The sequence below is a fragment of the Cheilinus undulatus genome, linkage group 23 (assembly GCF_018320785.1).
Source record: "Cheilinus undulatus linkage group 23, ASM1832078v1, whole genome shotgun sequence".
NCBI lineage: Eukaryota > Metazoa > Chordata > Actinopteri > Labriformes > Labridae > Cheilinus > Cheilinus undulatus.
In genome coordinates this window covers 3297351-3441529 of record NC_054887.1, presented here as the reverse complement: position 1 = coordinate 3441529, position 144179 = coordinate 3297351, and the positions used below count along the sequence as shown (strand labels likewise).

General features: G+C 40.2%; 4 protein-coding genes and 1 non-coding gene across 7 annotated transcripts; 3 read left to right on the top strand and 2 right to left on the bottom strand.

Moving 5' to 3' along the window:
• Window positions 1-42458: 42458 nt before the first annotated feature.
• Window positions 42459-51194, bottom strand: creld2 (cysteine-rich with EGF-like domains 2). Its single transcript, XM_041780943.1, has 10 exons — window positions 50819-51194; window positions 50560-50642; window positions 49141-49251; window positions 48914-49005; window positions 48592-48768; window positions 48403-48501; window positions 47922-48005; window positions 46252-46347; window positions 45822-45962; window positions 42459-42796 (listed from the first exon to the last, which is right to left on the bottom strand). Exons 1-10 carry the CDS (start codon window positions 50960-50962, stop codon window positions 42735-42737), a joined length of 1089 nt encoding a protein of 362 aa, XP_041636877.1. The 5' UTR covers window positions 50963-51194; the 3' UTR covers window positions 42459-42734.
• Window positions 51195-51480: 286 nt separating this feature from the next.
• alg12 (ALG12 alpha-1,6-mannosyltransferase) lies at window positions 51481-58943 on the top strand. Its single transcript, XM_041780935.1, has 9 exons — window positions 51481-51645; window positions 53329-53461; window positions 53551-53724; window positions 53812-54006; window positions 54090-54193; window positions 54307-54530; window positions 54721-54890; window positions 56453-56528; window positions 58341-58943. Exons 1-9 carry the CDS (start codon window positions 51487-51489, stop codon window positions 58564-58566), a joined length of 1461 nt encoding a protein of 486 aa, XP_041636869.1. The 5' UTR covers window positions 51481-51486; the 3' UTR covers window positions 58567-58943.
• A 94-nt stretch (window positions 58944-59037) lies between these two features.
• On the bottom strand, window positions 59038-69179 carry zbed4 (zinc finger, BED-type containing 4). Its single transcript, XM_041780862.1, has 2 exons — window positions 69027-69179; window positions 59038-63819 (listed from the first exon to the last, which is right to left on the bottom strand). The coding sequence occupies exon 2, from the start codon at window positions 63626-63628 to the stop codon at window positions 59837-59839; it is 3792 nt and encodes a 1263-aa protein (XP_041636796.1). The 5' UTR covers window positions 63629-63819; window positions 69027-69179; the 3' UTR covers window positions 59038-59836.
• Window positions 69180-70770: 1591 nt separating this feature from the next.
• Window positions 70771-101228, top strand: brd1a (bromodomain containing 1a). 3 transcript variants are annotated; one of them, XM_041780736.1, is made up of 13 exons: window positions 70771-71081; window positions 73559-74963; window positions 77622-77778; window positions 78022-78153; window positions 81525-81653; window positions 84779-85091; window positions 85204-85518; window positions 90301-90879; window positions 91220-91361; window positions 91474-91607; window positions 94422-94531; window positions 94983-95137; window positions 99633-101228. In XM_041780736.1, the coding sequence occupies exons 2-13, from the start codon at window positions 73576-73578 to the stop codon at window positions 99814-99816; spliced, it is 3738 nt and encodes a 1245-aa protein (XP_041636670.1). In that variant the 5' UTR covers window positions 70771-71081; window positions 73559-73575; the 3' UTR covers window positions 99817-101228. The 3 variants fall into 3 exon arrangements, with proteins under 3 accessions (XP_041636670.1, XP_041636669.1, XP_041636671.1); XM_041780735.1 differs by having other exon boundaries at window positions 77622-77790; XM_041780737.1 differs by lacking the exon at window positions 94422-94531 and having other exon boundaries at window positions 77622-77790; window positions 99633-99793.
• On the top strand, window positions 82313-82385 carry trnak-cuu. Its single transcript has one exon. It is a non-coding gene; the product is annotated as a tRNA-Lys (tRNA).
• Window positions 101229-144179: the final 42951 nt, after the last annotated feature.

The following is a 144179-nucleotide window of genomic DNA, read 5'->3' as shown; positions in this document are numbered from 1 at the left end:
AGGGTTTGTCTCACTAGCTCCTTACGCCCGTTCAAGGCCGTCTATAAGGGGGTAAAGGGGAGAGTTTCCTGGGGTCAAACTGGGGGCTCATGGAGGTCAGAAAAACCATGGTCCATTGTAAAGTTAAGCTGTAAATACCATATTTATCTTTTAACCTGAACAAGAACCACTCTTGATGATATATTGTAAATGATGTGGATGGGCACATTAGACTAAATTATTAGGAAATTAATGCCAGACTTCACAGCAATGTGTAGAAATGTCAGGATGCATAAAGCAGAACTAACTGAGACTTTTTTCAAAGAAAAGAATAAATGTGAAAGGACAAAAATTGAGTTAAAAGTGTTGACAATGGAATCAATTGGCCACAAAAAAGTACAAATGGGTTTAAAGTGGCAATAGGGGCAAAATTGGTAATAAATAAATAAATAAATGGCTGGAAAGTTGCAGATATGGACAAAAATAGGTGAAAGTGGCAAAAACAAATGGCAAAAATGAGCAAAAAAGTGGCAAAATACAATTCAAAATGGGATTGGCAAAAAGTGGTTAAAAAAAACTAAGTGGCAAAAATTACGGGAAAAAAGGGGAAAACTGTATTAAAATGGCAAAAAAAATTTCAAAAAAGTGGCAAACATTAGGTGAGAAAGGGCAAAAATGGGCAAAAAGTGGAAAATAGAATTCAAAAAAGGTAGAAGTGACAAAAATGGGTTAAAAGTGGCAAAAGAAAAAAAAAGAAAGGCAGTGCAGAAATCGACAAAAAGTTGGAAAACAAATGGCAAAAGGTGGCCAAACTGGCAAAAACTTGTATTGATATATTGCAGGAATTTGCAAAAGTGGGAAAAACATGCCGACATAGGCAAAAGTTTTTGAAAAAGTGGCAAAAATGGGAGGAAAAAAGGGCAAAATGGGATAGAAGTTGCAAAACAGTTTTAAAAGAGTTGCAACAATTAGGCGAGAAAGGGGACATATGGGGCCAGTTGGCAAAAATGGGCAAAAAGTGGCAAAATACAATTTAAAAATTGGTAGAAGTGGCAAAAATGGGTGGAAAGTTGCATAAAATGGATGAACGGCAGATGTCTGTATTGGCTACTAAACGTGTGGCTCACTGAAAACAGGCGAACCTTCTCCTCTGAAGATTCTCTGCATTTGAGATGCACACATCAGATGGCCTTTGTATTATTTTTTCATCACTTGTGCATGCATCCTTTGATATTTATAAAGTGAATCATTATTTAATGGCCCATAATATCACTGTAATGTCATATGAACAATTACATTATTTATTGAAGATGTTTCAGGTAGAATAGATGAGGTGTTATGTGAAAGATTCTGAAAGGAATGATCACTCCAGATGGGACTGAATAAAACTCTCAATGCAGGATAATACTGTATGTTTCTGCCATATGCATATGGCAATGAGAAAACAACATTATACATATATATATTAAAAAATGTACAGCTTCTTTTGATGTTCAGACATGTGACTCATGTGGAGGTGGATCCACCTTTTAGACCAATCATAAGTCATTGATCCTGTGGACCAAAGCCTGATCAGTCTCTCTTGGCTGGATAGAGAAGCTGCAGAAGCATTTTTCAAAATAAAGCTGGTTGCTTTGAATACCTTAAAAATACACAATATTTAGAGTGGCTGTTTTTATGACCACATCAAAGTAGACTCAGGATATTATTCCTGTTTCGTTGCTAGGCTCTTTGTTTTGGCCAGAGGCACACATCTTCCTCTTTGTGACTTTTGTGTTTTTGTGTGCGTGCATCCAAATATGATGCAAGGAAGAGTGCGAGCATGTCCAACCAAATGAAAACAAGATCCACGTTTGCATGTAAGCATCCATACGTCAGCATGTTTCCCTGCATGCTCAGCTTAGCTCCGCCTCCTACGTTTTAACGAGTCATGGCCAGCGAGCATTGGCTCATGCTGACTAAAATTAGAGTTTTAGTTATCTGCTCAGTGAACTGCTCAGTAGTGCTTAATTATTCAAGACCTGGAAAAGGCTGAGCGCTGCCATTTCCCCCCCTCTCCTTTTCTCTCTCCCTCCTTCTCCTGCTGTGTTTTCATTTCCAGGACATGATGTGGAAGACGGATGAAAGCTCCTGCGTCACTGCAGAGTGCGTGTCACTGTGTCATTCAATGGCTGTGGGTGATAATAATATCTTCGAGGCTTTTCCCCTTCATCGTGCTGCGTCGTTCAAGAATAGCATCCGACGTCACAGGAGTAGGAGGTGTCCGGTCACATGCTCACTGATAGGAACATAAACACACACACACAGGAACACACAATTCCCTCTGTAATGATTCAAATTAACGGTGACGTGTGACTGTATGTAATTATATTTCTGATCCTATCTGGAAGCCCCTGGTAACAAAACAAGCACCAATGAGATCCCTCTCTCTTCTATCTTCATCTATAACTGAAACATGCAATGATGTGGAAAAGTATTTTCCCCCTTCCTGTTTTGTTGCATCTATCCATCTTCAGCTTATCTGGGGCCAGGTCACAGACAACCCAGACACCCCTCTACCCAGTGACAATTTCCAGCTCCCTCTGGGGGATTCCTAGGTGTTCCCAAGCCCAACATGGTAGGCCTTCTCCTCCCAGTTGGACATTCCTAGAAGACCTCTACAGGGAAGTACCCAGAACCACCTCAACTTAGTCCTTCCCCACGGAGGCTCGATTACGCTTTTCACGTTAACAGACACAAACTGATGCAGACTTGTGATGTTGTCTGGTTTGTTTATACCTGGTGCCAGCTTAACCTTGCAAAGCAGATGGATACGCCCATTTCCTTGTTTTTCACTGGCAAGTTCATCTTGTTAGGCTCCCATCTGAACCATTTGGGCCCGGTTAGAAAGTGACAGGACCAATCAGTGACGTGGGGCAGTACTTTCAGTCATGGCAGAGTCACAGCAAACAAGCAGCAGCAAGAGGCTGGTGCAGTTATGGTGTGAATGCTGCTAAAGCGTAAGTTTTGTCAGAGCTTGACGACATTCCGTTGTTAAAAAAAATAACAAAGAAAAAACGACAAAAGTTGAGTACTTACATGTCTATAGTCGCCATGTTTCGCATTATTCCTCAGTAGCTGCGCACTCGCAGCTTGATAGCTGCTACGTCATGTGTTTTGTTGCTCTGACTGACCCGTAGAGATGTGACAGACAGAACATTCATCCAATCACACTCCGAGTTTTTTTCAAATCCTCTGCCTTTTCTCAAACGCTTCTTATTGAAGCTTTCCCAGATGGATGTGTGAAACTCATCCATCTGGCGTATCAGGTTAGCGCCAGCTTCCTCCTTACCACAAACTGATATTCTCCCAAAAGCTAGGTGGCAGTGTCTTCAGTGTCTTCAGTGTCTTCAGTGCCCTCGTCTCTTGGATGTTTTGACATCTGGTGGATCTGAGTCTGTAAAAATATCCGAGATGTGTAAGACCAGGTAAAAATTGCTGCATGGGACCTCCCAGAAGTGGCTGCCTGTCAGTCTCACGGTCCCATTTCCCCTCACTCATGAATAAGACCCTGAGATACTTGAACTACTTCACCTGAGGCAGAGACCCACTCCTCTACAAGAGGGATCAGTCCGCTATTTTTCGGCAGACAACCACAGCCTCGGACCCTCCCAATGTCTGCTGGGAGTCTCCAGCTGAGGAAGCCAACAGAACCACATCATCTGCAAAAAGCAGAGATGGAATGCCAAGGTCCCCGAGCTGGAATCTCTCATCCTCCAGATCCTGAATCACAAACAGAATCGGAGATAAGGGGCCACCCTGGCACAGGCCAACATGCACTGGGAACTTGTTTGACTGTGCCGAGCGTGCAAACACAACCTTCACTTACAGGGACCTGATGACTCGCCACGGCTCCAGGGCTGTGGTGGTAGCAGCCTGAGCAATCCCTCTCCCCAGCGACACTTTTCAATTCCTTCTGGGGGATCTTGAGGCGTTCCCAGACCAGAAAGAATATGTTATCCTTCTAGTGCATTCTGGGTCTCCTCCTAGCTGGACAACCTCCAAAGGGAGGCATCCAGGAGGCATTCTCACTCACGAACAAGACCCCAAGATACTTAAACTCCTTCACCTGAGGCAGACACTCACTTCGCACCTAGAGGGAGCAATCAGCGAAACCATGGCCTCAGACTTGGAGGTGCTGACTCTCATCACATGAGAGTCATTATCCACAAATGGAGAAAACCTGGAACAGTAGTGAACCTTCCCAGGAGTGGTTGTCCTACTAAAGAGCACAAGGAGGACCCATCCAGGAGGTCCCAAAAGAACCTTGACCAACATCTAAAGATCTGCAAGCCTCACTTGACTCAGTAAAGGTCAGAGTTAATGATTGAACAATATAAACAAGACTGGGGGAAAATGGTATCCATGGGAGAGTCCAACGCCAAAACCACAACTGACCAAAAAGCATCCTGATGCTCCTGAAGACTTTGGGCAAAAATTCAGTACCTTTGTTCACAGCACTCTAATGGTGGACTGTATTTCACAGCAAAAGTCATACTGAAGACCCTACAGTGATAACTTGAAGTCACTCGCCTTTCCTCTTCATCTTCAGCTAGCGTCAAGGACAGAGGTCGTCCTGACTTGTGATTGTGTGTTTTTATGTTGGTGTGTGCACCTGCTTGTCACATCCACCTCCTCTGTAACACCTTTTGCTCTGTGGCTGCCACCCTCTGGTACATCAAACACTTCCTCCATCACGACACACCTTCACTTCCCTGTTGTCTTTCCCTCCCTCTTTTCTCCCCTGTATCTTTCCATTGTTCTCTCGTTTGTCCTACATCCAGACCAATTGTAGGTCAGCCTGTGTTCATGAGAATTATCTCAAACATCACAAATCACTGCTTTTTGAAATGTCGGATTGTAAAATACTTCAATTTTATTTGTGATTTAATCTGTGAAATATTCAGTGTGGGGTTTGAGAAAATAAATCTACATTTCTGGAAAAGACTGTCAAATATTTGGTGGAACACTGTTAGACAGCAATGAAAGGAAAAAGATTAAGAAGAACACTTTAAAGTAAATTAAAATAAATTAATCAGAGGCCCAAACATACAGAAGAGCAATAGGGCCACTGAAAAAAAAGATATAGATGCAATTGTTTTTCTAACTTGTGAAAAAAAAGTCAGAATTCTGAGATTTAAGTCTGAATTCTGAGATTAAAGTCAGAACTCTGATTTAAAAAAAAGTCAGAATTCAGAGTTTTTCTCTCACAGGTAAAATAAAGAATTGGGTTTAAAAAATATTTTTTCAGTGGCCCTAATCCTCTCCCGTAGATCCAGAACTTCTTTCTTTCCTGGTTTTTCTGACTAACAGCACTAGCTGTGGCTTTGGCTCAGTGAAAAATGCCATCAGTATCTGTTGTGGGTGCAGATTAGACATGAATCTAACATCCTCTTCTTGTATTATTTTTTATCACTTTGAGATGAAAAGTTTGTCAGACACTGGAAACGCTGACTCGCCTTTGCATTTTTGTGGAAAGTTTTCCTACAAAGCTGCAGCAGTTTATTTCTGCCGTTCTCTCCAGTTTGACACAGACATGAGGACTCTAAAAAAACGTGTGTGTGCTGATGCCTTGGGTGTGTGTGTGTGTGTGTGTGATTGCTCTATCTGATTGGTCTCTACAGTCATGGGACATAGAAAGGAAAGCAGCGGACTTTCAGCGTGACAGGAGAATGACAGCAAACGAAGACATGAGGTGCATGGTTAGATGTTTTATTGAAGTACTCATTTAATATTGATACTTTTAAAAAGTCCTAGATACTGCACTTTGTAAATATCCATATATCTATACTTTAGTATCAATACGCCCACCACTACTGTATTTAGAAACATGTACTTTATCATGGAGCTGGCCCCTTTTGCAGCTCTAACAGCCTCCACTATTCTTGGAAGGTTTTCCAGAAGCTTTGCAGTGTTTCTGTGGGAATTTGTGCCCATTCATTCTGTATAGCATTTATGAGGTCACATCAGAAGGCCTGGCTCACAGTCTCCATTCCCTCTTATGAAGACTACTTGAGTAAATGTGCACATGCAACAACACGTTCTCTACAGTTTAGAAACATTTCTGATGAGTTGAATTTTTATTTGTTGAAGTTTCACACTTGAAACAAGAGAAAGGCCACGTCACGCCCACCCATACCTGACATTTTTGAACGGTAGGTGATTTCTGCAGCCTGCACCATGATGCACCAGCTACTGGCTGCTGAAGCCCCATTGAGAAAAGACAAAGCAGTCCAAGCTGACCAATGGGATACTTCAAAGGTCTGTGTATGGAGCTGCCTCACATACAGTTGGCTGTGCAGCAGCTCGTGTGAAAAGCAACAATTCAGTCATAGAGTTCACTCAGGCCGTTCGGTGGCATTGTTCATGCGGCAGGTTTGCCCTCAGTCACACACTGAGAAATGCATGAACCCCCCTGAACCCCCTGCCATATAAACAGGCAGGCATGTCAGGAATGCCCACGTGCATTAACAGACATGTTTTGTGCCACTGTTGGCATTTGTTTGGTTAATCGGTCGGAGCGGGCAGCAGGGTCTTTTGTTATTGGCTGGGGCGCAGGGCGGGGCCTGCTGGCTGAAAGAACCTAAGAGCATCAGCAACATCCTGCTTCTTTCAGCAGGAATACAGGATGCATTCCTGCAACATTGCACCATTGTTATCTCATCGAATACCACAGAGAACAAGGAAGAGATGGCAAATTACATCGACTTTTATCTAAATTAAAAAAGGAATAATTAAAAGGTTAACATGGGGTGCCTCCTCTTTAAATGTTGATTCCAACTATTAAGACTTTATGATTTTATCTAGGGAGGCCAGAAAAGCAGCTGCAGACAGCCAGGTGTAAAACACTGTAAGATGATAAAAAAGCATTTTCCAGAGCAACAACAAGATCCTCAGACTGTGAGACAAGATTTTCTGGTCTGTTGAAACCAAGATTGAACTGTTTGACCTCAGTTCCAAATGTTGTGAATGGAGGAAACCAGGCACTGCTAATCACCTGTCAAATACAATCCCACCAGTGAAGCATTGTAGTGGCAGCATCATGCAGAGGGGATGTATTTCAGCAGCAGGGACTGAGAGACTGGTCAGGGTTGAGGGAGCAAACTACAGAGAGATCCTCAATGTAAACGTATTCCACAGTGCTCAGGACCTCAGACTGTTGGACGGTTCACCTTCCAACATGGCAATGACCCTAAGACCCTAAGACCACAGTCAAGACTACAGAGAAGTGGCTTAGTGACGACTCAGAGCCCTGACCTGACATGAAAAAGGCTGTCCACCAATGGTCCCCATTCAACCTGACTGAGCTTGAGAGGATTTAAAAAGAAAGAACGGCAGAAAATCCCCCAATCCAGGTGTGCAAATCTTGTTGTGACATATTTAAAAAGACTCGAGGCTGTAATTGCTGCCTAGGTGCTTCAGCTAAGTACCGAGTAAAGTCTGAATACATCCATTTTCTATACCGCTTATCCCACTGGGGTTGCAAGAGCTTATACCAGCTGTCATTGGGTAAGAGTCAATCACAAGGCTGACATATATAAACAAACCAGGCACGCTCACACTCACAACTAAAGCCAATTTAGAGTCACCAATTAACCTAACGAGCATGTGTTTGGTGGTAGAGAACCTGGAGAGAGCCCACACATGCACAGGGAGGACATGCGAACTCCACACAGAAAGGCCCTGACAGGGAAGCGAACCAGGGACCTTTTGCTGTGAGGCAACAATGCTGACCCCTGCGTCACCGTGCAGCCCACTTTCTATATCTTCTAGAGCAAAAACATGTTTATATCATCACAATTACCCACAATTCAATGTTTGAGTATGTCCACAAGCATCTACCTAGCCATAGTTAGCTTCATATGATAACATTCAAACTTTTGGAGGGGCTTGGATCTTAAAATGTCTGCCAGGGGTCCTCTCCAGAATCTTTTTTTGGGAAATCAGAGTCTTTTCTGACGATTTTATTCACTCTTGGCCCTTCGTTCACCCCCAAAATACAACCCCAGTTCCAGAGAAGCTCAGGTTCTCTGTAATGAAAATTTAAATAGAATGCAATGATTGTCAAATCTTACAAACCCATATTTTATTCACAATCGAACATAAACAACAACCAAGATGTTGAAACTGAAATTTTTTTTTTTCAGGAAAGGTCTTGACTGCAGACAGACCAGTTATTGTGAAGCCATGCTGTCGTGATAGATGTGGTATGTGGTTTAGCATTGTCTTGCTGAGATAGTCAAGGCCTTCCCTGAAAGAGACGCTGTCTGGATGGGAGCACATGTTGCTCTACAACAGTGCTACTCAACGTGTGGCTCTTTTATGTCCATATTTTAAATATTATTCCCTCAGAAAACCTTAAAAAGGGGAAAGTTTTTGCCATTTTCATCATTTTTTTTTTTGCCATTTTTTTACCCATTTAAGCTATCTTTTGTCATTAAACACCCCTTTATTCAATTTTTTTGGCCTTTTTCCAACTTCTTTTTGACATCTTTTCCCCCTTGTTGCCACTTTTATCCCATTGTTGCCCTTTTTCAACCATTGTTTGCCACTTTTTGTCCAAATAAGCTACCTTTTGCCTTTAAATACCACTTGTTTCCTTTTTTCCCCAAATTGTTGCCTCTTCTTTTTGCCCATTTTTCACAATTTTCTGCCACATTTTGCTCATTTAAGCCACCTTTTGCCAATACATACCACTTGTTTCCTATTTTTTGCCAATTTTTGCCAATCTTGACAGCTTTTTGTCCATTTTAGTCACTTTTCACTCATTTTTTTTTCTACATTTTTGTCATTTTTGGACCAGTTTTGCCATCTTTAACTCATTTTTTTAGTCACTTCTCAACCAATTTTTGCTACTTTCTGACCATTTTTCCACCTTTGCCCCCCATTTTCACACATTTTTGCTGCATTTTGACCTTTTTTTCCAACTTTGACTTATTTTTATTGCTACTTCAAGCTTTTTTTTTTTTTTTTTAACCAGTTTTCACCATTTAGATTGTGGCCCTTGCAAAGGTATTTTTCAACAATTTGGCTCTTAGGCTGAGCAGGGTTGAGTAACACTGCTCTAAAACCTCTTTCTTCTTTTCAGCATTGATAGTTCCTTTCCAGATGTGTTAGCTTCCCACACCAGAGACGCTAATGCAACCCCAGACCATCAGAGATGCAGGCTTTGGGACTGAGCCAGGAGAACAAGCTTGATGGTTCCTCTCCTCTTTAGTTTGCTGGACACAGTGTCTATGGTTTCCTAAAACAGTTTCAAATTTTGATTCATCTGACCACAGAACAGTTTTCCATTTTGCCTCAGCCCATGTTTCTGGATCATGTTCACATATGGCTTCTTCTTTGCACAATCTAGCTTTAAGTAACGTTAGTGGATGTCGTGTTCCTGAGCCCATGCAGTGATCTCCAGTCCAGTACATATCAGTGAATCTGTGGTCATCTTTACTTCAGAGCGAGTCTGCCTCGCTAAAATGCTCCTTTTATACCCTGTCATGTGACTGACCTTTTGCCAATCAGCCTAAGTAGTTGTAAAATACTCCTCCAGTTTGTTTTTAAATGGGTACCACTTGCTTTTCGAGCCTTCTCGAGCTATAGCCCTACTTTTTTACATGTGTTGCTGCCTTTAAATTCACAATAAGATTATTGTTTCATTAAATGGTAAAATGTCTCAGTTTAAACATCTGATATGTTGTTTATGTTCTATTATGAGATTTTAAAATCATTGCATTCTGTTCTAATTAACATTTCACACAGCGTCCCAACTTTTCTGGAATTCCGTTCTGATCTACAGCTATGCGTGCCATCATTTAAGAACAAGACAATAGGACAATGACATTTCTGGTGATGATGTAAGAAACTCTGGACAAAATGGAAATTTTGGGGGGAAATTTGAATGAAGTTCTGCAAAGTTTCCACAGCATGCTATGAAAATTTAGTGTTGTTTTTTGTGTAGGTGAATTCATTTATCCATCCCTGCAGTAATCACAGGGTTGACCTTGTCCTCCAAACGCCCCTGTCACTAATCGGCCTCTTTTTGATTTGCATCTCGTCAGTTGGGATTAACATGAACTTAATAGAAATCAATGAAGGACACTGACCGGTCAAAGACAGCCGGACCTACGATCTAATCTTGAACACGTTTTTCCACTCAGCTGACAGACTTCCTGCTCTGTCGTTAAGGCCCTGCTGGGCATTTCACCATCTATACAGCTTCATAGTTTGACACTTTGATGTCACATGAGAGTCACTGAGGTCGGATGTGAATTGTTAAGGTCAGATGCCACTCATGTGAGAATCATCAGAGTCATCAGAGCAATAAAATGTCTTTGAGACCCGACAGAAAGTCAAGCTGCCTTTAACCTTGGTAACTTATCTTTGTTTCCTTACAGAGGAAAGACAACTTTAACTGGTATTTTCACCTGGAGCAGTGTTACTCAACCCTGCTCAACCAAAAAGCCAAATGTTGAAAAATACCTCTGCAAGAGCCACAGTCTAAGTGGTGAAAGGTGGCGAAAAGGGCTTGAAGTAGCAATAAGAATAAGTTAAAGGTGGAAAAAAAATGGTCAAAATGCAGCAAAAATGTGTGAAAATGGGGAGAAAAGTGGAAAAATGGCTGAGAAGTGATTAAAAAATTTGTTACAGGTGGCAAAAAAGGCCCAAAAGTGGCAAAAATGTGGCAAAAAAATGAGTGAAAAGTGACTAAAATGGGCAACAAAATTGGAAACAAGTGGTATGTATTGGCAAAAGGTAGCTTAAATGGGCAGAAATGTGGCAAAAAATGGTGAAAAGGGCAAAAATGGGCAAAAAAGGGCAAAAAGAAGAGGCAACGATTTGGGGGGGGGGGAAGGAAACAAGTGGTATGTCAAAGCAAAGGGTAGCTTATTTGGATGGAAAGTGGCAAAAAAAATGGTTGGGGGGGGTGAAAAGTGAATAAAATGGGCAAAAAGCAGTCAAGATTGATAAAAATGGGCAAAAAAGGAAACAAGTGGTATGTGATGGCAAAGGGTAGCTCAAATGGGCAAAATGTGGCAGAAAAAAGGGCAAAAAATTGGCATAAAGAAAAGGAAAAAAGAGGACAAAAAGGGATATTTGATGGCAAAAGGTAGCTTAAATGGGCAAAATGTGGCAAAAAAATGGTGAAAAGTGCAAAAATGGGCAAAAAAGGCCAAAAAGAAGAGGCAAAAATTTGTGAAAAAAGGAAACAAGTGATATGTCAAAGCAAAAGGTAGCTTACTTAGATGAAAAGTGGCAAAAATGGCAGAAATGGGATAAAACTGTCAAAAATAGGGATAGGGTGTTTAAGAAGCAGTTGCAAAAATGGGCAAAAAATAGGACAAAAAGGGATATTTAATGGCAAAAGGTAGCTTAAATGGGCAAGAAGTGTGGGGGGGGATCGTTAAAAGGGCAAAAATGGTCCAAAAGTGACAAAAACATTCAAGAGAACTTGCTAGAGTCCAGTGGCGGAGTGCTTTACACCGCTCCGTCATTTTACGTGGCTGAGTTGCTGTCATACCCAATCACTTCCACTTTGTTATAACGCCACTGACAGCTGACTGTGGAATATTTAGGAGCCAGGAAATTTCACCACTGGACTTGTTGCACAGGGGGCATCCTATCACAGTACCACGCTGGAATTCACTGAGCTCCTGAGAGTGACCCGTTATATAATAATAATAATAATAATAATAATAATAATAATAATGATAATAAATATATATAGAAAGAAGAGCTATTTTAGTTTATTTTTCTCTGTAATTAAGTTTAAATTCCTGTACACTAAGAGTGAAGCTAATCAGAGTCAAAGTCCTTGTTGTGTACTTGGCCAATAAAGCAGATTTAGATTCTGATGAGTAATTTTTTTAAACTGATGTAGACATTTCATCCAGAGAAATCTCTGAAGCGTCTGCCCCATAGTGAATTAAATAAGTTACATTTCTCTGCTGTGTCTTTGAAGTTACTTTCTGCTGGACCTCAGTACAAGGACAGGGCGGTTCTTTTCTTTGGCAAGGGCCTGAATTAACCCCACGGTTTCATGTAAGCAGGCTGCATTTAATCTAATCCAGACAGGCCAAATGTAGCCCCCATGATCAGCTTTTAGGGCTCTGACTCTTAACATCTAACTCTGAGCTGCAGGGAATTACAGGCTTTATAAAGGAGTGATTGTTCTGATCGCAGTTTGCATTAGGGTTGATTGTAAAACACTTGGGGGGGGGCATCATGGGGACGAGAAGCGGGGGGTATGACAGCACAAACCTTGTATTTTTCTCTTGAGTAATCGTGCCAACACAACAGGGCTATTGTGTTTACTGTTTATGTGATGTGGCCAGGTGGGAAAGCTTGGAGGGAAAAACAGACACAGGGAGGGAAAATCCACTTAAAACAACACCTCATCAACAACAACGCATCATTGTTAACCTGCATGCAGCTGAGAGAGGCTGCTACACATGAGAGAGACACTAGACATATAAGGAGCTTTAAAGACTCTTTTTTATTATACTTTCTCTCCTTTTCTGCGGCTCCAAGGTCCTGCTGGTTCTGGGTGAGTGGAGAGTCACACCGCCACCCCTCCTGCAGCCTGCAGACCCTCCTGCACCCAAACAGAGTAGCCTGTGTCCGACCGAGGAGCAAGGTGACGCCAGTGGGCCACACTGAGCCTGTTGTTAAAGCCTGCACCTTCAAACTGGGGGGGGCAGGGTGTAAGACGCGAGGTTAGAGGGCGCTGGCATTCAGGGAGAAATGTAAGAGAGCTGTGGAACAAAAAGAAAATACTGCAAACATGGTCAGAGGGGAGGACACGAGTTTAGGGGGAGCAGGATTAGGAGGAGCGTGTGCATGTGCGCTTGTGTGTACGTGGCAGCAGTTACATCTGTTCTCGGTTACCCCTCCTCTCCTCCCCGGCTTGTAAATGGTAGCATTCTGCCAGCCATGTGGGGCCGTGAGGGGCAGGAGTTGGGCTGCTTGGCGGGAGATGAGGCGAGATGAACTCGATTAACAGTCAAATCTTGTTCCCGCAGAACGTCATGTTGTGTAACTGCCTCCTCGACAGGGTAAAGGCTTGAAGTTATTCCAAATCCTGCTCACTGCATTTAAAGCAGAGCCCATTAGTGACTCAAACAATAGCTGATGAGGTCTTAAAGACTTATTGGTTTCTTCTTAAGCAGGGTAAGCGCTACAAGATAATTGGACTGATTCTCCTCCTCAGAAAATTACTAACAAGATCCTTTTCTCTTGTTCCAAAAATGATCTTGCCAGATTTTCTTTTGGTGTGAGGTGTATTAAGAAGTGCCAATGTGCTTGGAAGAACAATGTGGCTGCACAAATTTCAAATAGTAAATATTATAATTATAATTATATAATTATATTATAAAATCATTTTTGGGTGTAAAAAAAATCAGAGGAAAAGTGTGCTTGCCATCTATGGATTGTCACATCAAACTAGCAGCACTGTGAGATAATGGTACGTTGACCTTGATCCGGTTCTGCTCTGGCCTCCTGATGGCCATCCTCCAGCTCTGATCCATGCCCCATCTCTCCAGGTATCTTCCCAGCTACCCCCTCCACGATGCATACGCTCTCCCCCAGTGTCCGGTGCAGTCCTGGGTACCCAAGTATGCAGTGAGCTGGATCAGGGCCAGGGAAGCGCACCAGGTGCCAGAAGAAGCGCAGCTGCCATTCCCGTATCAGGCAGCTGATCCCAAAGACGCTCTGAAGAGAAGCCGTCACAAAGGAGTCCAGTCGGTGCCTCTATAGCTGTGGTTCTCAACGCTGGGGTCAGAAGACGCTGAGAGGGGGTCTCCAGATGCCTTAAAAAACTATGAATATTTTTTCATTTACTCTGTTGTCACTTTACACCAGTTTTGCCAGACTTCAACCCGTTGTCATCACTTTTTTACCATCAATCTTGCCACTTAAAACCCATTTTTGTCAGTTCTAATCCCTTTCTACCACTTTATTCCTGCCTGTTTTGCCACTTTTGAACCAAATCTAGCCACTCTCTGCCTATTGTTGGCTCTGCTGACACATTATCACCACTATTAACCCCTCCCTACCTCTCTTTACGTCACATTTCACAATTTGATATGCCCATTTTTGCCACTTTAACCCATTTCTGCCACAGCTAATCCTTTTTTTTTGTAAGTTTATATCAATTTTTCATCCCATTTCATCAAATTTCCACCCATTTTGCTACTTTAATGCCATTTCAGCCACTTTTTAAATCCCTTTTACCACTAAACATGTCAGTTTTTGCCACTTTATCCCATTTTTGACATTTTTGGTTATTTTTCTGCCACTTTTATCCAATTGTTGCACTTCTAACCCATTTCTGCTACTTTTAAACTGCAGTTTCACCATCTTTCCCAGCATTTTTTGCCATTAACACATTTTAGCTATTTTTAATGTATTTTAATTCTGTTTTAAACAAAAAGATTAACATTTCAAAGAGGGCTACTTACTGCATACATGAATTAAAAAGTATGTGTCTCTTTGATAAGAGCTGTAATGATTCAGGTTGAATATAAAATACCACAGCTTAAATACAATGGACCATGATTTTGCTGTCCCCCAGTTTGGCTGGGCTATTTTTCAATTAAAAAATAATCTTTTTAAAGAGAAAATATATGAGTAGAACATTTATATCATAAGTTTGGAAGTTGAAAGTACGAGAAAAAAAATAAAATCTTGAGTTTAAAAGTCATTTTTGGAGTTGAAAATGTTTAAATATGAGAAAAATTTGAAATCATGAGTTAAAAACAACAAAATATGGGATTAAAAAGCCAAAATAATGAGGTGAAAAGGTCAAAATATGATTTAAAACTTAAAACTGTGAATCTAAATGATAAAAATATGACATATAAAGTCCAAATTAAGAGCTGAAAAAGGTCAAAGCATGAAATTAAAAGTCAAAATCATCAGTCTGAGTCATAATCCTGACATGCAAAATTGAAAATATAAAATAAAAGAAAATTAATCTCTTTTATCTAACATTTTAAATAATCGAGGTTAAGTTTACATTTTCATACTGGAGGAAATCTGCAGAGCTCATACTGGTGGGCCAGTTAGAATAGAAATATGATATGATCTTGCGGACCAGATATAATCGTTCCCTGGGCCGGATTTGGCCCCAGGCCTCGAGTTTGACACCCCTGCTCTAAAGTGACTTCCATCAGCGTTACAGCTAGCCTACCTGATGTTATGGAACAGATCCAGTCAGTCCTCTGAGATTGATTGACACATGTACCGACAAATCAGAAGTGAGCTTTGACATGCAGTGAGTCAGTTCTGTTTTTCTATTGGTTAAATAGCAGCTGTCTTAGCAACAACAATGATTGACATATACAGACAAATGCAAATTCAGTCCGGAGAGACTTACATAAGTTTAACAAGTTTGGAAATGTTTGGTAATGTTTGAAATTGTGAAATGTCTTTGGTGTATAGACTCCATCATGATGTCTTTGTGAGGAGGTCAGCAGGATAGGACACCCTCCCAGTAGAGCCTAGACACTGGTGGTGGTGATGGAAGGTGGTGAGTGGTTACTAATGAAACAGTCTTTCTGCTGGAACTTATGCTAAGCTTCATGAAACTTTACAGGCGTTACGATGCTGCAGTGTTCTGGTGTCTCTGTGTTTCCGCTGGCTAAAATAGGGACAGGAGTTGTTAAAAGATGAGACATATTGGCATTTTATAGATTTTTGTCAGGACAGGGGACAGAGAGCCAGAAAACAGGACTGTCCTGGGAAAAAGAGGTTGTATGCTCACCCTATGTTGTTAAATACACTATATTGCCAAAAGTATTCACTCACCTATCCAGCTAACTGAAATCAGGTGTTCCAGTCACTTCCATGTCCACAGGTGTATAAAATCAAGCACCTAGGCATGCAGACTGTTTCTACAAACATTAGTGAAAGAATGGCTCGCTCTCAGGAGCTCAGTGAATTCCAGCGTGGTACTGTGATAGGATGCCACCTGTGCAACAAGTCCAGTGGTGAAATTTCCTCAATGGCTACAGACCTCCAAACTTCATGTGGCCTTCAGATTAGCTCAAGAACAGTGGTAGAGAGCTCCATGGAATGGGTTTCCATGGCCAAGCAGCTGCATCCAAGCCATACATCACCAAGCGCAATGCAAAGCGTTGGATGCAGTGGTGTAAAGCACGCCACCACCGGACTGTAGCAGTGGAGATGCATCCTCTGGAATGACGAATGGTACTTCTACTTGCCAACTGGCAATCTGATGGATCAGTCTGGGTTTGGTGGTTACCAGGAGAACGGTACTTGTCTGACTGCATTGTGCCAAGTGTAAAGTTTGGTGGAGGGGGATTATGGTGTGGGCTTGTTTCTCAGGAGCTGGGCTTGGCCCCTTAGTTCCAGTCAAAGGAACTCTGAATACTTCAGCATACCAAGAGATTTTGGACAATTCCATGCTCCCAACTTTGTGGGAACAGTTTGGGGATGGCCCCTTCCTGTTCCAACATGATTGTGCACCAGTGCACAAAGCAAGGTCCATAAAGACATGGATGAGAGAGTTTGGTGTGGGTGAACTAGACTGACCTGCACAGAGTCCTGACCTCAACCAGATAGAACACCTTTGGGATGAATCAGAGCGGAGACTGAGAGCCAGGCCTTCTCATCCAACATCAGTGTGTGACCTCACAACTGCGCTTCTGGAAGAATGGTCAAAAATTCCCATAAACACACTCCTAAACCTTGTGGAAAGCCTTACCAGAAGAGTTGAAGCTGTTATAGCTGCAAAGGGTGGACCGACGTCATATTAAACCCTATGGATTAAGAATGGGATGTCACTTTAAGTTCATATGTGAGTCAAGGCAGGTGAGCGAATACTTTTGGCAATATAGTGTAGTTTATCTCATGAAACACAGAAATGACTAGGGGGAGAATGTATCACATGGTTTCATTTGGTGTTAAACTGCTCCACCTTAACTGAAGAGCTGGCTTTTGTGAAACAGTTGCCATTTCCAGTGAGGCTGGTTTGCATAATGAAGGGAGTAAATTTGCTCCAAACTTTGAATCTTCTCTTTTTGTTTTGCATGCAAATGGAGCAGGGTGCTATTTGCTTGGCTGAGCAGTTTGCATGCATTTTGTGTGCAGTTAGCATGCATTTCCTCTTTGCACATGCTCCTTGGATCCGATGCTATCTTTTTTGCTATTTGCACAGCTTAAAGTCATGCAAAAAAGCCATGCCTTTCCTTGGTTGATCTTTCCCCTGAGACTCTATGTTTCTATGTCTGAGTACCAAGATTATGAATATACCACCTTGAACTGGCAATGGAAAACAGGTTGCATTTTACAAATAGCAACAGGCTAGTGAAGCTCTTGAAACATCGTTTCAACTGTTGTCTGTCTTTCCTTATTTTCCTGTGCAAGGAGGGATTATAGATAACATTCTGGGTGTGCCTTTTTAACTTATTATAAATATTAAATTAAATGAAGTGCTCTAGCATTTTCACTGCCAGCAGAGGCTTTGGTAAGGAGAAGTATTGTCTCTATGGTGGTGAAAAATCACTGATTCAGGGCCCTGGGTGATAGAAGCTGCACAAATCCACAACTTAAACTTCTCTGCAAAAGGCCGTCACAACGGTGGTAGTTTTTCAGCTCTGGTGCGTACGATCAAACGATGGCAAACATCCACTGATATGAAACAAGATCTCAGTGTTGCAGTGAAAGTTTGTAGTTTGAAACAGGCCTTTGTTACGTAATCCCTGCTCTGGTAGTAGTCCATCTGGGATAACTCAACTGGCATGTTCAAACGTGTGAGAGAGTGTCAGTGTGTAGGCGAGAGCAAGATGGAAAGAGTCAAGTGAGTGAGTGTGTGAGCAGTGTGGGTTTGTGTATATCAGCCATATCCGCTTTGAATACTATCGATTAAATCAAATTTGCTGCAGGAAAAAAATCAGCCATCTCTGTTTTTTTTTTTTGTTTTTTTTTCCACCTGGTGATTGGAACAGAGCGACTGATTGCCTTCCTGCCAATATGCCGGAGCTCCTGCGTGCATGAGTGTATTACCGTGCATGTGCGTCTCTGTCTGCGTGTGGGGGCAGCAGCAGGCTGGTGAGTGGGCTGCTCACTGCCTTTCCATTCTCTCGGCAATCAGAGACACTTCCACGCCGTTTGCTACCAGAGCCATTCACAGCCACCGAGTCCCAGAAACAGGATGTAGGCCAAGCCAGAGCTGCTATTGCTTGGCCGAGGGAGAACCACTCGATTCCAGTATTATGTAAGCCTGCCAGATCAAGCTGTGTAGTCATTTGGTCACACGCTTAATTTACATTCTCGCATTGGAATGAAATGCCGGAAGCCAACTTCTTCTTTTGTCATGTCTTCTTCAACTCTAGCAGGTTTGGAAAGGAAAAGAAATACCTGAACAAAAAGCCTGCAGGGGTCTGTTATGTCACCACCATTTAACCTCTTACTCTTCAGCTTTGAAGCTAGAATAACCTGTCACAATGCCTGAATGTCTTCCACAGAGGAAGAAAGCAGAGGGAACTGGTTGGAAGGAGGACTATATTGATATCGATTGAACACCCGCTAACCCTAGAAAATGATCAATCACCTCCGGGCAATGTGCAAACCATACAAAAAAAGACTAATCCAACTGAAGATCATCCCTCAGGGTATGTTCTAGGGGAGCTCATGATGGGCAGTCATGCTGTTGTTTATGTAACTGCACCAAGCAGCGATGTCTTGAGCCGTCCGGTCGTAAAGTCAAAGATTCAGGGCCTGAGGCGATCAGGCACCAGCGCTGGACAGTAAAACAAAGACAGGCCGCCTGCAGGAAGACTCTGCTGGATGATTTCTGTCTACAGCTGTGTCCAGCCTTTGGATTGCCTGTCCATCCAGATGTTTCTACCTATTATCTCGGTGCACGTGTGGGCCACAGTGGGGCCACTCACTGGTTGCCTCTTACAACAAGGTCGCCACCTAACGGCAAGATAAGAACAGGGAGGAGGAGAGACACCAGCCAACATGATATCAGCCAGTTAGCATTAATGGGAACAGCATCATAGGCCACTATGAGCACTAGCTATCATTATATGCAGTGCATTTAAAAAGAAGTTACCCCCTTGATGTTTTATTGATTTTAAAAATCAATTATGGCCAATATAATTTGGCTTTGTTGAGAAATAAACCTGATTTAATGTCGAAGTGAAAACAGATTTCTTTTAGGTCTCAATCAGACTCAAACATCTGGACTGGCTGCACAGGGATCAGGCATGAACAGCCACAAATTATCTAATTGATTGAGGACTGGGCTTTGACTCAGCCACTCCAGAACATTCCCCTTAAACCATTTCTGTGTAGCTTTCTCTGTATGCTTTGCTTCATTGTGTAGAAGAAATCTTCTCCCAAGCCTTCCAGGACCGGTTGCTAAGAAGCATCCAAGTTAACAGCAAAGGTGCATTCAGACGATAGGAAATCTGTGTCATCCTCAAGGACGTCTGATCCCCCAGGGTTAGTTTCTGTAATGCCACTTCCTTTCCCTTACTACACATGGAGGGAGGACTTCAGCACTGTATGGTTGCTTGTGCATGCACATAACCCTGGGTGCACAGCACTGACATGACGGGTAATCGACACAGCAGCCCAACCAGGAGAGACTAAATACAAGTTTCACAATTGTCACATGTGGCTCTTTTGTGATGATTTGTGGCTCTTTTATGTCTTAATTTTAAATATCATTAGCCAAGAAAACTTTAAAAAGGGAAACTTTGCCATTTTCACAATTTTTGCTCCTTTTATCAAATTTAAGCTATCTTTTGCCATTAAACACTCCTTTTTTCATATTTTCGGGCCATCTTGCAACTTCTTTTTTCCACTTTTGGGCCATTTTTTACTATTGTTTTGCCACTTTTATCCCATTTGAGCTACCTTTTGCCGTTCTTTTTTCAACTTCTTTTTTGCTACCTTTTCCCCATTTTTGCTATTTTTATCCCATTTTTGCCCCTTTTTTTAAACAATTTTTGATACTTTTTGTCCAAATAAGCTACCTTTTGCCATTAAATACAACTTGTTTCCTTTGTTCCCAAATTTTGCCTCTTCTTTTTGCCACTTTTTTGTCCATTTTTGCCACTCTTGACTGCTTTTTGCCTATTTCAGTCACTTTTCACTCCTTTTTTTGCCAATTTTGTACCTTTTTTGCCACCTGCAACTCATTTTTTGGCACTTCTCACCATTTTTTGCTACTTTCTGTCCATTTTCTCCCCATTTTCACCCCTTTTCACACATTTTTGCTGCATTTTGATCATTTTTTTCCACCTTCAACTTATTTTTATGGCTACTTCAAGGCAGGTTTTTTGTTACCACTTTCCTCCTCTTAGATTGTGGCTCTGGAAAGGTATTTTTCAACAGTTTGGCTCTCTGGTTGAGCAGGGTTGAGTAACACTGGCTTATTTGATGAGTCTGGTTCGTATTCAGGTTAACCTGAATATGAAATATGTATATCACAGCTTAACTTAATGATTTTGCTGACCTCCATGGGCCCCCAGTTGTGTTGGGCCCTAGAGAGCTCTCCCATTTGTCCCCCTTATGGACGGCCTTGTCTGCTCATGACTAGTCTTGATTGTGCACGGCTGTGTTCAACCACCCTCTTGTACAGTGGGGGTCCCCGGTCTACTGGCACCTTTATTCTGGGGTCGCAGGCTGAAAAGGTGGAGAATCACTGGATTAGAGGAGGAGACTGAGGTATGCAGGATGAGATGAGCAGAAGAAGAAGAAGATGAAGAAGATGTGAGGAGCTGAACAGAATGCTGATGAAGTGAATGGAGGTGGCTGGGGTGGAGGAGGGTTGCAATGTCCACACTGAACCGACCGGCTGACTGTGAAAGAGAGAAAGACGGATTTAAATATGACAGGCACATGATGATTGGTCAAACAAGGATGTGGCAGAGCCAATTAGCTGCATACTTTAGAGAGCGAACGCCCATAATCAGCTGATCACCAAATGATTTTAAACATGTTCTCCAACTCTAGATTTCCTCACACAAAGAGTTACTGATGATTTTCTCATTTTTTAATGCCAGGGGACACCATATTAATCACTGTATGTATATCCAGAACTGGTGTAGGTCAGGGTTGGATTCTGGATTTAGGTCTAACCTGAGAGCCTGCTAGGGTAAACACAACCTCGTTTTCACCAGTAATAAAATATCAAAACAAAGCACTGATGATGAATCATTTAGAAATTTTAAAAAGTAAAAATGATAAGTTTAAAAGCTCAAAATCTAAGACAAAAAGTCCAACTTATTAGTTCAGAAGGTCAGAACACGATATTGAAAATGGAAAAATTATGTTTTTAAAGAGCAAATATATGAGTAGAAAATTAAAATCACAAGTTTGGAAGGTCAAAATATGAGAAAAAAAAATGAAATCTTGGGTTTTTAATCCTATATTTTGACCCATTAGACTCACAATTCAAAATATGACTTAAAATTTTGAATTGTGAGTCTAATGGGTCAAAATATAGGATTAAAAACCCAAAGCTAGGAGTTGAAAATGCCAAAATATGAGCTAAAATTTAAAATAATGATTTCAAAATATGACTTAAATTTAAAATTATTGATCTAAAAGGTCAAAATATGTTATAAAAAGTCAAAAATTATGACTATAAAATGTCAAATATGAGCTAATATTCAAAATAATGACTTAAAAAGTTAAAAATATGACTAAAAATTTGAAATTGTGAATCTATAAGATCAAAAAATGATATGAAAAGGTAAAATCAGGAATTTCAATTTTTGAAATATGAAAAAGTTTCAAAATCATGAGTTTAAAAGGACAGAATATTAGATCAAAACACCAAAATAATTAGTTGAAAAGGTAAAAATATGACTTAAAACTTAAAATTGTGAATCTAAAAGATCAAAATGTGATAGAAAAAGTCAAAATTAAGAATTTAAATTGTTGAAATATGAGATAAATTTGAAATTATGAGTTTAAAATGAAAAAATATGGGATTAAAAAGCCAAAATAATCAGTTGAAAAGGTAAAAATATGACTTAAAACTTAAAATTGTGAATCTAAAGATAAATTTTATATATAAAGTCCAAATTATGAGTTAAAAAGGTCAAAGCATGAAATTAAAACTGAAAATCATACTTTGAGTCTTAATACTGAGATGCAAAATTGAAAATATAAATCAATATACAAATTAATCTCTTACATTCCTGACTTTTTATTTAATTTTTCTTACTTTTTACTTTTCCAGAGTTTATGGCTTTACCTCCTGAGACCTGAGCCTTTGTTACGAGAACATTTTTAGTTTGTCTCACTAGTTTGGATAAGTACTGTCTGATAACTTCATACATCACCCTCATTGTTTACCAGGAATTTCTTGGAAATTTTCCTTCCCAAAACCCAAACAAATTCCATAAAATAAATATAAATGTTACCAAAAAATTCTCTGAAAATTCTTAAATGTATTTTTAAAGTATCCCTTGAAAAGTAACCAAATATTTATTTAAATTGTCCTCAAATCTTTCAGTGAAAGTTCCTGAAAAAGCCTTAAAATTCCAATAAAATTTTCTCCCTAACATTCTATGAACTTTCAAGAAAAATTTCTTAGCAAATCCTAGAAATGTTCAAAAACATTCTCCAAAATTCCATGAAAATGGTGGAAATGTAAAAAAAAAAATCCTGAAAATTTCAAAGGACAAATTTCAATTCAGTTCCCCCAAAGTTTGATAATAAATTTCCCATTTTACCCTGAAAACAATTTAAAAAAAACCCTCTCAGAATTGAACAATATCCTCTAAATTTCCATTTTAAAAACTTTATATTTTCCGACTTCCAAACAAATTCCGTGAAATATCCAAACGGCAAATTATCCCAGCATTTCAAGCAAATGCATTATTTTGGACACTATTTTGGACAATTATCTCATCAATTCTAATACCAAAAATGATTCCTGTAATGTAGAGAAGCAGAAATGTCATGTCCTCATACGTGGACGCAGGCTCTTACGAGGTTAAAGTGGGGGTATTGTGCCTTTTTTCAAGGCTTTACACCATCTCTCTGATACCCACGTAGTAGCTTCACATGGTTTACAGCTCAAAAAACTCCTCATGTTTCTCTCACTGGCGTCCTGAAAAGCCCTTATTTTAACCTCTGTCTGAAACGCTTCGTTTTCGCTGCTGTCTCTTTAACCCCCCACCCCCACCTCCACGGACCTGCTTTCCTCCGAATGGGGCGGCAGGACTCAATATTTTGTGCCTGCCCCCTCCAATGTGGCTGATTTGCTATGCTAGTACTTGTAAACTTTGAATGAACCGGTCCGACTGAGTAAAATACAGCGAATTTTGATATACGTCCGTACGTTTTAGACCCGGAGTCTGACACTGATAGTTTGGAGAGAGAGGGGGAAGAAATCTCGTCTCGAGAAGATCTCGGAGAGATTCCCAATGAACCGTTTTCATCAGTTTACACTCTAATTCCAAGATTTCTGCCACATACGTTTATCTTGCTGTTTGAAAATTTGCATACGTGAAGTATGGACACCCAACATTGTGACTTTATATTTATGTTTTAAAAATCAGAGAAGTATAATACCCCCTCTTTAACAAGGATTTTTTAAATAATCAAAGTTAAGTTTACATTTTTATACTGGAGGAAATCTGCAGACCTCATACTGGTGGGCCAGTTAGAATAGAGATATATGATCTTGCGGGCCGGATATTAGCGTTCCCCAGGCCGGATTTGGACCCTGGGCCTTGAGTTTGACACCCCTGCTGTAGGTGGTTTTATTCCTAACATAATGCACAGGCTGAATAACTGAGTACAGGCTGAGAGTTTTTGTAAGAGTGAAAAGTTAAAGCAGGAGGTAGAAAGTAAGAGGCTTTCCGCAGAGCAGGAGGAATGAGCGGCATGTCAGCGGCCCTGCAGCTCTACATGGCAGATATATGTCCAAAAGTGCTGAGCTGACAGAGAGGTGACAGGCAAGGCTTAGCTGACCCAGCAGTGCTGCTCTCTCTCCCCCTCACTCTGTCCGACTGCACTCTCATCAGCACAGACTTCAGCACAAAAACGCACTCTCTTTCCCAGAAACCTGACCGTCAAATCCACACATAGCAAAAAAAAAAAAAAAAAAAACGCAGGTTTGACTGGCGTTAATTTCCACCAAACCTTTGGAATAAAGTATGCACCGTTTCAGAGCCTTCAATCACAGAAGAGGGGGTTTTGTTTTCACCCCTCAGGTTGTCGAAGTGAACGTGAATCACCTCTTTGCTCTGACCTAAAGTAGCCCTGTCAGTTGCATAACTGCAATCAGAGGGGTGGTCAGCACAGCTAAGCTGCTGAGCCCTCCTGTGATCTCTGCTCTCTCTTTTCTAGGGTTCCCGTCCAGAAAAAACAAAGCCATATGAACTGATAACAGCCAGGAAATGAGTTCCATAGAGAATGACACAGAAGCCCAAGCCTGTTTCATATCCAGACGATTATAATGAGGAGAAAATGGAATTGATGCCTGTTGTTGCAGGCCGCTCTCTGCTTTCATGTGGCCGTTCGGCTTTGAAGGTTCATAAGGGACTCATGTCCTCTCTTATTACGCTGCAATGAAACACATCCACTAAACTAGCCAATAAAACGGGGATCAGGCCGAGTCACGTTGCAGCAGCTGACCCAAGATGTGGGAATGTTTTGGTGACCCAGCGGTGAAGGTTTTGTTTTGACGGTGCAGCTGACAAAACTGATACTGAATAAAACGCCGTACTGATGAGACTGTTGAGCATGATGAGCACATTTAAATAAGCAAGGATTAAAAAACCACCAGTGGTTGGAGAGTGAGGTTATATATACTCATGTACTTGTTTGCAACCCACTCATGAGCTGAGAGACAGTCTTTCACTCCAGCCTCCAGAGCAGCATGCGAGTCTGTCACAGTCCACGACAGGGACGCAGCGCAGGGCTGCAGACTCGCACACATCCGGCCTCTTTTAAAAACTTTAAGGACCAATCAGGGGCAGAGTTGGGGGGGGCGGGCTTACAGGGCTAAATGATGATATATCAACAATATATCAGTTAATAAGAAATCTAGAATATTAAGCCCTGTTTACATGACTTGACAACTTTTCAAAGTCTAACTTTTATGAAACTAAAATACTCTTTAGGTATGATAACAGACTGAAACAAGTCACGTTGTATTTTAGCCGCTGTTATCCATACATATGCAAATGATCTGGGTGGTCACCTGACAATCACTGGTAGTTATTCACCTAGATCAGTGGTTCTCAACCTCAGAGTCGGGACCCCATTGGAGGTCTCGAGACACTGAGAGGGGGTCACCAGATGCCTTAAATAAAACTAAGAACATTTTTAAATTACACTGTTGCCACTTTGCACAAATTTTACTAAATTCTAACAATATTTCATCACTTTTTAACACCAGTTTTGCCAATTTTAACACATTTTTGCCACTTAAAACCCATTTTTGTCCATTTTAAACCCTTTCCATCACTTTTTTTCTGCCTATTTCTGCCACATCTAAACCAATTTTTGCCACTTTCTGCCTATTTTTGCTTCTGTTGACCCATTATTGCCGCTATCAACCCCTTTTATACACCATTTTTGCCTATTCCATACACAGTTAACCCATTTTTGCCAGTTTACATCAAATTTCTATCCCCTTCCACCTAATTTCAACCAATTGTTTTGCAATTTAAAGCCATTTCAGCCACTTTTTAATCCCCTTTAACACTTTTTCTGCCCATTTTTGCCACTTTAACCCATTTTTGGTTATTTTTTGCCACTTTTAACCTATTTATGTTTTTAAAAAAATCCAATTTCACCACCTTTTCACCATTTTTGCCATTATCCACCAATTTCAGCCATTTTTAACCCATTTTAAATGTTTTTAACAAAAGATTTTTTCATCTAAAGAAGGCTAAATGAATAAATAAAGATATCTGTTTCTTTGATAAGAGTGGTTAAATAAAATATAAAATATGGATTTCACAGCTTAACTTCACAATGGACCATGGTTTTGCTGACCTCCATGGGCCCCCTGTTGGGCTGGGTCCCAGAAACCTCCCCCTTTATCCCCCCTTATGGACAGCCTTGTCTCTACATGACTATTCTTCAGCTGTGTTCAACCACCTTCAGGTACAGCAGGGCTCCCTGGTCTGTTGCACCTTTATTTTTGGGGTCCTGGGCTGAAAAGGTTGAGAACCACTGACCTAGATCACCTGAGGGCATGTCCCCTGGATCTTCCAGGTCTGCTAAGTTCCCATGATGTCGGGTCATGTGATCCTGTGTGAACGCATTGTTGGGACTGATGACCAAAGGAATTTAAAGCTGCATTAAAGATAGAGGATAAGAAGTGCCTTTGTCTGTAACCTCTGTTTAAAGCCATCATCAGATCAGGGGTGTCAAACTCAAGGCCCGTGGCCCAAATCTGGCCCTGGGTACAGTAATAACCGGCCAGCAAGATCATATTATATTTTTTATTAACTAGCCTACCAGAATGAGGTCTGATTTAAATATGTAAACTTAACCTTGATGATTTAAAATATCTTTCTTAATTCATAAAAATAATTTAATAAAAAGTCAGGAATGTGGAGGAAAAAAATGAATTTGTGTTTTCATTTCATAATTTCAATTTTGCATACCAGAAATACAACTTAAACTTATGATTTTTACTTGTTTTATACGTTTGACCTTTTCAATTCAAAATTTAGATTTTTTTAATCTACTATTTCTACTTTTTAGATTCACAATTTTAAATTATATTTTGACTTTTAAATCTCATGATTTCAAGTTTTTTCTCACATTTTGGCCTTCAAACTCATACTTTGACTTTTAATCCCTTTATTTGACCTATTAGGTCACTTTTTTTCCTCATGTTTTGACCTTTAACCCCTTAAAGAGTGTTGTATCATATTTGATACTTTTATGATAACTCTATCTAATCAATATGATCATAAATTACTTTAAAAAACTTAATGTATCAAATGAGATACAAAAAAAATATATTTGTTAAATTTTATGGAAATTTGGATTTTTTTGGATATCAGTAGAAAGTGAAATAAATATTTCACTTCCAAAAAATGACGATATGATTTTTCTGTTATGGCGAGGAAATGTAGTATTTCCTAGCATTAAGCAAAAGCTACACAGAAATAGTTTAAGAGTCACATACTATGCAAAATACACTTTTTCAGGCTTTTCAAACAAAATTAAAGCCCCTGTCCACAATCTCCAATCAGAAAATGTGTGCTGAAACAAGCCGTTCTCAGATTTTCCCCTCGTGATGTCATGCGGGGAGTTAGCCCCGCCCTCAGATTTCAGTTTGCCCTCCCCACTTGGTAGAAAGTTCCGCCCTCCTCTCCTGATCCTGCACTCAGCTGCCAGCTAAGAAGAGGATCATCAGAGCCACATCCATTTGCTGAGAGGGGCGGAGTCAGACAGCTCATTAACATTTAAAGCTACAGACACAGAAATGGCTCGTTCTGAGCAGGGCTGAAACAGAGGGGTTTTTAGACATGCAAAAATAAAATACTGGAGAGCTTTTTCAGAAACAAACTTCACAGCCATGTTTTTGGGACCTCTGAGATCAATATAATCCTGTCTTTAAGGGGTAAAATATGTGATCTTTAAAGACAACTAGGTGAATGATCTGGAGTGGCCGAGTCAAAGCCCAGTCCTCAGTCCAATAGAGAATCTGTGGCTGGACCAGAGTTTTCTCAAAGATGGTGGGGACTAAAATGGAGCAAACAGGAGAGGGAAAATTAACTTAGATTATCTGGGGGCAGAAAAATTCTCTGCTTTTCGCCATAACTTTACAGGGTGAATGTGAACTATTGTGTTGTAATGTGAAGAATTCCTCTTGCCGTCTGTGTGTAACCCCCTCTTTGCCCCTCACACCAGCACCTTGTTCCATCTCCTCCAGGTCTGTTTACACCCGGCAGTGTCAACACCATGGGAGCGCCATGGCAACACGCGCCATCAGGATGAGAAGTGAACATGGCTTCACAGCTGGTTTAGAGGGAAAAAACGTCTCAGGAAAATATTCTTCATTCGTGTCCAGCCGTGAGAGAGAAATATGCCTTTGATGTAGAGATCCAGCTGACGTTTTATGTTACTGCAGGTGTTAGAACCTGTTAACAATGCAAAATACGGCCTATTCATGCCCACAATGCACTTTAACAAGCTCAGTGTGAAGTAGGTCATACTTTCACCTACACAATGGCTGTTAGACCTTTTTAGGTTGAAACTTCAAAAGTAGAGCTAAAAATAGAGAAAAGGCCAGGAGCACGGTGTTGACATATTCACAAATCTCCAGAAATAAACCATGTAGGCCACGGGGTTGTGACACCAGTCTTTATCTGATCAGGTTTGAATAGCTGACCTTACTTGTTTTTATAGAAGAATGTTTTGTAAGACTTTGCAGAAGCCTAGAGACAAATCTCTGGGAACTTTGCAGCAAAACTTCAAACTTTATTTTCAAGCCAAAACAGATCCTGTTCATCATCTGGTAGGTTAGTAAGGACAAGACAGGGTGGAGATGGTCATGATACCATAAGCTTCATTTACATCACATATCTCCTGCAAATTGATTGCCTTTTGGAACTCTCACAATGGCAACCAAAAATACATGAAGCTGGCCAGCCACAACTGTAGCTGCTGCAAGTGTTCATCAGCTGCACAGGATCAGACTGGTTATAATTTTATAATGGGAATTTTTATTAATATAGGCCTCTCAGATGGATGGATGGATGGATGCTGGATGGATGGATGGATGGATGGATGGATGGATGATAGATGGATGGATGATGGATGGATGGATGGATGGATGCTGGATGGATGGATGGATGGATGGATGGATGATAGATGGATGGATGATGGATGGATGGATGGATGGATGCTGGATGGATGGAATTTATGAATGGATGGATGGATTTAATGTATGTATGGTTGGATGGATGGATGGATGATGGATGGATGCTGGATGGATGGATTTCATGGATTTCATGTATGTATGGATGGATGGATGGATGTTGGATGGATGCTGGATGGATGGATGGATTCATGGATAAATGTATGGATGGATGGATGGATGGATGATGGATTTTATAGAATTATGGATTTTATGGAATTATGGATGGATGGATGGATGCTGGATGGATGGATTTCATGGATGGATGCTGGATGGATGGATTTCATGTATGTATGTATGGATGGATGGATGATGGATGGATGTTGGATGGATGCTGGATGGATGGATGGAATTTTTTGATGATGGATGGATGGATACATGGATAAATGTATGTAAGAATGGATGGATGGATGGATGGATGATGGATTTTATAGAATTATGGATTTTATGGAATTATGGATGATGGATGGATGGATGGATGGATGCTGGATGGATGGATTTCATGGATGGATGCTGGATGGATGGATTTCATGGATTTCATGTATGGATGGATGGATGGATGGATGATGGATGGATGTTGGATGGATGCTGGACAGATGGATGGATGGATGGAATTTTTTGATGATGGATGGATGATGGATGGATGGATTCATGGATAAATGGATGGATGGATGGATGGATGGATGGATGGATGATAGATGGATGATGGATGCTGGATGAATGGATGGATGGATGGATGGATGGATGGATGGATGGAATTTATGAATGGATGGATGGATTTAATGTATGTATGGATGGATGGATGGATGAATGGATGGATGGATTGACGATGGATGGATGCTGGATGGATGGATGGATGGATGGTTTGATGGTTGGATGGATGGATGGATTTCATGAATGTATGTATGGATGGATAGATGGATGATGGATGGATGGATGGACAGATGGATGGAAGGAAGGATGGATGGATGGATGATGGATGGATGGATGGATGATGGATGGATGAATGGATGGATGAGTAGATGGAAGGATGGATGGATTTTATGGAATTATGGATGGATGGATGAATTGATGGATGAGTAGATGGAGGGATCGATGGATAGATGGAATTTTTTGATGATGGATGGATGATGGATGGATGGAATCATGGATAAATGTATGTATGTATGGATGGATGGATGGATGGATGGATGGATGATAGATGGATGATGGATGCTGGATGGATGGATGGATGGATGGATGGATGGATGGATGGATGGATTGATGGATGGATGGATGGATTTAATGTATGTATGTATGGATGGATGGATTGATGATGGATTGATGCTGGATGGATGGATGGATGGATGGTTTGATGGTTGGATGGATGATGGATGGATGCTGGCTGGATGGATGGATGGATTTTATGAATGTATGTATGTATGTATGTATGGATGATAGATGGATGATGGATGGATGGATGGATGGATGGATGGATGGATGGATGGATGGATGAATGGATGGATGAGTAGATGGAAGGATGGATGGATTTTATGGAATTATGGATGGATGGATGAATTGATGGATGAGTAGATGAAGGGATCGATGGATGGATTTTATGGAATTATGGATGGATGTATGTATGTATGTATGTATGGATGAGTAGATGATGGATGGATGGAATTTATGGATGGATGGATGGATGATGGATGGATGGATTTTATGGATGAATATATGTATGGATGGATGGATGTATGCATGGATGGATGATAGATGGATGATGGATGCAAGATGGATGGATGGATGGATGGATGGATGGATGGATGGATTTTATGAAATTATGGATGGATGGATGAATGGATGGATGGATGGATGGATGAGTAAATGAATGGATGGATGAGTAGATGGAGGGATGGATGGTTTTTTTGGAATTATGGATGGATGGATGGATGGAGGGATGGATGGATGGATGGATAGATGAGTAGATGATGGATGGATGGAATTTATGGATGAATAGATGGATGGATGGATGGATGGAATTTATGGCTGGATGGATGGATGATGGATGGATGGATTTCATGGATGTATGTATGTATGGATGTATGCATGGATGGATAATAGATGGATGATGGATGCTGGATGGATGGACGGATGGATGGATGGATGGATGAGTAGATGGATGTATGGATTGATTTTATGGAAATATGGATGGATGGATGCATGGATGAATGGATGGATGACTAGATGGATGGATGGATGGATTTAATGGATGGATGGATGGATGGATGGATGGATGGATGGATGAGTAGATGGATGTATGGATGGATTTTATGGAATTATGGATGGATGGATGCATGGATGGATGACTAGATGGATGGATTTAATGGATGGATGGATGGATGGATGGATTATATGGAATTATGGATGGATGGATGGATGGATGACTCGATGGATGGATGGATGAGTAGATGGATGGATGGATGGATTTTTTGGCTGGACTTTATGGATGGGTGGATGGATCTTTGGGAATTATGGTTGGATGCTGGATGGATGGACTTAGTTGATCCTGAACTTGGAAGCTGCTCCGTTACAGCAGCCTGTTATCAAACAGTTAAAGCCATGCTTTGGCACTTAAAAAGTAAATACTCATAATCAGCAGATCACCAGAGCAGGACGGAAATGAGAGATAGAGAGAGCTTCATTAATGAATCAGGACCAGTCTTCCTGCTTGAACCACCACTTAGCTTCAATTTGTCATTTTAAAACAGGCCTGGTGTGGGCAGGGGCAGGGTGGGACAATGCACAAGAAATATTTTTTCTGTCCTTATCAATTTTATCCAATCATAAACATGCCAAAATCAAACACTCAAGTTTAATTGGTTGGCTGGGTACCTGGATTAGCATCTTAAAGGAAGCTAATCTGGGTGCCCACTGTTACGCACAGATGGATGCTGGTATTGAAAGAAGTAGGCGTGGGTTGGGTGCCTCTCCCTCAGTATGCCCCTCTCCTCCTTCTCCATTCTTGGACCATTTGAATCTGGAGATCTGACAACAACAACCAATGGTGCACATTGTCCTGTCTTTGTACCAGAGCTTGTAAATCTTGCTATCTCCTCTATATCTGTTGTTTTTCTTGTTCCATGAATTGTTCTTAAATGATCACCTGTAAAATGAACGCCAACCAAATGTGCAACATGTTTGAATGTACATGCAATTTGAACATCTTTCATGTGGAAATTTCAGTGAATTAGGCCCTGTAACAAGTCTCAAAGTCTTGTCAGGAGCCAGCATTTCTTAATGACCACCTCAATCGAGCAGCCCAGATCCAGGCCTGTTTCCATAAGCAGGAATGTGAAAACTATAGACCCTCCAGCATCAATGTGCAGCTAAGATCAGAGATTCATCTCATTAAATCAGGCAGCACTTGTTTTTAGTTTCATCCTTGTACACACCTTTCTGTATAAAAAAGAATACTGTCTTAGAGTCAAGCCAAAAACCTCAAAAATTGAAGTGAATCTGAGTTATTGACATCATGTGGTCGTTATACATGGTGGTCATGTTGTGCTTGCACCTGAATCAACTTAAAAATGTATTGTTAGGAAAACATCCAGTAACACTAGTGTTACTGTGGTGTAAAATTGATATTCTTCCTGGGACTATTCTGTTCAATCAGGGCATGAAACCCATCCAAACATTTTTAATTATTCAGCATGTGATGTGACCCTGTTGGTTTGTGTGCAGGAATTGAAATGCTGAAGAGAAAATAGTCGTTTCTGCTTCAGTTTCCTCTGGATTCTTTCTGAGTACATGCTCTCATGGAAGGCTCCCATATTGTTTACACATAGAACTGGTGAGTTTTCCATTTTCAGATACAGTCCACTTCTGCACTGCTCCCATGGAACACTGCACAGAGAACATTATTTTTGAGGGAGTATTTCCCTGGGGAATATGAGGGAGAGGAGGAGGAGGTGGGGGCGTTGGAGACAGGGAGTGGCGTGGTGCTTTCTGGCACGCTCTAGCTGTGCAGAGATTTCTCAGACAGGTAAGACAGATTGATGTTACCCACCTTTGTTTGATCTTGAAGCCAGCGCCCGTGTCTGCGGGTGCGTCTGTCTGCATGTGAAGGCAAATGTGCGTATGCCTGCATGACAGTCTGATGAGATTTGGCACGGCTGTGTGTCTGCATACGTGTTGCAGTTCTACGGTGTGACTGCATCGTCTGGCCTTTGGTCTCTCACACCCATCAGGAATGAGAGGAGGCAGAGAGGCCCACTTTGATCTTTGTTAAGGAGATGCAGCAGTCTTTCAAAAGTCGTTTTGGTAGACGTTTGGGGAGTCACTTCAGAAATGTCACTGTAGTGAATTTGTACCGTGCAATAATAGGCCTTTCTTTATTCTAACATGTTATCTGAAGTTTTAGCATCTTCTGAATACCACTGGTGCTGATATTCATGATCCCCAGGGTTTGAAGCTCACTGATTTCAGTGATGTAATTTTTTTTCTCCATTATCCTGTTAAACTTTAAGCATATTTTTTAAGGATTAATCCCAAATATGGTACAATCATTCATGGCCCCCAGATGATAAAGTCCAATGAGTTAGGTGATCCCCTGACTCTTCAATTTATGCCACTATTATGATGAGATTCATGTAAATCATTAAAAAACTAACAGTAGTTGTTAGATGGTCTGCCATGTTATTTTGCACATTTTCTCTGATGCAACCAGCAGGTCACAATTTCCTTTTTAAATCTGCTCATCTACTTAGGAGAGTGACTAAGTTTTGGCCAGGCATTCATGGTTACAAGATAATAAATCTCACTAGTATAATAAGTAGTGTGTCTGTCTCGATTTGCACACCACACTGTTGCTCCAATTGTCCTTGATGTGCCTCAAAAGTCTTTCTGGGTGTACTGGTTTGAAACTGGTGCTATAAAAAATTCTGCACGGATCTATAAAATCCAATGTTGCTTCAGTTGGCCCTCTCCCCATCCTCATCCCCCATTACATTCCCCTGCATAACACGTACGGTCACTCCACCACAGTGCTGAAGAAGAGACTGCCTTTGCTGTCGTACAGAGGTGGACTTTACCATTAGGCAAAGGTAGGCGATTGCCCGAGGCCACGGACGACCATAAGGGGGGAAAGGGGGAGAGCTTCCTGGAGCCCAGCCAAACTGGGGGGCTCATGGAGGTCAGGAAAATCACGGTCCATTATAAAGTTAATCTGTGATAACCATATTTTATATTTAACCTGAATAATAAGAGCAACAAAAGACATTATTTATCTATTTATCTTTGCTGTATGTTTTAAATAAAAAAAAAACCTTTTTATAAAAACAGAACTGGATTTTATGGAAATGTTAACATGCCATTGCCCCCATTGTACCTAAGAAGAGCAAACCAGCATTTGTATCTAAAGTTTATTGTAAGTCAAGAACTTGAAAATATTCAAACTGTTGAAAACAGGAGGGATGCCATAATTAGGACCCGAGCAGTGACCTAGGTTCAGCGAGGGCTGAATTCACTGTACTTAAAAGTATCTGCAGCCTTTTGCCAGCTTTAGAAGTCCTCTACTTGTACCATTAGATTACATTTGGATCCAGCTTTGGCTCAGCTCTCTCAGTGGTCACACATGCTACAAGTCAGTCATATCTCTTTGCACACAACGCATGATTTTTCAATTTCCTTCTTTCATCCTTGTGCAGGTAGCTGCTCCTCTGTCATCTCTTATGCATTCACTTCCTGCCAAGGTCTGACTTTTATGAAGCATGTTTGAGGATGAGCGCTGATGTCATGTCATTCGCTGATGTTCCTTCTTCTCCTTCACAGTGCCCTGAAAGGATCTATCTCCAGCTTCTCTGCAGATTCTCCGGTTTATCTTGGTTAGTATGAGGTGGTTAAGCATCCAGCTGAGTGAAAGGAAGGCCGATGACTGCATCAGAGAGGGCAGCAAGTTTAAGGAGTGCCCCGACATCGGAGGTGGAGCAGCCACTGACAGCTGAGCAGAAGCACATGGTGCCACATCTGGCTTCTATAGTTTAGCATGCAGTTTCCCTCTTCGTACCTCAGCACTATGATTATCTCTGTCCCACTGCTTTAACCAAGGAACAAAGAGGATTGTTTAAGGATAGCTTTTATAAAAGGCAGCCCTGAGGTTTCACCGCTGATGAATGAGGATGAGGAGGAGAATCAGAGTCATGATATAATGCCACTGAGCAGGGCAGGGCGGCCTGGTCTGCTTAAAAAGCCTGCCTTTTTGAAAGGAGGAGATTACAGCTATCAGCTCAGCGTCAGAGCATTTTCTGCCTCGGCAGGTTTCTGCCGTAACCCTGTCAGTGTCCTCGTAGTCACCCCGCTACAGCTGGACCATGTGCTCCACAGCTGAGGTTTACTGGCAGAAGAAAACCACCACAAAGTCGAGAGAAAAGAGCAGGCTGTCCCTCCGACCACAGAGTATTCATGCATGTGCAGCTCCAGTGTCAACGCACGAATGGGCAACACAGTGCATGTGCAGACACACAGACGCGATCGGCTTCTTGGTGCAAGTTTTATGGAATTTAACCAAGGATTCACTTTGCCACACGAAAGAGGCCTGCATGAGGAATAAACAATGCTCTGATTTCAAGGGCAGGAAAGACCAGCGGTTAGAAAACCCTTTTCAGGAAGGTCACAAGTTCAAAACGCTGAAAACAAATGAAATTCTGGGAATTCACCTTTGAGTTTCAATTTTAATTTCACAGAGGCTTAAATTGAATCCTGCACAGGGAAAAATAGAAAACCATTAAGGTAGCAAATTTGATCCAGGTGCAAAACATAACTTTTGTGAGAGAATTTATCAGTCGCTCAGAAGTGTTGCAGTCATTGTTTTACTAACCTGACACGCCAAATTGTTCTGTTTCAAATATCCACAGCATGGGACGTCTCCATCTGGGCGTCCACTCATTAAAAGTGTTTGGTAGGGGTGGAGCCTTTAAAGGTCTCATATTTTACCCCTTCAAGACAAGTTTATATTTTCCAGAGGCCCCCAAAACATGCCTGTGAAGCAACAGTTTCTGCATGTCTCTCTCTCAGCCCTGCTCAGAACGAGCTGTTTCTGTGTCTTTAATTGTTAATGAGCTGTCTGACTCCGCCCCTGACCACACCCTTTTAGGAAATGGATGGTGCTCTGCTGATCCTCCTCTCAGGAGAGGAGGGTGGAACTTTCTTCCAAGCATGAAGGGCCAACTGAACGTGGGGGCGGGGCTAACTCTCCACATGACATCATGAGGGGAAAGTCTGAGAAGGGCTTGTTTCTGAAAGGGTTGTGGACAGGCCAGGGGCACATGTTTTTCCTAGAAAAGCCTGAAAAATTGTATTTTAAATAATCTGTGAGCTTTAAAAAATCTCAGAGGGAGATTGGATGAACATTCTGTGAGTCTTTTTCATTACAAGCCAATCAGAGAGACAAAGCATATGATGTAGAGAGCATGCAGAGCTCTGGACTGAGCTAGCCATGGTAGCCACCATGGCTGCTGTTTCTGAAGCCTATAGGTGAACCAGGTCAGGATCCGGTCTGGAGAAGAGCAAAAACATCTTTTAGGGGCATTTTTGCTCTCCAATGTTAATGCTGTCAACTAAAACTATGACTTAAGATGTTCTTCAACCCCCTTTTTACCATGAGAAAGACGGAACTATGATTAGCTAAAAATAGATCCTTGATGACTGAAACTGTTCTGTTTTTTACTTTTTGACAGAAAATAAAAATAACAAAAAAATACATTTTCTCTTAATTTTTGTTTATGACAAAAAATGGGAAAAAATAGAAAAAATAGCAATATCCAATTTTTTCTTTTTCTTTTTTTTTGGGGGGACAAAAAATAAACAAATACAAAACAGAAAAACTAGCCATATCCTGTTTTTTTCTTTTTTTTTGACAAAAAAATTAAAAAAAAATACAAAAACCAGCCATACTCTTGTTTTTCAATTTTTTTGCCAAAAAAAAAAAAAAAATTAGCCTAAAAAATGAGCAGTTTTCTCGTTTTTTTTTTTCTGTCACTAAAATGGCAAACAAGTACTTTAAAAAAAGGCCAATTTTTGTTCTTCCCAACAGGTCGCATGATTTCCTTTGCCTCATTAAAACAAGAAAACAAATAACAGAAATGAGAAGAACAAAAATTAGGCTCCTTTTAAAAAATTGTTGGTTTTTTTTCCATTTTTGAGAAAAAAATTGAAAAATAGAAGTAAAGGGCTCAGTTTTCAAGTTTTTGTCTAAAATAGAAAAATAGAAAAAAGAAAACGGCTCAGATTTTGGTCAGTGTATTTTCTGGCAGATCCATTTCCTCGTTGAAACCAGACTCAAAAATAGGGAGAAACTCCCAGTATTCCTTTTCATCGTTTTTGACCAAAAATAGAAAAACTAGCCATTTCTTCCATTTTTTGGTAATTACCAAAATCATTTTTGATGTTTCTGCAATGGTTAATACACCAATATGTAGAAGCTCTTTAACCCAAATGAGATTTTTAATGCTAAAATATAATTATTATTGTTATCCATGAATTTTCAAATTTACTGATTTACAAAAAAACTGAAAAAAGTGAAAGCACATTAATATTTCTTGATTTATATTTCAAATTATAGTTATTTACTTGCATTCCTGAACAGAAAAATGAGTTTTAGTGGTTGAATTGTGGTGGTTTTGTTGTTTTGAGCATTTTATTTTTGTGGTACTTCCGGTTTCCGGAGCTGGCTGCTGGCTATTAACTTTACTTTGTTTCTCCTGAGGCGTTCACCCTTCCCCCCTGGTGCTGTGGAGAGGCACACCTGCAGCGAATCTTCTAATCACTCCTGCTATTTAGGACCGGCTGCAGCTCTCTACAGCGCCTGAGTCTTGTCTACCTTACCTCACGGTAAACGTCGTCTCCGGGCTCCTTCTCGTGATCCTTCAGAGAAGTTTTCCGTGCTTTTTGATAATTCCAGTGATCTCTAGTGTTTGCATTTTGTCTGTATTGTCGCTAACGTGCCTCTCCTCCTTTTTTCCAGTGCCTCCTGCTCAATTCACCACAGCCAGCACCAGCACTCCCTCACTCCCTCCTGGACTCTTGGAATCCCCTTCCCTGGTGCACTTATCCTCACAATAAAACTGTTAAAACTGCTTCCGTCTCCGCACCTGAGTTCAACCCACACACAAACATCACATGAATGTTATGCTTGATTCATTTCTGACTTCTCAGAGACTCATATTTGGGTGAATTCAGTTTGAAATTCCTCATTCCTGTTCAAAATAGTAAAACGTGGAAAGCTCACTGAAAATGAAAGAGCCCGCATTAAAGCACTTCATGATGCTGGATGGTCTCTGAGACAAATAGGATAAGACATAAAGTGTTCTCACAGTGTGGTCAAGTATGCTTCGGAGTCAACTGCAGAGACTGGTACTTAGAAAATGCACCAAGGAAGAGGCAGGAAACCAAAGTTAACTGAAGCAGATGTCAGACACCTCAAGATTTGAAGTACTAGAGACAGAAGGAAGACCACTGCTGATCTTCAGGCAGAGATGAACGCTTCTAGATCAGAGTCTGAGAAAGTCTCCAGAATGACCATAAGCAGACGACTGAGGGAACAAGGCTTAAAGGGAAGAAAAGCTGCTAAGAAGCCATTATTGAGGCCTGCAAACATCCAGAAATGCCTCAGATTTGCCAGGGAGCACAAACACTGGACTGTTGATGACTGGAAGAAGGTACTCTGGATGGACCAGTCCAAGTTTGAACTCTTGGGTCAGCATGGTCGTGTTTATGTCCGCAGAAAAGCTGGAGAAGGTTTTGATGCCAGATGCACCCACAGTGAAACACGGTGGAGATTCCAGTATGGTATGGGGCTCCATTTGTGGATACGGCGTGGGCAAATGAGTGAAAATGGACGGTATCATGAACAAGAACGTCTACCACAACATCTTAGTGCATCATGGAATCCCTTCTAGACTGGATCTGATTGGTCGTGGGTTCATATACCAACAAGACAATGACTCCAAGCATACTTCAAAGCTGTGCAGAGACTATTTGAGCAAGAAAGGAATCTGGAGTACTGGAACTGATGGACTGGCCAAGTCAAAGTCCAGATTTGAAGCCTGTGGAATAAATTTGGGATTCAAAGATTGATGGCACAAAAGTTTCATCTAAAGTGAGTCCGTGGAAACAGCTAGAAACTATCTGGAACTCAAAAACAAAAGAGACTGTGGAAAAGTCCACAAAAACAATGGCAGCAAGAATGCACGCTGTTATCAAGGCCACAGGAGGCCACACAAAATATGACGTTTTTGGTTATTATGTGTGAAAAAAGGACTATTTAGTTGTTTCAGTTTGTTATTTGCCAAATAAATAACAATAACATTTTTAGTTTTAAACAAGTTTTTGAAAGATTTCTAAAATATTTACGTTTTCTCGTTTGCATGACAGGTGGTCTAATAAATCTGTTAAGCACTGTATATAGATTATTATCATACTGTAAAATACATTGGATGGCTCTTGTTTGACATGGAGGCTTTTATTTTGAAAAGCTCACCTTTCCCAGTGGGTCAAATGATTTCCTTTTTCTTGAGTATTTCATTAAATGAAGAAAACAAAATAATTGTATTGAAAAAAAAAACAAAGATTGGACCCTTTTTTAAAATTTTATGATTTTCTGTTTTTGTGACCAAAATGAGAAAATGGAAAAACTTTTTTTTTTTTCATTTTTGGTCAAAAACGAAAAAAAAAAAAAAAATTGAGTCTGGTTTCAACCAGGAAATGGATCTGCCAGCAGATACACTGACCTGAAACCTGCCCTAGCTTCATTTCCATGATTTTTGCTCCAGAAATGTCAAGTATGGTTATACAATTCACATTTCTTGTTGAGTTTTAGCCCGTTATTATAAAAAGGCTTGTGTGTTAAGGGTGAACCTCCATATGAAACAGAACACGAGCCATTACAGCTTTCTTTAGTGGTTTGAGCTGAGGAGAAGGGCGGGTATCGTCTTACAGATGACTGAATCATCAAACCTCGGTGCGCTCAAAAACAAAGAGCCCTTAAGTGAAGAACAAAGGCCGGTGAATCTAAAGTGATTACTCATGATACCAGGTTACTCACTCGCATCAGCTTGCTGCAACATAATTGCTCATTTTCCAGGATGAGGTGGTGAAAGTGGAGAGGCCAGCTCATCCCCAAGCCTCGCAGCATCCTATCAAATACATCTCTTCTCTGTCACTGCTCTAATAACGGCTAAATTCATCTGGATAGGTGTTGTTTCAGCATCAATAGGTGCTTCACTGACTCATACCAGTCAGTATGCTGACTCATGCTAATGCCTTCCTTTGCCGCCTTGCATAACCTCTCTCATAAAAACAAACACCTTCTCCCTTGTGCTTTTGGTGAAACATGAATTTTCCAGTTGACTAAGGAATGTTTTTGAGGTTTGTTATGCTGCTGTTGTTATGTCTCTTAGCCTGTATCACTGCTTTAGGCTCATTGAGACAAAGAAGACATTTAATATCAGATTCTAAGAAAAAGCTAAGTTTGCTATTTTTGGAGATTTTTCCTGGGTTTGAAATACAACCACCAGCAGATTGTTAGAATAACTAAGCATGGACACCAGAAACAGCAAGTCTGATCAGTCCAAAGGTAGCAAAAGCCTTAGGCTCACTTATTAAAGTTGATCCTTCATAAAGAGTATCTTTCAATAGTTTTCACACATGAAAAAACTATTTTTAAGAGAAATCGAGGAGAAATTATTTAACTTTCATGCATAAATGGAGTCCCAACTAGGTCAGCCATTGATTTTAAAAGGCAGTGATGGCAGTCACTGCATCTGAAATGCTGTCTCACTATTTTTGGTCAATCTAGTGTCAGGCAGAGAGCTGCAGCTGAGGCAGGCCTTTAGCCCCGTCCTGTCAGTCCGATCAGCCTCGTAGAGCGGTGCAGGGATGATGTGTTTTTGTTTGCCAATGCGGAGGTTAGCATTGCATGGATTCCTCTGACCAAAAATGTAATAAAATATGTTTTTTTGGGGGGGGATAGCTGAAAGTGTGGTCAGTATAACTTGGCTTTTCTTTTGGCTCTTTAATGTCCAAATGAAAGCAGATTTTTTTTCAAAGCAATTTCAACTAAATAAAAATGTAATGTGAAATAAGTGATTGCAATCACAGCCCTGAGTCTGAGTGGATAGGTCTCTGCAAAACTGCTCAAGCTCTGTCAAAACCTTTGCAAGCTTTCCAGGGCCGGCTGCTGAGAAGCATCTCCACAGCATGATGCTGCCACCACCGTGCTTCACAGTGGACAGTCTGATCTAGGCAGATTTACTCATATGCCATATTCCTTCTATTTGTGAAGATGGATTTAACTGAACTCTGGGGGATGTTCGGAGCCTTGAAAATGTTTTTGTCTCCATCCCCTGGCTTCTGCTTTTCAATCACCTTTTGTCTGAGTTGCTTAGTGTTCTTTTGTCTTCATGGTGTAATGGTAGCCAGGAACACTGATTAACCAGTGACTGGACCTTCCAGACACAGGCGTCTTTATACTACAAGCACTCAGGTGATCCTCATTTCACTAATTGTGAGACTACTAGCACTGACTGTCTGGTGGTGGTCTTTTGAATCCAGCCTCACCTGTGAACCTGAGGAGCGGTGGTGTTTGCACTTCTGCATGGGAGTTTTTTTCCATCACCTGATGCTGCTTGAATACTAGTATTCACTGACATCTCCCCTCTGCACCACTAAGCCTTTGTTATGGCCCTGCACATCTGTTGTAGACTTTCCTAACTGAGCAGAATCACTTACCACTGGAGGTTTTCTCATACGAAGAGTAAGAGCAATAGCACTTCAGTTGCTTTCAGAGACATCTGAGGTCCATTTAGAGGAACATTGCTGATCCTCCCTGATAAAAGCCTTCTACAGAGTGGAGTTCACATCCTAGAGTGAAATGTGGAGGAGCTGCTGGGGGGAACCTGAGGAATGATTGCATCGCTGCTGCCTCACCACCACCTGCTCAGACAGGTCTCAACTGGCTCCTTGGCAAGCCTGTTGAGTCAAAACAGCTGACATCATGCCACAGGAAGCTGGGAAGCCTTACTGCAAGGTGAGACCTGGGTTAGGAAAATATGCTTTGATCCAAAGGGGGCCTGAGAAAGGTCCTCCAATCCTTACACCTCTAAGTGGTGATGGGGCGACTTTTACACGATCCAAAAAAAAGATGTCAGGGATGAAATGACTTTTTTAGAGTTGAAGGAAACTAGCTGGATTAATGGAGCAGGAAACTTCTCTTTGAGGATCCATGTAGGTATGAAGATCTAGAATAAACAGTACATAAAAGATGATCTAATCTGGTCAGATCTTCAATTTGTTTTGTGGCTTGAGGATAAACAGCATGTGAATACAGCCAAATGCATGTTTCAGTCCTTTTCTAGAGCATCCATCCTCATACAGATGTGAGCGCTTCATATTCTGTAGGATTAGACTGCCACCATGTGGTCATTTGTAATCACTGCAACATTACATAAGCACCGTCCACCTGCTCATAAACCTGCTCTAGAATAAAGAAGAAAAATAATGTGATGTTTCGTTAACAGAGGTGTTTGATTTAACATAACAAACTTTATTGAAACACTGGCAATTTTAAAAACAAATAAGAACAAGTGGTTCACCAGAGAATAAGGACAATGACCAGCAAACTCCGAGCATAAAATGTCTCTTTTTGTTTTTAAGTCCATGATCTAGTGCTGAAATCCAATGTCTGGACTGCTTCTGTTGGTTTTTTGTGCAGCAGGTGTGTTAAGTGCATGTGGTCGAGGTTTTTAAAATGAGCGCCTTCCAACATAGTTTTCCTGGCTTGCTCCCATTGGTCCCGGGTTTTATATCAAAGCTCCTGATGTGGACTTGAGTTTGTGTCAGCAGCATTTGAGTCCTCTTCTTCTTCTTCTGGAGACAGTGAGGATAAATACAGAGAGTAAAGCATTTTTGACACAATTTGTATTTAAAAAAAACACACATTAGTATAGGAAGTTTGACAAACTGTGTTAAAATACAGCCCAAATATTAGGTCAGGTTTCGTTTTATCAGAATGGTGAATGAGTATATGAAGTTTTCCCTAAGTTTAATAAATTAATTTTGTAAAAAGGAATGGCAGTTTTCTGTTAATCTCACTGACCACTTGATTAAGTTGACTTCTTAACTCAGGGGTGTCAAAGTCAAGGCCTGGGGGCCAAATCTGGCCTGTGGTACAGTTGTACCTGGCCCACCAGATCTTATCATATTCTTTATTCTGACTGGCCCACTGGTTTGAGATCTGCCAATTTCCTCCAGTTTAAAAATGTAAATTTAACCATGAAGATTTAAAATAACCTTGTTAGGTCATAAAATAAAAAAGTTAAAAATTCAAATAGTTTTTAAAAAACTAAGGAATGTGGTAAAATATATTTATGTTTCCATTTTATCTTCTTAATTTTGCATCTCATAGTTGTGTTTTGACTTCTTATTTCATATGTTGACATTTTCAATTAACAATTTTGACTTTTTATCTTATTTTTTGACCTTTAAGATCCTCAATTTTAATTTTGAAGTAATATTTTGACCTTTCAAACTCATGATTCTGAATTTTTTCTTATGTTATGAACTTTTTTGCTCCTTACTTTGACATTATCTCATAATTTGACCTTTTAGATCCTCAATTTTAAATTTTAAGTCATATTTTGACCTTTCAAACTCATGATTATGAATTTTTTCTTATGTTTTTAACTATTTAGCTCCTCACTTTGACTTTATCTCCTAATTTTACCTTTCAGATTCACAATTTTAAATTTTAAGTCATATTTTGACCTTTCAAGCTCAAAATTTAAATGTTTTTTCTCACACTTTGACGTTTTAAACCGATGATTTTGAATTTCTCATATTTTGACTGTTCAGAATCACGATTTCAACTTTCTATCTCATATGTTTGCCTTTTAAAAACATTATTTTAACTTTAAATGCCATGTTTTGAACCTTTTGAGCTAATAAGTTTGAATTTTTATCTCAGATTGTGAGCCTTCAAATGTATCATTTTGACCTCTTCAATCTCAAAATCATTTATCATCAGTGCTAAGGTTATTTTCCCCCCATAATTCATTGCTGATGAAAATGAGGTTGATATTTTATGGTTAAATGTGGACCCTGCTTGGCCCTCAGGTTGGACCCAAATTCAGGATTCGGCCCCTGCTGCGATTAAGTTTGACATCCCTGTCTTAACTGCTCATTAACACAAATATCTAATCAGCCAATCATGTGGTAGCAAGACAAGGTCAGATAGATTTGGTAGGAGTAGGAAAGTGGCATTGTTGTCGGGGCCAGACGGGCTGGTATGAGTATTTCACAAACTGCTGATCTACTGGGATTTTCATGCACAACTTTCTCTAATGTTCACAGAGAACAGTCAGGAGTTACTGCTGTTGCCTCACAGCAAGAAGGTTCCTGGCTCCCTTCCTGGTCAAAGCCTTCCTGTGCAAAGTTTGCATGTTCTCCCCGTGCATGCATGGGTTCTCTTGGAGTACTCTGGCTTCCTCCCACCACGTACATGCTCATCAGGTTACTTGGTGACTCTAAATTGGCCGTAGGTGCGAGTGTGAAAGTGCCTAGTTGTCTGTCTCTATACGTCAGCCCTGTGATTGACTGGCAACAAGTCCAGGGTGTACCCCACCTCTCGCCAAATGACCACTGGGATAAGCTTCAGGCCCTGCGACCCCCAACGGGATAAGCGGTATAAAAAATGGATGGATGGAGAGACTGGTCTGGGGCAAATGCCTGCAGAGATAAGTAACCTGACACCTTTCCTTTCAGTTTTTCTACACAAATCCCTGATGAGATTTTTTTTTTTAAACTTGATCAACCAGTCAGTTGGTTGGTGCCTGGGTGTAATTTTAGTCGACTAAGTTTTTCTTTGGTTGACGACAAGCCTACAAAATACAATGCAACTGTAGCTATTCTGCCTCTCAGCTGTAGAAAGCAGGGACCCCAAAACTAGACTAAGACTATAAAGGGTAGAAAATAGCGGTGTAACAGTTTTTGCATTCGTATGGTTCTGTGTACACTGTCACACAACAAATACATCCGAACCATTAAGAAACACAAAAGAAAAGAAATGTGAAAGTATTAACCCATCAAACTAGGTGGCAGCAATGCTGCTAAGTGTTTCCTAACTGCTAATTAACCATCTGTCTAAGAAATCTGAAGTGCAGTTCTTTGCACCTCTTAAAACAGAAATGTTGTCCACTTCTGGTAATGTCTTTACCGGCTTAAACCATTGTTTACTGGCTTGCAAAAACTAAACTCCACCCATAGCCACCGCCTAGATCTCCTCAAGCAACACTAATTGGTCCAGTAAACAGGCAAAAACATTTTAGATTGGAGCTTTGCAAATTGGAACTGCTTGATGACATGGAATCTGGCCAATCCATCTACTTTGCAAGATTAAGGAGCAAGAGCAGGCAAGGCTAAGATTTCAAAAGGGCCAAAATAACTCAAATTACACTTGTTACAACTGAGGTATGCAGCAGAGCTTCTCTGAAAGCACTAAATGCTGAAACTTGAAGAGAAGGGTCACAACGGTAGAAATCGACACTACTATCAGTGGAGAGCTGAGGCTGCTTTCAAACAGGATCACCAAAATGGTCTGATGTGTCTCAATTTCTGCAGCAATATTTAAACAACATGGAAAGTAGACCACCTACAACCATGCCTTAGCTTTCTTCCCCATTCTAATGCTGAGTTTGAACTTCAGCTGACTGTCTTGACCATGCCTACATGTCTAAATGCATCAGTTGCTGCAATGTAATTGGTGAATTAGATATGTGAAATGATGAGCAGTTGAACAGGTGTACCTTATGAATTGGCTGATAGTGTAAAATCAGTATAGAAGGTTTTCTTTAAGTCTGTTCCTCTAAAGCAATAAACAACCAACATTTAGCCTCACCTGGTTGTGGAGTTTCGACACATTCGCCATCTATCTCCTCAAATCCTACAGAGCAGATGCAGGAATAGCTCCCTCTACTGTTGAGACACTGCTGATGCTTTGCAGTGCATACTGTCTCTGGTTGTGTGCACTCATCGATATCTGGAAAAGGAATACAGCTGTGATGCACTGGCTTAAACTAAGTTTTTGCTTCCCATGTCTGCTCAGACAGAAAGCTTCCATCATTATCAGCGGTTAAAACTTTTATTCTTAACAAATCCATGAAAAAGAGAAGAAAAAGTATACACACTTCATTTTTCTGTTCTAGAAATCACAGCCAGTCTCTTAATATAGTAGAATTATTTGTACAGAGATACACTTTTGGACGACAAACAGGGCTTATATATGACACAAAATAAAGCCAGAGAAAGTGAATCATACATGAACTTACCCGTGCAGGTGCCATCTGTATCTTGGTACCCGCTGGCACATGCCTTGCACTTATCAGGACCGGCTCCTGTGCAGCCAGAGCATTCTTTCTCACAGGCTGGGAAGGACAAAGAACACTTCTTAATCTAATGAATGTCAAAAACACTCATTACGCTTATTGCTGTTTGAGTTCATGGACCCTAAAGTCATAAATAAAGTTAAATATAAGGCAGGATTTTATTCTTTAGAACTATACATGGCAGCAGAGATACAAATACATAACTACAGTTGTGATAAGTCTGGTGCATGTTATTGTTTTATATCATTTAGCTGATATGTGCATTTCACAGGTATACTGTATACTCACCCCCTTTAAAGTTACTGACCTAAATCAACAGAGGTCAAATTGGTGCAAGCTGTATAATGACACCTGTGTCTAGAAGGTCCAGTCACTGGTTCTTCAGTATTCCTGGCTACCATTACACCATAAAGACAAAACAACACTCCAAGCAACTCAAAGAAAAGGTTTTTGAGAAGTAGAAGTCAGGGGATGGATACAAAAACATTTCCAAGGCTCTGAACATCCCCCAGAGTTCAGTTTAATCCATCATCAAGAAATAGAAGGAATATGGCACATGAGTAAATCTGCCTAGAGCAGACCGTCCTCACAAACTGAGTGAGTGTGCAAGAAGGAGACTAGTGAGAGAGACCACTAAGACACCTATGACTACTCCGAAGGAGTTCCAAGCTTCAGCAGCTGAGATGGAGAGACTCTGCAGACAACTGTTGGCCAGGTTTCTTCACCAGTCAAAGCTTTATGGGAGGGTAGCAAAGAGAAAGCCACTGTTGAAGAAAACTCAGACTAAATCTGGACTAGAGTTCACCAAAAGACATGTGGGAGACTCCATGGTCAAAAGGAAGAAAGTTCTTTGGTCTGATAAGATGAAAATGGTGCTTTTTTTCACCATTAAGAAGACACTATGTTTGGCACATCACCACAAACACACCATCCCCATTGCGAAGCACAATGGCGGCAGCATCAAGCTGTGGGGATGCTTCGTGGCCCTGGAAAGCTTGTAAAGGTAGAGGGTAAAATACAGGGAAATCCTGGAGGACAATCTTATTCAGTCTGTAAGAGAACTATGGCTTGGGAGATGTTTTTTTTCCCAGCAAGGCAATGACTGAAGCATAGAGTGAAAGCTACACAGAAATGGTTTAAAGACAACAAGGTGAATGTTCTGGGGTGGCCGAGTCAAAGCCCAGGCTTCAATCCTGTAGAGAATTTGTGGCTGGACTTGAAAAGGGCCGAGCCCTGTGCAACCTGACAGAGCCTTAACAGTTTACTTTAACAGTTTTACCTGCACACCTGGTCACAGATGCAGCTTGCACCACTGTAGTGATAATAGCAAGCAAGGGATAACTTTTCTATTGGTATATAATCTCAGATGGAGAAAAAAGAAATATGCTAAAATAGTTGCTGTTCATCTAACCGGCCCTTATAGTCTATGTGTTGGAAACACTGTAGAAATATAGTATGATGGGATGCAGGGATAGTGAGAATGCATCCTTAAATGCAATAGGGATGCAGGGTGTGTATCATCACTCGTGGTCCATATACTTTTGGTAACAATCAAAGTTAACTAACCAAAAAGTTGTACAAATAATGAACCCCGAAAGCATATGCCATCTTACCCCTGCAGGAGTAGGAGCCCTCTGTGTTAAGGCAGTATTGGTTCTCTTTACATGGAGAAGAGTCTTTGGAGCACTCATCTACATCTGTAACACAAAACATAAACTTTGAGATGAAGTACAGCTGATGTACTACACTTTTCTTTCTATATTTTATCACTAAAGGAATATGAACCACCAGATAAGGTAGAAGTCAGTTTTAAAACATGCTTTTGTTCTTATGTAAGGTGCATCTGTCCCATATGGAGACTTGTGGGCAAAGTTACGACTGTGATTTGAATTTTTTTTCATGAAAAGGCTGCACCAAATCAAGAAAGTCAGATGCACCATAAAAATGTCTAACATCTTAACAGTGTGTTGGATGAAGCCGTCTCGAGACATGCTTTGAAAAACACAACTCCTGGCTTTATTTATGAAAGGACTAACTTTAATCTATGGCAGTTTTTCTCTGACATCCACTGAGACTTCTTAATGGGAATCTTACCAACACATGATTCTTGGTCATCCTCCTCCCAGCCTTCCTTGCACTCATCACAGTCCTGGTTGGTTCCCCCCGTGCAGGTTTTGCAGGAGGAGTGGCATTCTATAGGAAGAATGTACGTTCAGTTTCATAACATGCTATTTGCAGGTGCTACAGAGAGTGCAAGTCCTATTCATACATGCAGAACTGTACCTGCGCACAGAGAAAACGTGTCATTCCTCACTTCATTGAAGTATCCGTCAATGCAGTCTAGGCAGAAATCTCCTTTATAACCGTGGTCACAGCTGCACTGTCCGTTCCCTCCTCGAGTTCCATCACCATCACACTTTCCGTTTCCATGACAAGGTGTGTCAGAGCCGCCCACACAGGCTTAAAAAGTTATATCAAACAGAATAAACACAACATCTTTGTAAGACCCTTGGATCTCTACTAAAAGGATAACTTATTTAGGCTAAAAATGAGCAAGAATAACAACCAATGCACGCAACAAATGTCCAATGATTTTATTCCTCACCATTGCAATCTGGTCCAAATGTTCCTTTTGGACAGCACACTTTGATGGTTTCAATGCAGAACCACTTATGCAAATCAGGATGTTTCGTTTTCCTGCATTGTACCAGGAAACCAAACAGGAAACGATCAGGTTTGTCACGTTTTAACTGGGTGAAACTATTATTTGATTCACAGAAAACAAACCCAGCAGGTCTGTCTCTGACAATGTTTAAACAAGCCCACACCCACCTTTTGAACCACCATGTCTCAAAATGCTCTTCATGCTCCTCTAGCATACGGTTGCATTCAAAGCTACTGCTATCACACAGACCCTCGATGATCTCCATGAGACGAATCTCACTGTCAAGAAAGCATGGGAGAAACACGAGTCAATGAATGAAATAAACAGCGACAAATTAAAGTGGAAAATCAGTGTCTCCACATCAGCTGTGTGACAAAACTGACTATGCCTGTCTGAAATGTGATAGTGGGAATTTCATAACCAGTATCTTCCAAATTAAGCACTTTGTTTGTTCATCCTTTGAAGCAGGGGTTTTCTACCTTAGGGTTGGGACCCCATTGGGGGTCGTGAGACACTGATAGGGGGTCTCCAGATGCCTTAAAAAATCTAAGAATATTTTTTAATTCACACTGTTGCCACATTACACCAATTTTTCAAAATTTTAACCCGCTTTCATCGCTTTTTCCCACCAATTCAATCAATTTTAACACATTTTTGCAAATTTACCCCATTTCTTGTCAATTTTAAACCCTTTTGACCACTTTTTTTCTGCCTGTTTTTGACACTTCTAAATCAAATCTTGCCTCCCTCTGCCAATTGTTGGCTCTGTTGACACATTATTGCTACTATTAACCCCTTTTACCACTTTTTTAACCCACATTTCACAATTTGATATGCAGATTTTTGTCATTTTCTGAATTTTTCTGCCTCAGGTAACCCTTTTTTGCGAGTTTATATCAATTTTCATCCCACTTCACTGAATTTTGACCTATTTTTGCCACTTTAACCCATTTTTGCCAACTTTTTGGTTATTTTTGCCACTTTTATCTAATTTTTTGGCACTTCTAACCCATTTCTGCTACTTTTAATCCAATTTCACCACCTTTTCCACTATTTTTTCCCCATTATTAACCCATTTAGCAATACCATATTTTAATTCTGTTTTTATAAAAAAGGTTTACATTTTTAAGAGGGCTACTTACTACAGAAATTAATTTAAAAGATATTTGTTTCTTTGATAAGCTTATACCACAGCTTAACTTTACAGTGGACCATAATTTTGATGGCCCCAGATGGCTGGGCCCCAGAAAGCTAACTCCTTTCCCCCCGAATGTGCAGCCTTGTCTGCACATGACAAGTCTTGAATGTGCATGGCTGTGTTCAACCACCTACAGGTACAGTGGGGGTCCCCAGTCTCTCACACCTTTATTTTGGGGGTCCCCAGCTGAAAAGGTTGAGAACCACTGCTCTGAAATACACTGTCAAAAGGTATATATATATATATAAAAATCTCTGAAACAATGCTTAGTTTCTTGAAGCTAGTAAAAACACCTGTACCTCGGGAGGAAAGCAAACATAGACCCTGGTGACTGATTTCTGGTGCAGGGTGACCTATACTTTGGACAGGACAGAATGCACTGGTTTACCTGGTCTCATATTTAGACAGTTTCCTCTCCTCCCAGGCTGTGTTGCCTCCACCAAAGTTCTGCTTTGCTGTTCTGTCAAACCCCTAAAATGGAAAAGTATAATTAATAGAGACAGACATAGTAATGAGCCTGCGATAAATCATGTATTTCCAGCAAAAGACACCATTTACAGACACAGCTGATGATGGATAAACCATTACAATGAGATATCAATAACACACATGTGATGTTTGCTCTTCTGCCCTTGACGCTTCCTTACCTTCTCGAAGTTGTCAGTAATTTGCTTACAGGTAGAACAGGCACTTTTCAAATCCCTCTTTGCCTCATTGAATTGAAAAAGTAAAACCAGAGTTACACAGGTAAAAAGCCGCATAAGCCGGAGCTTTGGACCGGTGGACAGCATCTCAGCCGATCAATTCAAACACAGACACATCAGAACTCACGCTTCCGCCACCGGCCTGCAGGCTTTCAACAAGTCTCAAAGTTCTGCATGGGTTCTACCACGTCTCTACGGGCGCTTATCAGCGTTTAAAACAGTCCGCGTTGTGTATGCAAAGCGCTATAAAGTAATATTTACATGCCGGGTACTGGAAAAACAACGCCGTTTTAGATTTCCGCGTCAGCCTCTTGATCGAATTGTGTCTTGCGCTGATTCGCTCAGGCTTCCTGTCAATCAATTCTACAACCAATCACAAGCCGCCACGCGCGGGACAAAGAGCCTCTATCCCCACGTGAAATTTCTTAGCTTTCTGCAAGAATTATTTAAAATAATTTTGTTTTTCGTTCTGGATGCACATTTGGTTATTTATTTCAATGATACATCGACTTCCTCCATAGAAAAATTATGCGATAAGTTTGGAGATTTGAAAAACGTCGTGTCGATCACATCCGGTCTTGACCGGAAGGTGTCAACATCTTTCAGCTGTCATGGCTGAAAAAAGGCATGTTTGGGGGCTACCACTGCTGTTTTTATTGATAGCTGTGTCTTCGTTGCATTTAATAATTTGTCCGTTTACTAAAGTTGAAGAGAGCTTTAATTTACAAGCGGTGCACGACATTCTGTATCATAGACTGAACTTTGACAAGGTGAGTAGATGTTATTAATGCAGGAAGTAGATGCTCTAACATGCTAACCAGGGTAGCACTTGCCAGTGAATGAGACATCATTCAAAACACAGTAGTGAAACGTTGCAAAAACTACACGAACAGCATAACAAAAAAAAAAAGCAGTATGTATTTTAATTATTAACAGCTGGCTTGTTTGGTTTTTTTTTCTTTCTTTTAGATTTTTTGTTATTTATCGTTATGGGATAACTTTAAGTAGAGGCCACATTTTAGAGGGGGTTATTATTCTTACTGGACCATATAAATAATCTTACAGAAAACCAATTACCCTATAACAACAAGGATAAGTGAAAAAAAATGTTTTCTGCAGTCCCTAATGACACAAAGTGGTGTTGGAGAATAATAAGCCATATAGCCATTCTAAAATGTGTGGTCATTCATCAGTAGTTTTCAAACAATCTCAGTTTAAGATCAGTGTAGTGGAGATTATCTTTACCAGCTTACAAAAATCTAAACTCTAAATCAGAGGGGCTACTTGATCATACTGATAGATGATTGTTGGTTATGTGAAATTAAAGAATCTGTTGAATATCTGCTTTTTAGTCATTGATTGATTATTGGCATTAAATGTGGCCAGAGTTCTTGGTAAACACAATTCACCTTCCTCCATGTTTGCCCACCCTGTCTTACCTGCTTGTCATATTACCAAGAGGTAAAACTATAGATTCTATTGAAATAAAAGTATTAATGAACAGTAGGGTTGTCAAAAGATTAAAATTTTATATTACAGGATTTCTGTAGTTAATCAGAATTATTTGAACCTTTTTATCACGTTCTAAAATTCCACTCTTTTGGATTTAACACTGTTATTGTGCCGATTCAGATTTATCTTCTGTCTACTGATACAGACATGCTTTTATAGATAGAATAAAGATTTTTTACATGAACTTAGCCACAAAAAAATGAACTTATGTACTGAAAAGGAACTATGTGAACAATAATAAGATAGGCTTAATGTTTGATTCAACATGGATCAGGTGATTTTTGACTTGTCCACTGAGCGGTCTGTTAGTTTTTACAAACTAAAATGTGACATTAAAGTGCAGTGGTGGACTTATTTTACATTACTGTGGCTGCAGGGAGATGCTACAGCAGCTTAACCATGTTTGTTGATATTGAAAATAAACATGCAATTAATCGCGATTAAAAAAAAAAAATGTTCACTAGTTATGGAGCGTAGTTAATCGTAATGAATGCAATTCACCTTGACAGCCTTAATGAATTCTCAAATAGATTAAATAATGACAGTTTTAGACTTAATCCTGCAACTTTCTAGATAACAATGCAACAAGTAAATAAATGACTAAATGTTACATGTGCAGAGGGAGATGAGCCAAAAGGTAAAACTTTACCAGTAGATTCCATCCCTCACCTTTGGCCATAAGCCTGGGCAGTGACTGACAGAAGACGGTTATGAATATAAGGGGTAGAAATGAGATTCCTCAGGAGGTTGTTTGGGCTCATCCTTCAAGGAGGAGCCTGGTCATCTGGAAGGATTGAGGTTGAGGTTGTATGGTCATCTTATCAGTATGCCTCCTGGGCACCTCTCGGATTGTAAATAAATTCCTAAAACTATGGAGTTTCCCAGTTGTCTATATGTGCTGGTTGTTCTAATCCTCAATCTCTGTCTGTCCTGTCTTTTAGTACGACCACCATGAGTTCCCTGGTGTTGTGCCACGGACATTCCTGGGCCCACTGTTCCTCTCCCTGCTCTGCTCTCCTGTCATGTTTTTGTCCTCTCTGCTGGATGCCCCCAAATTCTACACTCAGCTTACAGGTAAACCACTAATAACTTCCCTTGTATTTCTTTTTGTCGTGGTGTTAAACAGCTAAAACAAACCATCTCTCTTGACGTTTTCTTTTCAGTCCGAGCTTCACTGGGATTGTGTGTCATTGGTGCGCTATGGCACATGCAGAGGGAGGTGAGGAAGCAGTTCGGCTCCACAGTTTCAGGGCTCTTCTGCCTGATGTGTGCTTCTCAGTTTCACTTCATGTTCTACAGCACCAGAACTCTGCCCAATGTATTTGCACTGCCAATTGGTGAGATACATTTTGATTAACTCTTGACTTCAGTGTCCTGTATTTGTGAGTAAACTGAATAAAGACTGTACTTTTTTTTCTGCCCAGTTCTCATGGCATTCACATCCTGGATGGCTCAAAAACATGGCCGCTTCATAAGTCTCTCTGCATTAGTCATCATTGTGTTCCGGTCAGAGCTCTGCATCTTCTTGGGTCTCATGTTGCTGGTATCACTGCTGAGCAGGAGGCTTGGGCTGCTGCAGATGCTTTACTATGCTGCCCCTGCTGGGATCTTGTCACTAGGTGAAATAATGGATGTACAGTACACGGTATAATTAACATGCCCATGCTGTCCAAACAGGTTTTGATTTCCTTTTCTTCCTCAGCTCTCACAGTGGCCATTGACACCTTCTTTTGGAGGAAGCTTTTGTGGCCTGAAGGTCAGGTTCTGTGGTACAATACAGTCCTCAACAAAAGTTCCAACTGGGGAATATCCTTAATTTACTCAACTTCAAATTGATGTGTTTGCTTTCACATGCACTTACTTGGACTTATTCATTTACTGTCACTGATAATGATCCTTGACTTCCATCTCCCCAGTAAACCTCTCCCTTTCTGTGGTACTTTTACTCTGCAGTACCTCGGGCTCTGGGCTGCACTCTGCTCTTTCTCCCCCTAGGTCTCCTTGACAGGCGGATGAGGCTGCTGCTGCTTCCTACCGTGGGATTCATCCTCCTCTACTCGTTGCTGCCTCACAAAGAGATGCGCTTCATCATATACACTTTTCCTGTTCTCAGTTTGGTGGCTGCTAGGGGCTGTTCTTTCATGTAAGTGGAACTATTTTACACCAGTTCATGCATTCAGAATTACAGTCCAGGAACTTTTCTAGAATGATTAAATATTCCTATTATTATACAAGACATAAATGTATGACTGTTGTAATAAAGACGTCCTGCATCAGATAGTGAAACTAGCTTCCCTTTTGAGTGATTTCTTTTTTCTTTCTTTGTATTTCAGCTTATGCAACTACCAGAAGTCCTGGATGTATAAACTGGGCTCTGCTATTGTAGTTGGCCAGCTGTTGACAAACGCAGCCTACACAAGCATGTGTCTCTATGTTTCTCATCACAACTACCCAGGGGGGCGAGGAATGCAGGAACTACACAGGCTTCTTCCAGTGACAGCAGGTTTGAATCACTTCAGCCCATATGTACCTGCAGAGAGTTTATTAAAGACCCTGTAAAGAGAAATCCAAAATGTGTCTTAACACACTAGATATTTTGGAATATGGTTGCTGTAAACGTGAAAACACTGAGATCCATGTGTGACTAAATGTTGGATTTACACCATTAGAAAGTGTTTCACCTATTTCTTGGCTGGGTTTAAAGGTCACATATTATTTAAAAATCTCATTATCAGGCTTTTATAACAAAAATATGTGCCCCTGGCCTGTCCACAATCCCTTCAAGTACTAGAAAAATCAATTCCCTCCCAACTTCTTTCTCCAGCTTTCAGAAAATGTATGTTGAAACAAGCCGTTCTCAGATTTTTCCCCTCATGATGTCATGTGGTGAGTTAGCCCCGCCCCCAAGTTAGGTTGGCTCTCCCTGCTTGGATGAAATTTCCACCGTCCTCTCCTGATCCTCAGCTGAGAGGAGGATCAGGAGAGCCACATCTATTAAGCCATGTCCATTTCCTGTGAGAGGCGGAGTCAGACAGCTCATTAACATTTGAAGCCACAGACACAGAAACAACTCTATCTGAGCAGGGCTGAAACAGAGGGGGTTTTTAGACATGCAAAAATCCAATACTGGAGTGTTGTGTCAAAAACAAACTTCACAGGCATGTTTTGGGGACCTCTAAGACCAATATAAACTTGTCTTAAAAGGGTCAAATATGTGACCTTTAATTTGGGTGGGGCAAACATGTGGGCTGATAATGTCACAAGCCCACAGTGGGGAATGACCCCACCCCTTTAACACTGCAATATAAAATCACAGAGCAGTTCATCTCAGTCAAGTCTGTTAAATGATGTCACTGCCTTCATTGAGAGTTAACATGAAATTAAATGTTTTTTTTTTGTTCATTGTGAGGTAAATTTGCCAAATCTATCAGCCACAGTGGTCTATGGATCATTTAAAGCATCATAACAGAGATTTGAGCCAGAAAACGGACGTTGTCTCTTCTGTCGCACAGAGCCAGGCAGCTGCTCTCTGATCAAAAGGTCAAGGGGCAGGCTAATGGTGTGAGAGCTTTCCTCCATTCAAACTGTTACATTTCTTTAGTTTGAGAGGATTGTTTTTCTCCTGAGTGGGCGTGGCTTCAGCTCATTCAACAGACACGCCCACACCATCCTGGAGCAGATTTTACTGCCTCATTTTTCACGGTTTTGTAGCTTAATTTTCTAAACTTGGAGATGTTTTATTTGACTGAAATTTGACCTATGGGTTCATAACACAGTGGCCTGTCATACAACAAACATAAATACAGATTTATTTTCACTTTACAGGGTCTTTAAAGGAATCAAAAACAGTTATTTTAGTATTAGCAGTGCATAATTAAAATGTTTATCAAAACTCTAAATGTAGAAATGTCATTCATTTCTTAGTTTTATATTTTTTCCCACATTATGCACGCATCACAGTGAATATAAATGTAATTTATTTGCCTAAGTCTGAAACTGTACATAGAAAGTTTGATTAGTAAAAACACTGATCACACCTGGTTATACATACCTCTGCCTCCTCAGATGTGTCTGTTCATATTGACACCTATGCAGCTGAGACTGGAGTATCTCGCTTTTTGGAGCAGAACGCCAACTGGAGGTGAGTGTATTTAATATAGTTCACAGTTAACCCTTGTGTTTTCTTCTTTTCAACTCCATGTTTGTTGTCTTTGCAGTATGATAACATGAAGATTATAAAATTATTTCTGTATGTCATTACACATGATATTATTCTTTGATTTTGAGTTTTAAAATAATAAATAAAATGTCTAATTTTTTAAATTGCAATTAGGTTTAGAGCAGTGGTTCTCAATGTGGTAGTTGGGAACCCATCAGGGGTTGCGAGACATTGAAAAGAACTCTCAAGATGCCTTAAAAAAACAAAAAATATTTTTTAAATCACACATTTGGCACTTTACACCAATTTTGCCAAATTTAAACCCATTTTTAATCATTATTACCAACCAATTTTAACACCTTTATGCCAGTTAAAACACATTTTTGCCCATTTTGAACCCTTTCCATCTCTTTTTTCTGTCTGTTTTTGCCACTTTCTGACTGTTGTTGCCTCTGTTGACTCATTATTGGCACTAATAAACAATTTTTTTTGCCCATTTTCAGTGAATTTAACCCAATATCACCTTATGTTCTGCCCAAATTTGCCAGTTGAACCCATTTATGCCCATTTTTCTGCCTCAGTTAAGTAATAATTGCCAGTTTAAATCCAATTTTTCTTCCCATTTAACCAAGTCCATTCATTTTTGCCACTTGTAGCCCATTTCAGCCCCTTTTTAATCCCCTTTACCACTTTTTATGCTCGTTTTTGCCAGTTTAACCCATTTTTGTAATTTATTTGCTATTTTTTTTGCCACTTTTAACATATTTCTGCTACTTTCAAAATCTAATTCACCACCATTTCCACATAATTTTGCCATTTTAAATAGTTTGCAAAGTTTGCAAAGACACCTGTACCCTCACTTGGTGGGTGGACTACCGAGGCTATGCCTGTGAAGTCACATGCAGCATGAGCCTGCTGTTCCAGCTGCTGAGTTGTAGAAAGGAAGAGTGAAAGAAGCAGTGAACAGCTGAATTTCAGCTGAAAATGCTGTTTTATTTAAAACTAACTACATCTTAACTATGTTAACCGGGGTTAATAGAGATCCTCAGCTGATGGAATACATGTACAGAAATATTTTCAGTTGTAACTGTTGGCTACTGGCTGAATTAGCGTCCTCATGGTCAAGAATAACCTGGTTTGGTTTGCCTCATTGTGAAGCACATGTTCACTTCATCACCCTTCTGTGTTTTCACTTTTCAAACACATATATTCTAAGTCTTTCACATAAATTTTAAGCTTTTATAATTTACAGTCTGTGTAGTTGTATATCCCTAGTGACATGAAATTTAGCAGAAACAATTGCATTATTTCTGTAATTTTTTAACTTTACACCATTTTAAAAATATGATTTAACGGCTTGATATTTTTGAGTTTTTTCTTGTTTTAATTTCTTGTTAAAATGACTTTAAAATTGAAAAAAAAATCCAAAAATGTTGACGTCTTTGCACAAAAATGGACAGATTCTCTTAATTTGTCATCTTTTAGGTCAGCCCTGACGCATTGTTTTTCTAATCATAGTTTTAAAAAATATAAATGTACATCTAATTTTGAAAATGTCAGAGCAGACGAGGTCCTGACTCCTCCTGGGGGTGCCCAGACCCCAGGTTGGGAACCACTGTTGTAGGGTATATGCAGAGTGTTTGACAGGGAATCATCCCTGCGATTTTAAGGCAACTCTGTCAAAGAAACCCTGTCTTTTAAATTAAAGCTTTTCGAAACAGGCCAAAAATGGTATACAGGTTTCAACCTTAACGTGCCAATATTCTAACTATAGAAATGTGACTTTCTCAACAGGTATGACAAGCGTGAGGACCTGAGCTTTTCAAGTCCTCAGTTCCAGCTGTACTCCCACTTACTGATGGAGGCTAATGAGACAAAGATAATGCTATTAAAGGACACTCATCAGCCTCTGGCCTTCATAGAAGGTTATAGCAACATCGCATTCAATCTGTCTCACTTCCCTCCTGTCGTGGTGCGGTTGGACAGAAAAGCTGTGCTGATGGAGAAAAAAACTATTTGATAACAAAGGGCGACTTTAAAGGAAGATTTCTTGCATCAAGGATGGATGTTTTCTGACTGACCAAAGGTTAACACACAGATGGGAAATTGCAAAGATTAGGGTTTTGATGATACCACATCATCCATCACATTCCACTTCAGTTCCAGTGTTCGCATACGCTCCTCATGTAAATAAACATTGTACTGAACTTTGTTTATGATGGTTGCAAATGGTTACTTTTTCTCAAATGTATAAAAAATGCTTTTCATTTCCTGTGCAAGTAAAGATGTGATCCTGGTGTCAAGAAAAACATTTTACATAAAGGTGTTTTCTGTACCTCTGATTGTGATTTATATATTTTTGTAGATAGACTAATAAAATAGAGTGAAAAAGCTGAACTCTTCTCTTCAAGCATTCGTGACATAGCCCTGCATGCTCAATGGCCTGTAAATTATACATTTATTCAATAACCAATCAAAACCTTTTCAGAAATATTGCATAAGGAAAACCTTTATTTACAAATGACCACAAATTTTGCATGGTTCCAGTCTCGATGCTAAAACGTTTATCAAATTAGGTTCAGAAGTCATTTCATATAAAAATGTACAGTACAATGTTTTACTCAATAATAAACCCATAATTTAATCCCCTGGACATAAACTTAAATTGTGCTTAAGAGACAAATTGTATATTCCAAACAAACTGCTTATTCTGAAAATACAGCAATATCATACATGATCTTATTAAAAACATTTGAGCAAGTAAAAAAAGGATCTATTCTAAATGACAGTACCATGAGCCACAAATTCACAATGAAAATTAAATAACATTAACTTAAAACATCTTTCAGTCACAGCATTTATTTTTGGGCCGTGTTTTCATCCAGAAAACAACTCGGCATCTATCTTTAATACATAATTATCAAAAAGCATCCTGAAGTGATTTGCGCAATTTTAACAAAAATATTTACAGCATTTTGACCTGAAGTAGTTTTGGATAAGGCACAAGGAGAGAGTAGACACAGAAAACGGAAAAAACACCGATTTACAAGCAAACACGTTATCACCAACCCCTACAGCTAGAAAAAAACCCTCCCTCCCTGATACACTTTTGACTGAGACTTTTCATCACAAAGTGTTTAACAGTAGTACACAATACATAAAACCTCAAAATCTGGCCTCCATAATAATCAGTGTATAAATCAATATTTTACATTTTGCTCAACAACCCCATTTCACAGCTATGCAACTTGGTCCTTGATAAAGGGTTTTCAAGTTAATGCTTTTAATAATCAGTACTGAAAATAAATCAAAGGGAGGTTAACCTTGAGGAACAGCAAACCCTCCAAGTTCTCCAATATAGGCCTGGGTTGATTTAGGGCACAGTTGACGCTAGCCGTGCTGAACAGTGTCTCTGCTGGAACAATGCTGGGAGGGCAGCCCACATAACGGGCAGCTACTTTGGCAAGATCAGGCCACAGGAACTTTTTGAGGTTCCAGTAGTCAAGGGGGTCACAGCTTTGATCAAGAATATCTTCCTCAAGGTACTCCAGCACTGCCAGCTCTGAGGACTTTGGCTTTTCCTCGTGTTTTATCTTTTGTCGGATGTCAGCCATAAGTGACCAGAGGTTGTCCTTGTTTGAGTTGGGGGTGTTAGCTGAAACAGGGTTCTCGTTGCAACCATTGGGCAGTGGAGGCTTAACTGCCACTGAGGTAGAAGATGATGAGTCCAGCTCATGGATGAGATCTTGTTTACACCGCTCAGCTTCCTCCTCTGTGAACAATGAAGTCTTGTATCGGGGGTCTAGCATGGTGGCCCAGGTGTATCTTGGGTCGTGTAAGGTTGCAGACAGTCTGCTCACCATGGCTTCCTTTAAAGACTTGAGCATGGTGTCGATGCCCACAGTCTCGTCGAACAGAAGATCTATCTTTCTGTTGAGGATATGAACGAGTGGTATCACTTGTCCTAGAGTGGCAGTGCGGTTGCTCATCTCCCTGTAGGCGACTTCGAAAGGTTTCAGTGCGTTGCAGACTGACAACATCACCTCCCACTGGTCGCAGCTGATCATTTCCCTGAAATTGCACTCGATCGACATTTCATCGATGGCTTTCTTCTGTTCCACCAGCCGTTCCAGCATGAGAAAGGAGGTCCTCCACTTGGAAGGAATATCCTGAATCAGCTGGTTCTCTGGGAGCTGGTGGATTCTCTGGAGCTCAGCAAGTTTCTCCTTGGCTTTTGCCGAGCGGTGCACGCGTTCACAGATCTTTCGTGCAATACTCAGAAGGTTCTGAACCATTCTCTGGCTCTTTATGGCTTCACTAACGATGAGGTCTATAGTGTGTCCAAAACACTGCATGGTGACATGGCCATGGTCCTCTAAGGTGTTTCTAATGGTGGTGGTATCAGTTACAGTGAACCCCTTTTTCAGCCCTGATGAGGTGATCCAAGAATCCCACAGATACTCAAGCTGCTTTGGGATGTTATGCATATCGTGATCACAGTCTATTTGTGAGACACTTAGGAGAGCGGAACAGTGAAAGTCCTGACCCTGGGGTCTGACACTTGACTCGTACGTTGCCCAGTGGGCAGTAAGGGTCAGGTATTCTCTTGTCTGACTACTAACCCATATGCTAGTTGTGAAGTGCACAACACCACCCTCAGCTTCCTTCAGGTGGGTCAGCACGACATCCTTTACCCTCTCGTACATATCTGGTATGGCAGTGCTGGTAAAGTAAGAGGAAGGTGGTAGAGAATACTGAGGCTGGAGGTACTCTAGAAGTCTGTTCAGTCCAGCATTCTCCACCATAGCTGATGGCTGAAGATCCAGTGCGAGCATTTCTGCGATAAGTTTGGTGATTTTTTTGGCAACCGGGTGGTGTTCATCAAACTGCTCTAGGTTCTGTTCCGTTTCATAAACAGAAGTGTCCATGAGCTCTTGTTTAACTTGAATTTCAGCAGACGGCACATCACCTGAGATAGTATTGTTACTTTCTAGAACATGTCCATGAAACCTCTGCATATGCCTAAAGAGGCAGCTTGTGCCGAGGTTTGTAGTCTTTTTGCCTCTGCTAATTGTGCGGCTACAGTGCAAACAAACCACCTTTGTGGGGTCAGCAGGGGAAATAGAAAAATGGTTCCACAGTTTTGATGTCTTTTTACTGAAAACAGGCAGAGCTTGTGGCTTTTTCTCACTGGCAGGGCTTTCAGTTTCTTTGGTTGAAACTGCATCCATTGCAGTGAGATCTGATGCTGTGAGACTGGTGTAAGGATGAGGGGAAGACTCCTTCTCATCTGTGCCTTTTTGGTTTTTGAGGACGTCTGGGTGGCGTCTCATGAGATGCCTCATCAGACAGCTTGTACCAAAGTCGCCCCGTTTACCCCGACTAATGACGCATGGACAGTAACGGCACAGTGCTTTTAGCTGATCAACAGGAGACACTATGAAATGGTGCCACACTTCAGATTTCACCCGTTTCATGATCTTCTTGTTTTGCTGGAAAACTGAATGATCCTGATTGAGGCTTGGGCCCTCAGAGAGGTCAATTGGCGAAGAAGTCAGGGGTGTGTCATCCCCTTGAGTTTTGAAGGAGAGACTGATGGAGGGATCCTGTCCTGAGAGATGCATAGCCTCATCACATTCCTCTTTTATATCCATGCTTTCTTCAATGCTTTGGGGTAATTCATCTGATATGGTTTCTGGTGAGGATGGGAGAAGAGGGGATTCCTTTTTTAAGTCCAGAGGATCCTGCAGCTGTGTGCGGGACAAGAGTGAGGGTGGGTTTGTATATGGTGGGGGAATGTGATTGCCCTGTCCATTTTCCTCAATGACAACCTCTTTGTGAGCCCTCCACATATGACGAATAAGACAGCTAGTGCCTAGATCTTTTCCATTTTTGCCCCTACTGAATTCATTCATGCAGTGGATGCAAACTGCTTTGGAATTGTCGGCAGGGGACAGGTAGAAGTGTTTCCATACAGCTGATCTGCGACGGGAACTCGAGCTCTTAGGAGTCCCAGGAAGGCCTGCTGGCCCGCCATCTGACATATCTTCGAGGATGTTTTCAGTGGAATGTGAGGCTGAGAGTGAGCTGCAAAGACTGTCTGGGTTGGCATATGGTTCTAGTTTTGGTTCAACTTTGGGTAACACTTCTTTGGATGACAGATCTGAATTTTCAGCTGAGGAGGTGGACGGTGAAGTGTTCTTTGAGGCAGAAGAAATAACGTTAGTAGTCAAGTCTCCATTTTTTGGTGAGTTTGGGGAGGGAGGTATCAAAGATGAGGCAAGAGGGCTATTGAGATTATTTGAGGATGCATCTCCATCTTGTAAGAGCACAGTTGGATGAGCCCTTCGTACATGCCTCATCAAACAACTTGTGCTGAGGTCTTTCTCATTTTTTCCCCTACTGAATTCTTTCATGCAGTATAAACAGATTGCTTTGGTACTATCCCGTGGTGATATGCAGAAATGATTCCATGCAGGAGATTTTTTCCTTGGGTTGGTATTACTCCTCATAGATGACAAAAGGCTCTGGGTGACAGCATCCATGGCAACATCATAAAGGGTACTAGTGTATCCACTTAGTATATTACTATAATCATCACCATCTCTAGTTACAAAGGGACCAATCGAGCTACCAAATGCTAGCCTTTCATCATCTTGGGTTTCCTCCTCCAGTCCATTGCTTTCCCCTATCTCCTCACTGATATGTTGACTTCCTTCATTTCCATTTTCATATCTTTCACTCTCTGTATTTCCCTCAGTTTCAGTGCTCAGGCATTTGTTTGAAAGAGCTGGAGAAGCTGGATCAGTCTCACTTGCTAGGTCTGACTCCAGCTGTTGTCCATCCTGAGAAGATAAATGAAAAGGAGGGGGAGGGTCGTTATCCAGTGTTAGTGAAGAGCAGGCAGTGGACTGTGCATCTACGGCTTCATGAGGGTTAATGCTATAGGATTTGAACACATAGCCGTCTTGGCCCTCAATTTTCAGGCAGGTCCCTTTTGCCTCTCTCTTTTTATTTTCCATGGAGCCATTAAGTTCACTGTCCATCTCACTCATGTGAGAAACCTCTTCCTCCCCATCCATGGCAGCAGCCCAAGGGTTTCTGCAGAGTCTTCAGGTCTGTGACATCAACTAAGATCAATTTTTTCAGGAGTAGTCATCGATACAGCAGCTCAAGCAGGTGTTGTAGTACGTGTGTGGCTGTCAGGAGCGCAGTGCGCCTGCTTGTCCATCTCCATTTAGGCCCAAAGGAGATCAACCTCTCCACACACAATCTAGAGAAAGGAGGAGAGAGAGAATGATTTTAAAGCACTGCATATTTTTCATAATATACACCTGTTTACATGACATTAACTTTCAATACTGTAAAACTAGGGATGCACCAATGTATCAGTCCAACATTGACCGATATTGGCTCTGTTTGCAAAAATCTGCCATTGGCAGAATGGCTTTAATAGTCATTAGTCACTAGTTTTTACCTTTAACTGCTAAACAGAATAAGAGATGTTTATCTGGGAAAAGAAGTCACCTGTTGGACAAGTCTGAAGTGTTTTCATGGTCAAACGTTCAGTGTTTCCCATAGAATGTCACTATACCTGGGCTACAAGGGTGGCAGAGGGAAATATCCCACGCCACCTCATTTTTTAGGTTACTATTGTGTGTTTAGCTCCTTTGACAGTATTTATCAGCATTGCACTGTATAAAGCTGCTCAAATAGCATCAACCCCCTTTTGAAATGTTTGACTGGATTGCAACCAGTGATACACACCCAGCTAGCTAGCTAGCCCCTACTTCTTCTTCTTTTCTTGAGCTTTATTAGTGGGTGGCAAACAATGAAATGGTACATTTCTGCCACCTAGTAGTATGGAGTGGGGAACAGAATATCTAAAACCAACACTTTCATTAGCTAGCACCTACAGCCAACAGAACCCTCATTTAAAAATAAAAGGTCAACGGGGGTCGCGCGAGATAAAAAACGCTGAGCCAAAGCATGGCAGAGCGGGCTATGAAAACAAGCAGCAGTGCCTCAGTGAACTGCTCTACAACATTACAGCCAGTCCAAAGACCAATTCATGCCTCCTTTTTACTCATCCAAGGCTCCACGAACTGATGCACTCGTACCTTTGAGGTTAAGACCACCAGTGGACACCTCTACCATGCATTGATGGTAACAATATATGGTTTTTAAAAAGAAAGAAAGAAATTACGGTCAGCAAATATACTTGGGTGTCTGTAAATATACCTAGGTGGCCTACCCAAGTATCATCTGTGTGGCATAGTGAGAGTGTTACACCCAAAGAAGTGATGAAAAAGAATCATTGGGATTGGCTATTGGCTGAATTGTTATTTTGAACATTTGTAGGTATCACCCTAATGTTTATAATTGATTAATCTCTATGTAAAGCTGATTGAACTGGATCTTAATACAAGCCATGACAGCTACAACTTGTAGTTTACTGTTAGTCCCAACTCTTACTTCAAATCCTATTCAATAAAACTTCCATTCTGCCAATATCTACCATTGATATTTATCCTTTGGGCAGATCTTTGTAATAGTAAACATCAAAGAGGTCAAATCTGCAACCTGTCAAGCCCCACCCAAACATAGCATAAATTTTGGTCTTTGTGAGGCTAGGCTGTCTCATTTACATGCTTAAGCCTGGCCTAAAGGTCCTGAAGAGGATCCACCTTTAACAAAGTAAATAATGACCCTTGTGTGTATGTTTTTACAACACCGTAACGCTTCAGCAAATGGCAGCACTCATGAACACATCTTAGAGTACTTGGGACCAAAATGGGAGGAACCGTTTTTTTTTTCTTTAGAACATCAACGATTTGTCAAAACACTGTGATACAGAGCAGTGGTTCACAAACCTTTTTTGTCCAAGGCACACCTCATAACAAGCCAAACTCAAGTCACACCATATTCATATCCAGCCAAAATAACCACTGAAAAACCACCATGTTACAGTATCCAGAGCAATCTAAACCTGGCTGAGGCTCTTGAAGACATTTTTTTTCTTTGGTTCATGAAGAAGCATTTTGGAGGAAAGGCCAAACATATTTAAAAACCTCAATCAAGTCCAGTTTGCCCTCTTTGGACCAAGATTTGGATAACCATGACCTGGATGAAAAAGAACCTACATAGACATTTTTTACAGTGTATTTGAAGCATTAAAATACGGTTGTACACATTTCCAGTGCATATTTAGACTTTCTTCAAGGCACACCATTTGAGAACCATTAATAAAGACCACTGGGTCTCAGCCGTTTCAGCGGGTCAGAAATGAAGGCTCTGGAAATAAAGTGTGGCCAAAAACTGCAATGACAACACATGGAAACACATCCACATTTTTTTTTATCTTACACTGTTTTGAAATGATAGTGGGTATATTTTGCTTGCTTCTTGTGGCTTCAATGCTTTATTTCCAATTCTTAGATTTCAAACTGGTTTTCCCATGACAATAAAGTAATTCCTCAAGATCTCTGGAAAATTTATAAAAATTTGAATTTATTAAAGGACAAGAAAATAAAATATATACATGCAAGTCCTCTGAGTGACTGCGTTGACATAAACCTTTTTTATAAATTATCACTTGTCTTGCCTCTTTTTTCAGTCATTTTGGGATTAATCTATGAACCAAACTGCCACATTTTAATTTATTAATTTTGGTTGGCTGACTGTTTTTTAAATGTTGGTCATGGTTTCTCTTCAAGGAGCTGTAGTGGGACCTGAGGTATGACCCGCTGAGAATCGCTGATTCTCAGCCAGTAATTTTCAAATGGCATGGCAGGGCACACCGGTGTGCTTTGAGGTAAGTCCAGGTGAGCCATGGGAATATGTACAACCAAAATTTTATAATTACAAGTATACAATGACTAAAGATACTCTAACAAATATTAAAGAGGCTATTTCACAAAGGTATGAATATGGTGTGCCTTGAGACTTTGGCTAGATTTCAGGTGTGCCTCAGCCAAAACAAGATTGAAAACCACTGATCTAAACTATAAATGTAGCGCAACAAGATTGAAAAAATATATATATCATTTTGCAAGAATCTTTCATGAATGAGTTTAAACTTAATATACACAACCTGAGATGGGCCAGGAACCTGTCCAGTTACCTGTGATTAGTTCCACCTAGCTTAAACACATCGAGTCTAGTCAGCAGTACTTCAACAAACACTGCCTTTAAGTTCAAGAAATTAGAATATTGCTTTTTGTTGGAGTCTAGCTGACATTTTTAATGAAAATGGCCAAAACTTTCATGGTGACTCTCAATATAAAGTCGATTTGAACAGCACCACAAGCAGCATCTTTCTATACAGCTTGTTAGGAATGCAAGTAGTTTACACTGTAGGGCTGGTTTTTCTGTTTTTTTACTCTATTCTTTTAAGAGGGTTCACACAACTAACTGGTAATGTGTGACTATGGTGTGGATTTTGTTAAGTACTCTGTTTCAGAGTTTGAAATTAGCACCCGCTACCAGCCAGATGACAGTGTTTTTGTGCAGTGGAAGGTGAATTTACTCAACGTACCAGCCATGGGAGGTAAGAAAATACAATGCAATGGAGAGAAAAGTGACAGAAAACAATGCAATTTAAATCAGTCTTTTTCATGTTCTATTTCAGTTTTTAAGAACACAGCCAGAATTCTCCCCATGAAATCTTGAATACTAAATAAATAAATCATTTTGGAACTGGGTCAAGGTTACATTAAATTAACCTTTGAGGACACAGATACAATGGAGGCTTTAAACAGCCAAAATCCAATTAACTAAATTAAGAAAACTAATGATTTTCCCTTTTTGGAATAAGTCTAAGAACTTTTCTTTTCTTTTGTAGTTTGAACATGTACAAGATCGCCTATTACTTGGACACTATAAGCCTTGTTTATAATGTTAAATGTATCACCACATTATTATGCCAGTTTAAATAAAGTGGCCGGTAAAGAAAAACGATAGCTGAACCATAACTTGCTACTGTAAGAGCACTATTTTACCTTGGTTAAATTAAATTTACTTGCATTATTTCACAGCGCTGGACTACACCATTCCGACATTTTTAAGGGAAGAGCAGGGCCTGCAGTATTTTATTTCACTCTATTTGATACAAATTTCAGTCTGTTGACCAATTCATTTAGTTGCTTTTGAGCTTTTGATTCCACAATGACATTTATTACTAAGAAAAAAAAAAAAAAAAAAAACACACTTGCCATTGCAGGCTTCTTAAGAGCCCCTCCCAACTGGGGGCCCGGGTAATCAGTCTTTGGGTCAGCTGATCCATAGTGTAAATAAAATTAAATGGTGAATTGTTGGATTATTCTGTAATTAAACAGGATGCAAAAAGCCACATAAAGAAGTCTATAGTGTTAGAGGAAAGGATATGTTACTAATAATAAGCATATATATTTTTTTATTTATGCAAGTTCCACATGGTTAATTTGGTCATTGTTTTTACTGTATTTATTGTTAGGAGGGCTAAGGAACATTTTAGCAGGGCTTCAGCCCCCCCAAAAAGGCCAAATGACATCCCTGGTAAAAAATAGAAAAAAAAAAACAACTTCACTTAAGGCATAACTGATCATTTCGGTTATATTTTTATGAAAGAATTTATATTAGAATGGATTAAATAGACAAACCTAAATAAATGCATCCGTTTTGAGAACAACAGTCTGAATAAAGAATATTTATTGAGTTAAGTTAGGCTTGAAGTTATTTAAGATGGTCTTGTAAAATTTTATTCATGTTACAAAATCTACACCCATAAATGTTGCTACCAAACCCTGTGGCAACTTTGCAGTTTCACTGGAAAAGGACGGGTAATCACCAGCCCTTTCCTAAGAAAGCAGTGGCAGCCAGTTTTTCCGGGTTTAGCTCAAGTGCTAGCCAGGAAGATGAGAGGACAGGGCTTAACTGCCAAACCTAACAAGCATTTATCTCCACGCAGCAAACTTGCTTGTAAATTGTGACCCTCAAACAGGCTCAAATAAGCCTTACAACATCTAGCACCAGAGAGAAGCTCATGAACCCTCGCAACGCTATATTCTGAACGTTATATTGACATATTGCTGGCAGTTACGCTACATCATCAGTAAACACCACGGTGGCTATCTTGGTGCTAACTGTGTTAGCCACAAAGCTAATAAACATACACACAAAAAAAACGTCATTCAGTACAGCACCTGTGTCACGTGGATTTGTAGCACAAACATTTGACACAAATTAAGAAGCAGAACAATATAATTGGGGTTTGAATCACACGGGTAATGCGTTTGGTAAATTTCGGACCGCACCACGACGGCTAGCTGGTTAGCTGCCAGCTAGGCCACACACACGGGACATACAAGCTAACCTGGCGAGGCAGAACCCAGCCGTGGCAGCACACGAACCACACGGGATCCGAATCAGACCTGCATTCACGACGACGTCCTAGTCACATTAAATCATTTTCAGACAAATACATGCACTCGTGACACTTACTTTGAAGTATGGCCGTGGGATCACCGGGTTTCGGCTCCTAAACAGTTAAATATGACACATTTGATTGATCCGGAGGGGGGTTCACTTTGTTGCTTTTGTCTCCTGGTTTGCTAGCAGTTCACGTTCGGCCGGAGTAGCTCCACACAGCGTCGGACGGAAGGAACAGGCTTAATGATGTCACTGGTCGCAGGGTCTTCAGTAGGGCAAAGTGGATAATGGACAAATATTCAGGATACGGTACTACAAATATAGACAGACAGCATGGCATTAATAGCTGCCCTTTACTTCTTTGATTCACACTTGCTGAAAGTTGCCATTCATGCTGTTTACCCCCCTTTTCTGTGTTTACCATAAGCGAAGGTATAATTGAAGCGACATATAGCATATTGATTTCTTTAACATTATTATTATTATTATTATTATTATTATTACAGTAGTAGTAGTTGTTGTGCTGTTGCTTTATTGTCAGATAAGGAAAATAATTTATTGCGTTAAAATGACATCAAGAGTTACATAGAAGTAGTAACGTGACGCTTTATATGAATTCACCACTCTGTATATAATCATGTTGTTACTGCTTTAAACAAACTGGGTTTATTCTAACGTCTAGCACAGGTTATAATAGTTTTAATAATTTTTATTTAGTTTTTACCTTTTGTTTTGAATTTAGTTTTAATTAGTTTTCACTGCAGTTTTTTTTAGTTCAGTTTAGTTTTTTTTTTTTTTTTTTTTTTTTTTTCCAAAATTGCTTCGTTTTAGTTTAGTTTTTATTAGTTTTAATTTTGTCGGCAATATGGGATACATGCCAGGGGCGACACCCAAAAGGGCTCTTCACTTTTCACTGTAATTATTCAGTTTTACTGTTGGTATACTACGGTGGCGTATTGCATTCACTTGAAAATTAAAAAAAACCTCATGTTTTTACGACATAACTATCTCATAAAAACAGGATTTTTATTTATTTATTTATGATTTTCCTGTTAGTATCTCGTAAAAACGGGAAAATCATAGATAAATAAATAAAAAAATGTTTTTATGAGATAGTTATGACGTAAAAACAGGATTTTTTTAAAATTATTTTCAAGTAGATGCAATATGCCACAGTAGTATACAACTCAAGACCTAAAATTACTATTTTGTGAAGTTGTCTTCTATCAAATCAGGCAGTTTTACTCTCTTCAGGCTTGGGTGTTCATGTCAGTCAGTATGCTAGTATCAAAGACTAAAACTAAGATTTTGTCCCTAATTCTATTTCATTTTAGTTTGTTTTGTTAGTACACAGTACGGTTTTAGTTAGTTTTTGTTTTATTTGTAAAGCTTAGTTTTTATTCAGCTTCAGTTAACTAAAATAATTTTTACATCTTTGTTATCTTGTTAGTTTCAGTTAACTATAATAACCCTGGTCTAGTATACTGTTTAGCCCTGACGTTAGAAGCTCTGTCTGAGCTGTATCTGTAACACGGACCATGAAAGGCACTGTGTTGGTCTTAAATTGACATTTCAGCTGGGGAAGCCGATGCAGACGTGGGTTTCAGCTTTATTCAACCACTGCCACTGTCCCACTTTGTTTGGACCTCCGTATAGCTGGAGAGTAGTGACAAAGGGCAATGCATTGATCGTGTGACAGATGGGCTTTTGTGTGAAATGTACGACTCACCACCAACATGACCTCCAGCGTCACGCGTAGAGTAGTGCGTACGGGTGGGAGTTGTCTGGTGAAACGCATTGTTGTGTTGGGGGATGAGCAGTTGGTAGTGCTGCTGCTGTTATTGCTCTTTGCTTCTGGTCGACTGGGGCTAGCGAGTGACTCTATCCTATGAATGGTCCCCCAAAGCAGATAACTAGGTGTTCTCTGTGAATTTTAACATCGAAACCCCACATGCACCCAACAAGCATCTCTCTCCTTTTTATTTGCATTTGAAAGCCCCCCTCCGCCCGTTGGATGAGAACATTGCGTTCGGATATAGAGCCACTTAGCAGGCCGTATTGCCATTGCTTTGTAAGGCTGCTGGCTAGCCACCGTCTTCTCCAGCTAGCAAAACTGTTCGATCCAAGGTACGTGCTCTGGTTTAATTTGCTTACTGTTGCTTTATTTCCAGACGTAGATGACTCACACAGTGGATGCGCAAGATATGCGAACAGTCTAACACGTTTGATGAAAATTAACAAATGTATTAAGGGCTTTTGTCTGGTTTGACGCCACTTGCTTCGTGTAGGGGGCGGTTAGCTCCTAATGCTAGTCTGCTGCCTGGCTAATGTTATTGTTAGCATCTTGGCCACTTTGGCTGAGTTGATACGAGAAAAAAAAAAAACAATTACATCCCTGTACCAATTGTTCAAGTGTTAACTAGTGTGGAGTCGTGTTAGTGCCCTGTGTGGTCGCCTCCCACTGCATTTAAATGCCCTATCTCATTGATAAAACTAACGCACAGCAGGCTACTACTTTACAGATCACAACAGAGACACTTTAACATGACTAGCATTCAGTTTGGAGACATGATATCAATGAAAGATACCTGATGCTCAACTCAATCTGTGCTATAGTCGGTTAGGTTGGAAAAGGAAAGATTTAATTCTCAAAAAAGGGAAAAATTAGCACATTGACAAAATATTGCTACTGCTCCAATTACTATTAAATTCCAGGTTACACAGAGTTTTAGAGACTATCATGGCATGAACAGAATTTATCTTTAACACAGCCTCAGCCCATATTTATTTTAAACTTTTCGCTCTCCGAAGTTGGAGTGACATGAATCCATATCTTTAATTTAGCTCTTTCCCCACAAAAGTAATAAGTATTTCAGCTGTTTCCACAACTTCTTAGTTAATTTGTCATTGTTTGAGGATAACTATGCTGGTTTTCCTGCTGTAAAGAGCTGGTTTCAGTCATTTCATATGAAATGAAGTAATTACCTTGAGAAAATCAGCACTGGTACTCCAAAACAGCAAGGTAGACACGTCAACATCTTTAGAAAACAACAGAAATGAACTTATCAGTGGAAAACCAAGTAAAATATGTGGATGCATGCTTGCTTAGTGCTTCAATAGAAGTTGATGTAGCATTGTGGGAAATTAGTACCAGCCAAATGCAGGTATTTTTAAACAGTGTCGGGTGAGCTTGCTAAACCTACCAGCCACTGGGGCAGGTAAATAAAAGTAATGTAACAGCTGTATCAACCATTTTTTGTATTACAGGGGTTGCCTTACCTCACCTGCACAAACTCACTTACTTTCCCTGTGAAAGTTGTGCTTATATCTATTTTAATTTCTCATGTGCAAACACTAATAGTAATAATGATGACAATAGAATGATTTTTGTGACAGCATGAATTGAATACAGGTTTTCTGCTTGTTCCTACCAACTTCATAACCAGAACCGAGTGGATCTACTCCCTCACTGACCAAAAAACCCGGCGTCCTCCTGCATGTGTCAGAACTGCTGTCAAATGTTTAAGGTCACCTGTGTGCAGGGATGGTTTGACTCAATATCATATGAGTAGTACTGCAGCTGGTGTGTTTGCTTAAGGTGTCTTTTAACTAATGTTTCACTCATCTTGTGTTCAAGATAGTTAAATAAGATTGGAATTCTGACACCAGATTGCAGGAATCATGCACAAAATATTGAAATTCTTGCAAGTCAGACTCTCAAAATGCAGGAAATGCCATAGAAACGTTTCACTGTATTGAATAGCTTTTAAATTGAATACTATAAGCCTTGATTATGGTGTCATTATTTTTATTGTTAGAATAAAGTGGCTGGTAAACATTTTTTTGAACCCATCAGCCATAATGGCAGGTAGGCCAAAAAAAGTTTATTTCCACCCCTGCTATGTAGTCTCAATAAAGTACACTACAGAGCTAAGGTATTTTACTGGGGCCCATTTTTTATTTTGTTGACTAAAACTATGGCTAAATATGTTAGTCAACTGTCTTTTTTCCCATGATGAAGATAAGACTAAGACAGGGTAAAAATTGATCTTTGGTGATTAAAACTCTGGTGAAAATTAAGTCTAGTTTTTGGCACTGACTAAAATGTTAGGGATGGACCTTTGGTCATCAAAATCTACTGTGCATTAAAGCCTAGACTGTATTTTCTGTGTATTCAAATCATGTTAAGCATGGATAATGAATTAATCTAAATGTTTAGCATTTAAGTGTATTCCAGAATCCAGTTGACTGAATTTAAACAAAGAAATAAAAGGCCATTAATAAAAGTAAGGACTAAATGTAAGGGAATTTTATTGGCTAAAACTGGACTTAAATGTATCTGAGTTGTCCCTGACTAAACCTGGGCGAAAACTATGAAAGTTAAAAATGGCAAAGATGTGACTAAAACTAATAAACAGTCATTCTTAAGACTAACACTAAGACTTAATTTTAAAAAGGGCTGCCAAAATTGACACCGCTGAGGCCGTTGAATTTTCTTGACCTTGACACACAGCCTTCACCTGCCCTGACTGTGTTTAAACGTATCTTACCCTGATGAAATACATTAAAAGTCTTACAGTTTTCCTCGCTCTGTGTCTCCACAGCAACACGGAGCAGCAAGATGAAGAAAAAAGCTCGGCAGCACCGGGTTGCGGTGCCGCAGAGGCCGCCATCTCCCATCAAACCTTCACCCAACAAACAAATCTTGACTTACGCCCAGGCGCAGCGAATGGTGGAGTTCGATATCGACGGCCGCATTCATCGGATCAGCATTTATGACAAGCTGGACGTGATCTCGGACGATGACCCTGCAGTGCAAGAGATGATGGAGTGCACCAGCAATAAGGAGAACGCGGAGAAACCCCAGCAGCAGGTGCTCCTGAGATCTGTCAGACTAAAAAACAACCAGGAGAAGAGAAATGCTGCACTGGGGATCACTGGTCATGGAGAGGGTGTGGGGCATAATGCAGGAGCTAATGCCGGCCCAAAGCTTCCAGAACCTAAATTTCGTATAGTAGAATATAATCTCCCTGCAGTTCCTAAACGTCAAGCTACATATTATAAATTTACAGAGAAGACAGAGGAAGAGCTGGATGAGGAAACAGAGTATGATATGGATGAGGAAGACTATGCATGGTTGGATTTGGTCAACGACAAAAGGAGGAGCGAAGGAGTCGGTCCAATATCTCATAATGTTTTTGAGTTTCTTATCGATCGCTTTGAGAAAGAATTGCACCTGGAGAGTCTCGATCAATGCAGTGAAAAGCATAGTCCTGTTGACGAGGACGCTGTCTGCTGCATATGCATGGATGGAGAGTGTCACAACAGCAATGCTATCTTATTTTGTGATATGTGCAATGTGGCTGTGCACCAGGAATGTTACGGTGTTCCATACATTCCTGAGGGCCAGTGGCTCTGCAGACACTGCCTCCAGTCACCCACCCAACCTGTAGACTGCATACTTTGTCCCAATCAGGGTGGAGCAGTGAAACAGACAGATGATGACCGGTGGGGCCATGTAGTGTGCGCCCTCTGGGTACCTGAGGTTGGCTTCTCAAACACCACCTTTATAGAGCCCATCGATGGTGTCAGCCACATTCCCCAAGCCCGCTGGAAGCTCACCTGTTACCTCTGTAAAGAGAAAGGTGTTGGGGCATGCATACAGTGCCACAAAGCCAACTGTTACACCGCCTTCCATGTCAGCTGTGCCCAAAAGGCTGGCCTTTTCATGAAGATGGAGCCGATCAAAGAAGTAACAGACTCAGGAGATTCCATATACTCTGTAAAAAAGACAGCCTACTGTGGAGCCCATACACCTAATGGGTGTGTAAGGAGGCCGCTCACAATCTATGATGGCGCCAAACCCAAAAATGGACTGTGTAAAAAAGGGGGAGCTGCTGGTCAGTACAAAGGAAAGCAGAAGAAGAAGAGTAAGAGTAAGAAGCCAGAGCCTGAACCTGAAAGTGAAGATGCAACCCATGCTACAGTGCCTAGTTTTCCTGCTCACAGGTATTACTTTATCAATGAAAGGATGTTTGTTTTTTGTTACATGAGATGCCAATTTTTTATTTATGGCTGCTTTTAAGGTACTGATGAGTTTTTTGTGATTCAGCAAGGGATATTTTGTTCTTCTGTAGCCTGAAAGGACATAGCAGATGTGAAAAAGTTTGTGGTTAGATATGAGAGTGAACACAAGCCTTTCTGACCATCATACTTTCCTAACTCAGGAAATATCAGCTGGTTCACTTCTAAACGGTAGCATACACAGCAAGCTGCACTCTTCTACCACTATCTAAGATGTCCAAAATTTCTCCACTTTTTTGTTGGTGTGTTAAAAATAATACAGCTACCATAGTTTTTATTGATTGCATTTAAAAGCTCTGAAAACTAAAAACACAACAACTTTTCATATCACTGGACTGCAGGAGAGGAGTAAATCCATCATACGTCTCGCCTGCAATTTTTAGTAGTTAATCCAAAAAAATAGCTTATTGAATATTGGCAGCATTCAGTTTAGCCAATGCTAATAAGGATAGTAGTGAATATAATTGCTGTTAAATCCTTAAACTTATTTCCTTTAAGGTTTTAAAAGGGGGAAGAAAGTGCACAACTATTGTACTCAAGTAAAAGTACAGTTACTCCATTAAATTTACTGAAGTAAAAGTAGAAGTACTGGTCTATAATGTACTCAAGTAAATTGAAAACATTTGATTTGAAGTTAACTTTAAGTACTGAGTAGCCACTGAAGAGTTGAAAAGTAAAATCTGATCTTTCCCTATTGGCTTTAACAACCAGAGAATAGATATCTGACTGGGTTGTTCAGGGAACGTCACACCTTTAAAATACACAGCAAAATTGAACGTGTCAGTATTGGTGCACCCTACATGTGGTTAAACTAGTGTTAGATAATCGATAGTATGACAGAGCTGTAGTACCTCTTGACAATCTGTGGTAAGAAAAGAATAAAGCAGAGTCAACCTCTGCAAGGCAATTCATACTGATGAAGACTACACACTGTATCCTTTAAGACAGGGGTCATCAACTCCATTTTCACAAGGGCCAGCTTTTTCTTGACTGACGCTGTGGGGGCCGGATAATAACAGGAAACAGAATCAATATTTTCATCTAATTAAAGTATAATTGTAAAAATATTATTTCCTTCCAAATTAATGGAACTTAAAGCCTTTAACAATGAGATCAGCCCCTGTCACCTCAACTGCAGACAGCCACAAGTGGGCAATTGGGATATCTTAGCTACATATTTCTGGGGCCCTCTTGATGTCTGTCATGTGTGATGCTAGTATGCTGTGTTGTGATTGGCCGAAAACAGATCTGTGAAGAGCCTTATGTGCAAAATTATTGCAAAAAACTGCAACTTTAATCTAGATACCAGTAATAAGTATGTGTTTACTATGCCAAACTACAGAAGTACTAGTGGGCTTCTTGTCTGATAAGCCACTAGGTTGAAGGTTTTCTTTAGACTTCAAGACAGAGAGTTAAAATACAGCATGCCATATTTTGCCCTCTAAAATTTTCTGAATTTAATAGTCCTATGGGGGTCAAATGGGAAGCTGTGGGGGGGCCTGATGTGGCCCCCGGGCCTCCAGTTGTTTATCACTGCTTTAGGACCTTGGTTCTCAAATGTGGGGTTAGAAAGCAAATTTTCAGTGGGTGGCTGATGTATGCCTGGAAACAAAATAAGTGGCAAAAAGTCTATGGTGTGCTTGTTCTTGAAGGAAATGTCTTCATCTCTTTGTTCTTTTGCATTGCTTTTGTTCCATTTCATATCCAAGCTGCCCCATTTTTAAATAGAAATAGTTATGATTAAAAAATGTAAGGCATTTGGTGCATGATTTGTCATAGAGGAGGTTGTGGAAAGTCCTGACGCTAAACAGGAGAGAGCCACTGCTTTAGGAGCATCTGAAGTCATAGGTGGGACGCTAACTCGGTGGATAACCTCACTCGTGGTGCAAATGTGTCTCACATTAGAAAGAAGAGCAACAGTTGAGTTAAATGGCCCTCAGTGTTGGAGCTGCTTGACAGTGTTGATGTGTTCAGGCTGTAGAGTCAATTAATCTAAGCACTGCTCACTGCCATTTCAAATCTGGGGGGCAGAACTTCCAATCATGCCCTAGTTCAAAGTGTTAACATTTATTTTATATGTATTTATATCCTTTTAGATGTTTTTTGAGGTGTATTAATATTCGTTTAGATGTGTTTGATATGTTTAGATGACTAAAAGAGTCATTAAATATGAGTAATGCTAAAGTACCAACTGTCCAAAAAACAGATAAATCAACACTCTGTAGTGTGGAACCTTACAGACACAGTAAAAGTGTCTTTATTGACTCTAACTTGACTACACAGGTTTTGCGGTGTAAGAAAGCAAAATATTTGGAACGCTTTTCATCTAGTGTCCTCTAGTTTACCACTACAACCTCCAACATCTTCAGTAAGTTTTTTATTAGAACTGTAATCTTTGTTAAAGTAGTATTTCTGGTATAGCTTTTGTGTTTGTGATCATTATGTCATGGCTGCCAGATTTGACCCCGCTTGGTGCATGTCTTCAACCATCTCTTTCTCCCCATATTTTCTATCTTTCTTGGGCTGTCTTATCTAATAAGGGCAAAACCTCTCAAAATAATCATCTCCTCTTTTCTCCTCTAGGTTACAAACCATTCTGAACCAGGTGTCAGTGCAGAAGAAAAAAGCGTTTGTGGAGCTGGTCCTAAATTACTGGACACTGAAGAGGCAGTCAAGGAATGGGCTTCCCCTCATCAGACGCCTTCAGACAAGCCTGCAGACCCAGAAGAATCCACAAGCGGTTTGTTTGTCTGTCAGTCCACCGCAGGAGACATTAAGTCTTCATTTGCCTACTACAAAAATACCAGTAGATTGTAGAAATGTAAATATTTGTGGTGTTATTTTGTCACACATTTGGTCAACTCTACTGAAACCTCGAAGGCAATGCTTTGGAGTCATCCCCTTATAATTCAAGTTCATCATTTTGTTTTTTTTTTCTGTTGATTTTTAATGGGGGGATCTTTTATTTCTATATCTTCTGTAGAAACAGAACGAGGAGGAGACTAGGGCACTGAAGGAGCAGCTGAAGGAATGGCATCGTCTCCGTCATGACCTGGAGAGAGCCAGACTGCTGTTGGAGCTGATCCGCAAGAGGGAGAAAATAAAGAGAGAAGAGGTAAAAGAGGAGAATTAAAATTTAAAAAATCAATGAAGTAGTTTAAAAATTAAAAATCTGTGTCTTCTGATGCAGTTGAGCATACAACAGGGGGTCTGAATTAATCTTGGCCCACTGTATTGCAGTCAATGTCCTGTCCTTTATTTACAGTTAAAATTTGCAGTGAAGTAGGTCTGTACAATATGACAAAAATATAGAGTGTGAAACATCATTTTTTAATTTTATGTAGTAAAATATGAACAAAATGAATGAAGGACTTTATTTCAAAGCAAAAATTATAATATATAATATATTATTGTATATTAAATTAAAATGAATCAAAAAGGAGTTTTTGTAACCTATAAATTGGCATCAGTGAATATGAGTTCTGTAGATAGCTAGCTTGAGCTTCATCCAAATGCATCAAAATATTGTTATTGTCAATGCATTTTAATGATATGCATTTTGATGCCTATTTTGACCTTTATCAGTAAGGTAAACATACAGGTTGGAATAAATAAAGGCTGATTTACGACCTGATTGGGGCTTTTCCATTGCAAAGGGAGGCTCGGCTCGACTAGGTTTGACTCCGCACTGCTGCCCAGCACGCCGGGAGTTTTGCTTTTCCCACACAACTGAGCTACCTACTGTAAGCTACTGTACCTTTAAATGTGCAGTGTGTAAAATTGGGACTATCAACATCTAACAGTCAATTCTGGAGTGTGATGATCATTTCTCTGGTGATAACTGTGGGAACCAGTGAAGTTTAAAAATCAATACATGCTTAACTGTTATTTGGTTCCTTCTATGGTGTCATAGAAACAGGCAAAATGCAAAAATCCAAGATGGCAGTGTCCTTGGAGGGGACCCTCCCTATGTATGAATAAAAGGCTTATTCTGAGTTAATTTAAAACATAAATTTAAGAAATGTGTTATCAGATGTCAGCACTAATTTAGATCAATCTACTTATAAATGTTATGTTTCATTTTAACCAAGCTTGTTTTGCTAAATGTTACTAGGCTAAATATTACACACTGTACCTTTCTAAGCCCTCTTCGATCTCATCCAGTCTGATCTCTACACTGTCTGACTTTACAGCATGCTTTACTAGCACCATTTGAATATTTAAGACTGTCTCCATCGCGTGCTAGAATGTATTTGTCGTTGAGAAGGTTCAGACTTTTGTTTTTAGTAGGTACAGAAAAATTTGTAATCCTGGTCCGTCCTGATTTCACTCATCAGTATGACTCAGGCTGTGCACATAAATCTTGAGTTTTGATACGGTGTCATAAACGTTTCAATCACAAAGTGAATGCTGACATGAGACCACCACTGTTAAGGAGTTGTAGTCAGTCCAAGGAGAGGCAGGGATTAAAGGTATCTGTGGGCTGAAAATTGGCACACTTGTGGGGCTTCTCACTACGGCTTTTGGCTGTGCCGAGCCAAACCAAGCCATGCTGATTTGCTTTTCCTTCAGCAGTTTGGCCGCGCCGCGCTGAAAGCAGGACAGCCCAACCAATTTGCTGGGGGGATTTACCCCTTCTGCTACTGATACTCCCCCACCATGATGATTTTTCACCCCACAGGGAGACGGGGAGATACGTTTTATCTCTGCTGTCTGTAACTCTGTTACAGCTGTGTCAGCATTCACTTTATGACTTAGATATTTATGACAAAAGACAAAAACTCTGCATACTGTGGTCTGATAGTTGCACATGGCTTCTCACACTTCTCACAATGAGTGAGATCAGGAAGGAGCAGGCGCAGATCCAGGAATACACCTTTTTTCACACCTACTAAGAACAATAGTTTGACCCCTTGCCCTTCTTATAGACAAATTCTAGATCAGTGATACTCAACATGTGGCTCTTTTGTGATAATTTGTGGCTCTTTTATGTCCTACTTTTATATTATATTCCCCTAGAAAATCTTAAAAAGGGAAACTTTTTTGCCCTTTTTCACAATTTTTTGCCTCTTTTCACCCATTAAAGCTAATTTTTGCCATTAAATACAATTTTTTCTAACTATTTTGCTAATTTTTTTCCACTTTCCCCTCCCTATTTTTGCCATTTGTTGCCCATTAAAGGTACCTTTTGCCATTATATACCCCTTTTCCTATTTTTGCCCATTTTTTTGCCACTCTTATCCCATTTTTGCCCTTTTTTATCACTTTTTTTGGCCATTTTCCCCCATTTTGACATTAAATGCCATTTTCTCCTATTTTTCTACCCATTTGCCACTTTTACACTATTTTTTGCCAATTTAAGCTACCCTTTGTCATTTGATACCACTTTTTTCCTATGTTTTGCCCATTTTTGCCGCTCTTGACTGCTTTTGCCCATTGAAGTCACTTTTCACTCATTCTTTTGCCATGTTTTTGCCACTTTTGGACAATTTCTTGGCACCTGTAACTCATTTCTGTCACTTCTCACCCATTTTTGCTACTGTCTGACCCTTTTCCTCCTCATTTTCACCCTTTTTCATAAATTTTTGCTGCTTTTTGAACATTTTAACCACCTTTAACTTATTTTTATTGCTGCTTTAACCCGTTTTTGCTACTTTTCACCACTTAGATTGTGGCTCTTGCAAAGGTGTTTTTCAACAATTTGGCTCTTTGGTTGAGCAGGGTTGAGTAACACTGTTCTAGACTTTTATAAAAATAAAATACTGGAGATGTTGGAAACATTTAGCCAATGATGGAGTCTGTCTTTAATTTATCAACTAGCACTAGTAAAGAATGATGTTCTCACTGCCCAATCCAAAAATATGATTGTGTTCATTTTCTGCTCTTTAGAGACCCACAAATCAATAATAAGGAGACTGTTCTTAAACTTAAATGCAGGAAAATCCTCTCATTTTAATAATAAGTGTGAATTATTGTTTGTTGACTGGTCGGTTGGGGGGGGTAGTGTGAAAGCTCGCAGTGCTGTCGAACTACAGTTTGATTTTTGCTTGAACACGATGTAAAGTCATTCAGATCAGTGTAGAGAAATCGGGGAGGGCTCTAAACAGCATCATCAGCTCTAGACGCGCCCTCAGACGGGTAGTTTGGCTGTGGTAGAAAAGCAAACCCCCTACTGTGCTGGGCTGCCATGCTGAGTCAAGTCGAGCCGTGCCATGTAATGAAAAAGCCCCATTGGAGCCGCAGCTGGCTCGCTTTGGCCCTGCTCTAGAGCAGGAGCATTATCAGCGCGGCCAAACTGGTGATGGAAAAGTAAATAAGCGTGGCTCACTTTGGCTCGGCACTGCCAAAAGTCACAGAGGAAAACCCCCTGATGTCAGTCTGGGCTGAAAAAGAAGCTTTTTTTCGACTGAAAAATTCTCAGTTGGCTTCTGGCATAAAGTGTGGTAAAAGACTTTAATCTGAATAAATACAAATTTTGTGTTGCAGATCAAACAGCAGGAAACCCTCCTGGAGATGCAGCTGACTCCCTTCAGTATTTTGCTACGAGCTCTCTTGGACCAGATCCAGTCAAAAGACCAGGCCAGGATTTTTGCTCAGCCAGTCGATGTCAATGAGGTGAACTACTGTTGTAGCGTTGTCTGTAGAGAATTTGTATTATCTCTGTTCTTGGGATGCCACTCAAACACCAAAACCATTTTCCTTTAAATCATCTCTTAAACAAACAGTCCTGAGTTGACATCCAGACATACTTCCTGTTCAGTGCTCAAACTGGACTTTCTGGTTTTCATTTTTCAACGGCTTGTGTCATTTTTAATGCTGTGGACATGATACAAGGTCCCTAACACTAGTGTAGGGGCTCTGTTTTTCCAGCAGTGAAATAATTTGATAACATCTTTTTTTTTTTTTTTTCAAAAGAAAGGTGTGCAGAGGAATCCATGAGAAAGCAAGCTACAAGTCTCTTATGTTATTTTCCGAAATCTTTTAGAGCCCTGACACAGCAAACAGACCTCTAAGGGAGACTAATGACAAGCCTTTGCTCTCCCTTGTATCCCCACACATCTGTTAAAAGCTTCTTTAACACACTTTAGCGAGCAGACAGCTGCTCAGGCCGTGTCACAGTATCTGATCAGAGTGACTCGAGTTATAAATCAAACTCAATTCCCAGTGACGGCAGAGTTGAGCAATGGGACTTCCTGGTCTGAAGAATGTGTAACTTTAGCCTTAGGTTCACTGCCTGGCGTCTCAGAGACCCTGAGTCTGCAGGTCTTTCTGAAGCCCGGCTAGCTCAGTCGGTAGAGCATGAGACTCTTAATCTCAGGGTCGTGGGTTCGAGCCCCACGTTGGGCGATCGTTATGTCTCTGGAGTTTCTGTTAGATTAGTCAGCTTCCTTCCTGGCAGCACCAGCGTGTATGTGTTCAAATTTAGACCAGTGGGGTTAGGTGGTAACTGCCACATACTCTCTATCCATCTGTGGTTAAACTGTTTAAAAGAGATAAAATGAAAGGTACTTTTACTTTCTTATATAGCACAGCAAACTAAAAAGGTGTGTTTCTTGTATATTTCAGACAAAACCTTGAGGTAGGTTTAAAAGCATAGGTTTGAAAGCATATTTATGCCATTTGTGTCAGATTTCATTGGAGTTGAGGTTGGTTAATGAGATCTGTCCTATTAATTAGATGATCTAATCTAATTAGTCAGATTATTTGGATTATTTAGATGATTTTTATGACACTGCTGTTTCTATGTCATCTAACGCCGTTTTAACTTGTGCAGTTGATGATACTGAAATTTCATTCAGAGAGTATTTTTAATGATGAACAACACACCAGCATCAGAGCAGATTTACTGTTGAAGTGTTTAATAAACCCACTCCTTCTCCACACTCAGAGGCTTTCAGTGCCTCTCACTGCTCAGTTTGGCGTACTCTCCATATGAGCATGCAAACAGAGTGAAAGTGCACTGGGAGAGAGAGAAGAGGTTTGTTTGAAAAAGGCCCATGGCTTACAGTACAGTGGGTGTTTTCAGACAGACACGGTTCTGGTTCTGGCTCTGGTTCCGTTCTGGAGTCTCTGGACCTTGGTGCTTTCTGGTGAACCAGCCCGTATTCACACCAGTTTAAGCAGGACCAAAGTGGGAGGGCATGATGGGCATGTGTCACCACATCCTGCTCCACTTTTTCCCAAGTCTTTCATGCTGTCCCAGTATTCCTTCTTCACATTCTTGAGTTAAATAATTATTTGGTCTGGTGTTCAGGTGAACCCAGCCTTTGCCATCTCTTCTGCATATAACTTGCTCTTCCTTGTTCTACTCTCCAGCTTCACCTGGAATTCTGTCAGTCCTCACATCACAACCAAACATTTTGTCTCACCAGCAGACCACTTTTTATTTTTATTTTTCTTCTCATCTTCTCAATCTAGAATGTGATACACCCACTGATGATGTCAGAGTTCCCAAGAAAGAACCAACAATTTTTGGTTCCAGCTGAGAACCAACTTTTCAGGTTCAGAACCAATTTTTGAACGCACCGGCCGATTCAAATTTAGGTTCAGGAACCGGAATCGGCACGTAGCCCTGCCAGTCTGAAAGGTCTTCCTGGTTACTGGCACCGGCTTTTTATGCCTTTATAGGCTCTATGCACGCATCACTCTGCATTTGACATTACACCGCCTACAAATTTCTGCCAGAAGACTGAACGCAGAAGAGAACGGTACATGATGGCAGATTTGTTGTGGTTTACTGCGATTTACCCGCTGTTTGCAGGAGTTAACTAAGAACAGAATTAAATTTAACTGAAGATGTACATTGCGGCACACAGAAATGATTTCCAGAGGTGCTTTTAACCTGTCTCTGAAACGTCATTTTATCATGTTTGGGTGCCATTACGATAAAGAATAACCACAAACAACAATTAAACAACAAATGTATAGGACAGTTTAGATCCCGTTTTTGTTAGCACATATTGTTGGGTGGAAGTTGTCAGGCCGCCTAATTTTTCACTGGTCACATCCTGCCATGCACAGAGCCCATTGATTGAGGATGGGGACAGAGAATAGAGGCAGATACAGGGATGAGAAAGCGAGGGAAAGACATGTGGGAAAGGAGCCACAGGCTGGACTTGAACCCACGTGCATGGGGCGTGACCTAACCACTAGGCCATCTGTGCTCCATGAATGTGTTTTAATGCTGAAATAAAACTCCAATCAATCAGGAACACTCGTGTTGCACATTAACCATTTTATTGCAAAATGGATATACAGTTTTACTTGGTGTAGATGGCTCTGCTCAAAAGATGCTCCCTGGGTCAAGCAGCATTCTCTGGCTTTCCAGGGAGCTCCCTTCTAGAAACGCCCATATGCATAGACACATTTATGACTTGCATACTGAATACAATGAAATTGGTTCAGGAGTAATAAATCCATAGTAGCATGAAACTGTATGTGAGGGTGCAACACGCTTTAAGCTATAAAGGGAAGAGACTGGGGTGGAGGAGGTGAAGTTTTGCAGCGTGATGCATATTAGTAATAGTATGTCATATTTAAATTGGCCACTGTGTTGAGAGAGAGAGCTGTGATTGGTTGTGGGAGCTGGGAGACGATAATCAGAATCAGCTGGCCATCAGCTGATCATGGCTGGGTGTGTGACTATTGGCTTCATTTTGGGAAATGTTGGGCTAACATGCGTTACGCAGTGATAATGTCTACTTATTAACTTAATTCTCTGCATTTGATGTTTCCTGTAGGTGCCCGACTACCTCGACCACATCAAGCATCCAATGGACTTCTCCACCATGCGACAGCGCATCGACGCACAGGGCTACAACAACTTGGACCAATTTGAGACCGACTTTAATCTCATTGTTGATAATTGCATGAAATATAACTCTAAAGACACTTACTTTTACCGTGCTGCTGTTCGCCTCAGAGACCAGGGTGGGGCTCTTCTAAGAAAGGCTCGAAAAGATGTGGGAAAAATTGGCTTTGACTCTGAGAGCGGCATGCATCTGTCAGAAGCTCCTGAAATCAAGGAAACGCCAGCGTTTTCCTGGGAAGATGGTAAGGACAGCAGCAAGACGACTTGTCTCTTTGACGTTTTAAATCATTGAAGTCACATAATGATCTGTTAAAAAATCATGCATTTCATTCTCTCTTTGCTTGAATTGTTCAGTTGACCGCCTACTAGTGCCAGCCAATCGGGAGCATCTGCCTCTGGACAAGCAGCTACAGCAGCTCCTGGAGAAGTTTGACCTGACCTGTGCCATGAAGTCAAGCCCCTCGCGCAGCAAGCGCCTTAAGCTGCTCAAGAAGACCATCAACGATGTGCGCAGTGAAATGAGCTTGAAGAAAGTCCATCCTTGTCATCATCACCGTTCTTCCACTCCATCTTTTTCCACATCAGCATCATCTTCACAAGCTGCCTCGCACTCAGAGAAAAGTAAGGAAGAAAGACCCAAGGCTAATGGACATTATCCAGATGATGAGGGTATGTACAGATCTGGTTTGGCTTTATTAGAAAGAAAATGTTCCTTTTACGTCGCAGCATTCACAGAACCGCTATGTGTCCTCGAATCCTAACTAAAGGTTTACTGAGCCCCAAACCCCTACTTAAATATAGCCTCACAGACCAAAATCCTATGCTGTAAATGTAAAGAAAAATAAATGCCAGATGAAGACAAAAATACATTCATATAATCCCAAAATGGCATGATATCAGTGTCCACTGATGTGTTTCGGCGTTGTGGGAGAGCACGGCACAGCGGGAGCTCCACATACTCACACAGTTGGACATGCAAACACACATGCAGCACTGAGCTCCCCCGCTGGTTCTGCCAATCCTGTTTTCACCTCTGTAACAGCTCTTTTACTTCCTCCAGAGCTGGCACAGAGGGAGGATCACTTTACAACACTGTTTTAGTCATAGTGAAGGCGAAACACCAACAGGGGGTGCAAATATCACACCTTGAAGTTGCACTGTGAATCAGCCTTTAGCCTTTTCCCAATGAAGGATTTACTGTTGGTTAAATTCCAGTTTAAGGGGCTGCACGGTCGTGCATGCATGGGTCCTCTAAGGGTACAACTAAAACATGCTCATTAGAATAATTAATTAATAATTGGTGACTCTTAATTGGCCGTAGGTCTGAACCAGTGTCTCTATATGTCAGCCTGAAGTCTCCCCTGCAACCTCCAACAGGATAAGCGGTATAGAAAATGGATGGATGGATGGGAATTCCAGTTTCAGAATTTTAGCTTTAACCTTAGAAGCTCAGTCAGCCGGGGGTTTTAAATAACCAATTAAAAACAGGATTATACACTAAACCAGATTATTTTGCGCAGTAACTTTAATAAAAATTATTGCATAAAAATAAACAGGAGTACAGGAAATAAAGGGTGTGTCATTAAGTGTTTTGTAACCAGTAAGTTTGAAGTAAAATCAGAAATGATCATGTGACCTGGCGCAGTTTTAAGGCTTTTTTTTTATTGTTAATTTACAGTTTGTGTCTTATTACGGGAATGAAATTAAACATCCATAAAAGATAGGAATCAAAAATGTTTTGCTGCCAATAAGAGTTTTTAAAAAAGAAAATCAGTAGCATCCAGAATTGGTTTAAGCAAGAAAAAATCTTTTATTAGGATTATTGATATTGTTCAGTCAATTTATTTTACTGAAACTTTTGATTCCCACAATTAAATATGTTTTTTTATAGAGAACATGTTTAACCCTTTGGCATCCCTGTAAACGACTACACACATATATCCCTAGGGGAAATTTTCTGCATTTTCTACTTTAAATGCTAAAATTCAAGATTTATATTATTTTCAAAAACAATTATTGGGTTTTTTCTGTAATCACTTCCAGCTCTGATCATGACATAGCAAATCTTTGGTCATTGTCATAATTTTATGTGTTTTTAACACTTTAAATGCCAGTTTGTTCAATTTTCAATTCAGCAGAATGAGATGTTTTACATATTAAAAATGCTAAGTGGATTTTTTTTTTTTTTTCAAAGATGATCATAAGTTATCATTTATCACCAACATCGATTTTACTTTTTGTGCACTGTCCAGAAATTGGTGGAAATTATGCAAAAGATGAACCTCTAGGAAACATTTTGACCCCTACTTTATATTGTTATATTCATAATTAGTTTTTTTAATTGATCGATTTCTTTTTTGTAATCATCGTTTGAAATACCTGATACTCAAAACTTTTGACTTCCTGTTTGGAGATTTCTGATCAGTGGGTTTTGATGCGCTTTGGCAGCGCCGGCGCTGAACACAGACCTGCAGCGTATCCCCAACGAAGCACCTTGGAGTGGCGCTTCAGAGATGCAGTTTCTCATATCTAATATGCAAAACCCAAGTTTACGTTCATATCAACACCCACAGACATTTTTTTATTTCATTTCCTTATGCCTCTATTTCACAGCGCTATAAAAAGATCCCTCTGTAAGTGTGTCTTTTAAGTGCCCTACAGATACACGCTTGAACCAAAAAGGGTAATGGTGTCATCTAGTGGTTAGTAGTAAAAACTGCAAGTCTAAGGTTCCAATTCAAAATTACATCACAGATAATGGCAGTAACAGTGATACATGGTATTGCAAATTTGCAATCAAAATCAGCAATTATAATGGGTTTAGATGGGCAAGTTTTTCCCCAAGGCATATACACGTGAGTTTTTTTCCTATGCACAATACCAAACAGGTCAATGTGATGATTTAGCTTGAAAAATTAAAAATGAGCAAAAATGCACATCTTTGTGCAGTTTAATGCCAATCGCTTCAACAGAACACAGACTGGTTCAAGAATTCCAAAACAGAATGCAAAGAATGTGCCTAGGTAAACCTAAGGGTTAAGAAAGTTGATCGCTGATGGAGGCTGCATGGTGGTGCAGGGGTTAGTGCTGTTGTCTCAGTTTTAAGGTACCAGGTTGAATCAGTGTGGACTTTGTATGTGTGGGTTCTCTCCGTGTACTCCGGTTGCCTCCTAAAGACATACCATAAATGGAAAAGGTATTAGTGTAAGCATGGCTGATTATTTGTCCTGGTATTTGTCAGCCCTGTGAGTGACTGTTGACCAGTCCAGGGTGTTACCCCTCTCATCCAGTGATGGCTGGGATTACCTCCAGCCCCCATGACCTAAAACGGGATATGCGGTATAGGTAATGGATGGATTATAGCTGATAGAGCACAACTGAGACATTTCTTAAAATAGTATCATGTCAGCATTAAAACTCCTTCTCAGTCATTGTCACACTCTCTATAACAAAGTTTTAAAACTGAAATGTGCTCAAAAGGCTTGCTGACATGCAAAATCCCTAGTGAACTTCTACATTTGAATCACAGAGGCAGGCGGCAGAGACTTTAGGATTCTACAGATGTGATGGTTTTTGCTCTAGAGGCAGGGAAATGCAGTTATTGGTTAAACTACATTCCTCTGAGGAACTGATCCCTGAATAGATAGAGTTATAATGAGCTCGCAGGGGAAAAGGAAAGAAAGGAACAAGTAATTTGCTCTCATTTTTTATTTATATAAGCGTCTCAGTGTTATGCTAAACAGTGCCTTGTTTTACTTTTATGATAAATGCAACCGCCATATCAGGATGTGCAGTGTCAGCTTTTCTACACATACAAGGCCAAAGTGTGAGAGGTGAAGAGGATTACTGTTGGTAATCAGGTTACACTGAGGGTCATTTTTATTGTCTTTGACATGACCTGACTTTTCTCTTCATGGATTGATCTTTTATTAAGCGCTGCCCTCCTTAAATACTGAAACTAGATCAGAAACAATCTCTTGTTGCTGAGCGTCTTCTACCTTAAACACCTCAGCTTTAATTTATATCTAATTGATTAGATTCTTTTATGAACTTGGCCTCAGTAAAATAACAAGGATATAGTAGGGTGTATGAGGATAACAATAAATAAAAACATAAACATAAACATCAAACAAAAAGCCAGCCAGGAAGCTTAACTACCATGTCATCTTTTCATCATTCATTTTGTCTGACGTAAGAACTGGTGTCATGGTTCAGTTGGTGTTGGATTAACTGGTGACACACATTTGACAATCTACTGAGCTGCTCGGCTCCTGGATTAATAAGTTTATGACTATAACAGCCATAAATCTGTCTTCCATTTGTTGTTTTGTTGTTTCTCTTGTCCCTCTCCTCTAACTGCCAACACTCAGGTTTAAATGTTGGTTTTGATTATTTTGCAATTAAACGCCAAAACTAACTGCAGGTATTGCTACATCCCTACTTTTAAAAGTCATGTGCAAAATGCACCTTTTCAGGCTTTTCTAACAAAAACATGTACCCCTGGCCTGTCCACAATCCCCCCAAGAATCAGAAAAATCCCTGTTCAGAACGGGCTGTTTCTGTGTCTGTGGCTTTAAATGTTACTGAGCTGTCTGACTCCGCCCCTCTCAGGAAATGGATGTGGCTCTTAATATGTGACCTTTAAACCCCCAAAATGTAATATCTTGGAAAATTAGAATATTACTAAAAACCAATAAAAGAAGGATTTTTAACACAGAAATTACTTACTAAAAAGTATGAACATGTGCAGCACTCAATACTTGGTCTGGGCTCCTTTTGCATGAATTACTGCAGCAATGCATCGACACAAGTTTATTTAAGGTCACATATTTTGCAAAATACACTTTTTCATATGTCATGTGGGGAGTTAGCCCCACCCCCAGGTTCGGTTGGTCCCCTCTGCTCCTGATCCTCAGCTGAGAGGAGGATCAGGAGAGCCACATCTATTTCCTGAGAGGGGCGTGGTCTGGGGGCGGAGTCAGACAGCTCATTAACATTTAAAGCCACAGACACAGAAACAGCTTGTTCTGAGCAGGGCTGAATCGGAGAGGTTTTTAGACATGCAAAAATCCAATACTGGAGTATTTTTTCAGCACCAAACTTCACAGGCATGTTTTGGGGACCTCTGAATATAAACTTATCTCAAAAGGGTAAAATATGTGACCTTTAATACTGCTGTTTCTGAACATGACATTGACATGATACCTGTGAGGAAAAATGCCACCCAAAGAAGCATTAATCTATATTACAGAACCTAACTTAAAATGCACCGTCTCAAGAACACAAAGAAACCAAATTTCAGTGCACTGTTGTCAAAACTGTCTTGTAACTGAACTCAGTTGGCGTGACATAACTTTTAAGTGCATATTGCCTGCAGTTTTAGTTACTGATATCAGTCTAAATAGCACATTTTAACAAGTTTGGGGGATTTTTTCTTCTTTTTCTCTACAGCAGACAAATCTCTTCCTCCTAAATTGGAGCTTTCAGACTCTATCCCTCCCCTCATCCACTCAGACATGGACCCCGAGCCCCCCACCCTAAAACCGATTGATGCCGTCTCAGACTGCGATGACAAGACTCACAGCAAGAGTGCCAAATTTGATGAGGAGCTACCAGACCTCCTTTCCTCTTATACCCGCCTCAATGGCTTCTCCCACGACAGTCTCCAGGACTCCCTACTGGACGGAGACATGAGTGTGGTGGCCACATCGACCCTCGCCGAGCCCGCGGGTACAGTTAACCGTCGCACCGCTGTACTTTTCCGCAAATCAAAGACCACAAGTCCTCTCAAGCCCGCGAGGGCTGAAGACAACGGAGCCGATGAAGTCGACGGAAAAGAGGGCAAGGAGGAGGAGGAGGAGGATGAAGATGGCGCGCAGCTGGGCTCCAAATCTTTTCTGTCAGTGGTCATACCGCGGCTGGAGACTCTTCTTCACAGCAAGAAGAGGAAGCACAGTGACAGCGAGGAGGAGAGAGGAGGCGGAGAGCATGAAGAGGAGGGGGAATCCCCTGTGAAACGGCTTGACACTGGTGAGGAGGGCAGAAAAAATGCATTTACTATACTCTAGTCATTTATCACCATTAATATTTTCACCCTTGTACATAAAACCATTCTTCAGTAATCATATGTTTCAACTTGACATTTCTTAAAGGCTGTGATTAAATGGTCAGAGCAGTATTTAGCTCTGCTGATTAATCTGGCATTGAAAACACTGCAGTGAGCTTTTACACTGCCTACAAGTCATGGCAGTGAAACTCCAAATATCACACTAGAATTGTTTATAATGATTCAGGCTTCTGGCTGAGTGTTAGTAGTGTTTATGTCATGTAAGTGGATGTCTGTATCTTTGCTTTGTGTGTTTCCTCTCAGGCTTGCCGAGTGGTTTTCTGGAGATGGAAGAGGAGAAGGAAGTCGAACACCCCAGCAGAGGCAGTAGACCTGTGGAGCCTCGAAGACGCTGCGCCTCTGAGTCTTCCATCTCATCATGTAGCAGTCTGCAAGGAAGCACCAGGTGAATCACCTGACAGTAAAGCAGGCCCGTTAAAGGCGCCACAGCTGCTCTGTGTTCACTTTTACTCCAGTTCCAGTAAACTGAGCATTGTCTCTGTTGTCTTTGTGTTTAGCACTATCCTCAGTCTTCCAAAATGTGGAAAGGGGAAACCCGCCCTGGTCCGGAGAAATACTGTGGACGATAAGAGCGAATTAATCGCCTGTATCGAAACGGGGAATTTTGCAAAAGCGGCAAGAATTGCTGCTGGTAAGACAGCTGTAATTATGAACCTTCATGCATGTGTTGGCAAGACAAATAACGAGCATATAGAGCACAAGAAATGTTGGGTTTAAGTACCTAAGCACCAAACTATTAAGAAGAAACTAAATCTGAGTCTGAGTGAGACTATATCTTAATGCTTTAAACGTGCAGTGAACTTGTTTTGCAAGATTTGTGACAAAGACAGTGGTATTTAAGCAATTGAAGTTATTTGAAAATCAGAATATTAGAAAAATCCAAGCAATTAGAACACTTACACGTAACTAAAGACAAAATACATCAACAAAGAGAAAAACACATCAAAATACAAGCTTAAAACTCCTCTAAAACAGGGGTGTCAAACTCACAGCAGGGACCCGATTCTGAATTTAGGTCCAACTTGAGAGCCCAAGGGCCAACATAGAACTATAAATCATCAGCCTCATTTTCACCAGTGATAAATTATGGGGTAGAGAAAAAATGGCACTAATGTTACTGATTTTGAGAAACAGTAACTTTTAAAAAAGTCAAAATGAAGTTTCAAGGCTAAAAGTCTGAGATGAAGCATGATTTATTGGTTCAAAAGTCATAATATGAAAGTGAAAAGCAAAAAAGGCAAATATATGAGATAGAAAGTCAAAATAATGAGCTTAAAATGTCAAAATATGACATGAAATTCAAAATCATGAGTTTACAAGGTCAGAATATGAGCTAAAATTCCAATTTCATGAGTTTTAGGGTCAAAATGAGATACAATTCAAATTTCATGTGTGTAAAAGGTCAAATATGAGATAAAATTCCAATTTCATGAGATTTAGGGTCAAAATATGAGATAGAATTCAAATTTCATTAGCTTTGAAAGGTTGAAATATGAAATAAAATTACTATTTCATGAGTTTAAGGGTCAAAATATAAGATAAAATTGAAAATTTCATGAGTTACTAAAGGGTCAAAATAAGAGGTAAAATTCAAATTTCATGAGTTTAAGGGTCAAAATGTTAGATAAAATTCCAATTTCATGTGTTTGAAAGGTCAAAAATAATTTTGTCAGTTAGAATTAGTTATAAATATCTTTGCTCACTACATATTTACCCCTTGTTACCCCCAGATGTGCATAAATACATCAAATAAACTTCTTTTTAAAATCAATAATTGAAAAAATTATCGGTTCTTATCAATTATCGGCCATTTTATTATTATTTTTAATTTTATTTTACTTAACCTTTATTTAACCAGGGGAAACAAAACCTCATTGAGACTAAAAATGTCTTTTTCAAGCATGTCCTGGCCAGGACAGGTGGCAGCACAGTCAGAGTTTCAGACTAACAATGAGTAGTAGTCCAGGACACTCTTGTTAATAAGACTTTTAATCTCAATGAGGTTTATCCTGGTTTAAATAAAGTCAAATATATAAATAAAATGTCAAACACAGATCTTACCGCCTCCAAGTCAACCAACCTCTTCTTAAAAGTTTCCAGTGAGACCAGCTCACTGAGTAAAGCTTATTTGTATAGCACTTTCCACAGACAACAGTGAAAATGTTTTACACAGCCAAAAAGTACAGAGAATAAAAGTGATGATGATGGCATCACCACATAACCTTTTAACCGGCTGCTGAATGTGAGGAGTAAAAGACAGTCATCAATCAACATGAAACAAACTCGATCTGTGAACCCTAATATCCATCAGGAGTAGGACATTATCAGTTATTGATATTGGGGTGCATCACTGGTTGTCAAATTTCTTTTCTTGTTTTTTATGGTTTGGACGTATTCGCCGTGTGACTACTACTACAGAACAAATACAAAAACCGTTACACCCCTAGAAATAACATATTAGCATGCTGTGATTTATTATATATTAAAAAGTTCTTGTTGATCTTAGAAATCTCTCACATTCATAATTACCCAGATACATTTATTTTAGCCTCTTTAAGCAGGGAGGCTAAGTTAGAGCCATTTCTTCAGTTTTATTATGGTTTAACATCAATGAGAATGACAAAAGTAGAGCCTACTGTAAACTATGCACTGATAAATAATGAAGAGGATGGATGAGAGGTGTCTGATGGGAGTATAGCAGTCTTTGAAAACATGATTAAGATCTGTAATGGTTTGAGTTTTCATGTTAGTAGCCGGTGTGGATGCGTACCCAACTGTGAGCACTTCTACCTCTACCAGGTCTGACAAAAGTGGCATTTGTGCATCCCTAAATTAAATGTGCACATGCTGAATGAGAAAGGATTGCTTAATAACATGAGATATTTCCTTACTAATTGCAGTAAAGTTGACTTTTGCAGCGTATTAACTGTGCATGACGTTTTAGTGAAATGTGATAGCATTACTGTAGGTAATTGTGTGCATCCATGGTGTCTACAGGCTCTTTAATGTTTTAAAATCCATCAAATTCAATCCAATTTCTCAAACGAATTTCCTCTAACAACTTAACAGAACCTGCAGACATCTTGGATTCGTAAACACATAAACACCAGGGATGGAAATTAACAGCATCCACAAGCCAACAACGTGTGACTTTTGGCACTGACCAGTGAGGATTTTCCTCCCTCTGCCATCATGGCATGTTACCAGTCAGCATCTGGAGACTCTTCCTTCATCTAAAATTCACATTCTGGATAATAGAAAGCTAAAAGTGGCTAATAAATTTAAATATCTGTCATTCACTGATGGCTCTGAAGAGGAAAAGTTAATTTCCATCCCTGATCTGCCGTGTGCTCCTGCTCTCACAGCTCGGCTCTGGAGATGTGCTTGTGTGTGTTTAAAACCTCTCATAACTTGTTTGTTGTTGTTGTTGTTCCCGCTTCCATAGAGGTTGGCAACAGCAATATTTGGATGCCCGCTAGTGCTGCAACAGTTGCATTGGAACCACTAAAGCTAGTTTGGGCCAAATGTAGTGGATACCCTTCCTACCCTGCCTTGGTGAGTGTTAGTTGGAGAGAAACCATGACAACCGTTGATGAAGTCTCTTTTCTCTGAAGTTCTCATGTCATATCTTTACTTTGGGACACATTGGGACCAAATTATGTCGCTCTTTTCCAGCACAATGCAGCAATAGTTTTACTGCAGCTGTTCAGTGGACAGTTGGGGGGGAAAGGAGATGTATTATCCATTTTCAGAGTTCCTTGTTTGTCCTCTAGATGGCAGCCTTTCACTGTTTGCTAGTTTAATTTGACCTTAGCTTGAAAGGACAAATGAGGAAAGGAACCTTATTTCCACAGGCTGCTGCTGTGCGCCTGTGTTCGTGTATGTACATAATAGACATCTTTACGATATGCTTGAGTTATTATGCGAGGTGAATGTATGTTTGCTATGCTTTTGCATTCATGAGCATGTGTCTTAACTCCCTCTGGCACCCCCCTGCTGTGTGTAGATCATCGACCCCCACATGCCGCGCATGGGCTGCCAGCACAACGGGGTATCCATCCCCATACCCCCCATGGACGTGCTCCGCATCGGAGAGCAGATGCAGTACAAAGCCGAAGAGAAGCTCTACCTCGTTCTCTTCTTCGACAACAAGCGCAGCTGGTGAGTGCTCTGCAGTGATCTGTGGGAGATTTTTTTAAGCTGCTGCAGATCCCCATGAGGGTAAACCTGTCAACCCGTCTGTCAGCTGGTCATTATTCTCTTGTGTCGGCATGACAACAAACTGCTCTGGGCTCGAGAGACTCTAAAAAATTCACCTGGACTCCCATCAGTGGGAGAATGTTTTTCAGGCTTTAATAGCAGTGGTTGAACTGCTGCCTTAATGTCACATTGATGACTGGCTTTTATCTCTGCCGGGGAAGAGCAGATGTGAAACTAAACGCAACAGAAAAGAATGAAAGAATATATTATTCAACCATTTAAGTGAAATGATTTGAATAAAGTTAAGAAAAATTCAAATTTTGATACCTTTAACCAAAGTTTCTTTGTAAAAATTCTGTCAGACATCTTTGATTTTTGTCAGATTGTTGTGTTTGTAAGGAAAGTTCATCACAGCTGTCATACGGGGGGGGGGGGGGTACTGAGGTGCATTGTGAAGTTTTATTCCACATAGTGTTGGGCTGCAGATGCCAAACATATTAATGTAAAAGGCATTAAATTATAGTATTTTATAGGGTTGGGCAATTAATTACAAATTAGATTAAATCGCAATTTGGCCTGCTGCAATTTACAAATCGCAGGAGTATAGCAGTATGTCTTTAACTTGAAATGTGCCAAAATTCCAGGTTAATAAATCTTTTTTGCAGCAGCAGCAGCAGAGATCTTATGCACATCATGCAACCATTCAAGTGTCATTTTTTGATAATGGTTTTTCTTAATCAAAACGAGTGACATAAAAATGCTAAAGCCCTTAAACAAAGCAACTGACATCACATTTGCAATATGAGTAACAATAGTTAGCTCCTTCTATCTAAAACTGATGAACCTAGTGTTACTTCACGAAAGTCATACCCCAGCTGCTACCAGCTGTGATCAGCTGGTAGCCACCTTCACCTCCTCCACCCCAGCCACCTCCTTTAAAGCTTAAAGCTTGTTGCATACCCATATTCAGATTCATGTTACTATGGGTTAATTGCTTCTGAGATAATGTCATTGTTTTCAGTGCACGTGGTCTTATTTATCAATTATTCATTGCTTGAATTTGTCAAAAAATACACAAGATTGACCTAAGAATTATCACATATTAAATCGCAGTCGCAATGTTGGAGTAAAAAAATCGCAATTAGATTATTTTTTCAAGTCGTTTAGCCCTAGTGTATTACTTTATAGAAGAATGTAACTGAAAATAGCTGAAGAAAACCTAAAAATAGCTAACTCCGCCCACTTCAGAAATTTAAAAAATGCACAAGAAATGGGCAGTTTGTTATTGAGAGGAGGATGGGGAAAAGAACTGGGTTTCCCAGATGAAGCAGGAGTGACAGTGGCGTCCCCAGAGTCCCGCAGCACTGCTGCCTCAGAGTGATCTTTTGAGGTGGAGGATTTTTCCCCTCCAGAGTCCCCTGAAGCAGGCTGTAATGTGGTGGCGGACCGTGGTGGTCCTGAGCACTTCCTGTTTGGGCCATTGGCTCCAGCAGGAGCTTTACTAAAGCTGGAGCCAAGGCACCCATCACTGTAGTAAATTTACCAGACGTAGTCCGAGTGTGCGGACTGAACTCAGGTCGGCGGGAGAGCCCATGACGTCAAAACAAGCGGCACTAAAAACAGACAGCACCCCCTATTGTTTAAGCAGAGTATCAAAGCCCATATTGTGCCGTATCGATTTTAAACCCCCATTATTTATATCCATTTTTAGCCGATTTAGGATATATCCTTACGTCCCTAGTAGCAAATATGTACATCCACATCAGTAGAATATATTTGAAATCTGTTTCTTGATGAACCAGGTGAAGGCCACGAGCTAAAATGCATCTGTTTAGTTAAGTTGTTCTCCAAACTTCTACTATTTATGAAGCTTTCTGTTTCCACACAGTTCAAAATGTGGCAAGTAAAGATAAACACAGTATGAAAACACTTCTGGTTTTCAAAATAAAAGCCCATTTTAGCATGTCTTTGGAGAAACTCCCTTCATTTATACATAATGCTTTTTTTTTTAAAGCTCCCGGCATGCTTCTACTATACACTGAATCCAGTCACTTGTAGGAGGTTTATTGAGGTAAAACTTCAGAGGAACGACAGAGCCTTGACGGCAGGGAGACAAAGCTAACACGCAGCAAACTCATGCCTGGTGTGGAAGCTGTTATGGCAGCAACAGCTGCAAGCAGAAAAATATACAGCCGGTCTGAAAAACGGGTGACTGCATAGCACTGGTGGGGAGCGCTGCGGCACTGTGACATCATGACAAATGGCATAAAAATTTGTGCAACATCTTGAAGCAAGGCTGATATACTGATGCATGTGGAATTCTTGTTTCCCATATTAAACTAAATTAGATAATAATAGAATATTTAACAATATTTGGATTTGAAATTTACACCCGCCACGTGCCAAATGTTGTTAGATTTGGTTCAGCTTTGCACCACTTGGTGCTTAAATGTTCGCTCCAAAATAGTCATGCATGAGAAAACTAAGCAAAGTTGTGTGTTGGTGGTGTCTGTCCTGTTCTGTTCCTCTGGTGGAGCATCACAGCAGCACACTGACACGCTCCAATATAGACAGATGCACAGAGATGCACACTCAGGATTGCCAGCCTCCACACGCTACAGCTGTGGTGCAGCAGACCAAAACCACACCATTCAGAAACAGAGGACAATGAAGATGATCATGGTTGTGTAAGATATTTTCAGTGAAATGAAAGCAGCAATAAATGCATGTAAGCACCACAGAGATCCTCTTAAAACACAATCCACATAGAAAAATGTGTTGATATTTCAGGTTATATGGTTGTTATAAATTATGTCATTATGTCTGCTGGTGGCAGCCCTTAAAACTGTCATTTATAATGTTACAGCCTGCTCTGAACTTAGCACGATCCCCATTATTTGGCCAAAGACACGTCATGATGTAAGGACAGCCAGTGATAAACACACATTAACATTCAGACCACCTTCACGTCTCATTAATCTACACTCAGCACCCCATCATGACATAGTCAAAACAGAATGTAAGAAAAGAAAGCTGAAATATCACATTGACAGAAGTATATAGACTCTTTGTAGCTCAGGTTCCTCCCATTTCTCTGGATCTTTGCTGAGATGTTTCTACACCTTGATTGGAGGGGAAGTTCCCAAGAGCACAGTGGCCTCCAGAATTCTCCAGTGGAAGGAGTTTGGCATAACCAGGACTCTTTAAAGAGCTGAGAAAGAAAGGTGACCAAGAACCTGTTGGTCACTCCAACTGAGCTCCAGAAATCCTGTGTGGAGATGGAAAAAGTTCAAAAAGGACAGCCATCACTGCAGCCCTCCACTGATCTGGGCTTTATAGCAGGGTGGCTGGACAGGAGCCTCTCCTCAGTGCAAAACACCTGAAATCCCTCGTGGAGTTTTCAAAAAAGCACCTGAAGCACTCTCAGACTGCGAGAAACAAGATCCTCTGGGCTGATGATAGAACTGTTTGGCCTCAATCCTTAACGTTATGTCTGGAGGAAACCAAACACCGCTCATCACCTGCCCAGTACCATCCAAACAGTGAAGCATGGTGGTGGCAGCATCGTGCTGTGGGGGTGCTTTTCAGCATGCTAGCATCTTGGCTAACAGTTACCTCATTTTGGAGCTGAAAAGTGTGACATCTTATTATTTGGTTCTGATGTTAGAATTGTTGACCCGTTTAACCACTTTGTCTATCCATTATTGCCACTTATTGTTGCCACTTTATGATGTTTTTTCTTTTTGCCACTTCTCTCCCGTTTGTGCCATTTTGTTTTACCAATTTTTTGCCCATATTTAGGAATTTTTGCCCATTAATGCAACTTTTTTTGCTGCTTTTTGTTCATTTTTCATCACCTTTTGCCCGTTATTGCCACTTTTACCCATATTTGTAATTTCTTTGCCCATATTTTGCATCCTTTCTCCCAGTTTTTGTTCATTTTTTGCCATTTTTGCTCATTTTCAATGTTTTGTAGTAGCAGTACAGAGATATCCTCAATGAACCCTGTCCTGCAGAGCTCAGGACCTCAGACTGGGCTGAAGGTTCACCTTCCAACATGGCAGGTCTGCAGAGACCTGAAAATGGAACCAACAGTCCCTATCCAACCTGACTGAGTTTGAGAGGATTTACAAAGATGAATGGTAGAAAATCCCCCAGTCCGACTGTAGCATCAGGCTGCAACATAACACAATTGAAAAAGGGAAGGGGTCTGAATTCTTTCTGATTGTACTTTATATTAAGTAAACAATGCTGCTGCAACATTCAGCGCTTTAAACGCTTAAAGGAGAAGTTTTGTTTTGTTTTTTTGGACTACAGCAGATCTCAGAGATGTTTTTTTTCTGGAAGGAAAGATTGATATATCCCTGGAAAACAGTACTTTCAGAATGATCAATAAACAGTCAACCCCAGCTTCTGTTGAGCTTTTACAACACACTCTCTGTCTTTTCCCCTTCAGGCAGTGGCTTCCTAGATCCAAGATGGTTCCCCTGGGAATGGACAAGACCATCGACAAAATCAAAATGATGGAAGGACGCACATCCAGCATTCGTAAGGCTGTCCAGATCGCCTTCAGCCGGGCCATGAACCACCTGAGCATCGTGCAGGATGAGCCAGTCAGCGACCTCAGCGACGTGGACTGATGCTGACTCCCTCCCCTCGCACACACACAAACTCATACCTCTCCTCTACCAAATACCTTCCTCCCGTGCTCTGTTTTGTCTCTCAGATGTTTACTGGGCACCTGCAGTAACAGGTGGCGTCTCTTCCTCATCCATTCCTCCCTGTTCACACTCCCACCCTGTGCCGATGGGATACGGCTGCTGCTGAAATGAATGTGTCGAACTCTTCTTTCCATTTCTGGGCTTGTAACTATGTCTAGAGACTGCTCTTTTTATCCACCTCTGAATCATGACTTTGATTTTCTTTTATCATGTCGAGGTGAAAAGCAAGCAATTATGTTCTTTTGTGCAGGTAATTGTACCAAATGCTTTGGCGTTTTTTCAACCTGGTCCATTATTTGACAATAAGTCAGTCATCATTTCTGTGTAAGGCTATTAAAAGAAGCATTTAGTAGCTGAAATGGGGAAAAAAATCAGACTTTTTCTGCCTACAAGGCTTTTTTGTTATACTGAATCCATTGTAGCCAAAGTGTCATATTTTCTATTGGTCCTCTCCATTTGCAGAAAAAACCTCCTTTGTATTTAAACTGTAAATAAGTCTGTACAGTTGCCTGACACTAACTTATTTGTAGTTTTTACATTAATGGGTACTGTACAGGAGGTTTTTTTTTTTGTATTTATACTTGACACATTCTTGGCACTAAAGCTGAAGTGCTGTTTGATCAAGAAGGATAAAAAAAGTGCAAAGCCTTAGTTTTCAGGCGATTAGGGCTAACGTCATGTTTCTAAAAGGGGGAAAATGCCCCTGTTTTTAAGTTATTGAAGTTTATAATCGTAAGCTTCCATCTGGCATCAATCCATTTTGTATTAAAAGTGTTTTTTGGTATATTATTTTCATATATATATTTATATGGTTTGAATACATGGTAATACAGTATGTATGTCTCTGAAACTCATACAGGCAGACTGATGTTTGTTGACACAGAACGAATATTGTTCTCAAGAAACCAAAAATGTTGCTACCCAGATGTTTTTCCCCAGATTTCCTGTGTGACGTGTGAAATTGTTGCCAAAAAAAGGAAAAAAAGTAAAGTGTATTTTTTATGTGAAGCATTTGACTGTTACTTGGTTTTGCTGTAGTCCTAGGGAGGCGTGCCAGCATTAACTTATTGTAAAGTACCTGCTTACTTTATATTCAAGGAACTGATTGTGGTAAAGTGGCACATTTCGTGGTGATACTCGCCTTCTTTTTAAGTAACTTTTTCTAACTTTTTTTTGTAGTATTAGACTCCAAAACATTTCATTTTGTACTATGTTTTTTTCTGGGTAGCATTGAATAGTTTTTGGTATTTTTTTTTTGTACTTAACTGTTGTAGTTTTTTAATCAGGTCATACAAAATATTGCTGGGACTGTTTTTGTAGTAAAGCAAAAAATAAAAGATACCAATTTCATAATCTGAAATGTTTCTTTTTCATTTGAAATGACGCTACAATTATCCGACACCCCAAAATCAATGCAACAATAACTGATTAAGACTTACAACAGTACACACATAGTTTTCCCAAGTGCTGTCAAACACAGCAAGCTATTTTAAACAAAGAAAGTACAAAGTCTTTGGTGATTAAACTCCATTTTGATGACTTCATGTACTTGAGGCCAATGGCAGGAAAAGGATCCCCCCTATCAGGCTCGCCCACAGAGTTGTGTGGTTAACCCAGAGGATGGGTCCTCCCCAGCTGTGATTCATTGATGATATCAATGCATGTGTGCTGGATCAGTAGCCTTGGTGCTAGCATCTTGGCTAACAGTTAACTCATTAAGAGCTGAAAAGTGTGACATTTTATTATTGGGTTCTGATGTTGGAGTTATCTACCTGTTTCACCATTATTGCCACTTACTGTCACCACTTTTTTTTTTTCTTTCTGCCCCTTCTCTCCTGTTTATGCAATTTTTACTCCACTGGTGCCACTTTTTTTTTATTTTACCGATTTTTTGCCTATATTTAGGAATTTTTGCCCTTTTATGCACGTTTTCACTGCCTTTTATCCATTTTTCCTCATTTTTTGTCTGTTATTACCACTTTTACCCATATTTGTTATTTCTTTGCCCATATTTTGCATCATTTCTCCCACTATTTGTTTGTTTTTTTGCCCCTTCATTTCCTGTTTTTTGCCCATTTCATACCCATTTTTAATTTTTTGTACTGCATTGTACTGTAATGTTTTGTATTGAGACACTTCCCATTTTTTCACTTTTTCACTTGTTGGTGACACTTTCTGGTTGTTTGGTTTTTTTGTATTTTTTTTTTTTTTTTTTTTTACCTCTTTTTGCCTATATTTCAAAGTTTTTCACTTATTTTGCCACTTTTTACTTATTTATGCCACATTTTTTGCATCTTTTTGTCCATTTTTCACCACTTTCTACCAATTTATGCCACTTTTTTTGCTACTTTTTGCCCATTTTTCACCACTTTTTACCGATTTATGCCACTTTTTGCTGCTTTTTGCCCATATTTTGCATCCTTTCTCCCAGTTCTTGCCACTTTTTTGCAAATTTTGCTAATTTTTTGCCCATTTTTATTTATTTTTTATTCAGCCACTTCTATCCCATTTTTTTCACTTTTCATCTGTTTGTGCCACCTTCTGTTTTTTTTTTGACCATTTTTTGCCCATTGTTTATCACTTTCTAACAAGTTATGCCACCTTTTTTCTGTTTTTTTACCTGTTTTTTGCCACGTATCCTTCACTTTTTGCCCCTTCTGTGCCATTTCTGCTACATTTTTGCTGCTTTTTCCCATTTCCCATTTTTTTGTTCATTAATGCATTTCTGTGTTGCAAATTTTCACACATTTTTGCTTCTTTTTGCCAATTTTTGCATAGTATTCTTCCACTTTTTGGCAATTTTTGCCACATCTTTTTGCCACCTCATCCGATTTTTGTCAGGTTTCATCCACTTTTGCCATTTTTGTCAGTTTTACCTATTTTTTCTGCTTGAGCCTATTCCTGCCACTATTAACCCATTTCTGACACTTTTGCCTGTTTAGCCTATTTTAGTACCCCCACAGCATGATGCTGCCACCACCATGCTTCACAGTGTGGATGCTGTGTTTGTGGTAATGTGCCTCAACATAGCGCCTTGTCTGATGTCCAAAACGCATCATTTTGGTCTCATCAGACCAAAGAAATTTCTCCCACATGCCTTTAGGTGAACTCTAGTCCAGACTGAATCTGAGTTTTCTCCAACAGTGTCTTTCTCTTTGCCACTCTCCCATAAAGCTCTGACTGGTGAAGAACCCGGCCAACAGTTGTTGTCTGCAGAGTCTCTCCCATCTCAGCTGCTGAAGCTTGGAGCTCCTTCAGAGTAGTCATAGGTGTCTTGGTGTCCTCTCTCACTAGTCTCCTTCTTGCACGCTCACTCAGTTTGTGAGGACGGTCTGATCGAGGCAGATTTACATATGTGACGTATTCCATCATTTCTTCTTGATGATTTAACTGAACTCTGGGGATTTCAGAGCCTTGGAAATGCTTTTATATCATCCCTGACTTACTCTTTTCAATAACCCTTTCTCTGAGTTGCTTGGATTGTTCCTTTGTCTTCATGGTGTAATGGTAGCCAGGAATACTGATTAAGCGGTGACTGGACCTTATCTTGTCAAACCCCTTGAATTAAATCAAATGTTTACATTGAATTCCTATTTCAGTAGTTTTATTTCAAATGTTTTGTAGTGGAAAACAGGGAAAATAAAATTGTTCTGCCTCCCAAATCGAACGATTTGTGGTGTAAGAGGTTCCAATGTTCGCCTTCATGCCACATAAAATGCCTCTACCCCCCACATGGTCAATAGAGACAGACAATAATTCAACATTAAAAATGCCATATGGCGCTATACGCTGCTCCGCTGCTCAACAGATGATTGTCCACTTAAATTGCAAATTGTGTCCTATAGGCTGCCAGCTCCATAATATAAGCAGCAGAGAGGCTGAGGTTATGGACTGGGACAGCACTTTGCATGTGCTCATTTAAGACCAGACCAACACTGTGAGCATCCTGGCACAGTGCCCCTCTCCTCATCTCCATTTTTGTTGGTCATTATTTATATTCTGCCACTTTAAAGTCATCACATTACTTCCAAACAATTTGTGCAGAAAAAATTACATTCAGTTGATCTGAAGTTGTGTAGGCTGTGGAGCAGATGTTGGAGTTGTTGAAGTGTGTTCAAGCAATTTCTGTTGCGTTTTTTTAGGAATATCATTTTAAATGTTGATGTGTTAATGTTTAGGAATTTATGGCTGATTATGAAAATGTCTGAAACTGACAGAAAGGCGTCTTCACCAGGAGAAACAGAGGTGGGATCCTTTAGTCAAAGACACAACCATGGCAGAAACAGAACTAAATCAACAAAGACTGTTTTTTCTAAAGGGGTCAGTCAAGAGGTAGTTCTGATAGTTATGTATTCTTATATTTTCAACCAAAAACCAGAACATTTAAAATGTCAACTATTGTGTGATTTAAGATATTTATGATGTGCCAGGATTGCTTTAGCAGTTTTAAAGCATCGTTATAATGGGACCAGGAAACAGCAGTCTGTGTTGCATTCGGTGCTTCAGCTCCTACGTCCCAGCATCCTCATATGTGCAAGGATCTTTCTGAGACCTAGCCAAACTCAGAGCCCATGAAGGTCAGCAAAATCCTAATCTATTACAAAACTCAACTTTTATAAGCATATTTCATTTTTAATCTGATTTACAATCACTCTAATCAGAGAGTCAATACTGATTAATACTGCACTACAATAAAACTTTTTTTTTTGTTTTTTTTTTCTGAATGCAAACCCCTTTTTCTTAAAGCAGAATTACCTTATTCAGATAATTATAACGATGTGGATGGGCACACCTTATGAAACCATTTGGAAAGTAATGTTAGACTTATATCTAAGCTATAATGTGCAACAAACACCAGGACGTTAGCAAATAATGTCGATGAAACTGAGAAGACTTTAAGGGAACAGTATTAAAGGTCACATATTATGCCAAAATCACTTTTTCAGGCTTTTCTAACACCAATATGTGCCCCTGGCCTGTCCACAATCCCCTCAAGTACCAGAAAAATCCTGAAACAGAGGGGATTTTAGACAAAAATCCAATACTGGAGTGTTTATTCACTTCACAGGCATGTTTTTGGGACCTCTGAGAACGATATAAACTTGTCATAAAGGGGTAAAATATGTCCCCTTTAAATAACTGTGAAGGTAGTCAGAAAATGGATTTAAAGTGGCAATAAGTGGAAAATGGACAACAAGCAGAAAAATGAGTTAAAAGTAGAACAAAAGTGGCAAAAAGTTGTAAAAGGGATCAAAATGGGCAAATATGGGCCAAAAGTACCATAATTGGGTTTAAAGTAACAAAAATGGGCAAAAAGCTTCAAAATGGGTAAGAAGTGGAACAAAGAGGTGGCAAGAATGGGTTATAAGTGGCAAAAAGAAGTGGGAAAAGGGCAAAATATGTTAAAATTGGTCAAAAGTTGCAAAATGGGTGAAAAATGGCCCAAAAATGTGTCTAAAGCAGCAGAAATGAGTTAACAGTGGCTAGAATAAGGCAAAAAGGGGCATGAAGTGGCAATAATCAATGAAAAGAGGCATTAAGGGGTTTAAAGAGGCACACGTGTTAAAAGTGGAACAGAAAATGGGTGAGAAGTGGCAAAAAATAGTAAATGATTAAAAAAAATAAGAGGGATGTGGGGCAAAAATAGTTTAAAGTGCCAAAAAGACTGGGCAATAATTGGCGTTCAAAATAAAGGGTTAAAATGAGTGCCCCCAAAAATTGGTTTAAGGTAGCAATAATGGGTTAAAAGTGGCAAAAAGGTTGCAAAAATGGGCTTAAGGAAATACACACTCTGTTTTATCTTATACTTTCTCTGTAACAAACAAGACATATACTCACTTAAATCTGGCTCTGGTAGAACAGTTGGTGCCTCTGAATTGAATTGAAGGTATGATGAAGAGTGAGGAAGAGTAAACAGCCTCAGGAACTGCACTAACAAGATCATCAGTCATACCTCCCCCTCTCACCACTTTCCAGGAAGAACTAACTGTAAAGATTTAGAGGAAACAAGACAAGTCTCCTTTTCTTATCAGTGAAATTCACTTTAAAGTCTCAAAAGTTCATGAAGCACAGTGACAGCCATGACTCAGCATTCATTCAGACCACATAAGGTCAGTCTGAGAGCTGAGAGGAGGTAAAACAACTTCCTGTCGTACATTTGTGCTAAAAAAATTCATTTAAATTTCCCAGTTCTGACTTGTTTAATGTTAAATAGTCCTTAATTTGGTGTGGCATTTATTTTAAACATTTAAAGAGGTGGTGCAAAAGCTACAGAAACATACAGAGTCATGGGAGTGCAAAAAAGCAGCAGGTTCTCTTTTATTTATTTCATAAATTATTATTTAAGTGACTTAATGATAATAGTTAATTTTAGCCAAGATGGATTTGCTATAAAAAGGAGAAAATATTCCAGAAACGATAATAAGAATGTTAAGACATAATCTTAACATTTTTAGCTAAATTAAAGCGCGGAGCCAAGCATCAGAGCCTCAATCAACCGATCTCTAACGTTAAAACCGGTCCAAAGACTGATTTGTGCCGCATTTTTACTGATCCAGGGCTCCACAGACCGATGCACTCAGACTGCTGACGTCAAGATTGGCTAACCAATCCATATCGGATTATCTTTACACCACTAATATATAAATACATATATATATATGAATGAAAATATTGCTTCTATCAAGAAAAGCAATAAAACATTTATTTAGTTGTAGAAATTATGTTTTTTTTTGTAGTGACAGTCTTAAAAAATCAGACTTTGCAACACAATAACTTAAAAACAGTACTGCTTCTGTTCTCACCATGTGGCCTTTAGAGAGAGGAAGTCTGTCTTTATTATTGATCAAACTTTTGGTGTTAGAGTTAGGGTCCCCCAGTGGACCCTAACTCACCTTGTTTCACATGAAAACATGCAACAGTTTTCTCGACGAATATTTCTGTACTTTACACAAAATCAGTTTGAACTTTTCAACTTCCCTATGAAAGAAATCAAAAAGATTTAGAGTTTGGGACAGCCACTTCCCAATACATAGTCATATATAACTGAAGACATTTTATATGTTTAATCTAATGCTGTCAAACTAATGCATTTGAACTGAACAGATCATAACATGACATTAATAAATATCAAGGCTGTGAATATCTATTTGCCTTTGAAATGTTTTAGTTTGAGACTGCTATGAATAAGGCAGAGTGGCCCATAGCCTATAGTATAAAATAAATAAATCTGTGAGGAGTGATGAAGTCAGAGCCAGACGTTTTCTGTTGCCATAATAAATGCTTGAACGATGACAATGACAGATGGCTGATTAAATTATACATTTTAGTAATTATTATATCACTGGATTCACATCCCCAGAGTCTGGATTGTGGCTTTTGCAGAGGTTTTTTTTTTCAACATTTTACCTCTTTGGCTGAGGAGGATTGAATACCACTGATGTCAGCTAAGTCAGGGGTGTCAAACTCAAGGCCTGGGGGCCAAATCCGGCCTGTGGCACAGTTACACCCGGCCCACCAGATCCTATCATATTTTAAGTCTAACAGGCCCACTGGTTTGAAGTCTTCAGATTTCCACCAGTTTAAAAATGTAAACTTAACCATGAGGATTTAAAATATCCTTAAGTCATTAGAAAAAGTAAAAAGTTAAAATAATTAGATTACAGTTAGGAATGTGGTAAAATAAATTTATGTTTACATTTCATATTCTTCATTTTGAATCTCACAGTTATGACGCAAAGTTATGGTATTGACTTTTTATTTCATATGTTGACATTTTCAATTCACAATTTTGACTTTTTAATCTTATTTTTTTTACCTTTTAGACCCTCAATTTAAAATTTTTAAGTAATATTTTAACCTTTTAACTCATGATAATAAATTTTTTTCTCATGTTTTGACCTTTTAAGCTCCTTACTTTGACTTTTATCTCCTAATTTGACCTTTTAGATCCTCAATTTTAGATTTTAAGTTTTATATAGAGTTTTAAAATTTAAATGTTTCTCTCACACTTTGACATTTTAAATTGGTGAATTTATCTCATATTTTGACTGTTAAGAATCATATCAACTTTCTATCTCATATATTTGCCTTTAAAAACATTATTTTGACTTTAAATGTCATATTTCGAACCATTTGAGCTAATAAGTTTGAATATTTATCTCAGATTTTGAGCCTTTCAACGTATCATTCTGACCTTTTGTATCTCAAAACCCTTCATCATCAGAGCTAAGTTTTTTTTCTCCCATAATTCATTGCTGGTGAAAATGAGGTTGACAGTTTATGGTTGAATGTGGACCCTGCTCGGCCCTCAGGTTGGACCCAAATTCAGAATTCGGCCCCTGCTGTGATTGAGTTTGACATCCCTGGGCTAAGTGAAGGCCATGCATATAACATTAAACATATTTAGACCTCAAAATGCTTCCCTCACCATTTATTATTGACCATGGTGACAGGCACTCATATGGTACCTGGCATTCTTGTAACCAGTTGAAATAAAAAAATGTCAAAGAAATGATCACACAAGATCATATAGCTGTTCAAAAACGTGTTTTTTGTTCAAATCCAAACAGTTATATTCATAAAGTTGTTTTTTCCATGTGAAATATTCCAGGGTTGTTAGAAATAGCAGCGCATAATGAAGTGCAACTGCTCAGGAAGGCGTCTGGAATCCCCTCTTTCTGCAGAGAGAAACCAGACTGTTGTCAGCCCTGTCATTCTCTGTTTGTCCACAGAGGGGCGCTGTGTATCTACACAGAGCCTCCCTCCAGTCTGCCAAGACGTCTTCAAACTCGTATCACCTGAGTGCCCACCTGCCATCCGAGCTGAGCTGCACTCAGGTAGGCATCAGTATTCAGCCTATAAGCCGTTTTCATCACTGTGTTCAAATGGCGAATGCACCGATTAGAGAGAATGTCAATTAATGCTAAATCAGTCTGAAGACATGGCTGCTGCTCTCTCTCTCTCTCTCTCTCTCTCCCTCCCTTAGCTCTCATCTAAAAGCCTGCTCATGCCAATCACTGCCCCCCCCCCAACACCTCCCATTTTAGTCTTTCACAGAGAGTGGGCAGACAATCCTCTCCTCTTAACTGTTTCATTTGTTTATTTGTTCAGATTCAGATGAAAGTTAGCCAACAGAGATGGAAGGGTAGAAATGTAAACAGCAGTGTGTGGGCAGGAGTTGGAGCGCCTCCATCACACTCTGAGAGTTTGGATGGGTTCATTCATAAAGGCCAAATAGAGGCACGTCTTAGATGCAAATTTGGACCAAAACTGTTGAAATATGCATTTCACTTAAGCCAATCCCGCTTTTGTTATTTCAAGTTACTGACATTCAGAGAGGTAAAGCAGCATTATGGGGATTAAATGAGCTAGTAATGGCCCTGTTATATAGAAAGCCACCTTCAAGGCACATTGAAAGACATCTCCCATCTTCATAAACAATTGGGACTAATGCAGTCGCTTGAAAACACACCGCACAGTCTGACTCTTTCCCTCTCCCCTCTTTTTGTCTGTCTGTCTTCTCCAGATACTAATTGTGTGGGGAGGTAAACACTGCAGTCAAGTGGAGAGGACGGCGAGTCAAGCGTGAATATCAATCTTCCCACATCAGTGTCATCAGATGACTTTGACTGAGTTGAGGCGGGCTCATTAGAGAGGTGGAGCAGGGTGCCGCAGGCTGCAATAACATCCAGGTGGAGGGCTGTGAAGTTCCAGGAGCCCGCTGGTGAGCTCTTTTATGAATGTATGTGTGCAGCAGTCAGGGCCACAGATTTATAACTCCCCACCCACTCGCACATAGGTGTCACCGGGGTTCAGGGAGGGAAATGTCACGTTCCCGCACAGATACTCCTCCGCATGTATTCCCCAAGCAGGCGGCAGGCACATGGAAGCGCACAAGTTGTAAATGCGTGTGTTCCATATTCATGCATCTGATTTTCATGAACTTGAGCCACCAGCGGGTCTATGGCGTCCGTGTCAGGGGGTGATGGGAAAAAGTGCCAGGGTTGCACACTGGTGCCGGGCCTTGATGACTTTTTGCAATGGAAAGAGGGAGGAAATAAACAGCTGTTGGCAGGTTTTCTAGACAATTCTTGACTTTCTACCCTTGTTTATTTAATTCATGAGGGTGCTCTGACATGAATGCGAGCTGTTGTTGGTTGCCTGACAACAAACCAGAGGTAAAGATGGAAAAAGAGTTCTATTATTCTCCAATATAAGCTTCTCAAATTAGAGAATTGGCTCCTCTCTCCTTTGTTGTACAAAAATAGATAATTAACAGCCAATCTTTATGAATTTAAAAGCACACAAACATTACTTCACATGAAAAGATCCTGTCTGATTCTAGTTTGGGATTATTATCTCATATGTACTCTGAATAAGGATGAAACAAGAGCCTGATGGGAAGGGTTAGAGGGCACAGAGGAGGAGAAAAAAGAGACAAAACTGTCTTTTCTGGTGCAGCTCAGTTTCCCAGTAAAGTGTGCAAACAATGCTGCAGCTATGAATCACATCAGCGTCCCTATAATTATTGTTTTTTTTTGTTTAGACTTGAAGCATTTTGTGAAAGGATTGAATGAAACATCTGCAAATGCACATGCTGCTTCATGCATAATGTGTTTTTTAAACGCCTTGGTGGTGATACTCTGTACTGTCCTTTAATATCAAACTGTTGAAGGTTTTTACAGAAAATGAGCTCCGTTAATGTGAAAAACCAGGAAAGCTTTTTAATAGAACGCATTTAAATGTAAAGAGAACTCACTTTTTCCGAGTATTTTTCTGTAACTGTACTCAAATTATTTGACTAGCATCCCTCAATCTGCAGAGTTTTCCCAGAATGCCTTTGGGCATTAGACACTTTTGCACCATGCTCTTGGTAAATGGACTTGAGCTTTTCTAGTCGGACTATTCAAAGCACTTTTACACCGCAGGTCACACACATTCACACACTGATGGTGGAGGTTGGAGAATCGGCCACCAGTATCAATAATAATAATAAGAAAGAAAGGAATAGAAATCAAAACAGTAAGAACAGAATAGAACAGAAAACTGACCAAAGAGGGGGGAGGAGACAGAAGAAGGCAGAAGATGGCATCACATGAATCAAGTCTATAAAAATGAGTTTCAAGAAGTGATTTCAAAGATGTCACTGATTCTGCGTGCCTTTTCTCCTCGAGTAGGTCGCTCCAAAGTCGAGGGACCCTTATGGAGAAGGCCCTGTCACCTTTAGTCTTAAACCTCAACTTTGGAACGACCAGGAGGCCCCCACCCGAGGATCTGAGGCTGCAGCCTGGCTTATAAGGGGTTAAAAGTTCTGTTTGGAGCCAGACCTTTAAGCGCTTTAAAGGTGATGAGTAAACTCTTAAAATCAGTTCTAAAACTTACAGGGCGCTGGTGTAGGGATGCTACAATAGGGGTGGATGTGATGTGGTCTGTTAAAACCAGTTAGAAGCCTAGCTGCTGCAGACTGGACCAGCTGGAAATGAGAGAGAGATTTTGAAATGATAGCTGAAAGAAGAGTGATCGAGTTTGCTAATGCCCCATTCTAAAGTGGAATGATTTGGGATTTCCTCCCAATATTGTGATTTAATAAGCAATTGTTTTTTAAGTTCCTCATCTTATGTTTTTTTCTATATTAATTGCAAATTAGAAATTAACTGTTTTAATGGGAATGATGATTTTATGTTTTTATCATAAGACAAACAAAAGAAAAGTAGGATTTTGCACAAATTATTCAGAAATACATCAACACTTGAATATCGGCATGGGTAAAGAATTATGCAAACATGTTTCCGCCCTCAAAAATGAATTAAACTGGTACTCTGAAACTCATTCTAGCTCAAGGAAATATTGCATCTCCTGCAATTTTTCTGCAGTAGGACATATCGTGATTTTAATCAAAATTTTGATGAACTGCTCAGCCCTGATCCATACCCATTTACACGTTTACAGACAAAGCAGCTGGAGCCACATGGATAAGATTCTCATCCAACGACTGACTGCAGCAGCTGGGGATTGAACCCGCAACCGCCTGATTGCAGGACAACCAGTCGCCACATGAGTGAAATTACTGACTCAGTAAGAGGTGTCCAGCCTGATGGGAGCAATCACAATGCTGAACATGATGGAAGAGGACTTCCTGGTTCAGTCTACTCCTTTCTGTTATTGTCCCTTAAGTTAGCTTACCTTAATTCTTAGAGCTCACAGTTGGACTTTTTGTCTTAAAAAGCTTGTAAAACATCAACCCTGAGGTGCACAGTCAAGCTCTATGCATCCTTTTTTTCAGGACAACCTGGGCTTTAAAAATGGATTAAAAATTGATAAAAAAGACGCTTATTATCGGAGCTAACGATGTGGATTTAATCTTTAAAGGCTATGAAAGTCACTGAAGTTCCAAGCTGGCTAGAACGGCTTCCTTTAGGGCTACAGAGACATCGATGGTAGCAAACGAACGACAAAAGGTCAGCTTTCAGAGGAGAAAAAAAGGGTCTATGACTTATGCTTCAAAAGTTATTAACGTTTTTATAAACTTGTCACTTCTTGTAGTATACGACAACGCCGCCCTCAGAGACCCCGGAAAGTCAGCCAAGTTCAGGGCTCACTAGAAAATGTTCTGTAAGAGCTACGAATGCATGGAGAACGTATTTAGAAAGGCACAACAGAGAGCTTTCCACATGAGCTCTAAGGGTTAATTGGCTTAAATGTTCAAGATTAACCCTTAGTGCTTACCCGGCATGGATCCGTGCCGCAGACACATCCCTTTATAGATCCCTTGGTAATGTTTGAACGGTAAGTCATAGGTACTTAATTGTCTTTTTTTAAAATCTGAATGCTCTCGATTGTGCGTTTGTAATTATGTCATCCGTGCATTCATAACTCATACTGAACATTTTCTAGTGAGCCCTGAACTTGGCTGACTTTCCGGGGTCTCTGAGGATGGTGTTGTAAATAACAAGAAGTGACAAGTTTGTGACAAAGTGACAAGTGACAAACTTCTGAACCGTAGCCCTAAATGACGGCGCTCTAGTGAGCCCGGAACTTCGGTGACTTTTCGGGGTCTTTACAAATTGAATCCACATTGTTAGATCCCCTCATAAATGTCTTTTAATCCATATTTAATCCATTTTTAATCAATAACTTTGGCTTTTTGCCCAGGGCATCGCCATGTTGTTTACCACAGTGCACCGTGGGAGGGGCAGTCGGCCAGTCGCGCCTCTACTGCTTTGAGGAATGGCGCAAATGAATCCAACTGCAAAAAAGCACATGAACTTTTTCTTTGTATACATGTAGATATTTCGAAAACTGTTAGTCACAGAATGTTTATTTTTTCACCGTTGTGTCCCAAAGAGATGGAAGAAAAAGTCTGTGCAAAGAAAAAGCGTAGTCACTGATGTTTTCTGTGTTAAAAATAAAAATCTCTGAGTTTCAAATTCAGATTTGTTTTTTATTTTATCTTAAGAGTCCTATAACTTTTTTTAAATTCCAGTGAACTGCTTTAGATATATTCTTAAGGTTGTCCTGAAAAAAAGAGATGTATAGAGCTTGACTGTGCACCACAGGTTTGATGTTTTCATCAGCTTTTTAAGATAAAAAATCCAGAAAAACAAAAATAGCTGTGAACTCTAAGGTTTAAAGTAGATGATAGAAATAACTAACTTATCTGTGATGACCAAACTATTATTCCCACTTCTTAAAAATCACTGACATACTGTTTCACAGTGTGCAGGAAATCCTACTCTTAACTGATCTAAGCTTTTTAAGTGCATTGCCAAATCTCTTATTTCACTCATATGGGCACTCTTTATTTGATTGTGAGCACTGATAAAACAGAAGTAAAGTAGGAAAAAAGCTTGAAAAGATTCTTCCACTCTCCATATTAAGCTTCTCATATTGGAGAATTGGCTGCCCTGCTTTTATTTTCCCTTTATGTAAAAATAAAAAATAAAAAATCACAAGACTATGAGGAGCTGAACGAGCTCCTCAGATATTTAATAGACGATACGCTCTGACAGAAAGAGAGTAAGCTTTCATGACAGTGTTCACTTGAGGAATTCATTTTAACCGCCGTCTGATACATTTTGAGCTTTTATAATAGAAATGTGTTGTCTGAATCGATGTTTAGCTTGTGTTTAAATGCTAAGTAAAGCCATTTACACTCTTCTGATCCAAATTCAGCCTGCCAGTCTGAGTGTGTTCAGAGAGTTAGGGATCTCAGCTGGACTAGAAAATAAAGTTCTGTGCTTTTAAACAAACTTTGAGTCCATATTGGCCTGTGAATCAGCAGCAGGAGGGTGAAGAAGTTAAATGTTTTCAACTTTAATTCCAGAAAGAGTTCCCTGCATGCAGGGAAACTCTTAAAAATGCAGCAGGGACTCGTCTTACTTGTGACTAAAAGTTCGGAGGTGTGTGAGGTGACTCGTAAAAGATCCACTCTCTGAACCCTGCCCTGATCCTTCTGCATTAAACATCATGCAAACTATCTACTTTTCATTTTGGAAAATGCACACAAACATTACAGCTCCTCTGCTCCCTTTCAGCCTCCCCCTTCTTCCTCCGTCTCTCTCTGCAGGTCCCTGATAGGCCCAATCTCCAGTGGCTATGTTCAAAACACTGGGCCAGAATAGCACAGGCCCTAGGTAGATACATATTTATGGGGTGCGTTTACTTCTTACCACAGAGGAGAAGTAGAAATAGTGTTTCCAAGGTGAGCAAAACAAACAACTTCAAAGGAATTTAAATGCAGTTCATGTAAATTTTCTCCCACAGTCACATGTTTCTGCAGAGATTATCGTTAGATTGTTAATGAGGGATTCACGCCTGATGCCAGATGACCTGATTATTGTGTGTTTGCAGATACAGGAGCCCAGAGGCATGGGTAAACGGGAGAGATGAAGAGAATGTAAGCATATGCACACAAATCCATCCTATGTATTCACAGTCAGGCCATTAAGTCAGGGCTATTGGGCAGCAATCAAGTCAGCAGCACATTGATCAGAGTGGACTGTGATCAGAAAGAGCGCCGCTAATGGATGAGATGAAAGAGCTGCTCAGCACGCAGGAAGCCAAAAAAAAAAAAAAAAAAAAAAAAAAAAATCATCAATAGTCCCTTGGGGGGTGATTTATTTACAGCTAATCTGTAACAAACTAAACAGCTTTCACCCGGCCTGCATCTCAACACCTTAGATTTGATCGCTACTGTAAATCTGTGGATAATATCTCTCCTCCAGGAACGTGACAGCTCCATGTCACATGCGCCTCCATCAACCCCGACCAGGCGACCGTTCTAATTATGGGTTAATGTCATGATTCAGCTGGCTCCGGAGACGTGGTGCCGGTGAGCAGGGGTGGTTGCTTGCTTGCTTTGGGGGGAGGGACCAGCAGGGTTCAGAAAGAGGCCCTTTGATGTGTGAAATAATTACTTGCGTAGTTAAGATAATTAGTAAAAGTCTAGCTAAAGAGTAAATAAGCTAACTGTCGCTTGAATGAACTCAAGCTGAGAGCCAAACAGCGTGAAGTTTCCCTCTTAGCGGGTTCAGAGGAGGTTTTGGATGTGAGTTTTGCTGTATATATGGATGTTTGAGCCATATGGATGCACTCCCCTTCCAAGTTGTAGTCACTAAGAAGGAACTCTACCTGAGAAGGTAAAACCAGTGAAGGGTGTATGCAGGTATATAAAGTATTCCAGCGCCAAAATCCCAAGGCAACAATTATGAGTGCACCAATGCATTTCAGTGTAATGCTGAGGAATATGGAATAGTTAGAACATCAAAATTGTTCAACCCCCGTTGCAAATCAGGTTTACTGTGAAAATGTACAGACTTTCAGCTGTTTGCAACAAACAAACCAAACGAAAGGAATTAAAATAGCTCAACAACAGTGGATGCTTCCCCTGAACGGAGTCCCTCACAGCAGCTCAAATATGCAAACCAGTGTTGTTTCAAGCACCCATGATGCAGCTAATCAAGGGCGTCTTTAGCTGCACCAGCTTTGCTTGAGCTGGAACACATGAAATGTCTAAACTGGGAGGGGCTCTATGAGTGTCACGTTTTAGAAACAGTCCAAAAAAGTAAGAGATCATTGCCCTTCACAAAAAAGGAACAGGATACAAAAAGATAGCAAAGGCACTCAATGTTACTGGAGACACAATATGAAGCACTGGCCACAAGTGTTTTTTTAAATAAACAAAATAATATTTATTATTGCATACACACACAAAAGTACCATAAATGGACTTGACGACATTTCTTTGTTAAAGAAGAACAAAGAACAGCAGTGAGTGCTTCTCTTTGTGGAAATGATGTTTTTGCCCTTCTCCTGACCGGATTCGGCAAGAGTCTAATTGTCACGTGTGTGTTGCTCTGATTGGCCCGTAAAGATGTGACTGACAGAACATTCATCCAATCACCCTCCAAGTTTTCTTTTTCTTTTCAAAGGCTCTGCCCCTCCCCAAACACAGTCTATGGGAGGCTTTCCAGATGGATGTGTGAAACATGTCAGGTACCATATCGATACAAATGTGAAAGGTACCATCCGTACATACCTGTGGTTCCCAAAGTGGGGGTCGGGACCCCCAGGGGGGGTCGCGAGATGGTTTCCATTAAACAAAGAGAAATTTCATATGATTTGAAATCTTATCTATTATTTTTTTAAAACTTGTTAAAATTAAAATCAAAACATAGTTAAGGGATATTTTTGCTTACATGCAAGTAGAAGTTATAAAATGACCTTTGACCCTGTTTTTCTGGGGGTCAAAGGCTGAAAAGTTTGGGAACCTCTTACAGTCACTCTCACAGACCGTTTGTCTGAGACACTGCACGTCTCAGAATGAAAACACCATAAAAACTAAATCAGATTGAACTTTCAGTAAGGTTACGGTCGAGCCAAAAGTTAAAAGTTACAAAACCTGATTACAAAATGTCTAATAAAGCCGAGTAAACAGTCTCCTCTTAGAGTTAAAAAAGTCGTCCTCCATGAAAACAATCTAAGGCAGCGTGCACAGCTCACATAGCTCCTTTAGCTGCATTGGCTACTTAAACACAGAGCTAATGGAGCTACAAGCTAATGTAGCTAGAGCTCAACGCACAAAGGAGCTATGTAAGCCACATATTTTAGCCTGCTAAAGCTCACAATGCTTGAGCTCATTTAGCTAAAGATAATGGAGCTGTGTAGTGGCTAACATAGCAAAAGCTAAGCTCACAGAGCAGCTACATAAGCTACATATCTGGGTAGCTAAGGTAGCTGTTGTAAAATTTGCTAAAGCTTGCATTGCTAGAGCTAACTTAGATTTAGATAATGGCGCTTTGTTCCTAACATAGCCACCTAACTTAGCTAACTTAGCTTCATTAGCATACGTAGCCAAGAGCCAAAGCTAAAGAAGCTGAAATGAGCCTTCTGTTTATCTACTAATACAGAATTTAACCCCGGGTTAGACTAAAAGTTGTTGAGTGTGTAATGTTTGCACCGAGGTTATTTCATGAATGTAACTGCCAGTCTTTGCTCATGAATAAAGTTGAATTAAAAACCAAATTTAAAACTGGAAATACCTTGAGATTACATCACGTCCTGTCTAAGATATTCGGCGTCTCAGATGTACCGTCTGCAGCTACCGCCGCTAAACATTTTGGGAAGATTCAGTGTTTTGAAAAATGGGTACTGGCTAATCTCTCAGCTGAATGTATTTATCTAAGTCCAGTGCCAAATCTCTCTTGAAAGGAGAAAAACTCTGATGGCTGTATTATTAATCTTTAGAGACATTTTTAAATAAATCTGCAGGATAAAATGCTTACAAAATAAAACAAAATCAAAGCGCAAGTTGAAGAACTTGTCAAACATTTGGAGTTGGTGTAGATAAATACTTATATCTCAGCCTTCATTCCCACTCTAAAATCCACTCTGATGCCTTTAATAGTATGCTGCATGTCTTTCCTGGGATGGCACGTCTTCTCTGCCTCTGATTGGCTCAAACTTGTTATTGCCTTCCTTGGTTGGGTAAGAATAAGCTATTCAGGGACGAGGCAGGGCAGGTCATATTTGTGCTTTTCTGTGTAATAGCATCATGAACAGAGTTGGAGCCGGTACTTTCTATCATTTTGCTTCCCTAACCCCCCTAACGAACCTTTTTGAACTCTGTGGAGGACTTTGAATTGCTCTGTGTATGAATGGTGCTCTATGAATAAAGTTGCCTTGCCTTCTACCTGAAGTCGAGCAGCAGGAGTTGGAGGTCAATGTGCAAATACAAGAGATGTATTTGTTGGTGCAACAAAAGGAGCATTCTACACTCACAAGAGTGATTAAGACTCATTAGTGTACTTAGTAGTATACTTAGTAGTATACTCTCAGGCAGGGCTCATCAACTACATGTGTGCAAAGGCCAGCTTTTTCTTGGAAGATGCCAAAGGGGCCAGACTTCACAAAAACTACACATTTTGTTCCAATTATCATATTATTGTTTTTTTTTTTCAGCCTTAAACAATGAGTTCAATCCCAATTGCCTCAGCGGTAGCTGCCACCAGGGGGCGATTGTGATATTTTGGCTACATATTACTGGGAGTGGCATGTTGTCCATCACTGGGTTTGAAGCTATAATGTGGTGTTGTGACTGGTGGGAAATATGGGCAGAAAAGCCAGTGGCGGCTGGTATTTCAAAAGTAACGTCAGACTACATAGCGAAGCTGCGATGTGCACAAACGTCAGGATACTAGAGAACAGAGTAGAAGGAACCGAAATAGCTTTATGGGACAAATAACTACATAATTGCAAAAAGAGGCAGAAAAAGGTGAAAAGTGGTTACAGAGTGGCTAAAAATTGGTTCAAAGAGAGGAAATGGCCCACAAGCAAAATGGGTGAACAAAGACAGAAAACTGCTATAATGGGTGGAAAATGGTGAAAAGCAACTTTTGGTTAAAATTGTGGCAAAAAAAAGCAGAAGTAAAAGTGGTGAAAAGTTGTAACAGACCAGCAAAAGTAGTTCAATGAGGGGAAAATGGGATATGAGCAAAAAAATGGGTAAAGAAAAGCAGGAGAGGGTTAATATGGATAGAACATGGTGAAAGCAGTTGGCAAAAATGAGCAAAATGTGGCAAATTCTCTGGGTTGTTCAGGGGCCCTGCCAGTGCTTTGGGCAGCCCTGCATGTAGTCTACTGAAGTACTACACATCCTTATTTCATGCATGACAAATATCTTTACAGTTTAACTTAGGAGTATTTCTGCAGTTAAATTCTGTTTCCAGTTTCCTATATTGTGTCTGTGAAACCGTTGCTTGCTTTTGTTGCTCTCAGAGGAATAAACAAACACAGTGAGAATAAAATTCTTCAGCTGAGTGGAGTTCCAGGCTTGTGGATCATGTCCTACTGTTGCATCTCTGCATCTTTGCGTATGTGTGGGTTTAAATAGGGAGACCCCCTCGGGCTGTTGTGAGCCCTTTGTGCGCGCCTGCACAGATGTGTGTCTTAAGTGGCTTCATCCCAGCTCTCGCGGAAAAAGAGACTCCCCCGCCGTTCTCATCACCATTCTGCCGCATTCCAAGGACACAGTTGTGATTGACGGGGCTTAATGTGTATCTTGCCAGAATTGGATTTTATCCTGGGGGCTCTGCCACAGGGCCCCTATGTTAGATTTACACCCCCCGCCTTACTCCTATCTTCCCCTCCCTTTTCTCTGTTGAACAAACAGAAACAGAATTACCTCTTGTGGAGCAGCTCCTGCAGCTCGCTCGCTGCATTGTGAGGAGATCATGTGTGGATCTGTGTCACTCGGTGATTGTGCTGCCTGTGTTTCTCCCAGGGATGGCGGGGTATAGTGGAGGATTTATGTATGTGAAAGACAGCAGGAAAAAGAGCAGGTGCGACTCTTTGATGCGTGCATATGTAAGTTTTGCTCAGGTGTGTGTTGTGGCATATGTGTCCACATTTTCCCGCCTGTTTTTTGCCTGAGGATGAGAGAGGGTGATTGTAGAAGCACCTGCTGCCTCAGAGCTGTAATTTCCCTTGCAGAATTTAGCTGAATAATCGTGCTTCCCCTGCTGGCGCCTCACGCTTCAAAGCACTGATGAGATGAAACAAAACAATCATTTGTGGCGGCTTGTCAGATGAGCCACACCTCACTCTGTCTGGGGTGAGGTGGCTTTGCAACTCCTGGTTGCATAACAGGAGAAACTTTCCCCAGCCTGTATACATCAAGGCCTAATCATGTCCACAAATGGCAGCAGAGGGCCTGAAATAAACCTGAGCCTGAGTCTGAGGCAGTCTCCACAGTCACATTAGCTGTCAGTGTCTACATAAAGAGACTGCATTTTACACCCAGCTACCATCAATCCCGTACACAGCCGGAATAAAGATACCCCAAGCTTGTCGTTAAGGCGATATCATTCAGAAGTTTGAATACTGTAGCATCGGTTCACCGTGCTCCACGCTGGGAAGCTGTGAGCCTCATTCTCCCCGGCTTTTAGATAGCTGCCTCTTGTCTCCTGCAGATCTGTGGCAGTAACATCCTTATCGCCAGGGAAAAGCCTGCCATCCACGTTTATCCATTTGGCTGAAGACTGACATTACTGCAATAGCGTCCCTCCTTATCTCTGTCTTTGGGAGGCTTAGGAGGAGAATGCAGACCAAGACAGATTCCTATTTCAGCTGGGAGGGAAACAATGGCTTTCTATCTTGGTTCCATGTGGAGGCACTGTTGAAGTAGCTTCTTTATCCATTTATACATAATGTGGATTCACAAACAGCTATTTCTGCTTTTCCAGGAGGATAGAGATGCTTCTATCGTTAAAATCAGGATGCTGGGTTAAGATAACAACTTAGCCAATCACCCCTGGAGAGAATAAAGTACCTGAATGTGCTCTAAATAGACAATATATGGACAATATAATCCTATAATATCTGTGGAAGCCCATTTTCACCAAATAAAAAAATGTGAAAGTAAGGTAATGTTCAAAAACATTATAATCTTAAGTAATAATTATGAGATAAGTCGTAATTATGAAATAAAATTTAAAATTAATAGATAAAAGTCAAAATAATAGATAAAAAGTCATAATTATGAGATTAAAAAGTCAAAATTCTGAGATAAAAAAGTCAAAATTGTGAGATAAAAGTCATAATTATGAGATTAAAAAGTCATAATTATTAGATAAAATTTCATAATTATGAGATAAAAAGTCAAAATTCTGAGATAAAAGTCATAATTACAAAATAAAATTTACAATTAAGAGATAAAAGTCCAAATTATGAGATTAAAAAGTCATAAATATGAAATAAAAGTCAAAGTTACATGATAAAAGTCCAAATTATGAGAAGAAAAGTCAAAATGATGAGATAAAAGTCGAGATAACAAGATAAAACTTTACTTACGAGATAAAAAATCCAAATTTTGAAATTAAAAGTTGAAATTGTGAGAGAAAATCTGAAATTATGAGATAAAAGTTGAAATTATGAGATAAAAGTTGATAATATGAGATAAAAATTTGAAATAATGAGATAAAACTTTATAATTATGAGATAAAAGTGGAAATTATGAGACAAAAAGATAAAATCATGAGATAAAAGTCTAAATTATGAGACAAAAGTCAAAATTGTGAGATAAAAAGTCAAAATAACTCACTGAATAATACACATGAGGACAAAATTATTAGTCCCCCTATTCAAATTTGATTTAAATGTATTTCTCAAGTGCCGTTAAACAAAGCAAAGAACTTTTCACACAGTTTGTTAAAACATCCTAGTTTTATTTTGGATGCTGAAATTATTTCACTTTGCACACAGAAATGAAATTATTCCACAAAAAACAAAAACTACCAGGGTCTAAATCATTAGCCCCCCTGGCTCTAATAGTCGATAGCGTCTCCTTTCAGCTGCATAACAGCCTGCAGTCGTTTGTTGTAGTTTTAGTCTCTGACTCGTCTCCTGAGGAATCCCAGCCCATTCTTCTTTGGCAGATCTCTCCAGCTCCTCCAGATCTGATGGCCTTCTGGCATGGACCTTCACCAGGAGTGACGTATGTTTTGGGTCATTATGTTGGAAGACAAAGCAACGACCCAGACCCAGTCTTGTTGCTGACTGCTGAATCTTTCTCCAGGTTGTCCTTAGCAGACTTCAGTCTGGCTTGAAGGGGTCTCTTCTGTAGAAGGGGAGTTTTTCTTGGTCCAGTCCTGCAGGGCTCTAGTGATGGTCTTTAAGACTACAGCTCCTGACTTGGCCAAGTCCTTCTCTAGAGTCTTAGAAATTGTGATTAGGAGCTTCAATGTACTTTCCTTTGTTCGCAGTCATTCCAGTTGGCTGTTTTTCCTCTCTGCACCCCATCTGACATTTGTGCATCATCTGGATCACATGACTGCAAACAGCTTTTGTTAAATCAGTGCCTCCCTAACTTTTTCACTTTATACATTACAAGTCTCATGTTGTTGCACTGCTTGACTATAAATTTAAAGCTCTCTGCAGTTTTGCATCATTTCATCCACTCCTGTAGTGCAACTTCTCCTACATAAAGACAAGTGCTTCCTAATGGTACCACTTAGAGCTTCCCACAGACCTAAAACTAAATCCCCTGACCGACTTTTAAACTATATTTCAGCTTTTTTTTTGGTCCATTTCTGACCATTAACATGCCAGGCTCAATTAGACATGCTCCATCACTCTCCTTCCTCCCACTGGGCTTATCTACTTGCAACACAAGACATGCATGGATGCAGACAATTTGCACTGTCAGAGAGAAACGTGGAAATTAATTCATGAATCACATTTGAAAATAACAAAATATGACCATAGCCTGGAGTCCTACATGGGCTTTAAAGCCTGAAATCAATTTCCTCAGAATAGGGGTCAGATAGAGGAGCTCTGGGTGCCCCATAGTAATGAAATATAAATTAATCTAGTTAAGAATCGTTTGAATACGCCAAAGATCAGATAGATATTTAGCATCATTCAGTACAAACAGGTGTTTCTTCAGCTACACATGAAAGAACTTCTCCTCAGGCAGTCGTGCCTGCAGGCTATGCAAAGCTTTTGATAAAAGTGAACCATCACCAGTCGAGTAAAACCACCTAGAGATGCAACAATTAGTCATGAAAGTGGCTGATTAAAATTTAAGCTGTTTCTAGACATAAAAGTATGAGAATGCATGAGAATATTGGCTGTTTTTTCCTTCTTTAATGGAAAATCTCACATTTTAACAAAACTGTAATAACAATACTGATAACTGGCATAATTTTCACAATGATTCTGATATGAAAACATTCTCTACATTACAGCTTTGCAGTTAGTATTGCGCACTGCGTACTGTTTGACGGTAGTATGCAGTATAACTGCCAGTTATTATGACGTTATTGTGTAGTGTGCTTGGCCCGGTTTAGCTGGTTTAGAAATATGTCATACCCTGGTCAATTGCAAACAACACTACAGTGATTTTCCATCCATTTACGTACAGAAAAAAATCTGGGAAGTGTTTTTATTTGATTTTTATAGCCGTTGTTCTTAGTGACCCTATTACAACTTATTTTGCTACGGTAATGTTAAAAAGGTTAAGATAAAAAGTAATGGCACTACCATTTGTAACCGTCAGCCGCTACAGTTAAAGTTTCGCTGCTCTCCGCCATTACAAACTCTGACCCGGTGCTTTGCATTGTGGGTAACAGTAGGCGAAGCAGACTGGTCCGATGCGTACTGTGAAATTTTCCCGAATCAGTACGTCATCTGGGTATTTTTGGCATACTGCAATTTTCGCATTTGTTGGCATACTGCATACGACATTTTGGGCGAATCAGTACGTACTGCTGGTATAGTGGGAGAATTCTTAAACGGCCTAGGAGAAAGTTTGTGGCAGTTTTCCGTATTCTTCTTCTCTCTTTTGGTGCATTTCTGTGGCAGCGTTACAGCGCCACTTACAGGCTTGGCACATATACTACAGCGTTTTCAGTGGTTCTGTGCTTACGCATCCATTTCCTGAAATGATCCCTTGTTTACGGAAAACTTTTTCAAAACGAAATGGAAATATATTGTTTTCGTCTCCATGTGGACAAGGACCAATATATTCAAAATATGGTCTTGAGACCGGTCTAGAGACCAAGACTCTCCAGTACTACAACACCAGCCTGGAGCAGATTTTACTGCCTTATTTTTCATGAATTTTAAGCTTGATTTTATTAACTTGGAGATGTTATATCTGACTAAATTTTGACATGGAGGTTCATAACACAGTGACCCGTCATACAGCAAACCTAAACGCGGATTTATTTTCACTTTACAGGTCCTTCAATATGCCACAGCTATGTGTAAAAACACATGAATGTTTGGAAAAGGAAACAGTTAATGCAGTAAGTTTAGGCTAATGCAAATTTAAAGGCAGAAAGACAAAAGGATGGCGTGTCTAGCGGATTAAATGAGAAGTAGCAGTCTCTTTCCTTCTCTCTCTGTTTTTACTGGATTTGGCTCATTCTCCTGTCAAATAAACTGACTAAGTTATCTCACTGGTTGGCGACGATAAAGCCACTGCTGTTCTGCTCCCTACAGATCCCTGAATTAAGTAAAAGTGATTATTTTCTCCCTCTCCATCCCTCCTCAGCTCTTTTAATGTGCCTCCTTCATCCAACCAATTCCTTTGTAAGGCACAGTGTCTGTTTTCCCTGCAGGGGCCCGTTAACGCCACCAGATATTTCCCTGTTGCACCTGACTACTTAAGTGTTTGTTTTCTACTCGGTTTTTCCCCCTCTCCCACCTGCCCACACTCATGCTGTTAAATGATTAATGCTGAATATAAGGACCCACCAAGTTTCTCGCTCCGTCTCCCCCCTTCCCCAGCTCCCTGTCTCTCTTGCTCGTTCTCCCACCGCTTCCTCCAAGGCTATTGATTGCAGAACAAAGGGGAGGGACTCGGGCTGACCCCCGGATTACAAGTGTATGGAGTATAATTACCTGCAGTTCTCTCCCTCCACTCTCTATTCACATCCCTTCACTGACTGGCTCTCCTTTAAACAAAAGGAAGAGGGAGCCAATACGGCTGGATTCTCAGCTAAATTAAACATGTCAGCTTTAAATGGGGTTTATTTACTTTAGTGTTTACCTATTAACGTCAGCTATGATTTCATCTGCATACTTGAGAGTGCAGAGGACTTCACCCTGCTCTGGTAAATGCAGAAGCTCTAGAAAGTGTCACAAACATGCAGTTTCTTTCACCATAGGAATCTATGCGTGGGTGAAAGATAAGCCTCACAGACAATCTCCATCACTGCATCCTTTTGAAAGCAGAGCAAGGCCACTGAGAAACTCTGCTAATGAAAAATCTTTAGTAGAAATATTGATTTCTTAAGAGGGAAAAAGGTAGTGGTTTTGCATGTTATAGCTCATTAAGTAGAAATACTTGCATAAAATTAATTAAGCTTGATTAAACTGCTGCAGGTGATTTGCACAGAAAAGGACTGGAGGCAGCCTTGGCTTCAGGTCCTCTCTGCTCATGGATCAGTGGTGTTGTTGTGTGAAATCCGATTGGCTGAGTTTAAGGGTGGTACTTGGAAGTCTTGCTGAATGCGATATTAATATCCTACAGCAGAACAATAAAGGAAAGCCTTCTTACTGAGTTACTGAAAAAGTCATGATCACTGCCTGTGATTTCCTTCAGTTTTACCAGCAGGCACCAAGCTGGGAAGCTTCAACACAGAGCACCATGTGTTGCAATCCAGAATGCATGAAAAGGGAGCAAAAAAATCAAAAGAATAAGTCTAAAGCGATTTATTAATGTTCACAAAAGTTGGATAAAAGTTATGGATGACGTTTGAGGAGAAAACTAGAATTTAGGGGGAAGTATTAGAACAGTTTAAAAGAATGAAACATGAAACTTCTAGGGCTGTAGTCAACCAAAAAAATATGTTTGACTGAAATCACACCCGCACACTGACCAATTGAAACCTTTCCTTTATTGCTGATTCAGCTTAATCTGTGAGAGGTTCCTCATTGCATCCTCCTGGTAGTCTAAATCAGTGGTTCTCAACGTTGGGGTCGGGGCCCCATTGGGGGTTGAGAGACACTAAAAGGGGGTCTTCAGATGCCTTAAAAAAACTAGGAATATTTTTTAAATTTACACTGTTTCCACTTTACACCAATTTAGCCAGATTTCAACCCGCTGTCATCACTTTTTTTTACCACCAATTTTGCCAACTTTAACACATTTTTGCCACTTATAACCCAGTTTTGTCAGTTTTAATCCCTTTCCACCACTTTCTTCTGCCTGTTTTTGCCACTTCTACACCAAATCTTGCCACTCTCTGCCTGTTATTGCCACTATTAACCTTTACCTCTTTTTACTTCACATTTCACAATTTAATATGCCCATTTTTGCCAGTTTAAGCCATTTCTGCCTTAGTTAACCTTTTTTGCCCGTTTTTATCAATTTTTCACCTCATTTCAACAAATTTCAACCTGTTTTTGCGACTTAAACACCATTTCAGTCACTTTTTTAATCCGCGTTTACCGCTTAATATCCCAGTTTTTGCCACTTTAACCAATTTTTGCCATTTTTGGCTATTTTTCTGCCACTTTTATCTTTTGTTTTTACTATTAATTTTTGGTACTTCTGACCCATTTCTGCTACTTTTAAACTCCAATTTCACCACCTTTCCCAGCATTTTTTTTGCCATTATTAACCTATTTTAGCTATTTTTAATGTATTTTAATTCTGTTTTAAACAAAGGGATCAATATTTTAAGAGGGCTACTTACTGCACAAACGAATTGAAAGATATATGTTTGTCTGATAAGAGTGGTTATGATTCAGCTTAAATTTAAAGTACTACAGCTTAACTTTACAATGAACCATGATTTTGCTGGCCCCCAGTTTGGCTGGGCCATTTTCCCCCCTAATGGACGGCCTTGTCTGCACATGACTATTCTTGAATGTGCATGACAGTGTTCACCCACAGGTACAGTGGGGGTCCCTGGACTCTGACACCTTTATTTTGGGGGTCGTGGGCTGAAAATGTTGAGAACCCCTGGTCTAAATCAGTTGTTCCCAACCAGGGTCCAGGAACCCCAACCTCCAGTTTCCACATACAGTGACCGCACCGTGCTCTGCCGGTGAAGCGTACTGCTGAGCACATCGCTCCTCTCCATTTTTATCAGAGCTTTCCACAGCTGGCGCTCCAGTCTGACAGCAGCACGCGCTTGGAGCGCCACTCCGCTTCGCTTTGTTCGAGATACGCTGCAGTGGTGGGAGGAAGCCGGAGTACCTGGAGAGAACCAACGCATGCATGGGGAGATCATCCAAACTCTGCACAGAAAGGCCCTGACCGGGAAGTGAACCAGGGACCTTCTTGCTGTGAGCGACCAGCTCTAACCCCATTCAGCTGTGCAGCCTACCATGCATTAATACAGCTATACATCAAATAAAGGAAAAAATAAAGACACTTTAAAGAGGAAACTTTGCATGAATATGGAGATCGTGTGCCTTGGGCATAAAACATTTAAAAACCACAGAGCTATAAGAATCCAGGCAACACAGGACAAGCTCTGTTAGGACAGAGTACAACAATAAAAAGGTAAAAACTGCAAAGTAATCATAGTTGTAATAAAAATAAAAATATTAATGATAATCAGTTTAAACAGATATAAAGACAACAAGGCAAAAATAATCAGAGTGGAGGAAGGGGCTAAAAGCTCATTATCAATGAAGAGGAGAGGATTTAAGGGATAATAAGAGTCAAATCAAGGCATAAAACACAGAATAGAGTGGGCATGTCACATGATACGTCTATAAAAATGAGTTTTTAGAAGTGATTTAAAGAAGGTGATTGAATCTGCTCCTTAGGCAGGTCGTTCCAAAGTCAAGGGGCCCTGATGGAAAAAGCCCCGTCACCTAGAGTTTTGACTCTCGACTTTGGAACAACCAGGAGGCCCCTATAAGAGGATCTGAGGCTGCGGCCTTGTGCATAGGAGGTTAAAAGTTCTGTTAAGTAGCCTGGAGCTTGACTCTTAGATGCTTTAAAAGCGAGTCTTAAAGTTTTAAAATCAATTCTAAAACATACTGGGAACCAGTGTAAAGATAGGGATGACATGATGTCATCTATTAAAACCAGTAACAAGCCTAGCTGCTGCTTTCTGGACCAGCTGGAGGCAAGATTGGGATTTTTCATTGAGACCAGACTGGAGGGTGTTGCAGTAGTCAAGAGTTGAGCACACCAGTGCATGGATGACTTTTTCGAGCTCTGACTGGGTGAGTGCTGTTTTTATTTGGCGATGATTCTGATGTGGAAAAAAACAAGATTGGAAAACTTCATGGGATGTGAAGGTGAGGTCTGAATCAAAGACTTCTCAGAGATTTCTGGCTGTGGGTCTGATGCTTTCTGAGAGGGTAACAAGACTGGATATAATGAGGTGGGTGGACTTTGGACTAGTAAAAAGTATTTCTGATTTATTATTATTGAGTAAACTGGGACACTTTATCCCAGTTTGTTCAAACAAAGACTCTCCTTTTCACCATTCCCTTAAGGGATAATGGCCTGACACAGCAATATTCCAAGCACAAGAAGGATGCAATTCTACATTTTTAATGATAATTTTCCAAAGATTAATCAATTACACTACAACCAAAGTAAGCTGACATTTGCTGAAGAAAGAGCTATGTTAACCAGTGATCAGAATGTGCAGCATTAAAACAGTAGAGACCATTGCTCATTTTTTAGTTCAGCATCTGTATGAATGTTACATTTCAACATGGGCACACTGTCTACTAAGATTTTGAATCTCTAACCACTTTCTGTTTTCCTCCACAAGTCAAGCGTGCAGACAGATCGGTAGCAGAAAGCCAGCAACCCTGCAAAACCTGATGAGGTACTGGTCTGGTGACCACCTGACTTCATCTTTATTAACAACCAGCAGAAGTAAAAGCCTTTGTTTTTCTGGTAAAAGTGGCATCCAACCATGTCAAATGTAAAACATTGGTTTTCAACGTGTGAGGCGGGCCTCCCCTGGGGGGCGCCACAGAGCTTCAGGGGAGGCGCTGAACCATAAACCTAAAAAAGGTGATTTGCTTTTCTAACCTCTGCTGTGCATTGAGCAAAATGGATAGACTTATAGTTACTATAGGGACTATGCTATAGAGCAGTGTTTCTCAACCAAAGAGCACAATTGTTGAAAAATACCTTTGCAAGAGCCACAAACTAAGAGGTGAAAGTGGCAAAAACAGCTTGAAGTAGCAATAGAAATAGGTTAAATGTGGCAAAAATGGTAAAAAAGCAGCAAAAATAGGTGAAAAGGGTCAAAAATGGGGAGAAAAAGTGGAAAAATGGTCAGAAAGTAGCAGAAATGGGTGAGAAGTGACCAAAAAAAAAAAAAAAAAGAGTGGAAAGTGACTACAATGGGCAAAAAGCAGTCAAGAATGGCAAAATGGGCCAAAAAAGAGGAAACAAGTAGTATGTAATGGCAAAAGGTAGTTTCAATGGGCAAAAAGTAGCAAAAAATTGTAAAAAAAATAAATAAATAAATAAAATAAAGGGCAAAAAATGGGATAAAAGTGGCAAAAATTGGGGAAAAGTGGCAAAAAGACGTCACAAAAATGAGCAAAAAAAATTTTGGAAAAAAAGGGATATTTAATGATGAAAGGTAGCTTAAATGGGCAAAAAGGTGAAAAAGGGCAAAATGGGATATAAGTGGGAAAAATGGGGAAAAATGGCAAAAAGAAGTTGTAAAATGGCCCAAAAAATATAAAAAAGGGTATTTAATGGCATTATAACCAAATAAGAGGGAATGGCAGATGTTTAAGGACATTTGCAAACCAAAATATCCAAAATACAGTGCTAAACAAATTTATCAGACCACCTGTCATATTTGTCTCAGGGACCATCCAGCATCATGAAGTGCTTTAATGCAGACTCTTTCATTTTCAGTGAGCTCTCCATGTATTAGACATAAATGTTTGAAATGTTGTTGTTGAATTTTTTTTTCAATTTCAATCCTTTTTGTGGGCTGGAGTCCACCGAATGAATAATTTCTTCTTAGGGGAGGCTCACTCTCACACACTTTGAAAACCCCTGAAGTAAAAGATTGGTTGAAGGATGCCAAATGCATGACAGCTGTAAATTAAGGATCATTTCTTTATACCTTTCCTTTATGGAATTTAAAATTGCGGGCCCTAGTCAAAGTCTGCTGCTCTGACGTGCCCGCAGGCACATCCTGATGCTTTGATCAGCAGCAGAGCAGCAGGGGCTCCGATGATGGGAGAGAGAGTGAGTAACAAGAAGGGCAGGGCGATGACTTTCAGCCAGGTAAAATCAGACAAATCTCAAAGATGTGATCATCTCTCCTTCACTGATGAGGCACTCTCATGGAGACGGCGCAGTGCACCGCCTCGCTCTCTCTTATTCAGAGTTACTCACCGACAATCGGACGTCCCTCTGCTACAGTTATAAATCAGTAATAATCCAACCATATCATCAGAAAGACGAGTTTCTGAGACTGAAAATCACAGTGTTTTGAAGATAGATGCAATGGTCTACATCAGCATACCTCAACCCTTTTTTCATGGACATGGACAATCTTTTCACTGCCATATTAAAGACACAAGGGGTTATAATGGGACTGGGTCAGGCCTATACAACAACTCCCTACTGTTGCATTCTATTCCTGGGAAAACTGAGCCTTGGGTGACGCACAGAGCCATCCCAGTCTAGCTGCAGTGGATGAAAGGTGGCACGTAGCTCCTGGTGCCTCCTCTACTACACATGCCTCTTTACACCGACATTAGCCTATTCAATCACTGCCCCCGACACTGACGGTGTGATTTCAGGAAGAGGGTAGATGAGGCAGTTTCTCATCATGTATGCCTGCACAGTTAATGATCTATTTATGCATGATAATTGTTAGCTGAGCATTTCAAAGGCACCCCTCATGATGCCAGAAGGGTGCTGAGAAAGGCTGGTCTACACCACCCATAGCCTTCTATTTCTGCACTCCTCACCCTCGTGTAGGTCAATAAACATATCTAAAGTCAGCTGTTATAAAGCTGCCTTAATGTCTTTCATGTTCCAGAGAAATATCTTTCAAAGAAGCCAGCAGAGCATACGCTGAGGACAGGAAACTTCATCTCATAGTGATGCAGCATCAAAGACAGACTGTAAAGATAGCTGTCAGGTAATATGTTTGTGCCAAAGATAAGAGCTTAGAGGAGTAGAGACTCTATAGGGCAGTTAAAGTGTAACACATGCTCACCCTGTCTTAAGTCCGTAGATTCCTAAACTACATCATAAAGACGATATTTTTCACATCCACCCAAACATGGCTCGCCTCCCCAAATGATCAGTTCAAGGCAGGTTAAAAATGCTCCCTGGAAGTTTTACCCTTTTATTGAATCATGGTCAGTATAATTCCACTTTTTTATTTTACAAAAACAACATCTTTAATCTCAAAGTAAAACATATCTCTACAAAGTAATGTCAATTATAAAAATATGTAATGTAAAATAAGTGATTGCATAAATATTAACCCCCTTTAAAGTGACTGGCCTGAGTCAAGGTCCAGACAACTGTAACCAGTAGTGTCATAATTAGTGCAGCTTTTTTTATAATGTGCAAGTCCTGAAAAATGTTCATTTTCATTTTTTTGTTACTTATTCTTTTGAATAATTTGAACTATTTTGTGGATTGACGTTCCATTTGATGTTTGCTCTTTGTGAGTTGGGCTGAATTGTATTTCAGATCAGATTAAATAATATTCCGGGTTTTAAGATAAATTTATATCGGTCTCAGAGGTCCCCAAAACATGCCTGTGAAGTTTTTTGCTGAAAAAAAACTCCAGTTTTGGATTTTTGCATGTCTAAAAACCCCTCTGTTTAATGAGCTGTTTCTGTGTCTGTAGCTTTAAATGTTACTGAGCTGTCTGACTCCGCCCCTGACCACACCCCTCTCAGGAAATGGATGAAGCTGAATGGATGTGGCTGTCCTTCTGGTAGGATCAGGAGAGGAGGGCAGAACTTTCTTCCAAGTGGGGAGGACCAACCGAGCCTTGGGGCGGGGCTAACTCCCCACATGACATCATGAGGGGAAAATCTGGGAACGGCTTGTTTCAGCACACATTTTCTGACAATTGGAGAAAGAGAGGGGGGAGGGGACAGATTTTTCTGGTACTTGAGAGGATTGTTGACAGGCCAGGGGCACATATTTTTATTAGAAAACCCTAAAAAAGTGATTTTTGCATGATTTGTCCCCTTTAACCCTGCTGCATCCCTTGAATAAGTCCAATACTGGGGTGTTTTCTCTGCAACAGACTTCACAGGCATATTTTGTGGACCAATATAAACCTGCCTTAAAGGGATAAAATACGTGACCTTTAACTTGAATTACCTACTAGTTCACTTTTTATCAAATTTATCAAAAGTTAAATATAAAGTCACTAAAACTCAAGTGCAACTGCACAACACTAAAACTTGTAATATCTAGTTTATTTAGGCCAAAAATATTATTTTTGATGTTTTTTAAGGCATATGTTTTGTGAAGTAATGTTGAATAATTGGAGTTTACATTGCTGTAGCATTCTTAAACTGATGCTAATAAATAATCTCCTGACTGCTGTTTTTCTGGCTAAAATAAAGAGATTTTTCTGTTGTAGATTTAATGGCCTTAGTGTTTTGGGTTTTTTTTTGGACGTGCCTCCTACAAGCTCAATAAAAACTCGCATTAGTCCTTTAAATGCCATCGAGACAAAATGTGATGTAGGTGTGAGCACACCTCTGTTTTCCTGGTCATGTTTGTGTGTTTCACAGCCACCCTCCCACCCACAGAACCTTTCAGTGCTGCGAATGACTCCTCCACTAATGCTCTTGTTGACAGAGAGTGGCTTCTGCTGGCTGATGACTGCTCTGATCTGATGTGCTTATATGCTGCGAGAGCAGCTGTGGAAACATCAGCCAAAAAAAACCCCAAAAAAACAAACAAAACAGAGGTGAGACTTTTAGGCCTTGCAGACAGAAATCAATAACACAGAGCCTCTCTGCCATTTCCATCATATGATCCCCACTTCTTGGTGCCTCCATCTTTAACAGAGTTGTTGCAAACAGTTTGCAGACAACACTGACAGCCAATCCAACAAATGTGTCTGCTGTGCTGTCCACTCTCGAAGATCCACTGTGCGTCACTCTGTGAAATGTGGAAATGTGTAAAACTCATCACAGCCACAGACAGTTTTATTGTTCAGCTTGGAAATTTGTAACTGCCTCTTGTAGAGAGGCATAAAAAAATCCATTTAGCTGGCCCTCAAAAGAGATCATAACAACAGGAACGCTTTTTTCCTCCCTTATCTGGCTCCTTCCTAACAACAGCATGGGATTTAGCACTGTAGTTAGCACAATGTAATACCACACGTGTCACCGGTGATGAAATATATTTAGAAATACTATGACGGCTTTGTGATATAAAGACTACATCCCTGCTATTGAGCTGCATCATCCAATTTCAACAAATGATGTCTCAGTCAGCTCAAGAAGTGTTTTTCCCCTCTACTCTGCTTCCTCCTTAAGCTTTAGGAGGAAAGAAAAGCCTTTACTTGAAGCTTATTATTCAGTTTTTTATAGAAAGATCAGAAGACCTTAATATTTCTACTCTCTGTTTATTGATTTTTGTTGTGCTTTTCACTAGAAGCTGGAGGTTTGAGGCTCTCTCACTTCTCAAGATTGTGTGCAGGAATTCTTTGTCATGCATTCATTAAATCTCAGTCACTGTTTTTTAATGAATGCAACACAAACAGGTGCACATTTTTAGCCCTGAATTAACTCATTACCAGTGATTGTAGTATCGTAGCATTAGCATTTGGATTTAGTCTGGACCTCACTTAGCCTTTATGTGGCTCCCAAGTAGGCCAGTTCAGTCCAGACTAGTCTGGGCTAGGCCAGAGAAAACATCCTGAGGGTCCATCCATCTGCAGTCTGACGGGGCCTGGCTCCGTCCCAGCCCTTTAGCATCGCCATTACAGCACCATCTTCCAATGTGGTGCAACATGCACGCCTCCTCAGTACACAAAGGGGGGCGAACTGCAGGCAAATGTGCACGTGTGTGATCATTTGTGTGTTTGCGTGAGTGTAGGGTGCAGGCCCAGGTGTAATAGGTTGATAAATCACCCACCAGCTGCAAATGAATGAACAGCATATGGGAGCTAGAGCAAATGGACTGCCCCTTTTAGCCTATTTTCACAAATTTTAACCCATATTTACCACTTTAAACCCATTTCACCACATTTTTGACACTTATAATACTGTTTTGCCCTTTTTAAACAATTTTCACCACTTTTTTGACACTTGTAATAACTCTTTGCCACCTTTAACCTATTTTGACACTAATTGTGATAGTTGTTTACAAAATGCTTTGCACACAGCAAGAGCAAAAAAAGCAAAAAAAAAAAAAAAAAAAAAAGGCAAAAAAAAAAAGCATTTTGTCACAATAAACCTGTTTTCCCAATTAGGCTACATGTCTACAGTCGCCATGTTTTGTGTTATTCCTCAGTAGCTGTGCACGTGCAGCTCGATAGCAGCTACGTCACGTGTTTTGTTGCTCTGATTGGGCCACAGAGATGTGACAGACAGAACGTTCACCCAGTCACACCGAGTTTTTTTCAAAGCCTCTGCCTTTTCTCAAACGTTTCCTATTGAAGCTTTCCCAGATGGATGTGTGAAACAAATCCATCTGGCGTGTCGGGTAACCTTTTCACCAAATTTCACTTGGAACACATTTAAGCCACTATTGTCACATTCAACCTATTTTTCCCCATTTTTTTTGCCACTCTGAACCAATTAATCCTACTTTTTCCACTTTAACCTATATTACCCTTAGTTTACACCAGTTTTAACTCATTTTCCCTGCATGTTTTGACACCTGTAATACCTTTTGGCCAGTTTTAAACTATTTTAACCCTTATTGCTACTTTTAACCAATTCCAACACATTTTGCGAAACTTTTTACAAATGTAATCTTTTTTTTTACATTTTCTCCCACTCTAAACCCATTGTCAACACCTTTTTCCTATTTTAAAACCTTATTGCCACGTTTATCCCATTCTCACACGTTTTAACTAATTTTCTCTCTTTTTTGACACGTATAATCCTTATTTGCGGCTTTTCACCCATTTTTGCCACTAATTGTCACTTATTACCAAAATTTCAGCAGTTTTAACACATTTTTTCCAGTTATAACCCATTTCACAGCTTGTTTTTCATCACTTTTAATCATTTTTTGCTACTCATTGCCACTTTAACCATATTTCACCCATTTTAACCCACATTTACCAGTTTCAAACAATTTTACCACTTCTCCACCACCTGTAATGCCTTTTTGCCCTTTCATTTCCCCAATTTTCACCACTTTTTTTGTCACTTTTACTATTTACCACTTTTAACCCATTCTTATCACTAATTGCTTTTTCAATCAACACTTCCCCAGTTTCACCCATTTTTACATTTTTTAAATCACTTTTAAACATCTTTTGCTACTTATTGCCCCTTTCACCAAGTTTCAACATGTTGTCTGCACCTTTTAACACATTTGAGCCACTTTTGTCCCATTTTGTCACATTCAACCTGTTTTTCCCCATTTTTGCCACTCTGAACCCATTCCCACTGCTTTTGCCTCTTTAACCTATCATTGCTGTTAGTTTACACCAATTTTAACCCATTTTCACTGCACTTTGCCACTTGTAATGCATTTTTGCCTGTTTTAAACCATTTTAACACATTTTGCCAAACTGTTTTGCCATTTTTCACCAATGTTTCACATTTCCTGCCACTTTAAACCCATTTTCAACACTTTTTTCCAATTTTAAAACCTTATTGCCACTTTTATCCCATTCTCACCAGTCCTAACCCATTTTTTCCGGTTGCAACCCTTTTGTTTTTTCATCACTTTTAAACCGTTTTTGCTATTTATTGCCACTTTCACCATTTTCACCAATTTTAACCTATATTTACTAACCCCTTTCACCATTGCCACTTAAAACACTGTTTTGTCCTTGTAAACCAGTTTTTTACAACCCTTTGCCACATTCATCCCATTTTCACCACTAAATGCCACTTTTTTTTTACCCTTTAGCATCACCATTGGAACACCAGTTTCCAATATGGTGCAGAGGGAGCACACTGAGGCAAATGTGCATGTGTTCTTCTATTTGTGTGAGTGTAGGGTGCAGGCCCAAGTGTAATAGGTTGATAAATCACCCACAAGCTGCAAATTAATGAACAGCATATGGGAGCGAGTGCAAATGTGCCGCCAAACTGAAACAATTGCAGCGAATTACTTTATCTTGCACAACAAAAATCAATTAAAGCCTGATATAAATCACATGTTGCTACAGCTCATGTTGAAAAAGGGAAAAACAGCAGGGAAAATGCAAAGGCAGAGCTTTTCAAGTGGTTATTTGCATTAGAAGGAGAGGAGAGTAAAAGGTCTGTTGAAGGTCAGTTTAGATGGAGAAAAGCAGAATTTTCTTTCTGACTTGTTTGCCTGGAAAACAAGTTAAATCAACAAGGAGCTGATAGAAATTGGATAAAAACCTTCAGGGCGCCTTCTCAGGAGTATGAATTCCATATTCATTATGTTTAGGCGTCGTTGGCCACTTTGGACCACCCCACTTTATATCGAGAAAAGGAAAAGGATGCATCTGGGTAATGGTATTCACATTTTTCAATAGAGGGGACCTTCAGGGTGACAGCAGAGCTCTGTGGTGAGATAAGAAGAGACAGGGAGGAGGGATGGTGAAGAATAAAGTGAAAGGAGTTAGTTAGGTGGTCAAGGCGCCACCTGTGATCCGCAGTAAAACTAAACCCTCTCATTCCCCATCCTCTCCTCTCCTCCTCATCCCTTTGTTTTTTAAGGTTCTCAGAGGATATTGCTGCCGTATTCTTTCAGTGGTAAAATGTCCCCAGGCACAAAGCTATTTCAGATGCTTTACCGGTGGGCCCAAAGTGATAGAAAAGGCGTAATTTGTTTTGACTTTGCCTCTCTCACAAACCAATCTCCCAGTGTTATTTAAGTCCCCGCTCTTCTCTCGCTCTCAGCAGCATGTGACGACAAACAACAAATCTCAGGTTGCTATGGATCTCCTCTATTTATAGGCTGTTTGTGGGTCCCTGTGCGTGTTTGTTGCCCGTGCACCGACGTGTGTGTGTGTTTAATTGTTGAAGCTTTTTCCTCCTCACTTGTTTGTTTCCATCATGCAGTTGAAACAGTCATAGTCAAAGTATCGCACTGTGGATTTAGCTGCAGCCCATTGTGGTAAGACTTTAAAACAAAGCTTTGTAACTTTGAATTAGACTAAAGAAATGTATTCATGCCGTATTCCCAGCGCTCTCATATCTGGGCTGGTATGATCCGAGGATGCAGAGAGAGCCTAGGAATAGCGACAGGAAGCCTAAAAAACACCTGATGGTCCTGAAATAGAGAGCTTCATTATGCCTGAGCAGGGAGGGATTCAGCCCCCGCCTGTTGATGATCAATTCCCTCTGGTGACTTCTGAACCGCTCTCTTCAGCCACCGTGCAGGAAAAGAAAGGATATCTAAAAGAAGCTTTTTAAACTTTGTAAGAGCTGTGCTACTCTTTGCTCTGCTGGAATGTCAGACATGTAACACCTTTGAGTTATTTTCTCTCTTTTACTCATGCTCTGCTGCTTGTGCATTTGTTTGACAAAGATGTATTTTATTGCCAGGAAGTGATTCAGCGTCCTGGAATAAGCAAAATAATGTTTGAGAAAGAAAAGACGTCAGTGTTGCCACTGTTTCCCCTCAAACAATGGGCCTGTTTTTCAGCTGTTACAGACAACTATCATCCTTATTTTCCCATCGTATTCAACTGATTCACAATTTCTTATGTCAGTCTCTCTCATACACTATATTGCCAAAAGTATTTGCTCACCTGCCTTGACTCGCACATGTACTTAAGTGACATCCCATTCTTAATCCATAGGGTCTAATAAGACGTGGGTCCACCCTTTGCAGCTATAAAAGCTTCAAATCTTCTGGGAAGGCTTTCCACAAGGTTTAGGAGTGTGTTTATGGGAATTTTTGACCATTCTTCCAGAAGCGCATTTGTGAGGTCACACACTGATGTTGGATGAGAAGGCCTGGCTCTCAGTCTCCACTCTAATTCATCCCAAAGGTGTTCTATGGGGTTGAGGTCAGGACTCTGTGCAGGCCAGTCAAGTTGATCCACACCAAACTCTCTCCTCCATGTCTTTATGGACCTTGCTTTGTGCACTGGTGCACAGTCATGTTGGAACAGGAAGGGGCCATCCCCAAACTGTTCCCACAAAGTTGGGAGCATGAAATTGTCCAAAATCTCTTGGTATGCTGAAGCATTCAGAGTTCCTTTCACTGGAACTAAGGGGCCAAGCCCAGCTCCTGAGAAACAAGCCCACACCATAATCCCCCCTCCACCAAACTTAACACTTGGCACAATGCAGTCAGACAAGTACCGTTCTCCTGGCAACCACCAAACCCAGACTCATCCATCAGATTGCCAGATGGAGAAGTGCGATTCATCACTCCAGAGAACTCGTCTCCACTGCTCTAGAGTCCAGTGGCGGCGTGCTTTACACCACTGCATCCGACACTTTGCATTGCACTTGGTGATGTATGGCTTGGATGCAGCTGCTCGGCCATGGAAACCCATTCATTAAGCTCTCTACCACTGTTCTTGAGCTAATCTGAAGGCCACATGAAGTTTGGACGTCTGTAGCCATTGACTCTGCAGAAAGTTGGCGACCTCTGCACAGTTTGAGCCAGGAAATTTCACCACTGGACTTGTTGCACAGGTGGCACCCTATCACAGTACCACGCTGGGGGGGGGGGCTCTTATTCTTGGGGGGACAGGCCAGGGGCACATATTTTTGTTAGAAAACCCTGAAAAAGTGTATTTTGCGTAATATGTGACCTTTAAACCTCCAAATATCGGTGTCTAAAAAAAAACTGAATATTCATTAAAACCAATAATAAAAAAGATTTTTAACACAGAAATGTTGGACTACTGAAAAGTGAAACATGTGCAGCACTCAATACTTGGTCTGGGCTCCTTTCGCATGAATTTCTGCAGCAATGCATCAACGCAAGTTTATTAAAGGTCACATATTATGCAAAATACAACTTTTCAGGCTTTTCTGGCGAAAATGTGGAGGAAAAAGGTGGAAGCTTACTATCCTGAGAACGCCATCCAGCAGCATCATGTTGTGTGAAGGCTCAGGATATCATACAGTGTCCTGATCATCCTCTCCGTGCCGAGTTTGAGCTCCTACCCTCTGGCAGGAGACTCAGATTACCAAAAGCTAAATCCAACAGGATGAAAAATTCATTCATAACTCAAGCCATCACACAAATAAATGTAATTTTTAAAAGTGAACAGTTATGATGCATTCTATTTTTCACTACAATGTAATGATGGTTCTGCCTTCAGTTGTCCTTCAAGGTATTTGTGTACTTATCCATGTTAGTGTTGTATCTAAATTAATGTGATTGCGTTTCTTGTGTTTTATGTTTTTACCTCCATGCAAAGCAAATTTCACTCAGGGGACAATAAAGTTGAAGTTGAAGTTGAAGTGGGGGTGTTTTGCTGCAGGAGGGACTTGTGCACTTCACAAAATAGATGGCATCATGAGGAAAGAACATGATGTAGAAATACTGAAGCAACATCTCAAGACATCAGCCAGGAAGTTCAAGCTTGGGCGCAAATGGGTCTTCCAAATGGACAGTGACCCTCAGCATACCGGCAAAGGACAACAAAGTCAATGTTTTGGAGTGGCCGTCACAAAGCCCTGATCTCCATCCTGTAGGAAATTTGTGGGCAGACCTGGGGAGGCGTGTACAAGCAGGGCGGCCTTCAACCCTGACTCAGTTACACCAGTTCTGTCAGGAGGCATGGGCCAGAATTACAGCTTGTGGAAGGATATCCAAAATATTTGAGGTCAAAAGGTTTAAAGGCAATGCTACCATTGCTAGAAATAATCCTAACTGACCTAAACATGTAAAGGTTAGTCTGATTAAACTTCAGACAGTTAGAAATTAAAGGTTATGTGTCTTTTTATACATTGTGTGTAAATGTCTCGTTTCAACTGTAATTATTTTGGATAAAAATTCTGTTTTTTAAATAGATATCACACATTAAAAAACAGTGTAATACAAATGCCTTCAAAGCTCCTTTGAATTCAAATAAATCCTATTAAAAAAAATAAAAATCAGACAGACCGGGAGAGAAAGCTCTTTACTTTTCTATTCTACTACTTTCCTAAGGCTAAGGGGAAACAATAACTCCACCGTGTACATTCCACTCATTCCAGACACCACACTTTTAGCATCTAGGTGTTGGTGGGGACATTTAACTGCTTAATATTTCAAACAAAGAGAGACTCTTACTGCCAAATAATGTGACGCATTTCCTTAAGCCCATAATAATCCAAATAAACAACAGTTATAATCAGCCTTTGCCCACGTACCTGATGTCTACCTCTGCCTCAGAGGACTCATTGCTGCACTGATGGAGCTCCTATGCATGTATGAGTGTGCATTTACCTGTGCAGGCGTGCGCTTGTATGAATGCTTCTGCAGCAGGAGAGAGGATGGAGGAGAATGCATCATACTGGATCACATTTTCCTGACCTGATATTCTTATTCAACCAAATATATCTGTTCTCCAGGTCAGGCTGTGCTTGAATATAAAATTATCTGTTTAAAAAATGTGCACTTTCTTTATAGAGGGCAAAACAGCAGGAGCTAAAGCTCTTTTTATTCACTGTGTGCATGACTGGGACAGTTTTACGCCAATCTCAGAACCCACTGGCAATTGCTTATAATCATCTGATAGGTGCCTCTGGAAAAGGATGTGAATTTCTCAGTAATTGTAGCAGTCAGAGCACTTTCAGTGAAGCTAAACTCAGCTAGTTTTAGTGGTATGAGCCCAAGAAACACACTTCTACTGTATGTGATCTTCAAAATCAAAATGAATGGCAATAAAGTTTGCAGAAATAACAACAGCATTATGTAGGTTTGTAAAAGGAAAATCAAGCTTTGTCCAGTGTTTGAATGCTTTTCTCTGACACCTAAACATAATGCAGATTTGCAAGCCCGCCCACAGAAGTGTCCTGACTAACCCAGTGAATGGGCTCTCCCCAGTTGTGATTTATTGATCAGTGCATGTGTGCTGATCAGTAGCATTGGTGCTAACGCCCTGCTAACTACCTCATTTTGGAGCTGGAAAATGTTGAGCTGTTTTTGGGTTCTGATGTTGAAATAACTCATTCCATCACTGTTTCTGCCCATTTTTTTCCACTTTTTTCCCCATTGTTGACATTTTTAACAGCTTTTCACCATTTTACCATCCATTTTTGCCACTTTTTTCACCATATTCCCTCCCATTTTTTGTCCCATTTTTGCCTTTCTTGACCCTTTTTTTTTTCGTCTTTTAACCATCTTTTGCCTTTTCCCCATGTTATTACCTCCGCCAAGGAGGTCATGTGATCGGGAGAGTTTGTTAGTTTGTTGGAAACATAACTCAAAAACTCATGGACGGATTTTCATGAGAATTTCAGGAAATGTCAGAAATGGCATTGGAAAAACTGATTAGTTTTGGGACTGATCTGGATCACCGTCTGGATCCAGGAATTTTTTTTAGAGGGTTCTTTACTATTGAGAGATAGGGCTAACGGCGGAGGTCTGCGCTGTTACCACGTTACACCAGGAGATGGCGGTCATGAGTAACTTCAATCCCAGCAGCATTTTTGGTGTGTTTCTATTCAAAGTTTTGGAGTTTCTAGAGTTTGAAAGACACATGCCCGGTCGAGGAGACGAGTCGGAGCGTAACAGAGAGAAAGACAGCGAACTGTAGCGAGAATACTCACAATGCTGGGAGGAATAGAGGAATATTCACCCTCTGCCATGACTTCCAGTCTTCCAGTTAGGCCATGGGTGAGACTGTCAGTGCATCTGATGGGACCCGTAGCGATGCCAATGCTTTGCCTCACCATGTTTCCACCCCACTGGGAGAGAGTAATTGGCAAATGCCATGGTGGGGGCCACATTTTTAAAGGATTCTTCACTATTGGGAGACAGGGCTGATGGCGGAGGTCTGTGCTCTCTGAGTGCTTTTCTAGTTTAATGTCTTTTTTGGGGTTGTGTTTATCAAAGAGTCAGACTGTTTCCTTCACCTTTGGTTATAGTTAATACGACAAAGTTCAACATAATGCTGTTTTTGTGTTAATACTTCAGAAATGAACCCAGTTGAATATTTACTTCTCTTTGTCTTAAGCTCATGATTGTGTTTTTCTCGAAACTATAGATGTAAAACACATGTTTTTACAGTGTAGCTGCTGCTGCTGCTGCGCCATCTCTACATGGATCCTCACAAATGAGCTTCTGCAGAGAAAAAGGGGAGGTGGTGCTGTACATGAAACCTATCATATATCCAGGGCTCTAATTACTTCCACGCTCCTCCCTTGTGTCTTAGATGGATTCTCAGGAGTCAGAAGTGGAGGATCAGCACTTTCCATCCCTCCTACCCACTCGATGTTCTTTTCCTCCTTTGTCACAGCAGGGCTGGTGTTATTAACCTTCTGTCTGCTCATGCAAATAGGACGCTATAGTCCTTTCTCTCCTGCTGGAAGCTCATTTTAGACAGTTGAGCTCCCTTTTGAACATTTTCCTGTCTTGTTTCCTCTTATAGAAATCCTGCAGCATACACTAGGATCCAGGGTGAGAGGAACGGCAAACAGTAGAGAAAGCGGAGAAAAGTGGCTGATTGAGTGGCTGCTGCAGGTCCATTATTGTCACTTTTCTCTTGAGGATAAGGGAAAAAATAGAAAGGAAGCAAAAAAAACAATGAAACAGACTGAATGTGGAACTGTACGCTCAAGTGTTTGCACTTGCATCAGCCTGTGTGCATGTCTCATTGAATATGGACTACCCAGAAGCACTCAGGGGTCAGGGGTGTGCTCAGTTTTGATGGCCAGAGCATTCCAATCCTACGACCAGTCCCCAGTCCTCTCATTGCGCGCTCTCCAAGTGTCGTTGTTATGGTCGCTAAGTACCTCTCAAGGTGCTTATCGTCCTCCTCATCAGCACAGTTTGCAGATTGGGCAGCAACGGCGGTTACCAAAGCCAGGCAGGGACGGCAATAACCATCAGATGTGTATCAAGCGTGAAGTGACATCTTTACACAGGACCCTCACGTCTGATAAACAGACAGCTCGTGGCTAAAGGACTCGCTAACGTTCTCATTAGCCCACCCTCCCCCCAGCTATTCCAGCAGCTCTAACCCCCCCCACCTCGGCAATGACCAATGATGAGGGCTCATGTTGTTGCACATAAAAGCCTTATTCATGCTCTGCTCTATGAGGGCGCATAAAAATGACAGCTGCACTTTAAGTTGTTGGTGTGTAGGTGTGTAGTTTAACGGCAGACACAATGAGATACACAGTTGTTAAAGGCCTCTAATTCAGTTATTATGGGGATAGAAAACGAGCCTGCAGATCCTCTCACCAAACGCCATTGCATTTTTATCTATGCAGCTTTCATGCTATCTAGATATTCAATGCTTTTGACTTTATTTTCATGCAGTGCAAAGAGATGAAATAGCAGACTTTTGTTACAGTTACAGCTCTGGAGAGGTCATTTAGAGTGGACTTTTTAAATGAATGCACTAAATCTGCTCTACCACAGGGTGATAATGGAATTGCATTAAATAAAGCTGCCTTTTAAATGCATTGGCCTGGTAGTACATTAAATAGCTGCTCCTCATGCTTTCAGGGTGGTTGTAAGCAAAAGGACAACAATATCATACCAATAAAAACACCTTTTTGTTCTTTCCAGTGTTGATTCTGGATCAGCTGCAGTTAAAGGGGTATTTCAGTATTTTTCAAACTGGGTTGTATGGGGAACTTGGTGATAGTAATGGTATTAGGCTGAGTGTATTTTTTGGGTTTGAAAAACTAGCTTTTTTCTCATTTTTGAAGTAAAATTATGAAAAAATAGCTGATTTTTCCATTTTGGTCACAAAACCAGGATTTTTTTTTTTAAAAAGGGGTCCAACTTTTTTTTTCAATTCTGTTATTTTATTTTCTTGTTCACGGTTCTATACATTGTATTAAAAATAATGCCAATGGTAAAAGTACTGGTGATTCAGTGGGATTGAATTATGATAAAGCTAAATTATTATGAACACTACACTACACTCATCCTACCCCTCACATAGTTTGTCCATGTCTATGTGTTCCTGTAAAGTGTCCTTGGGTTTCTTGAAAGGCGCTATATAAATTCAAGATATTATTATTATTATTATTATTATTATTATTAT

What these genes read in the sequence shown, in the direction of transcription:
- brd1a (XM_041780735.1), top strand. Translation starts at nt 73,576, where the DNA reads ATGAAGAAAAAAGCTCGGCAGCACCGGGTTGCGGTGCCGCAGAGGCCG. An exon ending in AGCGTTTTCCTGGGAAGATG is followed by an intron (nt 85,092 to 85,203) that starts GTAAGGACAGCA and finishes TGAATTGTTCAG; the next exon opens with TTGACCGCCTACTAGTGCCA. An exon ending in AGTCTGCAAGGAAGCACCAG is followed by an intron (nt 91,362 to 91,473) that starts GTGAATCACCTG and finishes CTTTGTGTTTAG; the next exon opens with CACTATCCTCAGTCTTCCAA.
- creld2 (XM_041780943.1), bottom strand. Translation starts at nt 50,962, where the DNA reads ATGCTGTCCACCGGTCCAAAGCTCCGGCTTATGCGGCTTTTTACCTGT. An exon ending in TTACTGACAACTTCGAGAAG is followed by an intron (nt 50,643 to 50,818) that starts GTAAGGAAGCGT and finishes TTTCCATTTTAG; the next exon opens with GGGTTTGACAGAACAGCAAA. An exon ending in CACGTTTTCTCTGTGCGCAG is followed by an intron (nt 48,502 to 48,591) that starts GTACAGTTCTGC and finishes TTCTTCCTATAG; the next exon opens with AATGCCACTCCTCCTGCAAA.
- alg12 (XM_041780935.1), top strand. Translation starts at nt 51,487, where the DNA reads ATGGCTGAAAAAAGGCATGTTTGGGGGCTACCACTGCTGTTTTTATTG. An exon ending in ATAGACTGAACTTTGACAAG is followed by an intron (nt 51,646 to 53,328) that starts GTGAGTAGATGT and finishes CCTGTCTTTTAG; the next exon opens with TACGACCACCATGAGTTCCC. An exon ending in ATTCTACACTCAGCTTACAG is followed by an intron (nt 53,462 to 53,550) that starts GTAAACCACTAA and finishes TTTTCTTTTCAG; the next exon opens with TCCGAGCTTCACTGGGATTG.
- zbed4 (XM_041780862.1), bottom strand. Translation starts at nt 63,628, where the DNA reads ATGGATGGGGAGGAAGAGGTTTCTCACATGAGTGAGATGGACAGTGAA.